The sequence below is a fragment of the Tursiops truncatus genome, chromosome 14, assembly GCF_011762595.2.
Source record: "Tursiops truncatus isolate mTurTru1 chromosome 14, mTurTru1.mat.Y, whole genome shotgun sequence".
Taxonomy (NCBI): Eukaryota; Metazoa; Chordata; class Mammalia; order Artiodactyla; family Delphinidae; genus Tursiops; species Tursiops truncatus.
In genome coordinates this window covers 58,625,084-58,769,262 of record NC_047047.1, presented here as the reverse complement: position 1 = coordinate 58,769,262, position 144,179 = coordinate 58,625,084, and the positions used below count along the sequence as shown (strand labels likewise).

The 144,179-nt window shown below is 39.9% G+C and overlaps 3 protein-coding genes across 7 annotated transcripts in view; 2 read left to right on the top strand and 1 right to left on the bottom strand.

Moving 5' to 3' along the window:
* The first annotated feature begins 43,715 nt into the window (after positions 1 to 43,715).
* On the top strand, positions 43,716 to 124,987 carry RMDN2 (regulator of microtubule dynamics 2). Of its 5 annotated transcripts, none has more exons than XM_073791440.1 (11): positions 43,716 to 44,278; positions 50,379 to 50,846; positions 73,242 to 73,416; positions 74,432 to 74,534; positions 78,517 to 78,577; positions 84,298 to 84,373; positions 85,265 to 85,342; positions 93,829 to 93,927; positions 100,059 to 100,112; positions 100,201 to 100,281; positions 124,423 to 124,983. In XM_073791440.1, exons 2-11 carry the CDS (start codon positions 50,395 to 50,397, stop codon positions 124,522 to 124,524), a joined length of 1,281 nt encoding a protein of 426 aa, XP_073647541.1. In that variant the 5' UTR covers positions 43,716 to 44,278; positions 50,379 to 50,394; the 3' UTR covers positions 124,525 to 124,983. The 5 variants fall into 5 exon arrangements, with proteins under 5 accessions (XP_073647541.1, XP_073647544.1, XP_073647543.1 ...); XM_073791443.1 differs by lacking the exon at positions 124,423 to 124,983 and adding an exon at positions 105,711 to 111,789 and having other exon boundaries at positions 43,718 to 44,278; XM_073791442.1 differs by lacking the exon at positions 124,423 to 124,983 and adding an exon at positions 104,235 to 105,652 and having other exon boundaries at positions 43,718 to 44,278.
* On the top strand, positions 64,410 to 66,263 carry LOC141276422 (uncharacterized). The gene is given in 3 exon segments (XM_073791751.1): positions 64,410 to 64,465; positions 64,551 to 65,158; positions 65,161 to 66,263. Coding segments are annotated over 3 exon segments (1,092 nt in total). The 3' UTR covers positions 65,589 to 66,263.
* A 17,402-nt stretch (positions 124,988 to 142,389) lies between the features above and the next one.
* Positions 142,390 to 144,179, bottom strand: part of CYP1B1 (cytochrome P450 family 1 subfamily B member 1) — an 8,725-nt gene continuing 6,935 nt past the window's right edge. The window contains exon 3 of the mRNA XM_019942888.3: positions 142,390 to 144,179. This exon is cut by the window's right edge and continues 2,018 nt beyond it. The gene's annotated coding sequence lies outside the window, so the exon portion shown is untranslated.

Sequence of the window (144,179 nt, the reverse complement as noted above, 5' to 3'; positions counted from 1 at the left end):
TTTCCTCCTCCCACAGATGCACCAAACGTACAGCTAATAAGGAGCAATTTCCTCTGAGAGAAATCCAAAAGCCAGCTGAATGGCACCTACACGCCAGGCGACTGAGAAAATGCCCACATCGAAATAAGCGTGAAAGGCTGTACACACACTCACCATAAACCCCAACCCCGGTACAGTGCCATACGATCAGGGGTGCGACTGGGGGCTGGGAGTTGAGGATTCCCTGCTTCTCCCTGAGGAGCGGAGGCTTTGGACTCCACCTCTAGTGCCACAACTTTTAAGGCTCCCACCTGATATGGGATCCCAGAACACCTAGCTCTGCAAGCCAGTTGGACTTGCATCCATGAGCCCCATCGGACTATAGGAAACAAAGGAGAGATTCTCTATGGATTCATGAGCACTGGCTGAGGCTATCCACCCAGGGCTCAGCACAGAGGGAACAGGCAAGAATGCCCATCTCCCAGACTTTCCCTGGAAGGGGATTGACTGCCTACTTTACAACCCGCTACCCAAGGGTCCAGCTTCTAATTTGCAGGCATCGAGGGGCTAGCTACAATCCTCCATGGAACCCAGGAGAGCCAGTGGGCACTTCCACCACCTTCTCCTTCTAGCTCATCCCAACTATGAAACCTGGCACCAACATCTCTCTGCAAGGAGCTCATATGCATGCTTGGTACCCCAGCTTTTGTGGCTGCCGTTGTATAATTAAAATTTGCTGAGTAGAACTTGTGTTTTCACCAAAAAAAAAAAAAAAAAAGGAAATATATGAGGTGATGGATGTGTTAATTAACTTATTGATGGTGGGAATCCTTTCACCATATATACATATATCAAATCATCCGACTGTAGGTTTTTTAATATATTACAATTTTATTTGTCAATCAAACCTCAGTAAAGTTGAAAAATAAAATAAAAATAAACACTATTTAAGCCTACTGAGATTTCATCCATAATTACATCCTCCCCCTCTTTCTGTCCATCCTTCCCAGAAGTAACTATCCACCTGAATTGTTGCACTGGTGATTCTCTGGCTTTTCTTTATAGTTTTTATTACAGATGATTGTTTTTAAAAAACATACGCGTATCGTTTAGATTTGCATGTCAGCCTTCATCACATTTTCCACCAAATGCGAACCGGTCTCCTGGCTGGTTTTCCTACCTCTTGATTTATCCTACTGCCATTCCATTTACTTCTTTAGACTCTCTGATCAGGTCATTTCACTGCTCAGCAACCTTCAAGGACTCCCCATTCACCACTGAAACAATTCCCTTCACAACCTTAATATTCTGAGCTTCACAAGTCTTTTTATTTCTCTGAGCCTCAGTTTCATAATCTGTAGAATAGGAATAAAAATACCTTGCAGGATTGTTTTGAGGGTCAAAAGAGACAATTATGCAAAGTGCATACCATGGGGCCTGACACATAGTAGGAATACAGGACACAGGAGCTGATCTTATTTTTATTACCCCTCCTTTTATTAACCCTCCCTGGGCTGTTTATTTTTTTAATTTATTTATTTATTTTTGGCTGCGTTGGGTCTTTGTTGCTGTGCACAGGCTTTCTCTAGATGCGGAGAGCGGGGGCTACTCTTCGTTGCGGTGCATGGGCTTCTAATTGCGGTGGCTTCTCTTGTTGCGGAGCACAGGCTCTAGGCACGCAGCCTTCAGTTGTTGTGGCATGGGGGCTCAGTAGCTGTGGCTCGCGGGCTCCAGAGCGCAGGCTCAGTAGTCGTGGTGCACAGGCGTAGTTGCGCCGTGGCATGTGGGATCTTCCTGGACCAGGGCTCAAACCCATGTCCCCTGCATTGGCAGGCGGATTCTTAACCACTGCACCACCAGGGAAGTTCTTGGGCTGTTCTTTTTTTAATGACGATCGTTCCTCCTGTATGCACTTCCCCCCCAGGCATAACACAGGGCCCCCCCGCACACAGTGAGTGCTCATGTTTGCTGAGTGTGAGATAAACCAGTCTCAGTGGTCAACTCACACAAAAGTTAATAACACCTGGGGTGGGGATTTCTATTAATTGGTCTTTGAAGAACCCCAAAGGGAAGTCGAGATTGCCTGTTCTGAGGGGGAGGAGGGCACTGACATTTTCTCTTGCTAAGGAGAGTAAATAAGATGTTATAAAATCTTAAGACATTTTCAGTAGCAATGTGTTCGTATAGGCTTGGGCTGGGCTGCTCCTCCAGCTGGCTTTTGTCAAGCATTAGTTGGCTGCCCTCAAAGCAGAGCTGCCTGCTCGAAGACCGCAGGATTAGCTGGGGCCCCAGCTGGTGGGAGGGAACCCATTCCTCTGATGTGCACGGTTGCCTCAGGGCCTGGAACCCATTCCTTGCTGAGTTGTCAAATGACTATTTTAGATCCTGTAGAGTTGGCGGGAGTCCCTAGTACACCCATGTCTTTGTGTGTGAACTGCTTGCCACTTGCCTCTTCCCTCGGGCTTTTTCAAAGAGGACTGAAGACTTTAATGGCTGTAAATGACTGAGATTCTCTAGTTATGGTTGTATTTATGCATAATTTTGACAGGTTGTCTCCTTACTGAGAAATGGCATGTTTCTTATCTTTTGAGAAAGATTCTTCTTATTAATCTGAGAAGTGGTACTATGCATTATGCTGGGGTAGGGCAACGTGTAATCAGTCTTAGCAAAAATAGAGCCCAAGAGGCCTGTGGTCCCTACAGAACCACTTCATCTTTAATTTGGTTTCTTTCCCCAGTAGGTCCTCTTCATCCCACCCTCTCCATTCCCACTGCCTGACCTTCAGACTTCTTAAGTGAAATCATCATTTGTTCTCCAAGGAGTGCCATGTTTTAAAAACTACGTACATACTGAAAACCAGAAAGACTTGCATAAACGTGCAATTATTTGAACTTAACTGCACATGTATATGAATATATTTCTATACATCGTATCAACAAAATAGAATAGTGTTCTATGATAAGAAATGTATATAAACTACTCAAAAAATGATAGAAGTTTATCTTTTTTCTTGAGTAGCACAGAGTGACTTATCAAATGCCAATGGTTATGCTAACATTTACTTTAGTGAAGAGATAATTACAAGGGTTGAAAAGCCTATTGAACCCATCAGATTGTCTACACATCAGCTGGTTTTCATCCAAACCAGTTTATAATCTAAAACAGCAAAGTCTTTACTTTAGATGCAACCAAGGTCATAACCTTTTGGTTCTTTTGTTCTTAAAAATGTTCCCTGGTCTGAGTGACCCCAACCAAGTTTCAAGTTGTCTCTGCACTTCTGAATGTGGTTCTGATGCTAATGTCAGCAGGGTGAGGGTGAGGGTGAGAGCTGACCAATGGTTCTATTTGCAATTTCCACCTATGGAAATGTGTCTATGGAGGCAGACATGGCCTCTTGTGGCTTCCAGGCTCACTGACTTCTAAATTACATTTGTATAGCCAATTCATAGGGTCCCGAAGGAGTAATAGGGTGTCCCCGCTTTTGTATATTTTGTTTGGAAGTCCAGGTAACTCACAAAATAACGCTTTTCTCAAAGATCTTAGTTACCACTTGTGATTTGACATTGAAAATACAGATGCATTAGATGATTTAAAACTTCTTGCTGACTTTTGTGAAAAAACAATCAAATGTCACTCAGATGCACTTCACTCTACACAAAAATGTCAAGAGTTGCACACGGAGCCAATGTTCTCTTTCCCACTGACACTCATCTCTGAGGGGCTTTGCCTTAATTTCGGATAGAACTCCACTTGGCAGTGACATCTGTCACTGAGGCTGTGCCCTGCCCACATTTGGAATTATTAAGCAAATAATTGCTGATAGCAACTGGACAACTTCCTATTTAAATAAAACCTTTTTTGTTTTTTTGTAAGACAATTCTTTGGTGTGCCTAAAAATCCTTTGTAAAATATTGATAATTACTCTTACTCACCCATTATGTAACCTTGAACTTTCTTAAGATAGTTTCCTTAAAGTCTACCTAGAACACCTATGTAGGTTTGCTACATAATCATGTAAAGTTTCAGGTTTGGACTTTCATGCTTTCAGCCAAACTTTATTTCCTAGAAAGGGTAGGTGTCCATTCCATCCTTCTCCTTTTCACCATTACTTCATTCATCCTTTCAGCTGACATTTACTGAGGTGCTTCTTTATGCTGGACACCACAATGGACTTTGTTAATCTCAAAGTGAGAAAGACCGTCAATGGAGGAGGTGACTTTGTAAGCAAATTATTGTAATAAGGTCAGATAATTACCACCAGAGAGGCACCAGTACTGACCACCTTGCTTGAAGGAGTGAGAGAAGTTTCCACAAGGAGGTGACATTTGAGCTTGATCTTGCAATAGTTTGTCAGGCAAAAGAGAAGGAGGGAAGGACTTTGACGTAAAAAAAAAAATCAGCATGAGAAGGCAGGGATGGTATGAGGAGTGTTTGGTGGTACAAGGTGGGGAGTTGGCAATTCACGAAACATACATGCACACACATACATAATCAGATACCTACTATATTGCAAGCACTGGGCCAAGTATACATTTTTTCATTATCTCATTTAATTTTCCTAACAATGCTATGAGGTTGGAATTTTTTAATCACCATTTTATAAATGAGGAAGGTGTTATCGTTGCTACTGTACAGATGAAACTCTATATGGTAAAGGGACTTACCCAAGGTCCTAGAGCTCATCTGGTGTCCCTAACGCCAAAGCTTTTACTCTTAATGACTGTGTAAGCAGGTTCAGGCAAGGTGATGAAGGTCTTTCCATGCCATGTAAAGGCTTTGGCATATATTCTGTTGGCAATGGGACACCATCAACGTGTTTTCAGTAGGACAATGACGTTTCAAAAAGATAAAAATATAGCAGTGTGGAGAAAGGGTGGAAGTGGGACAAGACCAGAGACAGGGAAACGAATTAAGAGGGCATGAAAATAGTCTCGGTAAGGAATAGTGAGGACCTGAACTAAGCCAGGAGTGATAGAGCAGCAAAGATGGAGTTGAAAGATAATTCAGAAATAAAATAGAAAGGATATATGTAGAGTGATGGGTGGCCAGGGTTACCAGGTTCTTTGCTGAAAGCCACAGAACCTATGTATTCCATCTGGTTTAAGAAGAAAATGAGTTTGCTAAATGATATAAGAGAGGCTACAGTCTTTTGGTAGGCAGTGGGGGTGGGGCGGGGAGGTGGGGTGTGCAGCGCTTGAATCAGATTTACAAGTGCTGTAGCTAAGAGAAGTGCCTGAATTGCATCAAACTGTTCTAGTGAAGACCTTGCTACTGCCGTCACCGGGCTTAAGAACTTAGGTACCAAGTATTAGTTTCCTATTGCTGCTGTAATAATCTACCTCACATTCATAGTCTAAGACAGCACAATTTTCTAACACTTCTGAAAATCAGAAGTCCAAAATGGGTCTTACTGGGCTAAACTCAAGGTGTCATCAGGGCTGCATTCCCTTCTGGAAGCTCTGGGTGGGTGGGGGGTCGGTTTTGGGGGGTGCTTTTCCAGCTTCTGGAGGCCACCTCACTCCTTGGTTCATGGCCCCTTCCTCCATCTCAAAGCCAGTGGAGTGACATATATCGAATCTCTGCTTTTGTCATGACATCTCTCCCTCAGCTTCCATCATCACATCACCTTCTCTGACACGGGCCCTCCTGCCTCCCTCTTATAAGGACTCTCTGGATTACATGAGAGCTACCCAGACAATCCAAGATAACCTCCCGCTTAGGATTCTGAGTGTGATCACACCTGCCACGTGAGGTCACATACTCATACCCAGGTTCTGAAGATTCGAACAAGGACGTCTTTGGAAGACCATTATTCTGCCTTCCACAGAAGCTTTCCCTCAAATTCTGGGCTCAGGTCTTTTACCCAAAGGACCTCACCACCCTGTCTGTGAAATGCTGGATGTCACCACATCCACCCTTATCAGAATGCCCTCAGCACAGGCCTTCTTCGTGCCCTAAGCTTTCAGGTCACGGTTGTACATGATCAGGGGAGTCTGGGTCACATGCCCAAACCTTAGCTGCAAGAGAGGCTTGGAGAGCAGGTTCTGACTCCTTCCTCAGGCACAAGCAGGCTCCTAAGAGGGGGTGTTCAAAAAAAGTTGCTAGGTGGTCGAAAATATGACAGATACCTACTAAACCCAGCCAAACCCCGGACCGTGGCTTGGGTTCTGTTTCAAGTGCCACCCTGAAGAGGAGCATTTGCAAACTGGAGCCAGGACAGCAAGGATGGAGATGGGGCCTGACGCCGTGACTCAGGAGTATTCCGTAGACTTGGGACATAAGGCCAGTTGCAAAAGGCACATGATTGAGGTTTCCTGATGGTAAAGGAAGGGCTTGCACATGGAAGAGGGATTGGACTTGTGTGTGCGTCTTCAAAGGCAACGCTAGGACAACAGGGTGATGTAGTCGCAAGGTGTTCGGCCTCTGGTCAGCATGCTCCAGGACAGATGGGCTGCCCCGACAGGCGATGGGCTTGCTACCACTTAGAGTTGTAAGGCAGAAGCAGGATGACAAGATATTGGGGTGCAAAGAGAGAATTCAAATAGCAGCTGAGAATTGCACTAAATGGCTTCTAAGTATTCATCGTTTTGTTTTTACCCGATAACCCAGTCATTGAGGGGATTAAGGGCCAAATCACAATTTTACGGGGAAGTAGCGTTTTTAAAGAGAAAATGCTTGATTTTTAAAATCCTGCCCTTAACTTTAATTTTCTGATTCCTGATTCCTAACTTTTTTTTTTTTTTAACAGTAAGTAAGTAACATTTTAAAACTGTGTAGCGTGTTCCCTCTCTGACTCCAAAGTCTGGTTTTTATCTCGGGCCTGCTGCCGTGCTGGAGGACTTGACGTGCCTTTTGTGTTCGGTAATGTCTTCATCTGAACAACAGGCCTGGAAAGGTTGATCCCCCGGTGGCGAAGCCAAACATTGACTGGATAGAAGTTGATGAATTTGTATAGGAAATAAGCGATTTCAATCTGTTTTCCTTTTTCTATGTATGCAATTCCCCATCTGCATTCCAGCCTTGGCGGAGAGGCCCTGGTCAGCCGCCCCAGGTTATCGCCACCGTGCAGAGATGATGGAGGCTGAGAGTGGGGGCCATGATGACCTACTTCTTCCCAAACCGCTCCAAGGGTTACACGTTTACACACACCCACAAACTGCGTTTTGGAAGGTTATTTTGCAAAACAGAATCTCATGCGGGGAACTATGTGCATTTCTAAGCTAAACGTCAAGATGTTTCTTCTTGGATTTAACCTGACCTTCTTTCGTTCTGATCCAAGCTCCATGTGGCTTGATATGATGCAGATTTCCGGAGTGACCCAGGCATCATGAGTAACAGGCACTTATGGTTTTGTATTCTTTCTTGTAAAATGGGAGAAAAAACTTCTGTTCATCTGCAAAGCACCACAATGGATAGTGTTTCTGAAACTATCATAGATCCCATGTTCAGAGTGGGGTGTGTGTGTGTGTGTGTGAGAGAGAGAGAGAGAGATGCTGGTGAGGGTAAGGAATGGTAGTATAGGAAACTGCAAAAAAAATTTCTGAGTGCTTTGTCAGCCTTCTTCTACCAATTAACTTTCACCCCAAATAACAAAAGGCAATAATGTGATATATTTATAAGCATTTTCCCCCTTTGTTCTTAGAAAACTTTCCTTCTGGGTTGTGTTGTTTTAGTCCTGAGTAGGCAGCTCTGCTGCATGAGAACAGAGGGAATCTTCATAAGCAGGTGTCGCAATAGCACAAATTTACAACGAAAGATACACTGACAGTTACTCAAGATACGGATAATACTTACAGCCTGCGCAGTGATTAGCTAGAATGCTAAGCAGTCATTCCCACAAATGACTGTAATTAGTAATCTTTTAACCCAGCTAAACCAGCTCTCAGCGTCTCTTCTTAGATGTTCTCTGGAATCTATAAATAGAACACGATAAGCATTCCTCCACATTATATTCAGTCAAATTCCTGGTGACAAGGGTCCTCTCCCTTGTTTCTCTTTCTCCACTCTCCACTCCCTTCCTCTCTCCTTCCTCCACCCAGCCCTCTCCTGCAGGCAATCCAGCCCAGACACCGCTTTTCACTCTCAATTTTTCGCTCTTTAGAAGAGAAACATCTTGCATCTGACCTTCCCCCCACCACCAAGTGGTCAGAGTTCCACGCATCCTCCTTCTTAAAGACTCCCTAAAAGCCACCCAGCTGTCCCTGCCCCCCAGCCCTGCAGGAGTCCAGATCCAGCTGGCCAAGCGCTAGTTGGGGTGGGAGGTACCACGATGCCCATACTCTAGTGGGGGGAGGGAGAGGCAGGAAGGAAGGAGGCTGAGCAAGGGGGTGGAAAACAGAGGGAACCTGATGCCCGGGAGGCCTACGACCCATTGCCCCATGGGACGTTAACCCCATGATCCCTACACCTGCTCCAGGACAGTAAGACTGCAGCCAAGGCAGGTGACCCTGTGCTCTTACAACACACCTGCTCCACCCATAGCTCCCCCAGAGCTGCCGCAGGACAAACAAGCCAGCCGTGCCCACCCCCAATTACATGCAGGTTCAAACTGTTCAAAGGCTTAGAGGGAGGATGCAGTTACTTAGCACTGAAGTACAGCCCACAAAAGGGTAAGCAGACCGCCTTGCTGCCCCTAGACAGTGCAGGAGTCTCATCTCCTCCCCTCCACCCCACCTGACATGCCTCGTACCTTCCCCTCACTCTCCTCCACCAGGTGCACACACACACACACACACACACACACACACACACACACACACACGTGCGCACACAGACTCAGACCCCTTCAGATCCCCGAGGTCACATGTCAGTGGCGGGCCTGGGCTTGGAAAACAATGGGCCATTTCTGAAACCCACGGAGGTGGAATGGGGACTTTTCCAGCAGGCTTTCTGTTCCTGGCCCTGTACTCACTGTGACCCCCTCAGGCACACCCCGCCCTCCCTCAGGCTCCCCAAGCCTGAAAGCACAGGGTAGCTAAAGGAGCCTTAATTTCTGGGACTTTGCCCTCTTCTCTTCAAGGAAGTTGCTGACAGGATAAGGGCTTTCTCATCATCCTAGAAATCTCACTTGCTTATGCTCTGGCCCTTACCCCTGATTCACCCTGTCCTCCCTCCTTGAAATTCCCTGGGATCCGCTTTTGTCGCAGCTGACTTCCCGTGCCCGGTACAGAGCACCTGGCCTTGAACCATCTGTCCACTTTCTGGCCTCATCAGGCTAGACTGGTTTGCTTTTGCTTTAGCAGCTGTGGGAGAGGGAAAGGCCTGAAGAGGAGCCAGGAACATCGACCACCAAAAGGAAGAATGATAACACCAACTAGACTATTTAATCTTTACATTTGGCAACGCTGTCAATACAGTATCTGATATTCACTGAACACATAGTTATGGGGAGGGGGACATCTCTGTGCAGTCACTATTCTGGGCTCTGGGGAAACAGACGGAAAAAGACAAAGTCCCTGACCTCATGGAGCTTCCATTCTAGAGGAGATAAGCGGTAGACAAATAAACAGAGAGTAGGAGCCAGCTAGCGCAGTGGACATTTCTCATTCTTTTTAGCTGCCTAGAATCTGAACCTCCATCCTGTGTCTGGAGACTCTCTACCTGATGGAGTCTTGTGGGGATGCAGAGGCCATGGCCTACTACATAGAAATGAAAAACGCCAGAGAGCAGTTGACCAGCCTCCTTTGTAGAACAAGCCAAGACCTGTGGTCAAAGCTTGACCAATCAGACACACTGGCTCATACTTGGCATCAGGAGTTGGTGATTCAAGGACACGGGGCTTGCAGAAAATTCTCTCTGATGGTGGCAGCATCTGCAGTGAGATGGAGATTCCAGAACACCAGAGGTGGTGGGTGAGGCAGAACTAGTGCCCAGCTCAGCAGCCCTGGTGATGTAACCTGTGGCAGCAGAGACAGCAGAGTTCTCACCTGTTGGTGGGGTTCATGCATTGTTCGTGGCTATGAGTCACTGAACTTTCCCAACTATTCCTTGAGCTCTCAAAGTCTATTAAGAGATTCCTTTCGGACTTAAACTAGCCAGGGTTTCTCATGTGTTCACCTAAAGGTAGGTAATACCTGACATAGGTATTTACAAGTACAATGATAAAAACAAATCCATGTGAGGAGTTTTCGATGATGGAGGCTATTTTATTTAAGTGATCAAACACAGCTTCTCTCAAGAGAAGAATTCTAGGTCTCTCCAGAAAGCAAAGCCACATAAGGGCCTGGGGGAAAAGTATCCCAGAGAGAGGACAGTAGGGCAAATGTGAGGCAGTAACAAGCTTGTGAGTCCAAAGAATTCCAAGAAGCCCTGCGTGGATAGAGCTGAGATAGAAGTTGAAGTCAGAAGGATAAGCAGGGGACTTCTGTGGTGGCGCAGTGGTTGAGAATCCGCCTGCCAATGCAGGGGACATGGGTTCGAGCCCTGGTCCGGGAAGATCCCACATACCGCGGAGCAACTAAGCCCGTGCACCACAACTACTGAGCCTGTACTCTGGAGCCCGTGAACCACAACTACTGAAGGCTGCGCGCCTAGAATCCATGCTCCACAACAAGAGAAGCCAACGCAATGAGAAGCCACGCACTGCAATGAAGAGTAGCCCCTGCTCACCACAACTAAAGAAAGTCCACTTGCAGCAACGAAGACCTAATGCAGCCAAAAATTAATTAATTAATTAATTAATTAATTAAAAAAAAAAAAGAAGGATAAACAGGGTCCAGAGCCAGTGAAGCTGGCTAGACCATTGTGTGGAGTTTGCATTTCACTGCATGTGTAAGGGAAGCCCCTGGGTGGTTTCAAGCAGGGGGAAGCCTGACCTGATAGTTAAAAAGATCGCTCTGACTGCTATATGGAGAAGTGCATGTAGCAGGACAAGAGTGGAAGCAGAAGGATCAGAGGCTATTGTGATGGCCCAGGAGTGAGGGGGTGTGGCTTGGTCTCCACCAAGACTTAGGATGTTTGAGGAGGGGGTGATGAAGAGGTCAGATGAGGAACGCATTTTGAAGGTGGAACTAACAGGCCTCATGGTGGATTAGATATGGGATGTGAAGGAAAGAGAAAAGTCAAGGGTGACTGCACAGTTTGGGGACTGAGCCACTTACCGAGGTGAGGAACATTAAGAGACAGGCCAACAGGTGTGTAGGGAGGACGGAATTAAGAGTTCAATTTTAGAGAATTCCCCGGCAGCCCAGTGGTTAAGACTCTGCTTTCACAGCCGAGGACCCGGGTTCAATCCCTGGTTGGGAAACTAGGGTCCTGCAAGCCACTCGGCAAAAAAAAAAAAAAAAAAGAAGAATTCAACTTTATCTTCTGTAACATCATGCATAATGCTGTATGATCTTATTTTTGATGAACCATAGTTTATTTAATCAGTCCCCTATTGCTCATCATTTGGTTGTTTTCAGAATTTCCTCTTATCTAAATTTTGCTATAGCAAAACTTTTTATATATCCATGATTATGATTATATTCTTAGAAAGTATTTCTAGAAGTGAAATTTCTGAGTCGAAGGATGGCTTAAGGATTTTGATACATACTGTCAAATTGTCCTTGGGGAAAATCACAACTAGTTACATTCTACCAGCAAAGTATGAGTGTGCCCCTTTCCTCACATCTTGTCAATGCTGACAATATTTTAGAAAAAGTTTACAATCTGACTAGCCATACATTTCACCATTTTAATTTGCACTTCCTCGATTACGAATGATGCCAAACATTTTTAACAGACTTGTAGACTATTTTTCTTTTGTGAATTATTTGTTCTTTGTCAGTTTTTAATTGGAATTCCACCTTTTCCGTATTTATTTGTAAGAACTATTTATACATCAGAGATATGAAAATTTGATTTGTTGTATACTTGCAAAGTCTTTTCCTAATTTGTCATTTACTTTTAAATATAGTTTATGTTTAATTTCTTTAATAAACATGTTATACTTTTAGAGAAGTTGGTTCTACAGTGTCTTACATATTTTTAGAATTTCTACTGGATATGGGACATTTTTATTATATTTCGAATTTGTTACTTCTTGAGCAAGGTATTAATATATATTTATTTTCTGAGTATTATTTGATATCTCTTTTATATTATTTTCTTCTTCCATAGGTTCTCTTTGGTTTGTGGTGAAGGCAATCATATCAATTGCAAATAATAATTTTCATTCTCCTTCCTTCTACAACCCCTCATTTTGTTTAATTGGCTAGAACCTCCTCCTCATTGTTAAAATAGCATCAAGATGGCCAACTGCTTACAGTCTTCCTGAACTTTAACAGGAAGAACCCTATTTTCCCACTATTACACGTGGTATAGACTACATAGGTCTACGTTACTGTTCTGTCATTCATTAAAGAAGTAGTCTTCTAAAAAAAGAGTTCAGGTTAGCTCCAGTGGAGGTGAAACACCTATTAGACATCCCAGTGGGGAATGTAGAGTAGGCAGTTGGTTATAAGAATCTGGAGTTCAAGGCAAAACCAGAGCTGGAACTAAGCATATGGAATTCCTCAGCACACAGAGGGAATTTATCGCCATGAAACTCAGTGTGCTCACTCTGGAGTGAGTGTGGCTGGAAAAGAGGGCCCTCAGGACGGAGCTCTGGGGAACCCGGGCTGAAAGGATGATGAGATTACAAAGAGGAAGAGGATCCAGGAAGGGGACCGCAAAACTGGAAGAAAACCCAGACTGGTGTGTCCAGGAAGCCAAGAAAAGAAAAAGATTCACAGTGATCCCAGGGGCTTCCAGAGGACGCTTATAGGCAGCGGGTAAGGGGACTGAGACTCAGAGAGGCAGGGCCATGCTGTTGCAGGGCTCAGGCTGGTACCTCTTCCAGAAAAGGAGGCCCCTGAGTCTAGAACATGCTTCGCTCAGCACAGGGCAGACAGCACTGTGGCCACACACGGGCCCGGCCCCCTGCTCTGTGAAAAGAGCCCTTTGTAACTTCTTAAGAAGGAAACACCTCCATCAGGGGAGGAACACTATTCGCTTCCTGTTAGAACAGACTGACTCAGGATCAAGCTCGGTGCCAGCCCATGTCCACAGGGAGCAATGAAGGAAAGAGGGGGAAGGGGCAGGCTGCCTCGTGTTTGGGGGGACTGGCTTAGCAAGAAAGGCTCCGGAGAGCTTAGCTCATGGGCGGCTGCCGGCCACAAACCCAGCCTCTCCCCATCAGAAACTCTCCTCTCCCCTCCATAGGTCTGTCCTCTTGAAGTGCTGAGAAGTGGCATAAAGGCAGCCAGTCTGTGCACTTAGTGGGTGGGTTAGTTTAACTCTTAGATGCCTACCAGCCCTTCTGGGGGAAGGTTAAAGCCAATTATTCTTTCACTCATTCAGCAGCTACTTGCCGAGTACCTACTTCGTGCTAGGCTTGTGGGACACAGTGGTCAAAAAGACAGACCTGTTTCCCATCTCCCCCTGAACTTAGAGTCTAGTGAGAGAAATTAAACAAACACAAACACCTCTATAATCACAAGTTCAATAGGCCTGTAAGGGAATGTTCCCAGGGACATATGATGGCAGCCCTGAGGGACGCCAGGCAGACTCCTGCCTCAGGATGTGCTAGAAACTGTAACAGCAGGAGGGAGGGGGCAGGGGACAGGAATCTGACCCCTGTGCTTTTAGAAGCTAGCCAGTCAGTTATGCCAGGGCCAGGATGCTTTAGGTCCCCAAAACCCTGATCAAAGAGTGGAGCATGGAAAGGGGACAGTTGCTCCTGTCAGGAATGGAGAAGCTGCCTAGAGCTGCTGCTATGGAGGGTGTTGGCCCCTTGGGGCAGCAGCCTGGGGCCCAGCAACCACTGCCACGAGGTGCCCAGGGTTCCTGAGGCAGAAACCACAATACTCACCATCATCAGCAAAAATGTGTGACTCTTTTGTTAAAAGAAGAGCAGAGGATCATATGGTAGTTCTATTTTTAAGTTTTTAAGGCACCTCCATACTGTTCTCCATAGTGGCTGCACCAATTTACATTCCCACCAGCAGTGCACAGTGGTTCCCTTTTCTCCACATCCTCACTGACAAACACTTGTTATCGTTTGTCTTTTTGGTAATAGCCACCTCGACAGGTGTAGGGTAACATCTCCTTGTGGTTTTTATTTGCATTTCCCTGATGATTAGAGATGCTGAACACCTGTTAGCCATTTGAATTTCTTCTTTTGAGAAGTGCCTATTTTCATATGTACTGAAGATATTTCAATAAGCTGTTAAAAAAAGGAGGGGAGAAAAGGGAATGTCTCTGCCTCTTGTGAAAGTCAAGGGAGACATTCCACATAGGCTTCTTCAGGGTTGTAACCATCTCTGCAGCTTAAGCATACTCAGCTAGTCAGCTTGGTCCATACCCCACAGACACGCACCCCTGACGCCTCCATACATGGCACACACACTCCTACAGAGAGGACAGTGAAAACAGGCTACCGCAATTCATTTATATGCTCTGGATTCAAGTGTTCTTTTATTTATTTTCTGGTTACTGCGTATTAAGCTAAACTTTCCTTTGATGGTTGAAAATACCTTAGTCTCTTTCTTACATAAATCTAAACACCAAAAGTTATTATATTGTTTGTGGACAAAAGAGGAAATCTAATCCTCAAGTCTTTTACTCTGAATTTCAGTTTTCACTGTGTTATGATTGTACCTACAGGATGTTGGAGTGAATGTATGGAAAAGATAAATAAAGACTTATTTGGATATAGGACATTATCGTTCCCTAGGTGTTTACACTACGTTACTTCATTTGATCCATGCAACTGTCCTGTGAATTAGGCAAAAAATATTTCACTTTTACAGATGAGGAAATTTACGTCCTGAGATGTTAAGTAACTTACTCAGAGGTCAGATCATTAATTTGTTTGTTTTTTCATCTTGACCACCATATTCCTCTGTACTAGTTTTAGGATTCTGGAATGGAAGTTATACATATTTTAAGCTAAATTCATAGTTGTCTTAATATTCATCTCGTCCTAAAATAATGGGCAGGAAATCTGTCTAACAAAGAACTCTAAATTTATTGTTTGTCTGGCTAATTAAATTTTACTGTGTTTTGTTTTAATCCTGTTAATGAAACTTTGCAAATAGCCGAGGAGATTTCCCCTAGAGTCCCAAATAAAACACAGATGGATCATATAGACATCCAACTCAATTACATGGCAGTTCCAAACTCTTAATTTCAACCTTTCATTGGAATGAAAATTTTACTTTCTTTTCACCAGTTTTTTTTTTTTTTTCTTTTTAGGGCTAAGGAAAGGAGTAGGGGGTGGGGTGTATGGGAGCGTCTTTGTCTCTTTGGACGATCAGCAGCGCCATCTACTGTCAATCAATAAAATAATGAAGCATTGCAACTAGTCAATGAAAATTAAGGCTTAATGAGGGAAAGACAATTTTATAACCCCAGTATTTAACCAGTAAAGATTTGTAAATACGTATTTTTTATTTTAGATTATGACATCCTTAAGAAACTTACACAAAGAACCAGATAAAATGAAAATATAATGATTTATGTAATGCTTAAGAGGACTAACTTTGGAAGAGGATAAAATATGGTTTCAGCTAAACCACTTAGTAGATATGTGACTTCTCTTACCCTCAGTCTTTTCATCTGTAAAATATGAATAATTATAAGGTTATTTTGCTGATTAACTGATATATAAAATTTACTCCAAAGCTAGTAGAGCAAGGTAGCTCGTGTTATATGATATTTATTGAGCATATGCTTAGTATCAGACTATGCTAGAAACTTTCTTCACAGCAATACTGTGAGATGGAGAGATTCCAAGATAGTAGGTACCATGACCAAGATTACACAGCTAAGTAAGAGCCAAGTTTAAATCCAATGTTGCTTCTGGTTCCAAAGTTATTCTCATTCCTATTAACTCACAAAACTTGGCTCTGAATCCCCTACCAATATATCTGTGGTTGTTTGCTTTGGGGCCCTCAGTGAGACTCTGCTTTTCATGTATTGATATAGGTCCCATTGTTGTGGTCTGATGCAGTTGTATAAATGTGCCGAATCTGCCTAACCATGATGTGTGTGTGTGTGTGTGTGTGTATGTGTGTGTGTGTAAATTACTTCCTGAAAGTAATTTCAGGAAGACTCTTAGAGAGTTTGATATGCAACGGATGAAAAGGATGATGAACCTACAGTTCCACGAGTCCTCAGAGCATCTTGTACAAACCTCTGTTACTATCATCTCACTGTGTTATTAATGGATTTTTAGAGGTGTCTTTCTCTCTGCAATAGAATTCCTCAAGGGCAGAACTCATGCTTGTTAATGAATGAATGGATGAATGAAAAATGATTACATATCATTTCTGCCAGGATGAAGAGGTGGATGGGGACCTTAAATTCTCTCCCACTCCAGCACATAGTAATTACTCATTTGAGATTTATTGACTTGAACTGAATCCGGTTGGCTAAAAATTGTCCTCAAGGTATTTCCTTACAGACAAGTCACTTTAGAGTTGCTGTCCTTTCCTCTTTTTAATAACTAAATCCAAAGAGAATTTCTTTTAATTCGAATTTCTTCTGTAGGGAATGTGAGAAAATTTTACTGAGATTCAAAAATATCAATAATTAGAAACTGATAAAATGCAAATACAAATCACAAAATTGCATTGTCAAAGTGGCATTTAAAACTAAAGGTGGGGCTTCCCTGGTGGCGCAGTGGTTGAGAGTCCTTCTGGCGATGCAGGGGACGCGGGTTCGTGCCCTGGTCCGGGAAGATCCCACATGCCGCGGAGCGGCTGGGCCCGTGAGCCATGGCCGCTGAGCCTGCGCGTCCGGAGCCTGTGCTCTGCAGTGCGGGAGGCCACAGCAGTGAGAGGCCCGCGTACCGCAAAAAAAAAAAAAAAAAAAAAAAAAAATATATATATATATATATATTTCCTGAGCTCCTACTGTGTGTTGGATAGTGTTCTAGGCTGTGTTGGTACAAGAATAAACAAAAAAGACAAAATCCGACACTCATGAAGCTTCCATGGAAGTTGGGAGTGGAATGGCAGGCAAGGAATTTGACAAATAATCAAATGAAGTGCTATGGAGAAAAGCAGAGCAGGAGCACGAGGTCAGGGTGCCAGGAAGTGCTGGTCTAGATACAACAGGCATTGAGCGCATCGCTGAGCAGTGATACTTGAGTAAAGAGCTGAGGAAGTCCTTTGAGGATTTCTGGGGGAAAGCATTCCAGACAAGAGGACAGGAACGATGAGGAGCCCTAAGATAGAAGTATGGTTGGCTCAGTAAACACCACAAGGTGTTCCTTCCCACACCTGAGCTCTTTGGTTTTCCCAGTGATGGCTTCCATGATCATATTGATTTAAGGTACATAAGGATTGGCCACATCTGTGTACGTAGATGTAACAACATCATTGACAAACACTAGTCCTTGCAGTATGCCCCAAAGGTTATAAAGAAAACTAGTCAAGGTGAAGTTGTCTGCGGCGAAACTATTCCTGCTTTATAACTATTCAATTTTGCCATGCTATAAAGGGTTTCCAGGTGAGACCACAGGACCCTACCTAACATCTAATGTAGATGGAACGTGAGGTATTTGTAATAGAATACAGTGGAAAGCAACTCTGTTACCAGAGTATAGCACGATGCTCTAAATTCCATTTCAGCTCTGACATTCGGTCCAGCTATGATGTACAAAAGGAGAGAAGGGAGAATTCATTACCTGTACTAGGGGTTGAATGGGGCTTTGTGGGTTGACCTGGAGACCCAACAAACACTTCTAACTTTCTCTCTGCAGAAAAATGAGTTCTGGGTTTCAAATGCTACACTTACAGACGTTCCAAACACAGACCATTCACGAATTAAGGACTTCCTGTGTTGGGTCAGAGCGTCCCTGGTGGCAGCGAATAGGAAGAGATTAAAGAGCAAAGCCCAGAACTACTGTAGATGGAGCATGAAGGGGGAAACACTAATCATGACAGAGAAGCCAGACAGATCCTCAGAGAGCTGAAAGCTGCAGCACTGCATGGCTAAAACATCAGGCAGGCAAACCACGGTTTCTAGACTACACTGCGAAGCCTTCTGTAGAAGCCAAATGATGACGCTCTGTAAAGAAAGAGACTGAAAAATGGTAGCATGTTTTCTTTTCACATGTTGCGGGTACATGCCCTTCTCCCTAGGCAGCCTGAGGCATCATCTGGCTCTAAGATTAAGATTGTTACAGCAGTAATGCAAAGTGGAAAAAAATGATATGTGAATAATAGCTTTAGTTATTTAAAATAGGATTTTGCAGCAAAACACTAAGCTTGAAAAGTAAGCCTAATTCATAGTAAGAGAAATGGTTCCAAATCCTTTTTTTTTTCCTTCTTTCACATATGAAAGTCCATGCAGGACCGTTAAAGTCCATATAGGAAACTAAAAAAGAGGAGAGGAAAGTCTTTGTCTTTAGACCCGGGGAAGGCTAGGACAGAGAACAGAGAAAGAAGCTGGTTGCGTAGGTTAGACAACAAGCACCTTCATACTCCCTTGGGCAAAGAAGCACCAAGAAGTTTGCACCGGTGAATATGAATCAACTCACTGCTCCGTTCATCAAGAAAATTTTATTTAAAGTCTTTTAAAAGTTGGCTGAACTAACACATTGTGCTTAATGGTACTGTAAAAATGGAATGACATCAAGGTCAACATGTTTGATTCAAATCATTGTCTTTATTATGCGCTAATATAGATGCTGATCCGTGACAATAACGATGAGGTGTGATGGTTATTGAGGGGAAAATTTCCATCAAGTCAAGAACGTTCGACCTATGAAATAAACTCATCACTTTTCTGCGAATTAAGAAACCAGTTTAGTTACAGCTTTTGTAGATGTAAATTGGGCAGCCGGACTTGCTATTTTTTTGATGTCCTCAATATTTTTAATGATCATAATACTTCCACGCAAAGAAGGCAGCATGTTCTTCAATGGTAGAGAAGATCAAAGGGCAAACACAAAAGTTAGAAGCTTGGGAGCACAGTTTCTACATATTGTGATGACACAGTTAACCACTGAGATAGGTGATGATCTTAATAGAGCACACTGGAGAAACATTATCACCAAACACCTTATGCATCTGCACCCTAGAATGTTTTGAATTTTTCCATTGAAAGAAGATTCACACATGGCAAATGCATGGGTAGGAAAGCCATTTCCTTCATTAAAAGATCACTTAGATATTCCACTGTAATGAGGAGGAAAATACTAGAATTTTTCCTTTCATTTTAAACTAAATTTTTTTAATGTTTAATATGTAAAATATTAGTAGAAGTTTCCGTAATGCATAAATTTACATATACTAGGAATGTGGGCTCCAACAGTTTTTGCTGACTGGGGTACACAGTCAATGAAGTTTGAAGTCCACTGGATTAGAAGATAGAAATATCAGGATATTTTAGCTTGATGGAATTAAACATTTGATTTCTTTAATTCTCCCTTGTACTGATCCCTTCTGATTATGTCCTGCCATATATGTATGTCTATATGGAAAGAGAATGTTGATGATACGGACTTTGAATATTTCCAAACCTGTGGCCATGTTTTCTTATGCTGAAGTCATAAAGTGGTTTCTGATTGTGATTTAGTTTGTCACGTAGCTTAACTACAGGGAACATGTGTAAATGGTCCAGCCCATTTTTCTTGTGGAGAACCGAGTAGCTGGCGTTTTGGTGTTTCCTTAAGTCTCTTGCAGTTAGTCTCTCACCTGAGTTCATGTCCCAGGGTCTGAGGAGTCTGAGGCCTTCCTTGTGGGGATCCTGGAATGAGGTGTAGGAGCTATTCAGCAAGATCCTCCAGCCCCCAAGGGCCTTATTCTTTCCAGTGGTTTCCAAACTGTGCTCCGAGAGCCCTGCACTTTCACCGTGTTCTCCGTCCTACCCTACCCCCATTTCACAGTTCTGCGTTAGTCCATTTTATATTCAGCTTCTCCTAAGATTTGCTTCTGAGAAAAGTTAAAAAACTACTGCCTTACCCGACTGCCACCATTTGTATCTGCTCTCAGTGCTGAATTCTCTGGTTTCATCCACTTTAACCTGTAAACCCACAGGCCCATCTTTTCTGGGATGAGCATTTCTTTCCAGGCTCCATCTGTTGGCCTCCACACCTGTCCAGGTGCTCCAGGCTGTGCAGGCTCCTCCCCACTCTCAGCTCAGTGTTTCAGAGATTCCTGGGCCCCCGCCAGTGACACCTGTGTCCACTTCTGCCTATGGCCTCCTTAAACTCCAAAGCTCTCTGGTCCTCTGTAGCTCCTGTGGAATCTAGCCCCGTCTACACAGTAACTGCTTAATAAAGTTTTCTTGATGTGAATTACTGATGAAGGAAAAGTAGAATGTGTTAGGAAGTCAAATTCAAGGTGCCAGTGAAAAGACTTTAATAAAGGGTGAAATAAAGGGTTGTCCCAGAGTAATATCTGTTTTATGGTTGCCATAGAAACCAGGCCTCAGGCTTTGAAGCCCAGATGACTGAGGGCAATTGGCCAGAGAAAATGCAAGGAAGAAGCCATTCCGAGTAAAGAGGGACCTTGACCCAGTTACTCAATTTCCTTATCTATGAACCCAGGGGAACAGACTTGAAGGCATCTTAATCCCTGGGCTGGTATTCAGCCTATGTACCCCGTAAGTGCATTCCAAGTATTCATATATCTAAAAACTTTCGTACTATTTCATAGGTTGGTAAATAGCTGCTGGTCCATGTCCCCTAAGGGCTCCCCTCCAGCCCCCTCCTCCCTACCCTCACTGTCCAGACTCTCGCTGTCCCTCTCCATTCCCCAGGGATCTAGCAACTAAACGGCAAATGCCTGACCCAGCAGGGGACTTCCAGACCCAACCCAGCCCTGTGGCCGTTGTAAAATACTTCTGCGCCCACCCTAGTCAGGCCCCTGGCAAATCTGGCAATCGAGCCCCCTGGAGTCCACAAAGGGAACATTGGTTAGACCCTCCTTGGAGGGTTTGGTTGGGTCAGAGAGAGGAAGATTTGCTTGGGCCTCCATGACCAACCCAGTCTGGCTGTCCAGACTGCATCTCATTCTATGCACTGGAAGGAAAGAAGAGACACAACCTACAGGGGTCAGCTTGGAGCCTGCAGCCCTGGAAAGGCGAACAGATCACTCCTGGACAATCCATAGCTCGGGGGGACCTCCCTCCGCGAGGACTGAGCTTAAGCTGCTTGCTCGGACTTACTCTGTTGACCCAGGCCACAGCCAATGTATCACAAACCCAAGGTTACTGCTGGAGATAAAGGAAAGATTTGTATGAAGAATAGAGCTGGAGGAAGGGATTTGAGGGCCAAGTCCACAGAAATGCACCTGAAGACTCAGAGAATTGCCTGGATCCATGTTTCCTTCCTTTCACATCCTATGTGGTGTATTGATGGCTAACCCCTGGCTTGATATCTCAACATTGTAAAATGCTTTACAGTCTGCAAAGCAGTTTAATATGCCCAATTGTATCTGATTCTCACAGCAGCCTTATGCTGGGTAGTAATTATTATTAGTCACTTTATAAACAAGGAAACCAAAGAAACTCAGAGAGGTTCGATAACCCGCCTGCAGCCCTTTTGAAGTCAGGCCCTCAGACTTTAATCCCAATGTTTCCTATTACATCATGTTGCTTCTTAAAGTCCTTTGAATCAAGACAGTGCCCTCTTTTGTCTGACTTAGTAGGAAGCAGCCCAGTGAAGCTTAGCGATTTATGTTCATTTCTAAAGCAAGTAGGGGCAGCATGCTAGATTAGGTGAAGGTTGAAAGGAAGTATAAGACAGGGTCCCGGGAACTCGCTGCCTTGTCAGTAAAACAACACACGTATACATGAAACTCTTAAAAATATAAGAATCCATCTTATTTTTTGTCATTAGAACTTACTGATTTCTCTACACAGGGAATATCAGATGAGTACAGTTCATTGCAACATTGCCTTTTCAATAGCAAGTGAAATAAATACAAAACCTGGCAGTAGAAATTTTCCTTTTTGGATGTGTTCCTATAAGCAAGGAGACAGAATAGCATGACAGATTTAGTTAATGAGAAGAAGGATTTCCCAGGATTGGAAAAGAATGCAGAAGAAGAGTAACCTATTCTGATTGTAGTATTGGGAGGGGCACCTAGTCTGATTGCAGCTCTAGGAAAGGCATAAAATTCAAGTAACGCACATTTGCTGAACCCGCTAAGGGAAAGAGTTAGTTATGAAGAAGCCTTTATACACCCTCACATCTGTCCTCACCTGTCTGTCTGAGTTTCTCTATGTGGATTTTTCTCTGTGGAAAATGAGACTAAATAACTTTTCACGTAGTTTCATGATTTGATGATCATTTTACCTGCCATGTATATAAGGAGATGAAGATATTTTTATTCTTTCAGCAGCTGGCAGGTGAACTCCTCTTCAGAAGAGTCCCATCCTTGTTGGGAAAATACTCAGTAGGGCCTCTCCGAGCAGGTTAGCCTCAGGGAGGGAGTGGGTGGCGGATGGCACCAAGGCCACGTGGGAAGGGCATACAGTGCCAGGGGGTGGGATTGTCTGCTCCCTAGGGAAGGACGGAGGTGGAGTTAGAAGGTGGAAGAGGGGAGGAGGGGAGGGAAGGTGTAGGAGATGGCAGGATATGGAGTGGTCTCATAGGACCCCTTAGGACCCTCCCGTGATGTCATTAACTTCGAGAGATGATTGAGGAGAGTGACCAGTTCCAGAAAACTCCAAGGGCCTGAGTGTCCAGGTTGAGGGAAGGCAAAACAGAGAAACATTCATGAATGCAGGAGCTTAGCCAAGTTCCATTAGAAGGCTTCCTAAATCCCCAAAGGGCGAGGAGGTCTTAGCTGACATCTGGGCTCCAGAGTTAATGACTTTAAGACATTTTTTATATCTGAATCAATACAAATTGCTTGCTTTATCAGTTTTTAGATTTCCGGGGGGAGGTTGTACCAGGTATCTTTTCGGTCCTCCTCAACTCAAGACACCATGATGCCTCTTATGTTCTAAATTACCGTTTCTGAAAATCTGGTCTTTGAAAGCCCTCTAGGTGGTCTGTGGTTGCCCAAATGCAATGAGTAGGGTTTTTTTAAAGAGTATTTTCTGCTAGAGATTTGAATTCTCCATAAAAGGGTACAGAAATAGATATCTGAAAATTATAACCACAGAGATGGTCATATGCTAGGCAAACACTTCAAATGGTGTGTGTGTGTGTGTGTGTGTGTGTGTGTGTGTGTGTGTATGTTCTGTGGTCGCAAGCAGAAGCTTTGAGATAGGTGGTCCAAGGGATTCCTTCCGTGTGGTTTACAGTCGAAAAATCTCATTTGGGATGAAATTAAGCCAAACACTTTCAAGACAGTAAGAAATCAAACCACTTTGTTTGAAAATCTTTAAAACTGATATTTCAACTGAGAAGATATCTTGACCCTAAACATTTGCAATTTCATTTCTGACCATAATGGAGGGTATCTTGGCCACATCACACTCACATTCAATTTTATTTCTAGTAGTGTAAATAACTACTCAGCTTTGAAGTACAGTGCTGAGTCATATTTTTAGGGGATGGTTTGGGAAGAGATTGACTAGGAAATCCATTCTTAGAGAGGGTCTTTTGAAAATCTTCATTAATTTTTTATCATTGTACTTACTTTCTAACTTCAATATTAAAAAAATGCTGCTCTGTCCTTTCGTTCAAAACCGTGACTAGAGTGCAGATCATTCAGATAGCAAGAATTTGGTGGCAGCATAGTTTTATTTAATTTCCCCAAATCATAAAAGCAGTCTAGGACGATAAAAGAAAAACACTGAGGACATCTTCAACAAAGCTAAGTGAAAAGGAATTCCCACAACTTCAGAGTATGGGTGGGTGTGTCAAACTATGAGACAGCAGCAGGGCCTGAGAGAGAAAGGGAAGTCCAGAAAGATCTTATGATGAGGGGATTCATAAATTACCAGCACAACGCACCCCTGAAAGGAGAGGGTCATACATTATGTGAGAACCTAGGTGAGCAAATTGAAAAACCTCCAGTGAGAAAGACTCGCTGTTTGGTGGGGGAAGGTGGCCGGACTGTGCTGTTGTGGTAGCTGAATCACAACCCCCCGAACATATCAGGTTCCAATCCCTGGAACCTGTGACTATGCTTCCTTACGTGGCAAGGAGTCTTAGCAGATGTGATTAAGGGCCAATGAGGACATTATCCTGGCTTCTCCAGGTGGGCCTAAGATAATCACCCCCCTCATAAGAGGGAGGCAGGAGGATCAGAATCAGAAAGGAGATGTGACAACAGAAGCAGAGGTTGGAGCCGTGTGCTTTAAAGAGGGAGGAAGGGGCCATAAGCCAAGAAGGCAGGCGGCCTCGAATCTCTGGAAAAGCCAAGGAACTGTATTCTCCCTGAGAGTCTCCAGAGGGAGTCAAGTACTGCCGATACCTTGCTTTTAGCCAAGTGAAATCCATTTTGGACTTCTGGCCTCCAAAATGGCAAGCTAATAAATTTGCATTGTTTTAAGCCCGGGAGTTTGTGGCAATTTGCTAGAGTGGTAATAGGAAACTAGTACAGATAGAAACTACATTTCCCAGAATCCCCTTTACTATAAGTCCTGGTTAGAGTTGACCAAGAGATGAACTTGACAAGATGAGGGATGCAGGAATGAGTGAAGCAGGAGCCATTCCTCTCTGCGGGTCTTTGTGATGAGATGAGGTGCCCTGTAGGGTCCTCGCTCTCCTCTGTTCCACGTCTGGCTCTTCTTCCACACTGCAGGCCCCGCTGGTTCATAGCGGCTCCAGGCCTCCCATCAGATGCTTGACTTGTGAGCTCACAGAGGCTATAGCTACACCAAGGCAAGAGCTTACTATAGACCCCTCCTCGAGTTCCCCTCGATAGCCTACCTCAGTGCTGGACACTTGGCTTCTCAGATTCCACTGCCTTCTTCAACCTGTCCTCTAATGCCAGAGCCTCGAGAAGATTACTTACACAATGTTGGAGTGTCTCAAAGTGATTATAACCATTTACTTTGCAATGAGTGGAAGTTTCTATTGTCCCAAAACTTCACAACACTTGTCATTAGCAGGTTCCTAAACGTTGACCGATCTGTAAGCTATGTGCGGACATAACCCTGTGGCCTTAATTTGCATTTCCCTGTTAACTAATGAGGTTGGACATTTTTTAATATTTATAGTGTCCTTCTGGATTTGCTTGCTTGTAAGGTGCATGTGACGTTCGCATAGTTTTCTAGTAGGTTATCAGCCTTTTTCTTATTGATTCATGGTTCTTTATATACTCTGGACATTTGTCATTCGTCAATTATATGTATTGCAATAACCTTGTCCCAGTTTGTGGCTTGTCTTTTCACTATCTTTTAAAAAATTCCTAATTTTGATGTGATCAAATTGTAACAGTCTTTTTTTTTTTTTTTTTTATGGTGAGTGCTTATTGTGTATACGTTAAAACCCAGCAATTCTACTCCTGGATATATGTCCTAGGAAAACCCGTGCAAAATTCTCCAGGTGTAGAAATATTCATAGCAGCATTGTTCTTAAAAGAAAAAAAACCCCAAACCTAGATGCTCCCTAAATGTCCATCAAGAAAGGAGATAAATCCATGTAGGCATATCCATACAAGGTAATGAACTATAAACACACACACTCACATGTATTTATTTCACAAACATACTGTTAATGGAAAAAAAAATCATTATTAAAATTCAAAATCAGCCCAAGTTTAAAAAGTACATAATTTGGGGAAAAAACAGAGGTGTTAAGCTTTAAAGAAAAGGAAGGGGGCCATTCTCACAAACCTCAGGATTAAGGTTACCTCTGGGGAGAAGAGGGAACATGAGATGAGAGGGGCACACAGTGCTGGGGCTTCTAAAGTTCTTTTTATTCCAAGAAATATTTGCGTAGCTTTTTGCTTTGTTATCTTCTTTGAAATGAGAATATGCTTTATATACTCATTGTTTTGTGATCCATTTTTCCAATAAAATATTTTAACAGATATTACTCTCTTAACAATAGTATCTGTCATTTGGTTTAAGGGAGCTGAATAGAAGATTCTGCATATTTTAGGGGAGCAGATCCCAAAAGCCAGCTGTGGAGCTGTTGCATCAGAATCACGTAGGCCGTGTGTTAAAACTATAGACTGCCAGCCCCCACCCAGGCTACAGAATCACGATGTCCAGGGTGTGGCTGACGATCAGTGTCATTTTGACCGGGTAATTTTGTACCTAGGTATGTTGGGCCACCACAGAGCACTTAGTCCTCGGCAATGATCTCAGGGCATTTGTGGCTCCCTACCGCCCTCTCATGGCCAGTTTTTCCACCCAAACTGAGCTGAGTAAGCCAGCCAAAAAGAGCAAGGGAGCAGATTCTGCCCTGGATCAGTGGTCTGTCCCGGGTTGCTGGTGGCTCTGAGGACTTTGCATGGTTGGGCTAGATGCCAACACATGGCATCTAGAACCCACTAGCTTGTCTGGTATTTCTGTTGAAGTCCTAAGTGCTCTCTTCCGGCTTACTTTCCTGAAACTTATCTGTGCTCCTTCTGACAGAGATGATCTCAGAGACCCCCAGACCCCCTCCTATCTGCTCTAGACCCTTCTGCCGACAGAGATGCTCTAACTCTGGATCCTGCCTCCCTATCTGGACCCACCATTCTCACACCCCTGCCCTATGTTACCTGGTCTCCTTTTCTGCCTGAACAAGCATCTGTGGTCTAACTAGACTCCTGGTTCTGTGCTCTCCTGCAGGATCCTCTCCTGCCCGTGACTTCCACAAGACCAGGGCTGTAAAGAAGCTAAGCCCCAAAGCCACAGAGGACCGCAGCCCTGCGGCAGATGAAGGCTCTGAGGCTTCATTGAACATGCTCAGTGCCTGCAGCTTCTCCCACCTCCAACTTCCTTCCTCCTCCTTTTTCTGTCTTCCTTCCTCAAATAGTCAGAGTTCCTGATTCCTCACATTGAGCTTGTAATGGGCAGGTTGGTGCAGAAAAAAATCATGGAATTGGTGTACTCAAAGGAGGATCCTGGACCAGACCCCAGGGGCATATTTTAAGTGTGTGGAATTCCCACTTATTTTGCCCCACCTGTATCTCCAGCTCAGACCCTGTAAGAATCCTGAAGTTAGACCCTGTTATTGCGCACGGCCACTGACCTCTCTTGAGTGACTAAGTCCCTGCTTCCTCTTCAGGAGGTCATAACCTGCCCAGCAGAAGGGAGTGAGGCATGATGATTAAAAATGTGCATTTAGAATAAGAGTTGGATTTGGAATCTCTGCTTGCTTATATGCTGGGTGGTCTTGGGACATTCTTTTAATGTCTCTAAACCTCAATTTCCTCATCTGTAAAATGGGGTTAACAATATGTAACTCAAGGTATGTTGTGATTGTGAAATGAGACAGAGCATGAAACAAAAATCACTTCTGTAACACATTCAACAGAAGTGCTTAATAACTAGTATGTGCTATTATTTATTATGAAGTCTAGACCTTTTAGGGCTCAAAGGGCTGTATCTTTGGGGTGGAGTTACTCAGACCCCTGGGCAGAAACTGTTGCACAAAGGCTCTTTTCTAAGCAGCCAGCTCCCCAGGAACTCTCTAGAGAATGCTCCAGCTTGACTCCATTCTGACCGTCTCCAAATTCCATCATGACTCTGGCCCAGCAGCTGCAATCCTCAAGCAGGGATCACACCTGTCAGTCAAGTCAGCCAAGACCCCTGCTTAGTCTACTCCCCTTCTGCCCTTCTCCCCCTCCTCCCTGCCCTTCCTCTCACACTTTCGTGAGATACCGTCTTATCCACATCCATCTACTGTCACTCAAAGTCTGGGAGTTGAGGCTCCCTGGTTCAGAGACCACTGTTTTCTAATAAGGTGTCACGTAGTCACAAGCTTCAAATGTAATGGTTGAATCCCTGAAAGAAGCTCTTCAGAGTGCCCCAGGAAAGCAAAAACAAACAAACAAACAAAAAACAAGAAACATGTGACGGGCTTGATATCATTCTGCTGTGAAGCCCTCTATGCAGGTGTTGTGCACCCCACCCCCTTCCAGGCCTCTGCTCCTACCCTCAGCGCTGACTTGCCTCTTACTTCTGCCCCCCCTAGTCAAGTCTCGGTGGTGGGCAGCATGGACCACTCCTTGGGTTACCTCCTGCTTGAAGGCATCAGCTCCAGGGCTGTCGCAATGGTTCATTCCTAGGGACTACAGGCGGACAAAGCAACCTTTGCCTGACTCATTGGGGACGTTCCCTTAAGTCATCCCTCTGTTCTCTAGGACATAGAGCCTGGAGAGTTATTGATAGTACTGTGAGCACACTCACCTTGCGTTTAACCATAAAACAAACTCTTTATTCACACTTGGACATTGGAGAAAATGAAAACCTCACAGTAACCATAAAACCTGAGTTATGAGCCCAACTCTGCCTTCATTGGCTATGTGACCTGGCTAAGAATTATTTTCCCCCTTCTGGATTCCTCATCTGCCGATGAGAGGGCTGGGCTGGATGGTCTAAGAGGCCTCTTCCAGCTCTGATGGGTCAAAACCAGGTTCACGGGTGTACAGGAAAGTCATGTGAGGTCTTTCTACAGCAGCGCCCTTCTGAGAAGTTCCAGTCATTCAGCGAACATGTCTGTCTGCGTTATTGCTCAGTGAACGTCAAGGATAGGTCCTTGACTCACTATGACAAAAATCCTGTAAGGTGACTTACTTGAGGTCACAAAGTAAATCAATTTCAGAGGCCAAAACAGCAGCCCAAGTCTCCCTCCCAGGTTTATTCCATCAAGGCAGACCAAGGCTAAAAACATCCCAGCCACCACCACCCGTAGAAAAATTCCTGATAGATTGATATCCATGAGAAACTTCTTTTTAACTTAAATTTTAACTTGCAAAACGGTGTGTATCGAAACATGTAGATTGTCATCATTCAAAACTCTTCCTTTAAACCGCATGAAACATTTAAAAATTGTGGCGAAACTACATCAATCATCTTTTTCTTTCCATTTTTTTTTTTTAAACGAGAAATTCAGTTTCATTCCACAGCCCCCATGCCACTCAGGGCCCGCAGCACTGATTCAGCGTGGCGGTACTTAGCATCTCACAGCTCTTCATTTCAGAAGCTGAATGCTTTATACGTGAAGCTTATTGGCACAGAAACCCACACAGGTTCAGCTCTGAGTATTGAATCCCCGAAGACTAGTCAGGCTCCCGGGAGGAGAAACACTGAAAGCAAACATTTTTTTCCCAAGGCAACATCTTATCTCTGACTTTGTTCCCTTATCTAAGAAAAGAGGACTGAATTCTTCCTGCTTTCCCAGAGCAGTTCTTGTATGTGTGAAGCAATGCTTATTTCTTACTTTCCTCTATCATAATTGCAACTTTCATGCAAATTTTCAAAAGGAAATTAGAGATTTTATAGAATCTCATGGTCAGGAAGTCTCTTTTTAGATAGTGATGCTTAATTGTGTCACCATTATTTTTTATGAATAGGCCAGTTTGTCTCAGGAAGTTCTGCTACCCCACCCAGGTAGGAAAGCAGGTAAGAGTTCCTGAAACCCCTAGGGATGGAGTAGGAGGAGGGAGCTGAGTGCTGAGAGGGCCAGAGACCGGAAAAATCTCATCATCTCTGATCGGGCCACAAAAGAAACAAAATGCCGGACCTCGAAACTAAAGGCCATGGGAATAACCAGAGACACCAGCAGCTGAAGCCAGAGCATGAACCCAGAGAGAGAAAGTGAATGGGGATGGGAAGAATCCCAGACTTAAAATCTGGAAGTAACTGAGTTACCTTGAGTAGGCAATTTTGATTTCTCCCATTGCACTGCTAGCCAGGATTAAGGGATTAAGGATTCTTGACCCTCTATATTATTTAGGTCTCTGTTAATGATGTTTCTGGCAATGTAATATGTTGCTGGAACACATCCTCCTTTTTAATACAGGCATTCATTACTCCTTGAAGTGAAAGTGTATTAGCAGGAGAGCTAGCTCAGGCTCACGATCAGCATTCTATTTTCCGAAGGCAGTTAATGAGCTAGAATTACTCTCAGAAGATAGGAAATACCTGAGACTGAACTATTCTGATTTGAAGGCAGGTTTAGAAATCAGACTCACTCTTATTGACACATCTGAGGGAAGATACCAAATCTGTTAATGAGGTAATTTTGTTTTCTTACCCACAAGGCTCCCTGAACAATAGCCATTCCCCTCCCTGTTCTTGCCATTTGAAAGAGCCTGCCTCCCACAACAGAGGTGCAAATAACAGTTACTAATTTTTCTAAAATAGCTCCCTTTCAGCTATGGCACAGGGATGATGAGTTAAGGCCATTGAGATATAAGGAACATCTAGGGAAATCTTTTTCACTCACAGAAGTAAAGTGATGCATGAGGAGAGCCTCCATCTTCTCTCCTGCCTTTGGAGGCAGTTGTGAGAGGACATGATTCCTAGAGATGTGGCAGCCGTCTTGCAACCATAAGGATACAAGCCTAGGATGAAAGTCAATGTGCTGTGGGTAGCAGCATGGAAATATGGAAAGTGTCTGGACTCCTAATGATAGTGTTAGGGTGCTGAATCAGTCTAACCTCCAGACTTTTCAAGATGTGAGATAATAAAAATCTTGAGTGTTTAAGGCACTTCATGTTGGTTTTCCGTTACTTGCAGCCAGAGATGTCCAAGCAATACATTAAAAGTCATGGCAGAACTAAGTCCTATAAGCTCTGAAGATGGAATAAAAATGTTTTAGTTTGTGTTCTGATTTTCCTGCTGTGATTCTTTGGATCTAGAAAAATTGGACAGGGAAAATCAAGCAGATGAGAATCCAGACACTATGATTAGATATTCATTACAATTATTTTAAACATTTAAAGATAAAAAATAAATTTTAGATTACATTTAATGATTCCTAATGTTTTAACTTTCTAGTTTTAAAGACTATAGTTCCCCCTTTTGCAAAAACCATACTCCCCAGGCCCAATTTCTTTCCTTACAGCTTAATTGCATCTACCTTCTATAACACCCTCAAGACAATATTCCTGAGAGCTCTCATCTTTAAAGGTGCTCACCACCTGGTTACTATGTTTTCCTGTTCTTTTTCTTCTTGCCCACTTCTTCCATCCTGCTGAAGGCATCTCAAACCATAGGCTTTTACATAAACCACAGAATACATAAGAATTCTTATTTCAGAAGGAAATCTTGCCTGAGTTTGCAACAATCGTCAGTTCATATGAAGATATTCTTAGAATCCATAGTGTATGAAAATCGAGCATTTAAATTGCACCTAAAAATTAGGATATGCGATTGAAGAGACAATGATATTGCTTAAAAACTCTTCAGTGCAAGAGATTTCTCAATAATTGCATTAATATGTTATCGTATGACATGAAACATTAAGATAGTATTGTACCAAGACAAGGGAGAGACTGAGAAAACAGCCAGTACATACAGTAGCAATTTAGATCCCCTTCTGTGTATTGCAGAGTTCCACTTCTGGATCTGGGTTACACACTCCACCTGCCACTTGGTCAGAGTGGCAGACCCCGTTGGCTGATTAACCCAAAACCATTCACAATCTCCTTCACTCTTCCATTCTTCCACTCTGGAGGTCAGAAAATCCCCTTTCCTGGCTTTTCTTTCAACTAGAAATGTCTATGTGTTCCATTTCCAGCCCCAATGAGTTACAAGCATAAGTTTCATGAGGATTTCTGAGACAGCTTTTCTTTCCTGATAACTGGCACCATGTCTCTCTCTCCTTTCTTCCCACCTTGGGCAAGTCAAGCATTAGGACCAAGAGCCAATGTTGTGGATGATCGCGCAGAAGATACAGTCTGGCCTTTGATGGCATCATTGACTGGTGAATCAATGCCAGCAACCACTTACTTTTTTTTTTTTTTTAAAGCTACTGTTAGTTGGATTACTTTATTGTTGTTACCTGTGGTTAAAAGCATTCCTGAGTGATACGTATTTTCCACTTTTCTCCTTCAGGCAAAAATTCTCAGAGCTTATTACATTTATAGCATGTGGCCAAAAAACCCCACAAAATATCAAATACATTCTCTGCTACCACCCTTATTCACCCCCTCCCTTCTAGTATCACCATCCTTTATCTAGAGATTTACAGCTGCTAATGGTGAGCATGTGACTTTCACCAGTGAAATTTCCTACATATGCAGAATTCAAAGGTGGAAGAAAAAAAAAAGGTGGAAGAACAAGTACTCTACCCACTGAACTTAGAAGCAGTAAGTCCCACAGGTTGGGAAAACACATCATTATCTGAATTTTAGGACTCTGCCAGACCTGGTATGAGTCTTCCCAGCCACGCCCAAATCCCAGCACACTTCCTCTCCATGTCACCTGTTACTTCCCCTGTCCACACCACCATCGCCTCTCCACTGGATGAACTGAAACCCCTCCCAGCTGGACTCTCTGCTTCTACATTTGTCCTCTACTCCATGCTCAGAGTATCCAGGCCAATTCTTTAAAAATGAAAACCAGATCCTCGCACTCTCCTTCTTCCCATTATACTTAGAATGAAAGCCAAACTTCTTATATGGTCTCTAGCATGTGGTCCCTGCCTATACCTCCAGTCCCATCCTGTACCACTGTCTCTCCATCACTGTGGTGCAGCTACACCAGCCTTCTACTTGTGCATCTAACATGCCAAGCTCATCCCCAGCTAAACGCCTTTGCCCAGCTCTTCCCTCTGTTTATATTGTCCTTCACTTGGGTCTCAGCTTGGAGCCTTCCTCCTCATAAGGTTTTCTCTGACCATCCAGTCTAAGCCTGCCCCTCTGTCACATTGCCCTATTTCAGCTTACCATAGCCATTAGCTCTGCCAGCATATTTTAGAGTTGCTGGTTTGTCTGTCGTGTCTCCCCATGAGAATATCATTGCCCTGAGTCACCCCGTGTGTCTTGCCAGACTCCAGAACCTTGCCAGGTACATAGTAGGTGCACGGTGGACCCTTGGATGTAGCGTAGGCTATAAACAGACAGCCTCCGTTCATAGACTTGGAGCAAAATCTTTTAAGTCACATGAACATGCCTTTTTCCTTTCAAGACCCCCAAAAGCATCTATGGAATATGTTTATATAAAGTCTTCAGAAAGAAATTAGGAAATGGTTTCCATGAACAGGATCCAGTACTAAGTGACTCTAGATGTAAAGACAAATTTAAATAGGTGCTAAATGATGTGATTTCAGGGGTTATGCCACAGCCTCCTACCCCTAAAATTCGCCTCGGGCAGAATTCCCCAACCTCAGCGCTGTGACACTCGGAAATGATAATTCTTTGTTATGGAGAGCCGTCTTGAACATTGGAAGAAGTTTGGCAGCTTTCCGTCCGGTGCCTCCTAGATGTTAATAGCTTCTCCCCAGTCATAACAACCAAAGTGTCTCCAGAAATGGCCAAATTTCACCTGGGGGTCAAAATTGTCACTGGGTTGAGAATCACTAGGGCTTATTGAGGTGAAAAGCCCATGGTCAGGACTAATTACGTTATTCCTGCACTGGTTCTGTGCTGTTGTATCCATTTTATAGTAAACGTTAATAATTGGTAGAGATGGTCTAATTTCATTATTATTGTTCGGAGTTTTTTTTTTTTGATTGTTCATACATTTTGTTCTTCCAGTTGAACATTAAAATAATTTTGTAAAATACTCCAGAATGGCCTGTTTTGAGTTGAAATTTTGTGGATTAAAGTGAGGAAACATAACATCCGTAAAATAGTAAATCTTTATATCCAGGAATGTAGAATGGCTTTTCATTTACTCCAGCCTATTTTTATGTCTCTCACTAGGGCTTTAACTTTTTCTTCATGTGGGTGCTGCTCATTTACCATTACTGCAATAAAGTACCATGACATCGTGGCTATAAGCAGGGGCTCTGGACTCACACTGCTTGGTTCAAATATCATCTCGAGCACTTCCCAGCCATGTGACCTTGTACAAACTGCATAACCTCTAATCACGGCAGTTTTCTCATCTGTAAAATGGGGATAATAGAACTTACATCACAGGTTTGGTATGAGGATTAACAAGAATTTGTTTATAACATGGAAAACACTTAGAAGAGTGTCTGGTTTATTGTAACCAGTGTTATTGTAACAAAGAAAATCTTGCACAACCATAAGAAAAGGCTAACAACTGATAGAAAAACTGGTGGTAAGCATTTAAAACTGAATATTATTTGGAGGACAATTAGGCAATACTGATCACAATTTTAAACATTTATCCCTTTGACCCAAGAATTCCAGTATGAAAAAATTTTACCTACCTATTGATATTTAAAGAATTTAATAATTTAACTGTCAATGCTCTCCAGCCAAAAGACCACCAGGAACACACCTGGGGTTGATGGTGTGGTGTCTTGAAAGAGGTTATTAGAATGAACATACAGGATTTGGGTTTGGGTTGGGTAATTTTCGGGAGGGTATAAGGAATGCTCTAGAGTGTGCATTGTCAGAAAGAGGGAGCAATTCTAGGAAGGATATCTTAATAAATCTCACATACAAGGAGGGCAAACTAGAGGTAAGATAAAACTGTAACTAGTAAAGAATTAGCAGTTACTCATTTAGCAAGAGAGACGTGTGTTTGGCATTTTGTGTTGCAGTGTCTTATTCTGAGTTGGATGTTCCGTGAGATGTTTATGTCCAACAAGAGAAGCCTCTATCCTCTCAGTACCATCCTCTTCGTGCCTTGCTTCCAATTCTAGTTCTGCTCCTGATATGGGTTTCTCTGTTGGCAGTGCTTTCACGTGGCTTTTGCATAGTACCATGACAGATCAAATAAAAGACTTACTATCATGGATATTTAGATATTGTAAACATATAATACGTGTGGACAGAGTATGGGGCCTCTGTACTATTGTTTGGTGATCCCATCTCCACCTAGATTTTCATTCTTTACGTTTTGCTTTTCCTACAACAACTCTTAATGAATTTATCCCCTGTGTGATTTTCCCCAATGATCCAATTGATGATTGAGGAAACCCAGTCTAATAAAACCGTAGTGTTCAGGATAATCAAAAAGTACTGAGAGGCACATTCCCTTTGAGTTGGAATCATGAGAATGGTTTCTCAGCGATTCATGTGGTGAATGTGAGCCTGCCTTATCTTTTCTGGTTATCACAAAAGTTCAAAAGCTGCCGAATTTTATCACTCTTTTATTCCTGAGATATACTTCAAAAGGCCCTCCTTTTTGTGAGAACCGTTGTTAGAAATTGAGGCAATGTTTTGAAAAGTAAATTTCCAATTGCTCCAGTGTTTTGAACCTGCACACTTACATCATCCTTGTCAATTATCCCAAGCTTTCATTTGAAAGTGTAAGTGCTTGCTCTATCTGGGTAAAGTGCAACAGATTTTCCCCCAAGCTGTGCTAATAATGGTCACAAGCATACCCACCCCCAACAAGGCCTCTGACTTTATATGTAGAACCCTAGAAATACTCCTTTAGATGTCACCTACGTGACCTGCCTAAATCCCTTCTAATTTTAAGTCTATGAATTTACAAACACACTACAGAACCTTATAACAAAGATCTAACAAGTTGTGATTGCCACAAAAGCACTGGACTGGAAATAATCTTAAGGAAACTGGAAATCAGTGCTAGATGAAGATAATGAACATGCTTTGTCATCTTTAAGGTCAAGACTTGGAAGACATTTCATAAAAGAAAACTATGAAACAGCATCCAGTATTTTGCTAGTCAGTAATAAAGGGTAGCATTTCTTTTTTAACATCTTTATTGGAGTATAATTACTTTACAACGGTGTGTTAGTTTCTGCTGTATAACAAAGTGAATCAGCTATACATATACATATATCCCCATATCCCCTCCCTCTTGGGTCTCCCTCCCACCCTCCCCATCCCACTCCTCTAGGTGGTCACAAAGCACCGAGCTGATCTCCCTGTGCTATGCGGCTGCTTCCCACTAGCTATCTATTTTACATTTGGTAGTGTATATATGTCCATGCCACTCTCACACTTCGTCCCAGCTTAAGGGGTAGCATTTTTATTCTTTAATATTTTAAAGTTTTCTTTCCCTATAAGTAAAATAAGTAATGCACAAGGGGGAAACTTCAGTGAACTTATTATTATTTTGTGTATTAAACATAAACTAACACTGCCTTACCCCTTCTGCACACTCATTGTCTGAGCCTACACTAGCTCTCACTGCCCAGCCAACACACAGCAGGAATGCACACTAGCAACTAGGCTTCAGCAGGACAGGCAAGAAAGAGCCCTCCATCATAAGTGAGGAGCACTGAGCTTTTTTAAAAAAAAATTTAATTAATTAATTAATTTATTTATTGGCTGTGTTGGGTGCTTGTTGCTGCGCGCAGGCTTTCTCTAGTCGTGGCGAGTGGGGGCTACTCTTCCTTACGGTGCGCGGGCTTCTCATTGCAGTGGCTTCTCTTGTGGAGCACGGGCTCTAGGCACATGGCCTGCAGTAGTTGTGGCACGTGGGCTCAGTAGTTGTGGCTCACGGGCTCTAGAGCGCAGGCTCAGTAGTTGTGGTGCACGGGCTTAGTTGCTCCGTGGCATGTGGGATCTTCCCAGACCAGGGCTCGAACCCGTGTCCCCTGCATTGGCAGGCAGCTTCCTAACCACTGCGCCACTAGGAAAGTCCAGAGCTCTGAGTTTCTATTTACTGTGTGACTTAGTCGCTGAGAGCCTGTTTCCTCATCTGCGAGGTAAAAATGAAAATCCATGCTCTGTCCATCTCAGAGGTTGGGGTGACAACACAAACACGTGGAAGCACTTTGAATGCTCCCAAGTGCCCCATGATTGCAAAGTGTTATGTGTCTGATAAAAGGAGGCAGAAAGCATTCTCATACCTCTTGCATGAAATCTTTGATTGTGTTCACTGGTTATCCATATCCTGAGAATTAGGTGGTGGGAGCAAAGGAATTTGGCGAGCAGAGAACGACTGTGATACAAATGATTAACCTGGATGACAGCACTAAACCCGTTGGCCAAGAACGAAAGAGCAGGTGCTGCTCATGTGATCATTGCCTCATCTCATCTCTTGAAGGCTTGCTAGGACACGTGAGCTGAGAGCTGCCAAACAGGCCCCAGGGCCAGGGGTGCACCTGTCAGAAGACACTGGAAAAGCGGGCCCATTTCCTCTCGTGTTGAAAGAAAGGGAACTATTTTCTTCTCTCTCTCTCTCTCTCTCTCTCTCTCTCTCTCTCTCAGGAGTAATAGCAAGGAAAACCCCCAATGAAGTACTCAGTTTCCAAACCAGAATTTCATTTGGTTCCTTTCCACATGGTCTTTGAACCCCTTTTTGCATAAAAGACCAAAAGTGAATAAAAACCAGATTCAGCAGTTGTGCCTTTAGAATAAGGCTGTTTGATGTCATTGTTACTTTAGAAATTTGGCTACATGCGATGTTTCTCAAAGGGTGGTTCATGCAACATCAACTCAGGATGATATTTTGAAATGCAAATTCCTGGACCCCGTCTCAGAACTAAGAATCTGAAGGTTTGGTGGTCAGAGAATCTACTTGAATCAGCAAGCAACACAGTTGCTTTATATGCACATAAATATCCCAATCTTTCAGTTTGTCTTTTTTTTTTTTTTTTTCATTACCCAGCTTGGTTTTTATTAAAGCACCATAGCTTTAATTAAGTGTATAGTCTGGAATCACAGAACATGGAATCAAATTTTTAATGTACCATTTCTAGATATGTGATTTTAATTTATAAGAGCCTCTGTTTATTCCTTGCTAAAATGAATATAGAATTAATACCTACTAATGTCTTTTTAATTATAAATGCTATCTAGAAGATTTAGTGGGCCTTGCAAAGCAGAAACCAGTGACACTAAAACATTTTAAAGTGTACATATATTTTGAAAGAATTCCAAAACCTGGATAGTACAATTCTGATGAGAAAAGCCATTTGATAAACAGAGCTGGCTTTAGGCAAGATTTAGGTATCTGAGGTGAAGTCAAAAGTTTCTTTTTAATTTCAGAAATTTCATTTCTCCTTTTTCAGCTTCTCTATAATTCCATGTTCCATGGCCAATGGGACTTTCTCTCTTTAAGCTACCTTACTTGGAATTAGACAATTAAAATAATTTTTTTAAGCAATCACATAGGCTGGTCACATATGTGCAAACTTGCCAAAGCTTCTGGTTGAAAAGTGAAAAATTCAGATGCCTAGATATTTTCACTTATCCATCAATCTATTTATTCATACAAGATCTATATTACTGAACATCAAGTACTGAGGGTAGAAAAATGAATAAGACATGGCCCATGCTTTTAAGAAAAGTTATCCAAAACTTATAAATTAAGAATTTATAGCACCTTCTTTCAATGCTGGGGCATTGCTCAGCTGTGTTTAATTCTCTAGGAAAATGTGCTTACTATATACTAACTTACTTGGGGGTCGAGGCCAAGGATGCTGCTAAAACATCCCACAACAGAGAATTCTCCCTACATCAAATAATTCTCCAGTCCAAAAAAATCAATAGTACTGAAGTTGAGAAACTCTTTAAAGAGATGAAAAGCCACTATCTGTGGAAATCAGGAGACCTTGTCCTTCTTGGCGAGAGCAGTGTCAGTGCAGTTTTAGTAGTTTCTGCAGCGAGCCGATAAGTTGGTAAGAAGCCAGGAAGTGAAGGCTGTGAGTGGAAAATTTTCTCTTATAGTTTTTGATAGTGATGGATGTGAGATACGATAGTAACACGAGTGGAGAGGCAGGGTTTTAGAAAAGACAACAGGTAGTACCAAAATGTTTTAAAGTACTTGAATCAACTAAAATTTTCATTTTTTACTTAGGTGTTTGATGCCTTTTAAGCCATAACTTAAGCCACAGTAGCAATAAATTATTTTGATGAAAGATCTTTACAGATTCTACTTCTTAAAAAGAGGAGAAAAATCATGATACCTAATTATGGTCATGTCTCCATAATAGCAAATATTTAGCAGAGGAAAATACTGGAAGTGCCTTTATGTCTAAAGTTGGATTCTCAAAATTAAATGCTTTATGAAAAATTTTGAAGCTATTTTCACTCTGTAAAATGTCCGTATGTAAATAACTAAATTATTCATATTAGTTTGTTAACAGTCTTTCATTTATGAAATACAGACACCTCCTGAATTGTGTTTCCTGTACAATGTCATTATGTCCAGAAGAAAAGTTCCTCTCAGTACCCTTCTGTTTGAGAAATGGGAGGTTTCTGTTACCAAGAGAGAAAGTAAATGTCATTACTGTCAGAATTGTCTTTTTTTGTTTTAAGGAGGGTTGGAAGGGTTGTTTTGCTTCATGTGAAGAAGTCAAAGAGCCCCATGGCTGAATGGGTATTTCCTTTATTGCTAGAAACCTGGCAGAGGCTGTGGCTGGTGGTAGGAGTTTTTTGCATTAGCTGGTAAGCAGACGTTGCAGCTGGAGGATGGGTCTCTCTTCTCATTGGACAGTTATCAGCTGCTGCAGCTGGCAAGGTCAAGGTTACTTTTTTTTTTTTTTAAGTGGAAGCAGCCAAGGCCATAGCACAGATAGATGATTTCCTGACATCAGCAGTTCTGAGTTAGAATTCAAGTGAAAACCATAGAGCATAGTATACTATGGATTATGAAGGATTTTATGGGGTTACGTAGGAAACAAACCACGATTTATATAGCATGACTTTATGATAAGATATGTTCTCAGTTCTGAACAAACCACAATTATTTTCTATTACAATACAAATGGCTTGGTCACTTGCTTTATGAGACAAGCTTTCTTCTAAAATCATCATAGTGGTGAATTTCATCTCTTTCTAGATTCACTTCTCTCAATGAGAGTCCAAATATATGTCTTAATTATAAAGATAGGAATACAACTTTTATGAAATAGAAAAAGTTTTAACCATGGTTGATTAATTAATGTGTCTTTATTGCATCAGAAGAGTGACCATCTTTACAGACTGATTTGCATACCAAGAGGCTGCCTCTATCTACTGAACAATTTCTAGAAAGATATTGTTCCTAGGGGAAAATAACTTTTCTTTGGATAGTCTGAGAACAGTGGGTCTGGAAAACTGCTAACCCCATTTTTTTTCCCAGGAGAACCTTACACAAAATTGACTTGCCATCCAAGTCCTAAATGAAATCTTTTTTTCTAATTTATATATATAATTAAAACTATTCAGTTATTTTAACTAATTTATACATGCATATATTGTAACAATATTTTGTCTAACTGACCAACACTTGACTTTTTTTTCAATTTGCCACAAACAATGAAACTGACCTTGACTTACAAAGCTGACATACATACTGTCAAAGATATCCCTGAACATTTTCTCTCAAGATGAAGAAAGAATGCAGAAGGGAGGGGTAAAGTGACTTTTTGCTATGACTTTGTTGAGTTCCATTTTAGAGAATATCCAAAGCTGTTAACAGGTTGACTTCAGAAACTCAGTGTAATAATGTGACTTACAAAATCTCCTGGAATATCTGAAGAATCTTCATTCCTATCTTTATGTGTCATGGAAAAACTGCTGATAATCATTGACCAAAGTTAGTATCAGTCAGGTAATATATATGCCTTTCTGAACATGACATTGAATAAAAACTTAATTTTTCTAACAAAACAAAATTTTCTTATAAGAATTCTATACTTTAATGAGGTAGTTATATTTTTAACAAATTGATTCAACATTGAATTGCTAAATTATATTACATAAATATTGTTTCTAACCTCTTTTATACATGTCTTTTTAAAATACCATTTAAGATTCGTTCAGTACAGGAATATTGGGTCAATTATTTTATTGTATTTATGTGATTAATAATTTATTACACTAATTGCTTAGTCTTGTGGAAAGAGTTAGTAAACTTATCCTCATACCTTTCTCAAAGAAGGCATTTTTCCCTTGGAAGGTCCAATTTAGTCATAGGTATCTTTTCAGAAATTTTGGGAATAATCTTCTTGTGTTCTAAGGATCCCCTAAAATTAAAATAAGCCCAAAACTGTTAATATTAGACACAGGACTATTTTTCCCCAAACTCTATTCCTAGCCTACAGCGAACGTGATAGACCCACCATCATAATTTTATACCCTGTGGTTTAGAGATAATGGCAGACCCCTACAAGGAAGCCCTCCAAGGGGTAAGTGCTCTGTCTGGAGGTTCAGTTCCCATAGAGGGAGCAGAGAAGGCTGAACCCCAAGTAACTGAAGTAGGAGATGCAGACAGAACACTATCCCTTGAGAAGTGCTATGATGTACTTACAAAAGGTGCTATGAAGAGTCCCCTTCCAATGTTCCATCATAGGCAGCAAACTCTCACCTGTAATGTAATTTACCTCAGTAGACTGTTAGGAAGATGGAATAAGATAATTCATATAAAGAATGAAGCAGGAACTGAGTATAAGAGTTAATCAGTCTTTTTGCTGTGGCTGTTGGTTCTCCCTCCAATTTACAGACCTAACTTGGGCAATTTGGAGCCTCAATTATGCTTGGATGGCTCCTTCCTCCACCAGCTTTGTCATTCAATTTCTTCCTGGATATAAACCACTTAGATAAAAGCCAAGAAATAAAAATAAAACAAACCCCCCTCTCCAACATACACTTGACATACACTTCTCATGTTCCTACCATATAAAGGATGGCAGATTTCTTAATGCTTTCCTCTTGAGTGTACATATACTTTCAAAGAATTTTTTTCAACTATTTATTATATACAGTATGTGCACTGTGCCAGGCACTGGGGGTGCAAAGATAAATACATCCTTGCCTTCAAGATGTTCAGCTCAAGGGCACGACAGTCACTGACCAAGCAGTAATAATAGTGTACATGAGAGCGGGGTGCAGAAAACCAGCAGGGAGGGGGTTTCTACTCATGGAAACTCCTTATCCTTCTGCAGAGTTTTGGCGGGGCCTGGAGGACTTCTTCTTTGGGAGAGAAGGAGAATGTGAGGAGTAGCTGCTCAAGGGATGCAGATTAAACTCGATGAATTGTTTTTTGACACGTGGCAAAGAGTAGGGTATTCCAGACACAGAGAGCAGTCTAAACACAGAGACCGGGGAAACGTGTGATTTATGGAAAGAAAATAAGGTAGTTTGCCTATAGGTGAAGTGAAGGATTGATATCTGGTGAAAATGGTAGAGAAAAGCTGGAAAAGTAGGTGGGGACAAATTGTGAAGTGCCTGTACACCAGAGGTGTCAGCTGACTGTAATGCTGTGCTAGTTGTGATGAATACAAGTGTCTTCGTTAGGGCTGCTATAAAAAATTACCATAGAATGGCTGGCTTGAATAGCAAACATTTATTTCTCATGGTTCTGGAGGCAGGAAATCAGAGATCATAGTGCCAGAAGGGTTGGATTCTGATGAGGGTCCTCTTCTGGGTTGCAGACAGATGGCTTCTCATTGTATCCTCACATGGTAGAAAAAGAAAGAGCTCTGGTCTCTTCTTATAAGGGCATTCGTCCCATTCTAGAGGGCTCCAGCCTCATAACCTAATTATTTCCCAAAGGTCTCACCTCTAAATACCATTACGTTGGGGATTAGGGCTTAAATATAATGAATTTTGGAGGAACACAAACATTCAGTCCATGAAAAACAGCATCTCTGAGATTCCTAGTGATTTTTTTTCCCCCTTCAGACATTCCTTTGAGACCACATTCCTAGTAGAGATAGGTAGAATAATTCCTTCTTTTTTATGTCATCCCTACAACAGCGCCTGGCGAATATAGCTTGTCTCTTTACTTTTTAGTTTTAACTTTACCAAAGATCAGTGGCCACCGCTCTGTGAGTTTCTACCTCACAGATAATTTTTACTGATCAAGAAACAGAATCAAGGGGAACAGGTGTTAGTTACATAGGCATACTGAAAGAGTCCAGCTATTCTACCCCACTCCCTGAACTTGAAGAACACGTCTGTACCAGCTGACATCTTTCTTTTGGAGCAGAGGGTTGGTAAAGCCCTGTTCTCAGCCCACACTCCACATTTTTATTGCAGACCTCTTCTGTGCTGTGTGCTGAGGATGCAGCCGTGAACAACTCAGTGGACTCCTTCTGGACAAGCTTAAATCTCAAGGTGCTTCAAGCTTCTTTTAAGTGTTATTGAAGAGACAGTAAAGTTTCTTTTGGAAAGAAATCTCATTAAAAGAGATCACCCTGCTAGACAGGTTTATATTATGTTGTATTTTTTAAATAAAGCAAACATTAGCATTATATTGTAATATCTTTGTAAACCATAACAAAGTGTGAATGAAAGTGGTTCTTAGGAGTGCTTTATAGTTTCAAATCTTAGAGGCTAAGTATTAGTCTGCTGCCTTCCAAAATATAACTTAGTTTTAATAAAATGATGTGGCTAGACTTACTTACTCTTCAATGCAGCTTGCTTAAAGCTCAGAAAACGTTTTATGGTCTTCAAGATCCTGTAGAATCTCCATTAGTAAATAGTTTTGTATGGATTGTGAAATTAGCTTCTGATTCTTTAGAGGAGTTCTTTTGCTTGTTTTGTTTTTTGATAAATAGGAATGCATCCGTTTTTAATTCCATTCAGCACATTGGTAGGGAATTTAGTACTCAAGACTGTTTACTGCAAGCCTAAATTTAAAGCTCAAAGTGAGGACAATACAGAAGGGAGTGAATGTGCAGTTTTTAAGAGTTCATTTGGCAGAATTTTATTTTCATTATACAAACCACAGAAAGCGAAGCTGGGTAAAATCTCGAATGTTGGGCACCTGAGAAGATAGTGGTTTTCGCCTAAAGGCAACTCTGAATGGTGGTGGGGTTGAGGGGAGGACGGAGAGGCTGGGGATTTAGCTCACTAAAAGAGAAACTGAGTTAAAGTGAACTTAGGATAACTTGATTAGTAATTGATGCAAGACGTCCACGTTTGACCCTGTCGTACGGAGGGTTCAAGGTTGTGTATAGAAAGGGGCACAGAAGAAGGGTGAAACTAGGGCAGGGGGGTGGGTTTGGGGCGGGAAAGAACCGAAGGGAGGTGGGTTTCGGGAGCGGCAGTGATGGGAGAAAGCGCGCTGGAGGCAGGAAGCGCGCGCCGAGCCTCCCGCCGGGCCGGGCGCGCTGGCCCTGAGCCAGGGCGCGGTGGTCGAGGCGGGGAGACGAGCTTTGAGAGAGTCCGCACCCGGGCAGCAAAGTCCGGTACTGGCCGAGGCGCCCGGCGGAGCGCACTTGTCTCCGTTTGTAAAAGGTGCTCGGGGAGCCCGCCCCGGTGAGTTGACCGCCCGGCGAGAAGAGGCGGGAACCGCGGGGCGAGCGGCGCGGGCTCCTCCCCCGGCGCCTCGGCTATTTGGGTCAGGACGAGGCGGCCGCGGCGCCGGACCTCTGGACCCGCGGGCTCCGGGACTACTGTCCGCCCGCCGCTTCGCTCCCAGCCACCCCGTCGGCAGGTCCCCGGTGTCCGACAGCAGAGAGGCCGGCGCGGCGAGAACTCGCGCTGCGCAGGTGGGCAGTGGGCATCTCGGCTGTCCGGGGTGGGATGCGGCCGAGGATCGAGGCGGCACTTCCGGCGGCGGCCACCGCACTTCCGGGTCGTGCGGGCGTCCTCTAGGCGTCCGCAAGCCTGGGGGGCATCCTCCTCAGGGCGGTAGAGAGGGCTTGCAGCAGTTTACCCTGGCGCAGCCCTCGCCCAGCCGGTGCCTGGGAAGTTTCAACCCCGGAGGTCGCCAGTATTTACGCGCGGGCGCCCGGCGTGGGGTGCGTGAGGAGCGGGCAGCGTACTGCCTCGGCCTGTCGGGTCCCTGCAAACGCCGATGAGTTTCTGCCGGAGACACTTGCTCGCTTCTCACCTGGGCTCCCTGGGTCTTTCTTACCTTTGAAACTTCAGCAAACGTTTTTGTTTTGATCAGATTCTCCACCTATTTTACACAAAATGAAGGCTAGATTTTCAGTGGGACAAACATTTGCAAATAAGCCAAACATCAGGGAGCCCTAAATGAAAAAGAAATTATAAAATAGGAAAAAAAATGAAAACCGAAAGAAATGTGAGTATTAGAATTCACTTAGAAAGTATCAAGTTATCCAGGTCGCTGTGGAGAATCTAATCGCTAATTCAAGGTCTCAGAGCAATTCCCTTGGGAAACTTAAAACTCAGGGTCGTTTATAGTCCATATTGTGCCTTTACCCTTGCAAAAATTTTCATCCATCTTCCGAGTTTATCAGAGTTCTATATTTTATGTATTTCCTCCTACGAATCTGCTGATGAATTAAGTGAATATATATGCTAAATATTGCTGAAAGCATTGTAAGTAACTTGGTAAAGCATAATTTCCATTTCTAAACATTAATTTTAATTAAAACTAGAACATGAAAATTAAATGTTTTCTGAAGTTAATGTTTTATGACGGGTTCTACAAAGGAATTTTAATGCAGAAATTTCAGTAGAGTCAACATTTTGATGATTTACTATTTCAGCAAAATTCTTAATTCTCATCTCTGCAAACAACCTTTAATTATGTATTACCCATTAATTTTAGATGCCAATAATTTATAATAAAATGTCTATTATTTTACATTATTATTAGCACCTTACAAATTGAAATGTGACAGGAATAATACTTAGTATCTGATTATCTAGTCTCTCTCTCTATATATATTTTAAACCAAGAATCAATCTTTCTTTCTTCCTTCCTTCCTTCTCTCTCTCCCTCCCTCTCTCTCTCCTTCTTTCTTTCTTTCTTTATGCCATGGGATCTTACTTCCCTGACCAGGGATTGACTAGGGCTCCAACAGTGAAAGCACTGAGTCGTAACTACTGGACCACTAGGGAATTCCCTAGTCAATATATTTTTAAATTACTGTGTTTTTATACTAAAGTGCACGTGTCTACTACTAATGTGATAATTAAATGTATTAAAGTTATGTAAATGATGTAATATAACCTTTGAAATTACACTGCAGGCAAGCAGGTGTTCTGATTTTTAATGAGTGGCATTTTGCAAATTATTGGCTTAGAAGCACATTCATTTTATACTGATCTAAAACTCAAACATAGCTTGAGCTATTATTCTCTAATTGTGATTATTTAAAACAAATACCTGCTCCATTGATTTTAGTTTTTTTCCCAGTTGATTTTCTCAGTTCTGAAGTCATATTTCAATATGGTAGTTCTATTTTTAGCTATTTAAGGAACCTCCATACTGTACTCCATAGTGGCTGTATCAATTTACATTCCCACCAACAGTGTAGGAGGGTTCCCTTTTCTCCATACCCTCTCCAGCATTTATTGTTTGTAGATTTTTTGATGATGACCATTCTGACCGGTGTGAGGTGATACCTCATTGTGGTTTCGATTTGCATTTCTCTAATGATTAATGATGTTGAGCAGCTTTTCATGTGCCTGTTGGCCATCTGTATGTCTTCTTTGGAGAAATGTCTGCTTAGGTCTTCTGCCCATTTTTGGATTGGGTTGTTTGTTTTTTTAATATTGAGCTGTATGAGCTGTTTGTATATTTTGGAGCTTAATCCTTTGTCAGTGGCTTCGTTTGCAAATATTTTCTCCCATTCTGGAGGTTGTCTTTTCGTCTTTTTTATGGTTTCCTTTGCTGTGACAACTGTGGCTCTTTATTATAACACTGCTTTATAAACTTAGGACCCTTACAACAGTATGTTCTCTATCCCTTCCCAGCCTTTGAGCTATTGTTGTCCTACTTTCTTACTTCTACATATGATAAAAATCTCATGATATGTTATTGTCATTTTTGCTGTAATAAGCAAATATTTTATGAATAAATCTTAAAATGAGAAAAATGACTTATATTTTGCCACATGTTTGCCACTACTGGTGCTCTTCATCCTTTGTATAGATCCAAGTTTCTATGTGTTATTATTTTCCTTCTACCTGAAGAACCTCTGTTAGCATTTCTTGTAGTGAAGGGCTGCTGGTAATGGATTCTCTCAACTTCTCTTTGTTTAAAAAATTCATTATTTTACCCTCATTTTTGAAAAGTATTTTACTGGGTGTAGAAATGCAAGTTGACAGTTTCTTTCGGCACTTTAAAGAGGTCACTCTGTTGTTTTCTTGCTTGAATAGTTTCTGAGGTGATGCCTTGGAGACAGTGTCTGCTGTAATCTTATCTTTTTTTCTCTGTACATAATATGTCTTTTTTTCCCATCACTGGCTGCTTTTCACATTTCTTTATCACTGGTTTTCGGCATTTTAATAATGTTTTGCCATGGTTTGGTTTTCTTAATTTATTCTTCTTGGATTATGTTGACCTTCTTGGATCTCTGGGTTTATAGATTTTGTCCACCTTGGAATTTTTTTGGCCATTTTTCCTTCAAATTTTTTTGTTACTCCTCTTTTTCTTCCCTTTAATTATATATGTTTTAGACTGCTTGATATTACCCTATAGGCTCTACTTGGTTTTCTGTTTGTTTGTTTTTTAGTCTTTTTTTTAAATCTGTGTGCTTCGTTTTGGATGCTGTCTTAGTCCATTTGGACTGCTATAACAAATTCTGTAGACTGGGTGGCTTATATAAAACAGAAATTTATTTCTCATCATTCTGGAGACTAAGAAATCCAAGATCAAGGCACTGGCAGATTCACTGTTTTGTGGGGGCCTGCTTCCTGGTTCACAGCTGGTACCTTCTTGCTGTAACTTTATGTCGTGGAAGAAACAAGGGATCTCTCTGGGGTCTCTTTATAAGGGCCCTAATCCTATTTATGAGGGCTCTGCCTCCTAAAGGGACTCCATCCAATACTATCACCTTGGGGATTAGGATTTCAACATATGAATTTGGGGGGACACAAATATTTAGTCTACAGCAGATGGTTTCTATTGTTATGTCTTTGGGTTTGCTGATATATTTTTTTTCCTGTAGTGTTTCTCTGCTGTTAATCTCATTTAGTAAAATTTTATTTCAGTTATTTTATTTTTTATCTTTAGAGGTTCTATATGGTTCTGCTTAATGCCTTCTATAACTTTCCTCATCATGTTTATGTTTTCCTTTAGCATATTTTAATATTTATATTAAATAATGAACGTAATATCTGTAATAGTTGTTTTAAAACCCTTATCTGCTAATTATATCACCTCTGTCATTTTCCTGCATTTTTACATGTCTAGTAATTTTTGATTAGATGGTCAACATTGTGATTTTATGTTGTTGAGTTCTGGATTTTTTCTATTCCTGTAAAGAGTGTTGGACTTTCTACTGAAGGCAGTTAAATTACTTGTGAATCAGTTTGATCCTTTGAAGGCTCTTTTTTTTTGCGGTACGCAGGCCTCTCACTGTTGTGGCCTCTCCTGTTGCGGAGCACAGGCTCCAGACACACAGGCTCTGCGGCCATGGCTCACGGGCCCAGCCGCTCCGTGGCATGTGGGATCTTCCCGGACTGGGGCACGAACCTGTGTCCCCTGCATCGGCAGGCGGACTCTCAACCACTGCGCCACCAGGGAAGCCCTGAAGGCTCATTTTTAATCTATTTTAGAGCAGGTCTAAATAGCCTTAACTCTAGTGTTAATTTAGCTGCATTAGCAAGCCATTAGCCTTCTGAAGCCTCTACTGAAAGTCTCAAGTAACTCATACACACTGTACACTCTGGATGGTAAACACTTGAACACTTACCAGTCCTGTGTAATCTTTAGGAATAGTTCAGCGTACAGCTTCCTGGTAATTGTTCTTTCCCTTGAAATTGTTTTTTGCCTGGCTCAGTGGGGTTTCACTCTATGCATGTGCAGATTGGTATTCAATTAAAGGTGCAAGGAGAGGGACTTCCCTGGTGGTCCAGTGGCTAAGACTCCGCATTCCCAATGCAGGGGGCCCAGGTTCAATCCCTGGTCAGGGAACTAGATCCCACATGCATGCCACAACTAAGAGTTTGCATGTCACAACTAAAGATTCCATAGGCTGCAACTAAAAGGACACCACATGCCGCAACTAATGATCCTACATGCCACAACTAAAGATCCTGCATGCCACAACCAAGATCCCACGTGCTGCAACTAAGACCTGGCACAGCTGAAATAAATAAATAAAAATTTTTAAAAATTAAAAAAAAAAAAGACTCAAGAATAGCCCTATGCGTATTTCTGGAACTCTTTCTCTGCATAACTCCCTCATCTTCAGTACTAAGTGGGCACAAATTCTGGGTGCTTCAGTTTCTCTGAACTCTGATCTCTTTTCAACTCAGTGAGATTACCAGGCTCTGTTTGGTTTTCCCTTCCCTGTGCCATAGTCCAGAAATTGCCTCCAACTGGAAACCTGGGGAGATCATAGTACTTTCCTCTTTGTTTCCCTTTTATCAGGGATTAAGGGTGGCAATGCTATAATAATTTGCTCCTCGAGAAAGTGTCAGGAAAAACAAACCGAAATATTTGCAAATTTAATTTCGTAACAGACAGTTTACCATTATTTGTATCATTTCTCCCAAGTTGCAAACAAAATTTAATACAGGTGTTTACCTATTTATAAAATAGGGGAAATTGATGGGAAAACAATTTTGGAAACTTCAAAGTCTGTATAAAAGCCTTATTATATTTTACTCTCATTACGGAAGTTTATCCTTGTATTTATATACTCATTGCCATTTTAAAGTCTCAGAAGGAAAGGGGGATTTATATTATTGTTTTCCTTTAGTGGCCTTCTTTAAGAACAGTGATAAGCAATAAAACTAGTGAAGAGTGGATGAAGTAAAGAAAGATTATGGTGCATTTTGTCAAAGTAGCTAAGTTTATATGCAACAAGTTTATGTTTATATGGAAGTTTATAAGTTTATATGGAAGCTTAGGCCCGTGTAGCCCAAAGCTTGGGTCTTTGATGCAAAATTGTGAAAGTTCAGAAGGAGAAAGGAGTCAAAGAAATTACTTTTTTGTTACTTTAAAAATAAGTGAACATTTGAAAGAAAATAAAAACATTAAGACCTCAGACAGAAATAGAAATGTAAGAAGCAGAAGAATTCCAGGTCAGAAGAAAGGAGGTAAAGCCTGCACATACATTAGCATCTCTGCTTTCCATGTTGAATAAAAGAGATGAGGTGGTTACACACTTGCCACAACTCTTTATATATTTTATATCTCAAAGCCCATTTTAAAATGTTTATCACTCTAAATTGGAGTACAAAATGTTAACTAGATGCCAAGGAAGAGCTTTTTCTTGGACTTTCCTTAAAGATTAGATAAAACCCAGATATTAGCACACTAGTTAATTTTATACAAATAAAAGATTCAGACACAGTTAAGCATAATTTGAATTCTTAAATAGTTTTTTCAGAAATTTATAATGATGCTTTTACCTCTATCATACCCTTTAAAAATATATAGTAAAGAGTAAATTTCAGATCAGAAGTAGAATACAAATTCTGAATTACAGTTGATACTTTACACTGGTTGTCAGTAATATCCATACAGGTAGTATTTCTATTCAGCCACATACATTATAGAGGCAATTACTCATAGTTTATTTTAGTTTGTGATTTATCAAGTGTTATTAAATTTTTTTGTGATGAGGTAGACTTGGTTTTTGTTGATTGAAAAAGCCCTAATATTTTTGTCTTGGGAAAGACAGAAACAATGTTCATTTACATTTATACTTTTAATTTTAGAAACAAAAACCAGGAAATGCCTCGTTCCACAAACAAAGAAATGATACTTGGCATCATGGTGGGAACTACTGGAATCAGCTTGCTGCTTCTGTGGTACCACAAGGTTCGTAAGCCAAGGACAGCAATGGATTTACCTAAATTTCTTTCTCTGGGTAATTCACTTGATTTGATGCCTTTGCAAGATGAAATGCCTAATGGCCAAGGAACAACAGCGATCTTTCAAGGAAGGCAACTTCAGATATTGGAGAAGTTAAATGAATTACTGACAAATATGGAAGAACTCAAAGAGGAAATCAGAGTTCTTAAAGAAGCCATTCCAAAGCTGGAGGAATACATCCAAGGCGAACTTGGAGGGAAGATAACTGTTCACAAGATAAGTCCTCAGCACAGAGCTAGAAAAAGAAGGCTTGTCACAGTTCAAAGTTCAGCAACAAGTAATAGTTCAGAGGAAGCGGAAAGTGAAGGAGGGTAAGATTCTTTAAGATGTTTCCCATGTTGAATTGATTATTTATTGCATTATTGCTATTACTTAGGTACTTTCATTATACATTCCCAGTCATATATTCTGTTACTGAGAAGGCATAAAAAGGAGTGATTCTTTTGTCTTATGTTACAATTAAAACCTTATTCCATAGAGGTCAGTATTTTAGTTTAGACCTCAATGACAAAAAGAATGTAACTTACTCTAGTGCTAGGTGGCATCACATGAGTATTGAGGAAGACAGTGATTGTTTGCCAAAATGTGTAACCTGTTTTTGTATGTGGCCACTGTGTGACCCCTTGCATAAGGACTGTCCAAAAAGTACTGTCTAATAAAACTTTCTGTGATGATGGAAATGGTCTAAATCTGTACTGCCCAATATGGTAGCCAGTAGCCACATGTGGCTATTAAGCACTTGAAATGTAGCTAGTGAAACTGAGGAACTGAATTTTTAATCTCATTTCATTGTAACTAATTTAAAATTAGCCGCATGGGACTAATGGCTGCTGAATTGGGCAGTGCAGACCTAAATGTACAAGTGACTCAGTTTCATCCTTGCATGGGTAATTCATTGAATTCTACAATCAAGAACATAAATAATGTTCTTTTAGGGGAAAAACAAATGATTTATGAAAAAAGGAATTGTGCCTGACTAGTGTTTCTAAGGAGTAAAATAGGCAAGTAAATAAAGGTGCACCAGTGAATGTAGCATAGCCTGAAATTCTTTAAGACAGAGACCCTGTGTTTTCGTCATCGTATTCCTAACACCTATTATTGTGCCTCCCACTGAGTAGATGCCAGTAACTATTTCTTGAATTAATGAGTGATCTGCTAAATAACTATAGAATCAGAAGAAGGAGAGGGGATCTGGAAAGAGGAAACAAAGTGTAGGGATTTAAGGGTGATTTCATAGATAAAGAAGTGTAAATGGTTGATGAGGTCTTTGAGATCAATGCTAGGACTGGAATTACTTAGCATCTTTATATAGAACTGGAGAAATAACTTATGAAAAATCTTTCAGAGAGAGAAGAGCCACAAATGCTAGATCTAGATAACAAGAAGGTCTTAAAAATTTGTGTTCCTGAACAACAGGAAAAGTTGTAGACTGGTTTTGAAATAGGCAATGAAATGGTTTTTGTTTGTTTGTTTTAATTTTTATTTATTTATTTTTGGCTGCGTTTGGTCTTCGTTGCCTGACACAGGCTTTCTCTAGTTGTGGTGAGCGGGGGCTGCTCTTCGTTGCGGTGCGTGGGCTTCTTATTGCGGTGGCTTCTCTTGTTGTGGAGCACGGGCTCTAGGTGCATGGGCTTCAGTAGTTGTGGCATGCGGGCTCAATAGTTGTGGCTCACAGGCTCTAGAGCATAGGCTCAGTAGTCGTGGCGCATGGGCTTAGTTGCTCCATGGCATGTGGAATCTTCCTGGACCAGGGCTCGAACCCATGTCCCCTGCATTGGCAGGCAGATTCTTAACCACTGCACCACCAGGGAAGTCCAGGCAATGAAATGTTTAAAAGGAATCTAAAATAGTTCTAAATAATTTAGAACTGTAACTCAGAAAAGACACTTGTTAATTATTATGGGTATAGAGAAGAGCAGCTTAGGACTCTGATAATGATAAAAATCCAACCATAACATTGCGCATCATTGAGAGTTACTGAAGACAAACCGATGGTTATCTTACCTTATGTAGATCTGTGGTGTTTCCTCACCAGGAGTCCTATGTGTAGTTTTGGCAATCACACCTTAGAAGGGACATAGTGGAACTAAAGACTAGCCAGAGAAGATCTGCTAGACTGAGGGAAGAGATGGCAGCCCTGATGCAGGAGTTTAGGCCAAAAGGATCAATGGCCCTTAATCTTAAAAGACCCTGGTTAAGCTGAGCACAGGCTTGCTCAAGAAATTCTAGTATTCTAGAAAGACAGGCAACCTTTGATAAGATTAGGATAAGTTTAGGACAAATGAAAAGAAGATAATTATGGGACTTAATTAATTTCAAGTAATGGTGTAGACATAAATTTTTTTATGTGGGTTCAAGAGGGATTTGTGAAATCTATGAATAGTAGTCACATACCGCTAAAAACAACTAGACATATCAAAACTTTAAGGTTGATATCAAGTAAGACATCCCCTTCTCTTGCTTGATCGTGGGTGCCTTTGTTAGCAAGAGTACGAGAGTAGATGTACTAGAGCCCTAATAATGGACTAGACAATAATGGACAATGAATGGCATTGAAAGCAGAGGGAGAGTTGAATGGAAAAAGAAGATGTGGTACATATATACAATGGAATATTGCTCAGCCATTAAAAAGAATGATACCATTTGCAGTAACATGGATGGACCTGGAGATTATCATGCTAAGCAAAGTAAGTCAGAAAGAGAAAGACAAATATATATGATATCGGTTACATGTGGAATCTAAAAAATAATGATATGAATGAACTTATTTACAAAACAGAAACAGACTCACAGACTTAGAGAACAAATTTATGGTTACCGGGGGGAAGGGATGGATTGGGAGTTTGGGACTGACATGTATACACTGCTATATTTAAAATAGGTAACCAACAAGGGCCTACTGTATAGCACAGGGAACTTTGCTCAATACTCTGTAATAACCTAAATGGGAAAAGAATTTGAAAAAGAACAGATACATGTATATGTATAACTGAATCACTCTGCTGTACACCTGAAACTAACATAACATTGTTAATCAACTATAATCCAGAATAAGATAAAAATTTAAAAATAAATAGAGGGAGAGAAACTGTTTCCCCCTTAGCTCTACTTTAGAAAAATAAACAAAAGCAAAGAAATGAAAACAATTTGTTTCTTTTTCTGTTTTGAAAGGAATAAGATACAGAAAGATCTAACACATCTTTCTAAATAAACACCTAGAAACAAACTTATTAAATAAGTAAACATTTTTTTTTGAAAGTAAGGTTTTATAAAATATATTTGTTTCAGTTTTAGATTGCATGTCCTCTTATAACCTTCTTGGGACAGAAACAACTGGTCATGGTGAGATACAGTCATAATCCCATTACCACATTTAAGATGGGTTGTAGCCTTGATACATAGTGTCCTTGATAGCAAAATTAAAACAGCAAATGACAATTACATGTTCCATATGTAAATTTTATGCTTTGCAAGAGGCACCTAGAGATTTTGACTTCTTTTAGTAAAATAGATGTCAATCACAATTGGCTGATATTATTAGTTTTACACACGAAAAGAAAAACATCTAATTATATTCTTCGTTGTTGATTAAAACTTGAGTGGGTAGATCAGTAGAATGCATTTTCTGTAAACATTATTAGAATCTTCTGCATGCCTCTCTTTGTATCATCGTGGACTTACGGATTTATGCCTTATTTCGTCTCAGCTAATTTCATTTAATTAGTTGTGGAGGTGATGATGACTAAAGGCTCAAAATCTCATGACCCTGGCAGGCTCATCAGTGGGCCTGCCAGGGTTCTTTTCCCTTCTTAGAACTAGCGTGAACATCTTGGAAGGCATCTTTGCTTCTTGGTAATACTGTTTCAACTGATTTTGGTTTGGACCCCTGCTCCAAGACTTGGAATCAGCTACCGTCCTGGCAGCATTGGTTCATTTCTGTGAGAAATAGTACTAGATACCAAAATCGGGAGTGTAGGGTAGTACTGTTTTTAGGCAGGATGATACCAGAGGCTGTTTTGGCCCCTTTAGGGACAGGATAAAGAAAAATCATTTAAAAAAAAAAAAAAATATATATATATATATATATATATATATATATTTTTTTTTGCGGTAAACGGGCCTCTCACTGTTGTGGCCTCTCCCGTTGCGTAGCACAGGCTCCGGACGCGCAGGCTCAGCGGCCATGGCTCACGGGCCCAGCCGCTCCGCGGCATGTGGGATCTTCCCGGACCAGGGCACGAACCCGTGTGCCCTGCATCGGCAGGCGGACTCTCAACCACTGCGCCACCAGGGAAGCCCTAAAATATTTTTTAAGTCATTAGTTCACATTGATGTTTTCAGTTTACATTTAAGTCTTTCCCTATTTCTGAAAACTTTTTAGTTCATTTTCTTTTTTAAGCTGCCCAATTTTCTTTCTTCTGTCAACCTTTTAGCTATATTGCTCTATCAAACCATGGGTTTAAAAGTGTTATTTATATCACAATGGTATATAAAGCTTCAGAAGCCTCCCTTTCAGAAGTTAAATCTTATTCCAGTTTTGGTTAAAATATTACCCCATAATAAAATTCATTGTTCTTCCATTTCATGTGGGCTTTAAGAGAATACATGAGTTTGAAAATTAGATAATTCTGTTAGGTGAGCAAGGTTGTATAGCACCTTATGGGCCTTCTTGATTTTTTTCTTGACTTGGTATTTTCATTTTAGTATTAAGTTCACATGATAACCTTCAGGTAGTATCAACAGACACATTGCTGATTATTTGAAAAGAAAATAAAAAGAAACCCCAGAAATCTACCCACAAAGAGCACCAGCACAATAAAAGCCATAATACCTAGTACCTTAGATGCTATTACTTTATAAATAATAGAAGATGGTCATGAAAGCAAAACCACAGACAGATACACGTTTTTGAGGTTTTATTTAAAACTTCTTAGACTTTAATTTTCATGAGCCAAAATATAGACTTTGCTTTTTGTTCATTTACATTTTTATTTTTACCACTATCTACTTCCTCCAAGTCAGGTTTAGCGTTGAACTTCAATTTTTCAAGGCCTTGAGAGAAAGACAAATTCAGATATTCAGGATATGGTGATTCTGTATCCCTTCATGTTGTAAAAGTAAAAATTTGCAAAAAAATTTTTTTTGTTTCAGATTTTTTTTTTTAATGAAATGCTACACATACAATTGAGATCCTCTTGTACTCATTTCAGAGGTAGCCATTATCTTGAAGTTGGTGTGCAATCTTCCTTTGAAAGTTTTAATGCACTCCTACATACACTTGTTTACACAAACAATGAATAAATGGTCTTTGGTTTTAAAATTTTACATAAATGGCATTGTAGGGTACATAACACTTTGTAATTTGCTTATGCATCAACTTTTTAAGGAAATTTTTCCATATTGATATACGTAAACTTATTTCACTCTTTTCAGTTGCTATGTTGCATTCCATTGTATGAATAATATGCCTTAATTTAGTTCCCTCTTGGGGGGGTGGGTGGTGGTGATGGGATGAATTGGGAGATTAGGATTGACGTATATACACTAATATGTATAAAATAGATAACTAATAAGAACCTGCTGTATAAAAAAATAAAATAAAATTCAAAAAAAATTTAGTTCCCTATTGATGGATGTTTAGGTCACCATTTTTTTGCTTTTATAAACAATGCTTTATTGAACACCTTTCTTCATAATTCCTTATGTACATGTGGAATAATTTGAAAGTATATACTTAGAAGTGGAATTGCTGAGTTATAGACCTAAATACACTGTTATTTTCTATTACTTAATTATCCTTCAGAGTATACCAATTTACAATCCTATAAACAGTGTATGAGAATTCTTATTTTTCCATACAAATTCTTATATTATCAGACTTTTTAGTTTTAGCCAAACTGATGGCGATGATGTGGTAAGTAATCATTATTTCAGTTTACATTTCCCTGAGCATTAGTAAGATTGGGCAGCTTTTCATAGTTTATTTGCCATTTAGCTCTTTTCTTCTATGAATTTCTTTAAAAAAAATAATAGTAAAGGAAGGGAAGCACTAACAGTTGCAGTCCCTTTTATTCATTTGATGAGAGTGTCTTCTCTGTGGTAGGTACTGTATAGACTCTCGAAATACAGCAGGGCATAAGATAAAGGCTCACAAGTAAAACAGAGTTTTAACAAAATGTGACACAATGTTAAAGAGGGATACTCTCAGTCTATTTCAACCAGAGCCCCAAAGGCCAAGAACAAACAATAAGTGCGGGGTACTCTTGCATCCTAGAGCCAGATGCTAAACGCTCCTGTTTCAAGCTGGGGTGAGGGCTGGGGGGTGGGGGGGCCCTTGAGCATAGTTTTAGGCTACAGAGAGGAAGCCAATATAGAGAGTGAGTAAAAATACCAGAGAGGAATTAAGTCAGAAATGAAGACAAAGGGGAAATGAAGGAAATAACCCATGAAACAAGGTGTGGCCTGACCCTGTTAGCAGCAGTACAGCTTAGGTATTGAGCTAACATGTTGAGGAAAGAGAACAGTATCACTTGTAGACTCCAGGGAAATTTTATTAACCTCAAGATAGTATTTTGGTAAAAATGGGAACTGACAATATAAAATCTCTAAAACTCCCACTCCAAGTAAGATAGTTCTAGATTAGGAAAAAATGTTACATAGCTTAAGCCATATTCTACATTACATTATTATATAACATTACACTATTCCTGGTTAGTGCTTCTATTACTATAACATTTATATATATATATAATAGCCAGTGGGTTATTAAGAAAGACAGGTAGAACAAGCTTGCAAAATCATTCATTTCTAAAATAAATATTTATTGATCACTGACTACGAGCTACACTCTTGTAGGTGGTGCAGTGGCAACAAACAAGTCCTTGCACCTGTCAAACTTACATTCTCTTGGCTTTTGCCTCCAATTTGGAGACATTTGTCTATAGAAGCCTCACCTAGTGATCTTGCTTCTTGCGCTTTGTTCACAACTTGAAGCGCACTATGTTCATTCCTCCTACTAGTGAGTCCACAGGTGAATCTGGGTGCCCCTGATTCTTGGGACCAACGATAAAACTTAGATCTTTAAGTGTCCTCTCCAATGCCCCGGACCAATAGATACAATGCATTAAATATTACAGTAATTCTATGTGTCATATAATGGAAAGAAAAAGATCCTAGTTCTGTGCACAGATATTACAGAAGAAAATGAAAGTCAACTCCATCAAAAATTTGTTCCAGATCCTGTTCTAAATGTTTTATATTCATTATCTCCTTTAATCCATACAATAACTCTCTAAGGAAGATGATACTGTTATCCTCATTCTAGAGATAAGTCTGGGAAAGATTAGATAATTCCTTGGTAAAGGGCAGAGTCTATACACCGTGCTACACTGCCTCTTTTCTTCCTCATCCCCAGTTAAGAAAGTGCAAGGTGTCAGAGTGCTCTAAAAACATTATCCTAGGAGATAAAGGGAGGGGGGATAAGGCCAATATGTGTGTGAAGTGCCGGCAGAACTCAGACTTTACCTCCCAAGGTGCCTGGCTACCGAAGTACCATAACAGTCACCTCAGTTCCATTTGAGTGCCCTTGAAGACCTAACCTAACCTAAGGAGGAGTGTGTGGGGTCAGACATACTGTATGTCACTGATTATAAGATGAACCTTCTTTCACATTTTAACATTTCCTAAGTCAAGATGTATCTTACCACCAATTAATAGATCATATCACTGTGTCGTAGTTTAATTGGCAACATTTTTTCCTTTCTTGCAGTCGATGGTGGTTTTGATTCTGTGAAATACAGGGTAGATACCTTTGTGGGTGTAAGGACCAGAAGCTGAAAGAGTTCCTGCCGTATCACCCTAGTTTTCTCAGGGAAGGACCATAGGTCATCTTCTAGAATGGAAGGGAAAGTACACTGAGGCATGTGACGAAGGAGATTGAGTTTTTTTTTTTTTGTTTTTTTTTTTTGCGATACGCGGGCATCTCACTGCTGTGGCCTCTCCCGCCACGGAGCGCAGGCTCAGCGGCCACGGCCCACGGGACCAGCCGCTCCGCGGCATGTGCGATCTTCCCGGACCAGGGCACGAACCCGCATCCCCTGCATCGGCAGGCGGACCCCCAACCACTGCGCCACCAGGGAAGCCCGGAGTTTGAGATTCTTGACTCCCCTCTTCCCCATACCACCATCCTCTCCCATCCTCTGTCAATTTCCAAGTCTTAGGGCTTTGGCCTTCTTAAGAGCCTGCACTGATGTGTTCACTGTGATGTCTGCAGTGCTTAGCACAGTGCCTGACACATCATAGATGATCGTTACATATTTATATTAATAAATGAATGAACACATGACCAAAGAAAGTACTGAAGAGACATTGTGGGGAGTGGAAGAGGACATTAACTAGGAACATGGGTAAGGATTACCCTGCAGACTGTTGCTCCAACTGAGGTTCAAGACTGTGTACCAGTTTGCACTGTAGTGTGCATCTTTTCACTAGTTCTTGGCCTTTCATATATAGAAGTGGAGGAGTCAGAGGGCTTAATCGATTCAAATTAGGAGATTTGCAGGGTGAGTGTGATAGAGAGGCAAAAGGCTAAGGATGTCTAGAGTATAGATAAGGAAATAAGTCTTCTAATGTTGCTGGAACACATCTGTGTTTATTTCTTGACCTAAAATGTGTATTTTGTTTTGCTTCTATTGTTTTAAAAACTACTTCCTGTTTGTTATTAGGTCAGTTCAAACCCTTGACTAGGTACTGTTTCTTTACTAGACTGTATTTAGTAACTACTGTCTAGTGAGTTAATTTTATTAACCTTTCTTTCAAAAGAAACTAATAGTGGATAAGGAAATTATAGAAATAACCTATGAAATTATTTGGTGATCTTCAAGCCATATTTTTTTCTACCTTTCAAATCACATAGATAATCATGCTATCTGAGTAACTACAAACAGTGAACCTATGTGGTTAGAGTTTAATATTGTAATGAAAGAAAATAATTAACCTGGTGGTAATTTAGTGATGAACATTATTGTTATTTTGCATAATTAGGTATATTTGGTAAATATACAAATAACTATCATTCATATCATGTAATAGATTGAATAATCTACATTCACTACACTCAGATCAGCTAAACATGTAACTGTACTTTATAACTGAATTCAGAGCAGCTCACTGTCGCTGATGTGGGAAAATCTGGCTGATGTGGGAAAATCTGAATGTGCCAATTCAAGTTAACTCTGTCAATTCTAGTTTAGAGCTAGTTATTTTGTGTTAAAGATTAAGTCACATTCAGGGTTTCCCCTTCTTCCTCCCTCTTACTTCTCCTCAAGTGTAAGCTAGGTCCCTAAAGGGTCTTAGCATCTAGGCACCAAGAAAGGAGGGACATTCAGTCCTGATAGCATTCACTGTCCTTGTCCTTATTGGACTCCAGCTCAGGTAGGAAGCTGCTGGGAGGTTCCTTTTAACTGTCACTTTAGGGTTTGTTTATTACCAAGATGATCTAGATCAGAGCTGCTCAAAGTGTGGTCTGTGGGCCAGCAGCATCCATATCCCACCTAGTCTGGGAGCTTGATGGAAATTTGCATTCTCAAGACCAGCCCCGGACCTAGTGAATCCGAATCTCTGGGATTCCGCATTGTGCCCAGGAATCTGTATTTTTAAATGCTCTCCTGGTGACTCTGATGTACCCTGAAGTTTGAGAAGCTTTGTTCTAGAAGATTTTCTAACTTTCAGCTGAGATATCATGACAGGATTATAATTTTAATACTAGCAATTATAGTTATAGATAAATAAGAGGTCCCTGAGGCATAGTGAGGAATACAATGATGAGGTATTAGTCTTGATGGGAATAGAGCAGCTGAGGTTAAAAAAGGAAGAGGTTTAGGTAACCATAGGACATGGTGAATGCAGAAGGTACCTGGGAACATGGAATTGATAGAAAAAAGAGAATTGGGAAGGGATTGAAGGAGAAGCGTGTTTTAAATGCTTACTGTTATGACAGTTTACTAACTTCTTTTGGGCTGTATCTAATTAAGGTTCTCTTAAAAATAAGCAATGAGGGGGTGATTTTAGGATTAGAGATTTAGATAAGTACTCTATCCAGAAAAATATTACAAAACCTTTAAATATTACTCATGCTAGTATGCAATTTCTTTTCCTTTCCAACGTCTGTGCAGATCTGGACCTTCTTCCCCACCCCTCAGACATGCACACCTAAACACTTTTTTTTAATTGATAATTGTAGATTTATTCAGTGGGGTGAGGAGGGGAGTGATCTGACCTCGTTCATTACCTCCTTTGGGCAGAAGTGTTTGTCAGCATTGAGATATTGTCATAACTTCATCATTTCCTTTGGGATAGCTCAGTGGGCAAGTGCTTCTTTTAGAGGCCTTTAGTGGGAATGTTAAACAACAAACTGGTCTACTTTTGGAAAGAGAAGTTTTTAATAGAAACTTTATAAGCATTATATAATCCATTGTTTCAGTTGCAAAAGATGTCCTTTTGGAAAAGGTACTCACAGATCTTAATGTGACTTAGGAACAATAGACAATAATCTCACAAGAAAGGGAAGCAAATAATAGATTGCTATAATGAGAGACAGTCCTCCTTGGGCTTCCTATTCACTTACACATCTTGCTAGGTATGCCAAGAATCAAGAATGTAAGGCCCTGACCACCCTTTTTTTCCCCTAATTTTAAAAAAACCCGAGACTTTACTTTTTTAGAGCAGTTTTAAGTTCACAGCAAAATTTAGGGGTTGATACAGAGATTTCCCATACAATCCCTACCCTCACACATGTATAGCCTCCCCCATTATCAACAGCTCCAGCCAGAGTGGTACATGTGTTACAGCTGATGAACATACATTGATACATACATCATAATCACCCAAAGTCCATTATTTACATTATGGTTCACTCTCGGTGTTGTACATTCTGTGGGTTTGGACAAATGTATAATGACATGTATCCACTATTACAGTATAATACAGAGTATTTTCACTGCCCTAAAAATCCTCTGTGCTCTGCCTATTCACCCCTCTCTCCCCCCAAGCCCCTGGCAACCTCTGATCTTTATACTGTCTCCACTGTTTTGCCTTTTCTAGAATGTCATACAGTTGGAATCATACAGTATGTAGCCTGTATTGGCTTCTTTTACTTAGTAATGTGCATTTAAGTTTCCTCTGTATCTCTTCATGGCTTAATAGCGCATTTCATTTTAGTGCTGAATAATATTCCATTGTCTGGATATACCACAATTTATTTATCCATTCACCTACTAAAGGACACCTTGGTTGCTTCCAAGTTATGGCAATGATGAAGACAGCTGCTCTAACCATCCATGTACAGGTTTTTGAGTGGACATGAGTTTTCATCTCATTTAGGGAAATACCAGAGCACTTGATTGCTGGATTGTATGGTTAAGAGTATGTTTAGTTATGTAAAAAGCCTCCAAACTGTCTTCCAAAGTGACTGAACCATTTTGCATCCCCACAAGCAATGAACGAGAGTTCCTGTTGCTCCACATCCTCCCCAGTGTTTGGTGTTGTCGGTATTCTGGATTTTGACCATTCTAATAGGTGTGTAGTGGTATCTCTCGTTGTTTTAGTTTACATTTCTCTAATGACATATGATGTGAAGGATCTTTTCATATGCTTATTTTCCATCTGCGTATCTTCTTTGGTGAGGTATCTGTTAAGGTCTTTGGCTCATTTTTAAATGAGATTGTTCATTTTCTTATGGTTGAGTTTTAAGAGTTCTTTGTATATTTTGGATAACCGTCCTTTTTCAGATGTGTATTTTGCAAATACTTTCAGTCTGTAGCTTCTCATTTTCTTGACATTATCTTTCACAGAGCAGAAGCTTATCAATTATTTCTTTCATGGATCATGCCTTTGGTATTGTATTTAAAAAGTCATTGCCATACCCAAATTTATCTAGATTTTCTCCTATGTTATCTTCTAGGAGCTTCATAGTTTTACATTTTATATTTAGGTCTGTGACCCAATTTGAGTTAATTTTTGTGAAGGGGGTAAGGTCTGTGTAGCCACTCTTTATCCAGGCCATTTCTCTGGTTTGTGGTGAGAAGCCTTGAGGAATGAGGTAATGTTCCCCTTCTGGACCAACAGCAGATTTGGTTACTGCTTGCTATAAAAGCGGGGGATTCCCTAAGCTCAGTGTTGCTTTCTTTGAAATGCAGCTCACTGCGAATGTAAGAGTGTCTGGGCCCTATGCATTGCCCTTGTGGGTCCTGAGGTCAAGGAGAACCAACATAAAAAAGCTGGTGATCACATTGCTTAATTTGCTGTGAGTAATAAAGTCCTCGGTCTCTTACACAAAAATCGTGTGTCTTCTGCCAGCAACCATGAAACAGGAACAGATTAATTCATTAGCTTGTATGTTGGGTAAAATCAAATTACAAACTGACAATTGTATGGTGAGAATTAGAGAGCTTTTAGCCTCTGAAGGGGGATTTGTTCAAGGGTTTCCCAAAGAAGGTTGTTAGAAAGGGAACAAAAACAGGGAGTTGTAGTAGGGTGTATAGGATATTGAGAAGTTAAAATGTATATATTTGAGGGTATGTTTTATGTCATAGGTGGCTATACACATATACCTCTTATATAGACAGTTCTCCAAGTTGTTTTGGAAAAGGAGAAGGCAATATTCCTTTTCTAATAGCTCTGTTAATCTTGTCTTAAAATGGGTTTAAGTTGTTTCAAGGGGTTATAAACAGTGGCACAGCAGATCTCCATAATCTGTGCAAGTGACCCATGTAATCAGATGGCACGCTTTACTGCCAAGGTAAATTTAGCTTGTTTCATTTGGGGGGCAGTGACATTTGCTATTTAGGCTTTCTTTCTTTCTTTTTTTTTTTTTTTTCTTTTTAATATATCTTCAGACCAAAGTCTGTAACCGTAACTTTTCCATATCACGGGAGGATGTAAAACCCTGGGGTAAAAAGTGTTCAGGTGAAAGAAGAATGAGTTAGTAGGCTAGGGGTGTGGAGGGCAGCTAGTTAGAGAGTTCCAAGTAAAGGACTGTAGAGAGATCATATATGTTACTGCTTCCATCCTGCTGTTCCCTTGTCCCTTGATTTGTTGGCTGTCTCCTTGAACATAATGAAGTTAGAATACACATTCCACAGTCACATGAATTGCAGCTTTTCAGAGAGATGAGCCACAGAACAATTTTATTCTAAACTGATGTCCTTAGATTCTAGAATCTGCTCTCATCATATTCTGTGTTATTGCCATGTTAGTTCTACATGCAGCTTAAGCATTCAGCTTCTAACCTGTTCCACCTACACAGGGCATTTTACGGCTTAAAGATGATGGCTTAGAAAGGAAGGGAGAGATTTACTTTGGATTAAATTCCGTATGGGACAATGCTTAAGGTAAGCCTTTAAAAATAAAAAAACACTTCTCCATATGTTTCATGTGCTAAAGAACATTGAAATACTCATAAACCCAGCTTTAATGTTTCCTTTAGTTTCCCACAATAACTGAATATCTGGAATATCTGGATATTTATCTGGAATATTCTCTCCAGAGAGGTTCTGCTTTATCCATGGTTAATATTTTAATACATGTTAGTCAGCAGGATATAAATTTATTGTACTTATTAACCCCTTTAAATATAGTAGTTTAATAGTCTCAAACAGATATTATAACTTAATTATTTTCAAAACAGGGAAGTTCTACCTTTCCCTTCAGGGAATCCTTTTGTTTTGGTGCCCTCTCAGATGTTTTCCCTTACTTTTCTTTGTGCCTGCTTCCCTGAGTCTTTCAATTTATCTTCCCAAGGTTTACTATAGTGGGCAGGTACTGTGTAGGTAGTTAGAAATAATCTTTTAGACTTAGGCATTCTTTTGGATACATCTATGTGGCTACCAACTTCAGCTGTCTTAATTTCTTACATTGTTTCCATATTGAGAAGGTGGCCATTATTCTTCAGGAGGCTTGGCAGGTTTCCACCTGTACTCCCTATTTTTTTTCCTCATTTGACACTTTTCTCACTCTAGCTGCTGCAAAGAGGACCAGAGCTTCCAACCAAAATGTCCTGCAGATCAAGTTTCTTCAGACCCCCTGCACCCTGGAGCCTCTTCTATTATTCAACCACCAGAATCTCTTGATTTTAAAACAGCTCATCCTCCTTTCATGCATAGAGGCAGTTCACCTAGAGGAAGTAAAATTGCCTCTTCTTCATCAAATACATCTTCTTACTCATCTTTCTTTGGAAGAAGACATTCTTTATTTGCTAAATTTCAGAAAAGCAGTGCTTCCCTTCATTCTGGACAAAGTAGAGCTAACTTTGATTCTGAAGAAAAAAAAAGAAGCAGCTTCGGTGATTTAAAATCGCCCTCAGAACATTTTCGCTTTAGATCCAGAAGTCTTTTCTCTGCCCCAAAACTAAATATAATTTCCTGTTATGAGAGTGCTAGTAATTTTTTTGATCCTCAATCAAGAAGTCAATGCATATTTAATCCAAATGAAATTGAAATCATTTCTAAAAACTTGAGTATTACTGATGCTGGAAAATATATAAGCTCTTATTCTCCTGAATATAACACTAAATATTTTATGAATTCTGAAACAAATGCTAATTCCTCAGCCTGTCGGAACACTGTCGCTAACATCAAAGCACAGCGACCATGCTTACTCTTCCAACTATTACTTCCTATTCCTCTCAACAACATGGAGTTGCCAGTGATATTCAGGAAAGAGAGCCGTTAAGGAACAATTCCTTTCATCCTGTTTTTCAAAGTCGCAGTAGAAATAATTCTCCAGCTATGTTGCAACATCATGCCTCTCAAAGTGTAACTTTCCCTGTTCTCCATAATGTTGGATTTACTTCGTTTTATAAAAATGCTAGAAGCTTTACCCCACCTCAAAATGGCGTTACCTCAGATCCCTTTGAAGATGAAAACAATGCTATCTCGTCTAAAGATGAAGACAAATCTTCACCTAATGAAATTCCTAAAATAAGGTCACCTCAGACTTTACCCTCTCTTAGAAGGGCAGCTCAGATCAGAAGCTTTCCCACCAGGCATACTATATAGTCTGTAGAAATCACTGCTCAGTTTTCATAGAGGTCTCCTCCCTTACTAAACTTCACTGCATATTCTGAAAAAGAGCTCTACATTGCAGTCTAAATTTAACTTTAATTTCCGTAGTTTTTGAAAGATAGTTTATTAACATAATTGGAGTATGGAAATCAAAGATTATTCATCTGTTTCAGACTTTTAACAGATTTACTGCTTATAGATTGACTAGTCCCAAATTTCTGAGTGACTATTGTAATACTTTTGTGGTCTGAAAATAACATCAAACTTTAGATCTTCTAAATGTATTACAGTCTTTGAGAGTTTAACATCTTCTTTTATTCTACTCTAATCATTAAAATAGTATTCCTCTATAATCTATAGAGCTATATTCATCAGTTCACAAATTCCCATTTGTATCAGCCTTGCTAGCTATAGCTCATGCCAGACATCCCACTGATAGCCAATGTTTTTACTAGTACAAGGATCAAATCATAAGTAAAAACATATTGTAGTGGAAATAGGCAGAATATGTTGAAACCAGATATTTTAATTAGTTTTAATACACGTTAGTTTATATATATGTCTGAGAATTCAGAAAACTCTGAAATCAGAGTTTGTCTTTTTATTTTTAAAAGTGAAAATTTTCAGATTTTTTCCCGAAATTTTTATAAAATTTTTATTTTAAAAAGTGTCTCCAAAATTTTATTTTTGATGTGAAAATTTAAATTTTTTCCATTATATTAAGCAAAGTTTATAAATATATTTATCACAATAACAAATAGAAAATGCATATAAGCAATTAGAAATACTTAGAATATAATTGGTTTTTGTAGAGGAAAGAAATTTGTATTATTTTCAATTATTTGTCATAATAAAATGCCCGCTAAATTTATATCATTGTACTAAGATATTTTTACTTTTGTGTTTTCCTCCTCCTTTTCGCATGTATAATTTTTTTTCTATTTTAATTTTTTAGTTGTGGTGAAATACGCATAACAAGATTTATCATCTTAACCATTTTTAAGTTCACTGGCATTAAGTATATTCATATTGTTGTACAACCATCATGATCATCTATCTTTAGAACTCTTTTCATGTTGTAAAGGTGAAATTCTACACCCATTAAGCAATAACTCCCCAATCTTCTCTTCCCCTAGCCTCTGACAACTGCTATTCTACTTTCTGTCTCTGTAAATTTGATTCCTCTAGGTACCCTATATAAGTGGAATTATATAGTATTTGTCTTTTTGTGACTGGCTTATTTATTTCACTTAGCATAGTGTTCTCAAGGTTCATCCATATTGTAGCATATGTTAGAATTTCCTTCTTTTTTAAGGACGAATAGTATTCTATTGTATGTATATACCACATTTTTCTTAGTCATTCATCTGTTGATGGACACTTTGGTTGCTTCTACCTTTTGGCTATTGTGAATAATGCTGCTATGAACGTGAGTGTATAAATATCTCTTCCAGACCCTGCTTTCAATTCTTTTGGTTATATACCCAGAATTATATGTTACTTCTATATTTAATTTTTTGAGGAACTGCCATGCTTTTTTCCATAGTAACTGCACCATTTTATATTCCTCTAAGAATGCATAAGGATTCCAATTTCTTCACATCCTTGCCAACACTTGTTTTTTGGTTTTTTGATAATAACCATCTTAATGAGTGTGAGGTGGTATCTCATTGTGGTTTTGATATGCATTTTCTCCCATTGTGTGGGTTGCCTTTCATTGTTGATTGTGTCCTTCGATGTACAGAAGTTTTTAATTTTGATGTTCAGTTTATTTTTTATTTTGTTGCCTGTGCTTTTGGTGTCATATCCAAGAAATCATTGCCAAATACAATGCCATGAAGCTTTTCCTCTATGTCTTCTCCTAAGAGTTTTATAGTTTTAGATTTTACACTTAGGTCTTTGATCCATTTTGAGTTAATTTTTGTATATAGTATAAGGTAGGGATCCAACATCATTCTTTTACATGTGAATATCCAGTTTTCCCAGCACCATTTCTTTAAGAGACTGTTCTTTCCCATTGATTGCTCTTGGCACCCATGTCAAAAGTCATTTGACCGGGTATGTGAGGGTTTACTTCTGCACTCTCTGTTCTGTTTCTTTCATGTATATGTCTGACTTTATGCCATTACACACCATTTTGATTACTGTAACTTTGTAATAAGTTTTAAGATCAGGAAGTGTAAGACCTCTAACTTTGTTTTTTCAAGATGTTTGGTGGAATTCACCAGTGAAGCCAGGTGACCCTAGGCTTTTCCTTGCTGGGAGGTTTTTGATAACTGACTCAGTCTCTTTGCTGGGTATAGATCTGTTCAGATTTTCTATTTCTCCCTGATGCAGTATTGGTATGTTGTATGTTTCTAGGAATTTGTCCATTTCAACTAGATTATCCAGTTGTTGGCATACTATCCTTCACTGTAGTCTCTTATAATCCTTTTTATTTTTGTAAAATTGGTAGTGATATACCCTGTTTCATTTCTGATTTTAATTATTTGATTCTCCTCTCCTCTTTTCTTAGTCAAGCTAGCTTAAGGTTTGTCAATTTTGTTAATCTTTGAAGAACCAGCTCTTGGTTTCATTGATTTTATGTTTTTTTACCCTCTATTATGTTTATTTCTGATCTAATCTTTATTATTTCTTTCCTGCTAGCTTTGGGTTTAGTGTGCTCTTTTTCTAGTTCCTTAAGGTGTAAATTTAGGTTGTTGATCTGAGACCTTTCTTTTTAATGTAAGCATTTTACAGCTACAAGTTTCCCCCTTAGCACTGCTTTCACTACACCTTATACACTTTGATATGTTGTGTTTTCATTTTCTTTTGACACAAGATATTGCTAATTTCCCTTGTGATTTCTTCTTTGACCCATTGGTTGTTTAATAGTGTGTTGTTTAATTTCCACACATTTGTGGATTTTCCAGTTTTCCTTCTACTGTTGATTTTTAGTTTCATCTCATTACAGTCAGAAAAGATACTTAGTATGATTTTCATCTTTTAAAATTTATTAAGACTTGTTTTTCTTTTAATATTGTGCTAACAGGACCTGCAGTACCGTGCTAAGTAGAAGCAGCAATATTGGACATCCTTTTCTATTTCTGATTTTAAGGAGAATGCTTATAATGTTTCATCATTACATATGAACTGTATCGTAGTTTTTGGTTTATATTCTATTATAAGAAGTTCTATTCCTTGTTTATGCATTTGGTATTTCTTTTGTGCTGAAATGGTGTTGAATTTACTGAAAAAAATTTTTTTGGTAACCACTAAAATGATCGTACAGTTTTTCTCTTTTTATCTGTTATGCTAGAGAAATTTTCTAATGTTAACTGTGCTTGTAATGAGTGAGATAAACTCAATTTGGTTACAATGTATTCTCTCATGTGTGTTGAAGTTTTTTGGTTGATATTTTGGAGGATTTTTGCATCTATGTTTATATGTGAAATTGGCCTATAATTTTCATTTCCTATTATACTATACTTGTTTGGTTTTGGTATTAGTTTTACTAGCTTCATAAAATGAGGTGAGAAATGTTTCCTCTTTTTCAATTCCTTAGAAGAATTTGAGTAATTCTTTGCATATATTGATAGAACTCTCTATATAGCTATCTGTGTCCCCCGCCCTTCTGTCTATCTGTCTCTCTCTCTGTCTCTTTCTGATTTAATTTATTTTAATGGCTATAGGAATATTCCATCTTTTTCTTATAAAAATAACATCTTTTTTGAGATATTAATCATATACCATAAAATCACCCTTCTAAATTGTACAATGTAGTGGGTCTTAGTTTAAATAATATTGTCTGATATTAAACCAGTTACTTTCTTTTAGTTATTATTTTCTTACTATATCTCAGGTGCATAGAATTGGACTAAAAATTGTCTTTAGCTCATGCAAACACTGATTACTGGTGCATGCATGTGCCACTTTTACTCATTTATTTAGTTTGTTATTATAAATAATGTAATAAGCATCTATGAAACCATTTGGCTCCCTGCCTCCCCTCACCTGAGGGTAACTATCATCCTGAGTCTATACTCTATATTGTTCATTCCTTGCTGTCCTTTTTATATAATTTTATGGCATATGTGTATATTCCTTAAAAATAACGTTGAATTTTGATTGTTTTATGAAAAGGGGATCATGTTGGATATAATTTTAAGAGCTTATTTTTCCACTTAATATAAGTTTGTTAAGAGTCTTCCCTATTTTGCACATCACTGTATTTCTTTCATTTTGACTGTTGGGTAATATTCATCCACTCTCTTGACTGGGCATTTCAGTTGTTTCCTGGGGTTTGCTATTGTGAAAGTACTGTTGTCTATATTCTTACAGCTACCTCCTTTTGTACATGTGCCAGAGACTTGGTTACTGAGTCCTCAGATATGTGAAAGTTCATTATTAATAGATGATGCCAAAGCGCTTTCCCAGCTGGTTTCACCAGTTTACATTCACATCAGATCCGTGGATTGACTTCCTCTCCAACATATAGTATTGTCAGATTTTTAAATTTTGTAAATGAAACAGGTCTCAATAATATCTCTCTGTGGTCCTGATTTGTATTTCTCTGATCGCTAGTGAATGTTGAACATCTTTTCTTACGTTTATTGGCTATATGTATTTTTTCATTTGGGAAAACCTCTTTTGAGCTTAGTTCTGTTGCATTTATTGTGTTTTTTTTCATTGAATTTTAGAAAATATTTATGTATTCTTGATATTAATGTTCTCCAGTTGTACGTGTTACAAAATATCTATTCCTGGTTTTTAATTTGTGTTTTTGCATTTTTGAAAATATCTTTTGATTAGCAACAGTTTTTCATTTTAATATAGTCAAATTGGTTAATCATTCATAATTAATAATCATTAATAATCATTTATAGCTAATGCTTTTGTATTTTGGTTAAGAAAATTTCTTGCCCCAAAGACTAAAAGTTATTCACCTATATTTTCCATTTAGATTTTAAAAAATTATTTTTAACACTTAATTCCTTATACCATCCTTATACCTTAGAGTTACTTTTAATATTATAAGACAGAGATTCAATTTCAACTTTTTCCATAGAGCTAACCATTTTTTTCCAGCTCAGTCTGTTAACTTCTCACTAATCTGACATGTCACATCTGTCATATACCACACTTTCATTTGCGTATGAGGCTGTTTCTCGGCTCTCTTCTGTTCTGTCAGTCACTCATCTATCCTTGTACCAATAGCCCACTGTCTTTAATTATTATAGCTGCGTGATAGGTCCTAATATTTGGTGAGGTAAGTCTTCTCTCCCTGCTCTCTTTCTTAACAGTGCTTTGACTATTCTCGGCTCTTTACCTTTTCATGTAACTTTTAGAATCATCTTATTAAATTCTATGAAATTTCTGGTGAGGTTTATAAAATTGGAATTACATTGAATTAATCTGGAGAGAATTTACTTATTTATAATATCAGTTGTTTCTAGCCATGAACATGATATATTTTTCCATGAATTTAGGTTCTTTTATAAACAGCTTTTAATATATCTTTTATGATATTCTCCATAGAATTGTTACATATGTTTTATTAGATTTATTCCTGGGTGTCTGATATTCTCTGAGATCATTGTAAGTAAAGTATTTTATATAATTTTGTTTTTTAGGCTTTTTGCTGCTAATATATTAAAAATGAAACTCACTTTCATATTTTAATCTTATATGCAGCCGACCTGCTAAACTCTATTAGTCTCATAATTTGTAGGGTTTTTTTAATATGTTCTATGTAAATAATCGTATCATCTGCAATAATATGAAGGTTATGTTTGAACAAGGGTGTGAAACAGGTGAGGAAGTAAATTATGTGGATATCCAGTGGAGAACATAGCAGGCAGAAGGACAGCAAATACAGATGTTAAAGCAGGAACATGGCTGATGTGTTCAAGGAAGTCAAGGAAGCCAGAGTTCCTGGAGTGCTGAGCAAGCAGGAGAGTGGTAGGAGATGAGGCCAGAGGTATTGGACTAGATTATGTAGGGTCTTGTAGACAACTCTAAGGACTTAGGTTTTTACTCTGATTTGGTCATCCACTGGAAGGTTTTGAGCAAAGGATGACATGATCTGAGTCAGCTTTTTAAAGGACCATTCTGGCTCCTATGTTGAGAATAAACTACAGTGGTCAAGGACTAAAGCAGGGAGACATGATAGGAGGCCATTGCAATAATCCAGGTAACGTGATGGTGGTCTAGACCAGGGGAGTAGTGGGTAAAGGTGGTGAGAGGTGGCTGGGTTCTGGATATATTTTGAAGATAGAACTAACAGGAATTTCTGAAGGTTGCTTAGGAGAGACAAAGAAGTCAAGGATGATTCTAAGTTTTTTGGTTTGAGCAATTAGAAGAATGAAGTTGCCACTGATAATGTTGTTGAAGAAGTTGAGCATCATTTCACATAGTGCCTTCTTTGTAAGGACTTTGAAGGAAATTTGAGTCTTATTATTGGAAAAAAGTGCATTTCTCTCAAGAACTTGCTTCATTTCTATCTTTGTTAGTATCTGTTGGGAACTGTGACTGCTTTAGCTGCTGGAAGATGTAGAACCACATTTGTGTTGTGCCTTTGTAGCAAGCGTATAGATATCTAAAGTATATGTACTTTTTTATTGACCTCATTCACATTTGGCCTTGTTTTTATCTTTTCCTGCCACTTCTGATTTGTTCTCTTATATGTTATATATCCTTATATACCTCCTTAAAATCTTTTTAGAACAGAACAGTGTGTAAATAAATGAAAACAAATTGTTTGCATTGTATGCTACCAAAAAGGAAATGTGGGATGTAGCATGAAGTTTTAAAGACTAATCTAAGAGTTAGAACATCGTCTTGAACTACAAATTAACATATGTGTGTGTGCATACGTATATATAAAAATACATACATATGTGTGTATAGATGTATATTATATATATATTTAATATATATACCTGAGTGCCTGCTGAGTTCCTACAACTCTGTATCATTCATTCAGCAATATTCAGTGCGTGTCCACTATGTGTCAGGTGCTGTTCTAGGCACTTGATGACATCAATTAATAAAACAAAGAATCCTATTGTCAGGGAGCATACATTCTAGTGGGGGAGATACTGACAAAAATAGCACGTGTAGTAGGTTAGTAAAGTATATTAGAAGATGGTATGTACTACAGAAAAATACATCAAGCATGATAAGGGAGACTGGAGGTGAAGGAAATATACAGGGAGGTTGGAGTGTGGTGGTCGCAGCATTAAATTGAGTGGTCTGGATGGGTCACATTGAGAAGATGACATTGACAGAGACTTGAAGGAGGTGAGGGTGTGAGTTATGTCCCCTTCTGAAGGAAGAGCCATTCCATCAGCAGGAACAGCAAGAAAAGGTCTTGAGGTAAGAGTGTCCCTGGCTTGTTTAAGGAACAGCTGGGCAGCCAGCATACAATTGACTGAGTGAGAAACGTGGTGGGAAACAAGGTCAGAGAGGTGACTGAGCTGGGAGAGACAAATCTCATCTAGCCTCATAGACTGTTATTAGGACTTGAGCTTTTTCTGAGTGCAAAGGGGCACCATTACAGGGTTTCAAGCCTAAGAGTGAAATGATTTGACTTACATTTTAAAAGGATCACTCTGTCCATTATAGTATAACTTTACAGAGAGTTGATGATTATTTCTGCAATTTTAGGTATATTACAGCTAATACTGATACCGAAGAACAGAGTTTTCCACTCCCTAAGGCGTTTAACACTCATGTAGAGGAATTAAATTTAGATGCCCTCATTCAGAGGGCTGATAATTTACGTATGAATGAGTCCAGGAAAATGGAGAGTTTTGAACTACTTTGTGACCACAAAGAAAAGGTAAGAAATATGTGATAATAACATGCTTGTATAGTTTTAATTTTTTATTTAATCTACTGTCCCATTCATGTTATGACCATAACAATTGTGTCACAGTTTACACAAGCTAAATGATTGATGTAAATTTTTTATAATATCACTACAATTTTTTAAAAGTAAATATAAGAGTTTATTAGGCTCTAAGTTCATAAAAATGAAAACCAGAGATATGATTATACAGACTGACATTGATTTTATCAATCTGATTTATTTCGTAAATATTTGGTAACAGATAAAGAATAAGACATACTGCTTCTCTGGAGGGAGGAAAAGCTACATTTTAAGCTCGCTATCTTACAATTACTAATATAACAGCCATTAGTATTTCACTGTGTCCTACCAGTAATCGTTTTCCAGTGTTTAATGCTGGGCTGAATTGGGAAAGCTCATCCTTCCCACCACCACCAAAGGAAAAAAAAAAACGGTGGGTTTTGCAATATCACAAAGATCAATAAATCTTTTTCTTTCCCATGAGAGATTTAAGTCTAACCTTTGAGGATTTAGCAACTCTAAATGCATTACCTAAAAGTTTTTAAATCTCCAGGATTGTATTTAGGTAATTTAGGTAAAAAATGTGACTCCTCTTTTGAATGTATGTAATCTCTGATAACTTACAGATATTATCTGAAACGCCCATTGAAGCATCATATTAATAATAGATAACTCAGAAAGGAAAACAAGGAGAGGATACTGCAACCCAGAGAGAATTTATAAATTCTGACACCTATCAAGTTTCTCGTCTTTGTAGGTGTGGAGCTGGTGTCTGCATAATATTCATTGGTTTTAATATCCAAATGTAACACTACATTACATCACATTTTGTAGCCATGAATATTTGAACTTAAAGTGTGATATGCACATGAATAGATACAGTCATTTCTAAGTACCAGTTTACCTAATTTTTTAAAAGTTGCAGTGGAAAACACAGTCTGGTCACGTTTCTGAGTTTATCTAATGTGCAGTTCTGTCTGTTCAGTTTAGGGATGAAATAGAGTTTATTTGGCGGTTTGCTCGTGCTTATGGAGACATGTATGAGCTATCTACAAATGCACAAGAAAAGAAGCATTATGCTAATATTGGTAAGTATTTTGTAAATATTAATTATCCTCAAGTAGTAATCATTATCTATAGTAAACCACTAATGAATTTTAATTAAAGCTAAATTATCTTAGCTAAAACAAGTATGTTTAATCTATTTCAACATATCCTAGTACTTATATAGTCTAAGAACAGAAAGGTTTGTTTTTTGGGTTTTTTTTTTTGTGGTACACGGGCCTCTCACTGTTGTGGCCTCTCCCGTTGCGGAGCACAGGCTCCGGATGCGCAGGCTCAGCGGCCATGGCTCATGGGCCTGGCCGCTCCGCGGCATGTGGGATCTTCCCGGACCGGGGCACGAACCTGTGTCGCCTGCATAGGCAGGCGGACTCTCAACCAGTGTGTCACCAGGGAAGCCCCCAGAAAGGTTTTTTTAGAATAAAAGTACATGTTCTTAAAAAATATTTGAGCATACTAGAACAGGCAACTGAAAAACTCAAATTCCAGCTTTTAAAGTTTATAAAATCACAGAAAGATGAGACATTAAGTGGTAATAATATGAGAAGCGATAATAGCAGTACTCTTTCACCACAATTAAAATAACCCACCTTACTCCCTGTAACGTAGAACTCCAGGTACCACAAAGAAATAACTACTCATACTTTAATGTTTTTTTCAAAATTTATCTTGATAAAACAAGATTAGCCTTATTTTAAGGCTAATCTTGTTTAAGCCTTGTTTTAGCTAATTGTTTAAGCTGAGCAATGAGTCCATAGTTGTTCATTATACTGTCCTCTATTTTCCAAAGTAACAACAACAAAAGAAAAACAGCTAGAATGTGAAATTTTATATATATATAAACCTTGACTCTCACTGAGTATCAAACTCTTTCTTGCAAAAAGCCCCCTAAGTTTCAGGATAGTAATTTGACATAAAAACTTCTTTAGTTTTTTGTTTTTGTTTTTTATTCCAAAGTCTTCTCTATTCCAAGCTTTCCTTCTCTGAGATAGCATGAGGAAGAAACAGCAAGAAGATAATGATATTGCCAATCTCCTTCTGCTCTAGTTCCCTGTCATTTTTATTTCTAAGAAGGAAATATTTCCAAGTTCCTTGAAATTACATTTCTTCCGCTTATAGGTTTCTTTGCCAAGTGGCCTCTATTCTTTAATTCTTAGTGGGAAGAGGATGGAAGGAATTCCCCTTCTTGTTCTTTACATATTCATCATCAGCCTTGTGGGGCAGTTTTTCTGTAGCAATCCTTCTTGCAGACCATAAACAAAATGGAATTCTAGGGAAGAGATTTATTAACTTGAAGGTAAATAAAAATTTAGCCGAAGAGAACAAAATAACTTATTTTTATATCTACTGAGAAAGAGTATATCTATGTAAATTGTTCCAACATCCGTCAATATTAAATATATATTAAATAATGTAAAAATATATATTAAATGTATTTTTTTTCTTGAGCACCTCCCTGCCCTGGGCATTAAAGCTCCTCCTATGTTAGAAGGTAGAAATATGATAGCAAAATAGACATGTTCTCAGACTGCAAGGAGCTTATGGCTTTGTGGGGAAGATAGTATTACTAAAATAATCCTACATATAAAGAAACACACTGAAGTAAGTTGTTAGTAAAGAAGAATGTGGCATATTAAGAGAGGGTATAACAGAAAGGAGGATATGATGGCGGGGGTGAACGTTGATGCAGGGAACTCTTTCTTCTGGAAGTAAGTCTCACATAGTAAAATTACTTGGGATCTGTATTTTTAAATGGAGTGAGAGTTTAACTGAGTTAATGTATGAGATGGTGAAAATGGAGAAAGAAGTAGGCTGGAGGAAATCCAAATTCTCATACCCAAGTACAAGAAAGGAGCATGGATTGAGACAGGATATATTCAAAAAAGAGAAAAGTTTATAGTGTCAAAGAAAAAACAGTGACCCCTCAGATGTGTTCATGCAGTTATAGAAATAAATTTAACAGAATTCCTATTTTTTTATCCAAGAAATATTTATGAGAAATTTTTATTTATTTATTCAAAATATTTATTCGAAATCACCGTGTCTAGGAACAAAGTTAAAATGAGGGGTGAGGGAAGGAGAAAAGGAGGGACATGAATATGATCAAGACAGTGTTACACTAAGGAACTTACTGACAAGATCAATATGGAGACAGGCAACTGTAATTCAATGCACAGGTAGTAAGTGCCTGGCAAAGGTGATGGCAAAGAACACTGGAGCTGAGACATTGGAGACTGGAGTTGACGGGCATCGGCACCCAGTACAAGGGAGGAAGAGTGCTGTTATTTCTCGTAACAGTAGATTTGAACTCGTATGCCGAGGGAAGACTGGATCACTGAAGAGTACAGAATTCTTTCCTAAACCTCCACCTGGGGTATACTATTATGCAGTACATCTGTGGACGTACTGTGATTGGTCATACTTGTCTTCCAAATAAAATATGAATCTTATATCTAAAAGAACATCATTGTAATTTTCAGAATTAAATGACTGATACAAATGCCACAAATAGCTCACAGAATACAATTTTGTAAGGGAGATAGCTTTCCTTTCAGGCTGAAGCTGCATAAATGAGGCTGCAAAACCAATCTGTGTAGTACCCAGCTCCATTATATTCTCAGAGCGATGGAATCACCTCTATGTTAAGCTTGTCGCAGTGCCCTAAAAGCTATTTTTGTTCATTTGGCAATGTAGGGAAAATGTTGATTTAGTTTTTAAAGTCTGTACATTTAAAAGTATTTATGTTTTTCGATCATTCATTACCAAATTACTAACTCTTTTAATATATGTCCACAATGTACTATCAGTTATTATTTTAAAATACTTCCTTTTAGTTTTTTCCAGTTTATATAGATTTCTATACAGGGTAGTTCTCTTAATGGACAGAGCTATAAAGTACCACCTTAGCAAATTAACAAATAGGAGAATGATTTTAGAATAAAATATCTTTATTTATAAAAATTACCTAAACTAGTTATTTAGAAGAGCATTTTGTATTGGATAGTCTCTTCAAGCAAAAAAAAAAAAAAAAAAAAAAAAAAAAATAAAGCAGGGAAAAGGAGATGGTATAAAATAAAACAGCCACTTTTTGAGAAAGATTTTCAGAATGTGGTTTAGACCAGCGGTCCCCACCCTTTTTGGCACCAGGGACCGGTTTCGTGGAAGACAATTTTTCCCCCGGGGAGTGGGGGTGGTGGGGAGCGACGGGGAGCAGCAGATGAAGCATTGCCCACTCGCCCGCGGCTCAACTCCTGCTGTGTGGTCTGGTTCCTAACAGGCTGTGGACCAGTACCGGTCCACTGCCTGGGGGTTGGGGACCCCTGGGTTAGACAAACCTCTATCCAAAAATTAATGGGTTATTAAAAGTTATTCTAAAACTAAGTAAAATTATTTAGGGGAATTATTTATTTACTGAGCCTGCTCATTATTGTGAAAGATTAGACAAGAGCTCTGGGACAACTTCCCTTACCCCTTTAGATAGATTAGATGGAGTTGCTCTCTCCATTCTCTGTTATACTCTCTTTTTTACCTTGTATTTATTTTTTGCACATAATTCATTTGTTTATATACCTACTGCCTACTGAAATGTGAATCCTTGGAAGTCAAGAACTGTGTCTTATTTGACTTTTTATTCCCAGAGGCTCACATAATATGATACTTAGAAAGCACTCAGTAAATGTTGGTTGAGTTAATTACAAAACAATTTCTATTAACACTTCTAAATAATGATTGAATGACTTCTCTTGCACTTGGTTAAATCACTTAACCCAGTGAGTCTCAAACTTGAGCATACATCAGAATCACTAGAGGCTAGTTAACACAGATTGCTGACTCTCAGAGTTTATGATCAAGTCCCTCATGTGGTCCAAAATTTGCTTTTCTAACAAGATTCCAGGTGATGGCTTCTGGTCTTGGGACCATACTTTGAGAACTACTGGCTTAAATTCAATAATTTACCTCCCACCAACTCAGATGAAGGTAATAAGTGTAAGTGCATTTATCTTTCAGGAAAGACATTAGGTGAAAAAGCTATTACTAGAGCACCCATGAATGGACATTGTCATCTATGGTAAGTACATAGAATTTATGCAGCCTTTAAAAAATTCTAATATGCCTCTTTATAAATTGCAATGGATTTTTAACATATTATTGACCCACTTAACATGTCACATTCACTAAAAAGAATATTTACTATATAGCACAGTAACTGTTCTTGTTCTGTTTATTCTCATGTATTTTTCAGTATATATATTTTAAATATATTTAAGATAAACTTTCATTGAAGAATTCATAACTGAATCCACCAAGTCCAATAACTGTGCACATGATAAATTTAATTAAATCTAATTTCATATAACATTTTGTTTGAAAACAAATACTAAAGTGATGCCACATTTCTAAATGAAACGCAGAGAGAAGAATAAAAGCACATCAGCCATTATACCCTGATGAGTAAAGGTATACAAATTCCACAAGTCAAAAGAAAGCCATTTCTAATATAAGAAAGCTCAAACAAAGGAAATCTAATTAGTTGGATGGGTATAGGTGGATATCCTTGGGACAAAAAAATTTATTCTTGAGTATGTTTTGTTTTGGATCCTTTGTATATTTACAATTATAAAACAGAAATAAGAAGAAAAATATTGTTTTTAATTAACACTTCATTTTACTCATAGTTGTATTTCTATAGCATTTCTTAGTTTCTTAGTTATTTTTTCTCCCCAGTAATATTGGTACTTTAGGTGCTAGGAAAACATAGTCATAAATTTATTTTTGACCCTTCTCTCAGACCTAGGTTGTCAGAAATCCACCCCTCTTTGGGATTATTTTATTCTTCTGGGATAGTCTTAGGCAAATCTCTCTCAAAATGACTTCTTTTCTGCAGGTACACATTTATCCTCCAGGAAATTCATTTTTGCCCCACCAACTCAAAAGTGCAAACGATTTTTCCAAAGCAGACCTGTTCCTTTACACTGCCACCAGCAGGGGGAGCATCACTCACACACTCTCATCCTAAAACTTCCCTGGGCAGGAATCAGATAACATTTTTTATGTCCCCCAAACTCTAAAGGACATGCCAAAATAAGAATAGGTCTTTTGAAGCTGCCATCACTTAAAATGAGAAACAAGGCTACCCCCTTCCGTCTCGCATGAGAAGGTGAGAGGTGGAACCGAAGTACCCTAGTAGTTCTATTTGCAGAAATCCCCCTTCCAGGTCTCTCTCTGCTTCAGCGAACTCTTTGCCTTCTCTTATATAGCCTGGAGATGGGTGAAGGGCTAAGCCTAGCAGAACCTGTGAATCATTTCACTAATGTGTCATGCATGGGTAGTAGAGTGTCTTGCTTTAGGAGCCGGAGTATACCTAATAAAGTATTGTTCTGTGCCCTAGTGCCTCTGCCACAACTCTAGGAGAAAGTTAATTTTGCAAGTAACATCCTGGTAGGTATCTTTAAGGTCAGTTCTCCAGTATGTAAGGGTCTTGGCTATTATTTCTATAGCCAGCTTTACCTTCCTCACCTAATTTGCATAATACTGATAATAATAAATTAATGTGTTAAAGTACTTCTGTTCTTCCATTTTTAGTATAACTGTAATGAATTTATACTGATCAAGCTACACTTGCTTCATCTCTTTCGATAATGGAGATGTTTGGGTGTTGGTTAGCCAGATTTAGACGCAGAAAGAACACTGAAGCCCTACTCTTAACTCTGAGCCTCACCCTCCTCTTCCTCTGCTGTCCTCTTCCTTCTCCCATACAAACTTCTGCATCCATGGAGAATCACATTAAAAATGTACATTTGATATTAACCCTCAATTTGAGGACACTTATCAGTGTGAACTTCCAAATTTCCATAAAGGAACAATGTTGAATCTTCTCTGAAGACTTCATAAGCACCTTAAACTTACCTTGTGAGGACAGATTATGCTTAACTCTTACTCAGTGGGCTTCCCAGCCTGTCTTCCACTAATCTGACCACTTCTCTTTTGTTCATCTTTTTTCACTTTTTGTTGTGTACTAATTGCCTTGTTTATAACTGTGGGATTTAACCCCGAGGGTGAATCTTATTCACAGACACACACAGAGTACTGATCCAATTGTGTTTCACATGATTTTTTATTCAGTATCAGTTTTTAATTAAAAAACAATTAAAGTCTGATCAGTTGCTAAAATTTAATAAATTCAAATGTCAATTTTTAAAATTTATTTCATTGAAGTATAGTTGATTTACAACATTGTATTAATTTCTGTTGTACAGCAATGTGATTTTATCTTAATTCATAAAATATATTATGATGTACCTACTGAATACAAGAATTCTCATTCAATTAAATACAGTAGTAGAGGTTTAGGGTGATGAAAAAAGAGAAATTAAGACTTTGACTTGAGAAGCAATGTGTGAAATTTAGGTTAACTGATTCTATAATTAATTGTAATAAAATGTCATGAAAATGTCTTATCCTGCTGGAATTTTTTTCAGTATGTTACGACTTTTTCTCATTCATTCAGCATAAATGACAAGACATGGCCTCTAGGCCAAATGCAGCTGCCTGCTTTTGTAAAGTTTTATTGGTGCACAGCCACACCTGTGCATTTGTACATAGCAATGAAGTTGAGCTGTTGTAACAGAGACTCTCTGATCCCACAACCTTAAATGTTTCCTACCTGGCCCTGCAGCGAAAGTTTGCTGACCCATAGTTTACAGGGTTCTGTGATGGTTTATAAGCCTTCAGTTTGAAATAAAAGATGCAATCATTAGAAATAATTATCATAAAGCGTTGATATGGAGGGAATAATTGAAAAACAAATATTATTTTAAAGACTTGTTTTTCATCATCATCTTTTCCAAAATGAAATTGCTCTGTAACTTTCAGGCTACATAAGCTTTCTATATAATTCTGTCGTTTTCGTTGTACCAGCCTAAAATACTTCTAGAATCAAGAGAGCAGAATCACCAATGGATTTGCAGTTTGTTAGCCAAATAGGCCTGACCTTAATTATAAATAATGTCTTACATATTTGTTGTGCTCTACTGTTCACAAATTATATCCCCATGCCTTCTAGCATGTGATTCACAGAACAACCTGTTTCCATTTTATAGAAAGCAAGGCCATCTGTGTGTGTGGTGCAGTATATGTGTGTCTGGTGTGGTGTTGTGATTAGTAACCAAGGGTCATACAATAAGTGGAAAAACAAAAACCAGATCTTATATTTGTATGTACTCAGTATTTCATCTATTATTTACTCTTCCTCTGCTTTTTCACAGTATAAATAACATTGGTGCTAAATCAAAAATGCTACTGGGAAACTAATGGAGTTGTTTTAGTAGTTGTTTACTAGTTGTTGAGACAGGGATGTTTGTCAGTTATTAAAATATTCACTATAGATGCAAAGAAAATACAGAATTTTTGTCAACACATAGTTAGAACAACCTCTAGATGGAGATAATAGACCATATTGTGTGTTAATTTTCTTCATAGTTCCCATCAACCTGAGAGTTTACAAAATAAAATTTTAAATTACATTTTCCAAGATAAACAGTGTGAGAAACAACATGTACATGCAGATATAGGTGGGATTGATTGCCAGAAAAGAAATGATGATCCTTTGAGGAAAAGTGGTTCAGGTAAACTTTGAATTTATGACATGTAGGAAGATAAATAATACTTTAGACTTGAAAGAAGCAGACTTCAAAATGATTATGAAAAACATAAGACTCTGGTGACAGATTATTTATAAGGGAAAATGTACATATTTCATATAATGGTTTTCTTAAGTCACGTTTTTTTCTTTTTTCTTTTTCTTCACTCAGAGTAACTGGGAAAGAACATGCTGAGAGAGCTCTGTAAAAGCTAGAGATGTGCATAAGTTGTTCTGATTTTCAAAAAATAGAAGATTGATTCCACCACTATAGATCAGTGAACATAGAATCTTTTCCTTTGATTACAGCACAAATAGTTAGTTGGGTTTTCTGTGAGTGATGAAGTTCAAGCAGACTCAACAGATTTTTCTAAAAATGTGAGATGATCTGTTTTTTCTTTGCTAGTAGATAGAGTAGGGAAATTGAGCTAATATATCTGGATTTAAGGAAGGCTTTAAGGCAAGTTCACTCATAATATTCTTGGGGACAAGATGTTAAAATATGGGCAAGGTTCTTTGTTACCCGTGCTGGCAGAAGGGTTTGAGCCTCAATCATTCAAAAGAATAACTGTTGACAATACCATGATTCTAGAGTTCCAGGTCTAGATCTTAGACACTAGTGTGTTCAGTGATTTTTTTCAGTGGGTGAAGATGTGGAAGGTATGATTATAAATGTTGCAAGTGATGCAAAATTAGGAAGAACAGGGTGTATGATGGATGACTATAGTAATTAAAAGATTTTCACATGTTGAAAGAGATACTGAACAAGGTGAATTAAGAGGGATAAATATGGAAGGAGGGATGGAGAGGAAAATGTCAAAATTTGAGGACGTGAGGGAAAAACAGATGGAAATTAGAATGAAGCATGGAGTTTAGTTAACAATAATATATTAATATTGGTTCATTTTGAAAATTTTCAATATTGTATATTAATATTAGTACAGTTGTGATAAATGTATTATAATAATTTAAGATAGTAATTTAAGTAGTATCTCCTAATCTAGGTAAGTTCTCAGATCATAATAGGTTGCTTTTGTCATAACTCTTGCTTCTACTGTTAAGAGATTATTGATTTTCTAATGAAAATTAAGAGGTCAAAAAAACTTATAACTGAAAAGTGGCCATTTTGTTGGTTGTGCATAAGTTGTGTGAATTATGTGATCTTTTGTGTTCAGGAATGGTCTAACTGTTCCAAATTAAGAAAACTGTTCACTTCAGTTTTTTATTTGAAAGTTATGTGTATCCACAGAAACAATCAAGATAAATAACACCCAAAATTACATTTTTCATTTCAGTTATGACAATGCAAGTGAAAATTAAGACCTACTTTTGAATTATTTAGGTAAATGAATATTTTACCTCAGACAGAAACACTCTGAATACTTTTGCACAGACAGAAACAGTCTGAATGTAAAAAGTAATATGTGCCCAATTTTTAGAGGAAGCAAGTTGCTGAACAAATATTGTGCCCAATTTTTAGAGGAAACAAGTTGCTGAACAAATATTATACATAATTTATAGTCAAATATTTATTTATGTAAATTTTGTATTCCCAAGGGAAAAAAAGTAAAGAATCCATGGGATGCACTCTTCTAGTAATGACTGCGGTGTCTCCAAGGAAGGATTGAAGGACATGGGGAATTTTTGAAAAAACATATTCTAAAATTACCTTTGATTTTAGTATTTGTTTTTAGTCATGATATTTATTTTAATTTTCAAATGACATTAAGGGAGCCTTGAACTTTTTATTTTTACGAAAGAGAAGCAGGAATCTGTTGACACAATGTATTTTTCAGTTTAATACTTATGGAATAGACTTTTCTGAGGATCTCTTTGTGACTCTGATGTTGATGAAGGTGATGGCAGCAGCTAATCTTTCTTGGAACTCACTCCAGGCCAGACACTATTGTAAGCGATTACGTTTTAGATATTTTACCCTCATAGCACACATATGAGATAGATGGTGTTAGTATCCCCAGGTATAGCTGAGGAAACTGGCCTCATGTTAATGTCAAACATTGGTTATTTATTCATCTATATGAATACTTTTGTTAAATATTAATGAATGGTTTAGAGATTTTTTTTAATGTTAAATTTCATGGTATTTGATTAAAAGTTTACACAATGTCCACTGTTTTTATCCTTTTCAGGTATGCGGTTTTGTGTGGCTATGTATCTGAGTTTGAGGGCTTACAAAACAAAATTAACTATGGATATCGCTTCAAGGTATTTCTTGATATTAAAAATGTTTTACTCTAGCTGTATGTTCCATTCACAAGTATAAATCAAATTATTCAATAGACTTATCTCTAGGAATTTATCTTTTTTACTTAAATAAAATGACAGTCTTTAAATAGTACTGTGCCAAAAAAGAAACAAACTCTTTGGGTGATTAAGGATTATTATTATTATTATAGATCCTGAAGGAGGTCACATAGTAGATGAGTATTATTTTTTTAAAGGTAGAGGCTTAGCCTTTTAGTCATGAGCACACTAACATCATAAACATGGCTGGCACTAATTAGTTAACATTTAATACATATTGATTTGCTGGTAGGAGTAGAATTCAATCTAGGGCTTAAATTTGCCATGATAGAGGAATAAAATAAGTAATGCACATACTCATTATTTATCATGTGCCTGTAGTTGTAATCATTCAGTAAATAACCCCTCAGGGTCAATAATTTTAGGAATGGGCAGAGAGTTCTTTGTTTTCCAGCTCCCTATAACCATTTGACAATGTCAGGGGAGTAGATTCTTCTATCACCTAGTTCTGCTATTCTTTTCTCCATTATACCCACATCAGATGACATTTGTAAGTTTGCCTCTCAATCAGTAAGTATTAGGTAGGCAAGTCATGGGCAGACAAAAATGTGACTTGGATGTTTTCTATTTTTAAGGTGACGTTTTCTGTAGCCTTATTTAATCATAATCACAGTTCTGGTTCTAGTTGTGAGCATTTTGATGATTGAGTTATTGAGAAGCTTAATTGTATTAATAATAAAGATTGAGGAGGGAGACAAAACAACATTATAAAGTCCCTTTGAATTTACTAGGCAGAGTTCTACTCAACACCACCTGAAACTTGGGAGATAATTCTTTTGGATTTTCTTTCAGGAGCATCTAGATAAAGCAATCGAATTTTTACCTGAAGAACCCTTTTTGTATTACCTCAAGGGAAGATACTGTTACACTGTAAGTTGAAAACTTTTATCTGTAAAGTTTATTTGAATATATTCTGATTATATGATCTATTTTCAGTGACTTATTCTTATATTGTTTTACCTAGTGCCTACTATAGAGAAAATGATGAAATCAGTACATATTTTGAGTTTATAAATTTATATATTTTATAATTATATACTGAATTACACACAATATATGATTTTATAAATGCATGTATTTTTTTCTTTACTGCCTTTCCATTTCCCCTTGCGGCAGTCACACTGTCTCCCTTTAAATGTGCTTTCTCTCAGATGGTGACCAGCCACCAGTATCCATGCCCCCTGTATTGGTGCACTGCTCTGTTTTGTGGGAGAACTTTTTTCCTTTATCAGAGTTTATTACGCATAAATTATGTGCTTGCTGTCCTTTTCTTCAAGAAACTTTATTTAGAAGGGGACATAAGACATATAGAAATAAATAAAGGCAGCTGGTGAGTCTAAGACCCAATGTGTTAAATGACACCTGTTTATGGAAAGTTAACAGAATGTGAAAATATATCATAACAGCTACATTAAAAAATTATCCTGAAGAGAACTGCTCTTTCTGAATGAGAAAATTGGGATAGGCAAAATAGGAAGCTTTTTAATTGTGGCTTGTAGAGCATTAGGGATGAAGCAGGAGGTTTGCTTTTACTGAACACCTGCTATATATGTCAGATGTGCATTTTATATTTTATATTTCTTATCACATTTCATCCTTTTAACAACGCTGTAAGCAGTTTTTATTATGCCAGTTTTAAATCTGAGTCTTCATGAAGGTAGGGGACTTCCCTAAGATTTAAAAACCATTGACCCAACCTCATGAGTCTGGAACTTGAATGTACACTATACAGTTAGGCTTAAAAAGCCCAAGAAGGAAATTTAAATTCCAAATGGAACCTGATCTTCATGCCATAGACAAATGGTAGAAGGTAATACTAATCTTTCCTGGAGGATTGTACTATCACACACAAGCCGTAGAACATTCTTGCAGAGTTGAGCTCACAGTGAAAAATAATAGAATATATACAAAGAAACAAGCCATCATAGATGACAGTCAAAAGAAACAAAAAAAGAGAACAGAAGTAGATCTGAAAGGACTTCAGATTTTGGAAACATGGAATACAGAATATTAAACAGCTACCTACATAATGTGTTTTTAAAACTAAAATGAATTAGGGGAAAAATGGGTGAGGAGCATGAGACTACAAAAATGACCAGGTAGATTTCAAACAATGGAACAATTTTTGATATAAAAAGTATATTATTTGTCATTAAAAGAAAACTCAATGGAAAGATTTGGTAGTAGATAGGCCCCACTAAAGAGAAAATTAACAAACTTTAAGACAAATCAGAAAATGTTGCCTGGAAGCAGCACAGAGGAACAAAGAGATAGAAAATATGAAGGAGAGATAAAAAGGCATGGAAGGGAAGTAAGGATACCACGTAGTGGTGAATTTTTATCTCCTTCTTTTGGTAATTAATAGAACAAAAGACAAAAAAAGCATGTAAAAAATATGTAAAACATTGATTGGAGCCTTACATTTAATAACCTTGATCTAATAAAATAGATGAAAATATGTATCTAGCCATTAGAGGATACACATTTTCAAGCATATGTTGAATGTTTACAAAACTGACCATATATGAGGTCATGAAGCAAGTCTTAATAAATTTCAAAGAATTGATATCCTGTAGGTTTTCTGATCATAATGCAATTGTAATAGAAATTCAGAAACAAAACAGCTTAAAAACCATAAATCTTGAATTAGAAATAATAGGACATGACAATAAAATAAGATGCCATTTTATACCTACTCATTTGATAAAATTTTAAATTATCAGCATGAGATGTAAAAATATGGAGCAACAGGAATTCTTACATTGTTGTGGGAACACAAATCAGCACAACCATCTCGGAAACAATTGGGTATTATCTCTGAAATTTGATTGTCTACCATATGACAATGGTGCCTACCCTAGAGAAACTCTTGCAAATGTGCTTTAGAAGGCATGTACAAGAATGCCTTTAGCAGTCTTGTTTCTAAGAGCAAAAAATGGAAAAGTCCCAAATATCCACTGAAAAAAGAGTGGATGGCTGAACCAAGATGGCGGAGTAGAAGGACGTGCTCTCACTCCCTCTTGTGAGAACACCAGAATCACAACTAGCTGCTGGACAATGATCGACAGGAAGACACTGGAACTCACCAGAAAAGATACCCCACATCCAAAGACAAAGGAGAAGCCACAATGAGAATGTATGAGGGGCGCAATCACAGTAAAATCAAATCCCATAACTGCTGGGTGGGTGACTCAGAGACTGGAGAACACTTATACCACAGAAGTCCACCCACTGGAGTTAAGGTTCTGAGCCCCACGTCAGGCTTCCCAACCTGGGGGTCCAGCAATGAGAGGAGGAATTCCTAGAGAATCAGACTTTGAAGGCTAGTGGGATTTGATTGCAGGACTTCAACAGGACTGGGGGAAACAGAGACTCCACTCTTGAAGGACACACACAAAGTAGTGTGCGCATCAGGACCCAGGGGAAGGAGCAGTGACCCCAGGGGAGACTGAACCAGACCTACCTGCTAGTGTTGGAGGGTCTCCTGCAGAGGCGGGGGCGTGATGGTGGCTGTGGCTCACCGTAGGGACAAGGACACTGGCAGCAGAAGTTCTGAGAAGTACTCCTTGGCATGAGCCCTCCCAGAGTCTGCCATTAGCCCCACCAAACAGCCCAGGTAGGCTCCAATGTTGGGTTGCCTCAGGCCAAACAACCAAGTGGGAGGGAACCCAGCCCCACCCAGCAGCAGTCAAGCTTATTAAAGTTTTACTGAGCTCTGCCCACCAGAGAAACAGTCAGCTCTACCCACCAGCAGTCCCTCCCATCAGGAAACTTGCACAAGCCTCTTAGATAGCCTCATCCACCAGAGGACAGACAGCAGAAGCAAGAAGAACTACAATCCTGCAGCCTGTGAGAAAAAACTACACTCACAGAAAGATAGACAAGATAAAAAGGCAGAGGGCTAGGTACCAGATGAAGGAACAAGATAAAACCCCAGAAAACAAACTAAATGAAGTGGAGATAGGCAACCTTCCAGAAAAATAATTCAGAATAATGATAGTGAAGGTGATCCAGGACCCCGGAAAAAGAATGGAGGCAAAGGTTGAGAAGATGCAAGAAATGTTTAACACAGACCTAGAAGAATTAAAGAACAAACAAACAGAGATGAACAATGCAATAACTGAAATGAAAACTACACTAGAAGGAATCAATAACAGAATAACTGAGGCAGAAGAACGGATAAGTGACCTGGAAGACAGGATGGTGGAATTCACTGCTGCGGAACAGAATAAAGAAAAAAGAATGAAAAGAAATGAAGGCAGCCTAAGAAATCTCTGGAACAACATTAAATGCAACAACATTCGCACTATAGGGGTCCCAGAAGGAGAGGAGAGAGAGAAAGGACCAGAGAAAATATTTGAAGAGATTATAGTCGAAAACTTCCCTAATATGGGAAAGGAAATAGCCACCCAAGGCCAGGAAGCACAGAGTCCCATACAGGATAAACCCAAGGAGAAACATGACGAGACACATAGTAATCAAATTGGCAAAAATTAAAGACAAAAATTATTGAAAGCAGCAAGGGAAAAACAACAAATAACATACAAGGGAACTCCCATAATGTTAACAGCTGATTTCTCAGCAGAAACTCTACAAGCCAGAAGGGAGTGGCATGATATACTTAAAGTGATGAAAGGGAAGAACCTACAATCAAAATTACTCTACCTGGCAAGGATCTCATTCAGATTCAAGGGAGAAATCAAAAGCTTTACAGACAAGCAAAAGCTAAGAGAATTCAGCACCACCAAACCAGCTCTACAACAAATGCTACAGGAACTTCTCTAAGTGGGAAACACAGTCTAAAATAGACTTTAAGATAAAGAATGTTACAAGAGACAAGGAAGGACACTACATAATGATCAAGGGATCAATCCAAGAAGAAGATATAATAATTATAAATATATATGCACCCAACATAGGAGCACCTCAATACATAAGGCAACTGCTAACAGCTATAAAGAGGAAATCGACAGTAACACAATAATAGTGGGGGACTTTAACACCTCACTTACACCAATGGACAGATCATCCAAAATGAAAATAAATAAGGAAACAGAAGCTTTAAATGACACAATAGACCAGATAGGTTTAATTGATATTTATAGGACATTCCATACAAAAACAGCAGATTACACTCTTCTCAAGTGTACACGGAACATTCTCCAGGATAGATCACATCTTGGGTCACAAATCAAGCCTCAGTAAATTTAAGAAAATTGAAATCATGTCAACCATCTTTTCTGACCACAATGCTATGAGATTAGAAATCAATTACAGGGAAAAACACGTAAAAAACACAAACACATGGAGGCTAAACAATACGTTACTAAATAACCAAGAGATCACTGAAGAAATCAAAGAGGAAATCAAAAAATACCTACAGACAAATGACTGAAAACACGATGATCCAAAACCTATGGGATGCTGCAAAAGCAGTTCTAAGAGGGAAGTTTAGAGCTATACAAGCCTACCTCAAGAAACAAGAAAAATCTCAAATAAACAATCTAACCTTACACCTAAAGGAACTAGAGAAAGAAGAACAAACAAAATCCAAAGTTTGCAGAACGAAAGAAATCATAAAGATCAGAGCAGAAATAAATGAAATAGAAACAAAGAAAACAATAGCAAAAATCAATAAAACTAAAAGGTGGTTCTTTGAGAAGATAAACAAAATTGATAAACCATTAGCCAGACTCATCAAGGAAAAGAGGGAGAGGACCCAAATCAATAAAATTAGAAATGAAAAAGAAGTTACAACAGACACCGCAGAAATACAAAGCATCCTGAGAGACTACTACAAGCAACTCTATACCAATAAAATGGACAACCTGGAAGAAATGGACAAATTCTCAGAAAGGTATAACCTTCCAAGACTGAACAAGGAAGAAACAGAAAATATGAACAGACCAATCACAAGTAATGAAATTGAAACTGTGATTAAAAATCTTCCAACAAACAAAAGTCCAGGACCAGATGGCCTCACAGGTGAATTCTGTCAAACATTTAGAGAAGAGCTAACACCCATCCTTCTCAAACTCTTCCAAAAACTTGCGGAGGAAGGAACACTCCCAAACTCATTCTATGAGGCCACCATCACCCTGATACCAAAACCAGACAAAGATACTACAAAAAAAGAAAATTACAGACCAATATCACTGATGAATATAGATGCAAAAATCCTCAACGAAATACTAGCAAACAGAATCCAACAACACATTAAAAGGATCATACACCATGATCAAGTGGGATTTATCCCAGAGATGCAAGGATTCTTCAATATATGCAAATCAATCAATGTGATACACCATATTAGCAAATTGAAGAATAAAAAACATATGATCATCTCAATAGATGCAGAAAAAGCTTTTGACAAATTCAACACCCATTTCTGATAAAAACTCTCCAGAAAGTGGGCATAGAGGGAACCTACCTCAACATAATAAAGGCCATATACGACAAACCCACAGCAAACATCATTCTCAATGGTGAAAAACTGAAAGCATTTACTCTAAGATCAGGAAGAAGACAAGGATGTCCACTCTCACCACTCTTATTCAACATAGTTTTGGAAGTCCTAGCCACGACAATCAGAGAAGAAAAAGAAATAAAAGGAATACAAATTGGAAAAGAAGTAAAACTGTCACTTTTGCAGATGACATGATACTATACATAGAGAATCGTAAAGATGCCACCAGAAAACTACTAGAGTTAATCAATGAATTTGGTAAAGTTGCAGGATGCAAAATTAATGCACAGAAATCTCTTGCTTCCTATACACTAATGATGAAAAATCTGAAAGAGAAATTAAGGAAACAATCCCATTTACCACTGCAAGAAAAAGAATAAAATACCTAGGAATAAACCTACCTAGGGAGACAAAAGACCTGTATGCAGAAGCTAAGACACTGATGAAAGAAATTAAAGATGATACCAACAGATGAAGAGATATACCATGTTCTTGGATTGGAAGAATCAATATTGTGAAAATGACTACACTACCCAAAGCAATCTACAGATTCAATGCAATCCCTATCAAATTACCAATGGCATTTTTTATGGAACTAGAACAAAAAATCTTAAAATTTGTATGGAGACACAAAAGACCCTGAAGAGCCAAAGCAGTCTTGAGGGAAAAAAACAGAGCTGGAGGAATCAGACTCCCTGACTTCAGACTATACTACAAAGCTACAGTAATCAAGACAATATGGTACTGGCACAAAAACCGAAACATAGATCAATGGAACAAGATAGAAAGCCCAGAGATAAACCCACGCACCTACAGTCAACTAATATATGACAAAGGAGGCAAGGATATACAATGGAGAAAATACAGTCTCTTCAATAAGTGGTGCTGAGAAAACCGGACAGCTACATGTAAAAGAATGGAATTAGAACACTCCCTAACACCATACACAAAAATAAACTCAAAATAGATTAGAGACCTAAATGTAAGACCAGACACTATAAAACTCTTAGAGGAAAACATAGGAAGAACACTCTTTGACATAAATCACAGCAAGATCTTTTTTGATCCACCTCCTAGAGTAATGGAAATAAAAACAAAAGTAAACAAATGGGACCTAAAGGAACTTCAAAGCTTTTGCACAGCAAAGGAAACCATAAACAAGACGAAAATACAACCCTCAGAACGGGAGAAAATATTTGCAAACGAATCAACAGACAAAGGATTAATCTCCAAAATATATAAACAGCTCATGCAGCTCAATATTAAAAAAACAAACAACCCAATCCAAAAAATGGGCAGAAGACCTAAATAGACAACTCTGGAATATCTCAGAGTTGTTTAAGTGACTGAACTTCAGTTACTCTCATCAGTCTGGATGATATCTTAAAACTATAATGCTAAGTGAAAACAATAAGTCAAAGAAGGAAATAAACAACGTATCTTTTTTTTCAAGTTCAAAAAAAGAAAAATAAGCGTAGCAATAAATTAACATTATACAGAAAAGCGAGGGAATAATTTGGGGGGATCGTATTTTCTTTGAAGTATAGTTGACTTACAATATTATCTTAGTTTCAGGTGTAGAACGTAGTGAACATAGTTTTTATAGATTATACCCCATTGAAAGTTATAAAATATTGGCTATGTTCCCTGTGCTGTACAGTGTATCCGTGTAGCTTATTTATGTTATATATAGTAGTTTGTACCTCTTTTCTTTTTTTATTGAGCTAAAGTTGATGTACAATATTATGTCAGTTTCAGGTGTACAAGATAGTAATTCACAATTTTTAAAGGTTACACTCCATGTATAGTTATTATAAAATATTGATGGAATAATTTTTTTTAAATAGAGGTTAATGGCTACCTAGAACCCTAGAAGATGGGATTAGGAAGGAAGACACTTGATGGCATTGGGAGAGCATAGTACCCTTTTAAGAATTCATTTCTGAATCTTTTTAAAAAATATTTAATTAATTAATTAATTTGGTTGCACTGGGTCTTAGTTGTGGCCAGCAGGCTCCTTAGTTGCAACTCTCAGGCTCCTCAGTTGTGGCTCACCAGCTTCTTAGTTGTAGCACGTGTGCTCCTTAGTTGCGGCTCGCTGGCTCCTTAGGTGCAGCACCTGGACTCCTTAGTTGTGGCAGGTGGGCTCCTCAGTTGTGGTTCACCAGGTCCTTAGTTGTGGCATGAGAACTCTTAGTTGCGGCATGCATGTGGGATCTAGTTCCCTGACCAGGAATCAAAGCTGGGCCCCCTGCATTGGAAGTGTGGAGTCTTAACCACTGTACCACCAGGGAAGTCCCCGAATCCTTTTAATCTTTTATGTTATAAATCTATTATTCATATTTGGGAAAAGTGAAAAAATTTAAAAAGAAAGCAAAAAACAAATGGTAATATGAGGTTTAATTTTGGTGTTCATCGGGTTTAAAAAAAATTATCCTGAGTTATAAATATTTATGCCGGGCCCTCACTGTACACTCCTCGTGGGTTAAGGATCCCCGTTTTGTTTACATTTCTGAGATGCTGCATTCTGGGTCAGGTTGGCAGCATGGAAAAGGTGGCAAGAGAGCAAAGGTAGGGTCTTGTAGCTACTACACCCTGTGCAAAGAAATACTATGCGTCATCTCAGGATCAAGAAGCACATGAACAAAGAGGATCAGCGTTAATCCCCACCCCCACCCCGTTTTTCCCTCATTGGACACAAACCTTATGAGTATTTCAAATTGGTTTGGTAACCAATGCTTTTAGAGCTCACAGTTTGTTAGAATTATGAAAAAAGGAAGGCAAAATATTAATACCATAAAGGTGATATCTCACACTCATCTAACTGGGGAGAGATTATTCATTCAAAAGGTGAACAACTTTCTAAGAGTGATTTGCTCTATATTTGCAGGTCTCAAAACTGAGCTGGATTGAGAAAAAAATGGCTGCTACTCTGTTTGGGAAAATACCATCTGCAACTGTACAAGAAGCTTTGCAAAATTTCCTTAAGGTACATTTTGTCTATCCATTATTTCAGTGTCAAACTGGCTCCTATCTGCACCAGGCTCTCCTACTCTTGCTGTCAAGGAAATCTTTCTCTTCTCCATTTGTTGATTTCTAACTGTAAGCCCAGATTGAGTCCTCATTTTGGCATGTCCAAACTACTTCTTAGATCATAGTTATTCCCTAGGTCCTGGGTGTGGCAGCCCTTACTGCCAAATCCAGTGTAGCTTTCCAGGTCGTGTGAATATGTGCAAAAGCGTTCATGCCCTGATTATTAGACTTGGTCCTAAATACTCCTCATTATCCTAATATAGAACCAGTTTCATCTTAAAGAACTAAGAGTTTCCAAGAAGGGGAGTTATTTAAAAAGTCACTCTATGAATCGCAGACAGTTCTATGGAACATTTGTGGGGCATCAGACCAAACCAGTATTTTCATTCCTGTCTTAAAATGTACAATTGCTATGCTGATAAAACTCTAAATAGTAATGTGTGTGTATGCGCACATGAAAATGTGTGATACATCCACCCATTTAACCAACTTCCTGTTGGGCTAATCTCTTCATCTTTCTCTGGAACCAATTATGGAATCTTATAGATACTAAGATTTTTTTTCTTTCACCACCTGCCTACTTCAGGTTTGTAACAATGTAGACAAAACCAGGCTCTGATTTTGGTAACTGTCCAACATATTGTACAGGCTAATATTTTTTGTTATATTTTAGGGATTGATTTTGTAGAACTGAGAGAGAGTTTAGAGATCATATAATCTAAGATGGCAAATATGTTGCATTGCACTTCTCTGAACAGTGAAAAAATAAGTATTCTAAAATCAAGCATGAGCCCAATGGAAAAAAGTATGGGAATACAAGTACAAGGGCTGTAGGTTTCTTATTTTTTATTTAGTGTGATCTTTTTTGTTTTATAACAAAACAAGACCTCAGGAATGTAATTTCTTCCAGTGTCACACAATGGCAGGTCAAAAATAGGAGTGCATTATCATCACTTCACCTTTTTTCTACCATTGAGAATTAGTTCTCCCATGTTAAATTTTACAAGAATAGAGATCATGGTGCATTTAAGATAAATGATTTATAAAAGGTGCTATGTTCATTAGCAAAAAATTTATTTGAATTTGAAACCCATTTTTTCATAGTATCAAAGTTATAACTGGAGGGTCAGGTTTTCAGGACACTGCACGAAAGTTCTTAAGGTGCTTATGCACCTGAAGTATTACACAGATAAAAGTAGTAAGAGGCACAATAATGTAGGGTAAGATTGCAAACTCTAGAACCAGAGCACCTGGTTAAATCCCAGTTCTACTTCTTACTGGCTGATTAACACTGAGCAAGTACTTAATCTCTCTCTCTCTCAATTTAATCAATAACATGGAGGTTATAGTTGTTGTGAAGTTGTTGTGAACAACCCTTCATAGTGTTGTTGTGAAGATTAAATGAGTTAATACAAGCAAATTGCTTAGAGAATGCCCAGCAACTCATAAGTGCTCAATAAAAGCTCACAGAGTTTTAACTTCATTAAAATGTAAATACCTTGGCAGACCATCTTTGCGACCTCCCCATTTAGTTATGACTTAGATTGTCTGAAATGCATTCCATGGTGTTTGTCAAGAGGGCGAGAAGGCATCAGGAATGCTTCTCCCCGTATTTACTGCAACACCTGAGGGTATGAGGAGACTAAGGCGTGGAGGAACTAAGAAATCTAGGACGGAGAGGAGTGGAAAAGGAAGCAGCGCATACCTTGGATCCCACACCCCAAGAGAGTCTGCAACCCCCTGGTCCCAATAGGGAGTCACGTCATTGGAACCCAGACTGTAGAACTTCTGCACCCACTCCATGCCTCCAAAGAGGGTTCACAGGAATGAGTCCCCAGAGCCATCCAGTTCAGTCCTGTAGAGATCAAGAGCACTGGCTTTGGAATCAGACAGTTTGAGACCCGAACCTTTTCCTATATGTATGACATGGGCATGTTTATTTCTCCCAGTCATAAATTTTTCATCTGTAAAGTAGGCATGCATAATAATACCTCCTTTATCTGGTTTTTGTGAAAATTACATAAAATAATGCATGTAATTTTCTTGGCCCAGGGTCTAGCACATTAAATGCACTAACTGAAAATAAATGTTGTTATTAGTTTGCTCATATAACAGGTGAAATCTGGTCCTCCACAGTCTCAAAGCATCTAGGGAGGTGGTTTTAGACCAGGAGTCATCTGTGAATCCCCTGCTGGAATTTTTTCAAGCTATAGCATGCTTCCCACCTCATCCAAAATTATGGCATGATTCTCTCGGTCAGTGGTTTTTAACCTTGTCTATACCTTAGAATCATCTGGAGAGCTTTAAAAAATGCCAGCCCGGGCCACAACCCAGACTAATTATTTCAGAATCTCTGAATATATTAAGGTATAGTTTATATACAATCAAATTTACCCATTTTCTGTGTAGTTCAGTGAAATTTGACAAATTGGTATACTCGCATATCCATCTCCATTTCAAGATATAGAACATTTCCGTCGCCCTCAAGAGCTGTCCTTGCCCCTTTGCTGTCAGTTACCCCTGCCTCGTGCCCCAGGCAACCACTGCTCTGTTTTCTGTCACTATAGCTTAGTTTTGCCTATTCGAAAATTTCCTATTAATGGAATCTTAGAGTTTGTACTTTGTGTGTGTCTGGCTTCTTTTGCTCAGCGTAATGTTTTGAGCTGCAGTCATTCTATTGAGGGTATCTGTAGTTCTTTTTGTTTGCCTAGTAATGTTCTATCATATGGATATACCACAATTTGCTCATGCATTTACCTACTGGTGGATGTTTTCATTGTTCCCGGCTTGGGGCTGTTATGAATAAAGCTTCTGTGAACATTCATTTGCAAGCTTTTGTGTAGACATGTTTTAAATTTTCTTGGATAAATACCTAGGAGTGGAATTGTGGGGTCATATGGTGAGGGTTTTTAAAGCTTGATCAGCGTTTTTAAAGTTCTCAAGGTCCTTCATGTGCAGCCCATGGCATGGTTAAGAACCACTGGATCAGTGTGTGTAGTAAATGACAGGTGGGGCAATGTTGGCTACCCTGATGTCACTCACTGTTTGCAGTCACATGATCCCTGAGTCTTCCTTAGTGGTTCCACCAGCTGCAGAGCTGTCTTCTGTGCCTTGATATGACAGAGGGCTGCTGCACGAGGTTATGAGGTGTTTTAAAAACAAAGCTAATTTATTCAGCAATGTTTATTAAGCACATACCTAGTCCAAATGAAGGGAACACAGAAATGACCAACACAGCTCCTGCCTCCAGGGAACTTGGACAACCAACACGAAGTAAACAGGTACAGTATTCTCTGCCAGGTGTTGTGATAGAGTTATAAGAGCATAGCTAGAAACTGCCCCTTAATCAGAACATTCTGTTGAGTAACACTACCTTCCTTGTTACTCAGCTAAGGCCTTTGGCAAAGGTCAGGATCTGCTCCGTTTTAGGACTTAGGTGTTGTTAGTAGCCTGCCTATGTTCCTTTGGACTTTTTTTTTTTTTTAACCATGAGTACAAAAAGAGATGTTCTGATTTATGATCATTCTGGTTAATTTGACATAAGTGTTAAGGTGTATATGCAGAATTAAAACTCCAACATTAAAGAAATAAGAAGCTGCTGTGTGCATATGTTGGGGCAAGTTATCTAGATAGGATTTGTTCAGAACTGGGGCAACTACTGGACATAGAAGGTACAATCGAATAAAGTTTACTCTAGGTCCTTTTTTTTTCTTCCACTTATATTTCAGTATAATTGGCATGCAGCACTGTATAAGTTTAAGGTGTACAGCGTAATGATGTGACTTACATACATCACGAAATGATTATCACAGTAAGTTTAGTGAACATCAATCATCTCATGTAGACACAAAATTAAAGAAATAGAAAAAAAATATTTTCCTTGTGATGAGAACACAAGATTTACTGTCTTAGCTTTCATATATAACATAAGCAGTGTTCATTATATTGATCCTGTTGCACATTACATCCCTAGTACTATCTCTCTTATAACTGGAAGTTATAACTTTTGGCTGCCTTCATCCAATTCCTCTCCCCTCCCAACACCCTCACCCCCACCTCTGGTAACCACAGATCTGATCTCTTTTTCTATGAGTTTGTTTGTTTGTTTTTGAAGCATAATTGACTTGCTACACTATGTTAGTTCCTGGTGCACAACATAGTGATTCGATATTTCTATACGTTTCAAAATGATCACCACGTTAAGTCTAGTTACCATCTGTCACCATACAAAGATATTACATAATTATTAACTATATTCCCCACACCATACATTTCATACCTGTGACTTATTTATTTTGTAAATATACAAAAATTGTATTAGTGTGGCTCGAGAAATGCACTTAGTAAACTCAGAGAGTTACAATGGAAATAACCGGACAAGTAGAGAGGAAGTGGGAGGACCAGAGCCCATCAGCACCATGGATGGCTCTATAGGACTTTCAAGACTCTGGCCAGGACTGGACTTCCTTCAGTCTGTCCACAGCCTTGCTGTTTCACTAGCAGGTTCTAGGCCAGATCCACACACTGTTCCTCTGAAAGAGGTACACCCAGTCGGGCTTCCCAACCCAAGAGATTTTGTCCTCCTCTTCCTCCCAGGACCCTTCTCTTTGGGGTTCTGTAGAGAGTAAATGGCCTTTACAAGGGATGTGCTCCTGTAAGGTGTTGGAACCCTCCTCAGCACCCTGGGTCTTGCTTTCCCCTCCATTCGTATCCATCCTTAAAATGTACGTATCCTTTGACTCAGCAGCAATTCAACTTCTGGGAATCTCTCCTACACATGTAATCACATGCACACAAGCATATAGGAACAAGTATGTTCGCTGATCATTATTAGTAATAGTGAAAAATAAGTCTAAATGTCTAAGGGAGAATGCTTAATTTAATTATGGTATATGTGTAGTATGAAATGCAGCTCTTAGAAACCATGAGGGAGATCTTGTATGTGAACACAAAAATGTATCTGTGGTATGTTGTGGGGAAAAAGTTTTGGACCAATATGTAGGAAATGGTCCCATTAAAAAGTTTTTTTTCAAAAATCAGTTCCCTTTGGAGGGGGCAGGTTACTCTGCTTGGTAAAATGTCTGTAGGATGCATTTGTCAAACTGTTGGTAGTGGTTACCCCTGGGGGCTGAGATCGTAATTGAGAATAAGATTCTAATCGAGAAACTTTCACTTTTTAATTTTGGAAATGTCTGGATTGTTAGTGTGTTGTAAAACAAGCATATTTTTATAAATTTTTTAAAGTATCCTTCTTTTGGGTTCTGTGTCCCTCTGTGTTGGGGGCCGGGTCGGGTTGGGAGCTTCCTTGCATAGACCTTTACAACAGCAAAACCTGGCTCCGATGCAAAGATTGACTTAGGTTCTAAGAAGAGCTCTCTAGTAGCAACACCATATACCTGGCGGAATTCTTATTTACGAGAGATAGAGAAAAGGAACTGGTACGTAAGACATTAGTAGATGAGGGGTAAAGTACCTTTATAATACCCACTTATTAAAATCTGCAAGGAGGTCTGCTACTTGGACTAGTTATTTTAAGCATCTGCATTTTCTTTGAAAGAACTTGATGTGATGGACCTCAGTTATTATTCAGCTCATATGGAGTGTGTTGAGATCATAAGAAATCAAATATTAATGTAGTGGAAGATGCTTGCCATGTGATGTCAGTCACGTTCTACTCATGCTTCCCAAAGAGATTGTAGGGACTTGTCCTGGGGAGAGTGTATCACCAGTTGTTTTGTCCCTGAAAGAAAAAAACACAAAAGATAGAGAAGGGGAAGTGAGGAAGATGGTTATACAAAGGATGGTTATACCTTTGTTTTGTATAACAAAGGTTATACAAAATCTTAAAGTATCTCATTGCTTTGTAAACTTTATGACCACAATAATAATTCTATTTTAATGGATAAGCTCAAAAGCTATATTTCTACCCAAAGGATACTTGAGCTAATAAAATGATTCACATGTGACACAACCACCCTAAATTCTTAGGGCAATTTGGTTAATGTCTGATTTATTGAAATATATCTACTTTACTTATTGTTTTAGTATTTCCCTGTTATTCTCTTTTCTGTTTTCTCTGAAAATCAGGTCGAAGAACTACACCCTGGGTTTTCTAAGTCCAATTACATGTTCTTGGCCAAGGTAATGAAGACCACAGTTTTAAGATCACTTTGACTTCATTACACAAAAATGTGATTAAGCTTCATATTGATTATTTTTTCATTTCTAGTGTTATATTGATCTTGAACAAACAGATGCTGCTGTGAAGTTCTGTAATATGGCAGTGTTGCTTCCTTGTGTTACCAAAGAGGTAAGTCCATACGGTGACAAGGAGCACTGTTTATTTTATTAGTACGATTCCAGCCTCAAATATGAACAACTGGCTTAGATACATCTGGAGGTTTTTGCTATCCTAAAACATATTGACTTGGATTTAACATGTACTATGACGTTTTAAAAATTGCTATAGGGGGCTTCCCTGGTGGCGCAGTGGTTGAGAGTCCACCTGCCGATGCAGGGGACGCAGGTTCGTGCCCTGGTCTGGGAAGATCCCACATGCCGCGGAGCGGCTGGGCCCGTGAGCCATGGCCGCTGAGCCTGTGCGTCCGGAGCCTGTGCTCCGCAATGGGAGAGGCCACAACAGTGAGGGGCCCGCGTACTGCAACAAACAAACTAACAAACAAACAAAAAAATTGATATAGGTAACCCTTCCCCAGGAGACCCCTTGTATCTTTAAGGAGCACACAAATCGTGGGCTAGCAGGTAAAACATTGTGATGCATGTTAGGTGTTACACAGCAGGGAGTGGGAAGGGCCCCACGAGGAAGGATGGAGGACAGCATGATTCTGGGGAGCTGGTGATTAAACTGGGGTAGGCAGCAAACAAACTAGACAGGCTGCCGCCTTACAGCAGGAGAAGGCTCTGTGCAGTTGCCACTGTCAGTCCCCAGCGCACAGCACGTTGTGTCTGTCGAAGGCCGTGAAGAGGACTAAAAATATGTACTAACATTTTCTTGATCTTTGAACACCATTAACGTAAAAGAAGGTGTCGCATTGCTTCTTGCCTTTTTCCCGCTAATTCAGAATTCTGGACGTGCTGTAAGTTTTAGGAGTTTCACAGCATTAACAATTCAGTCTGTGTTCCTGTGTACTGGAATTGCGGGAACAAAAGGAAATGAATAAATGTTTTCCTGCTCCCTTCTCATAGCACATAAACATTATCAGCCTGTGAATCGCAACTGAATAGAAATACCTCAGAAATAAGTACTCCTCCTCTGCTGTTGGAGCAATACAGGCTTCAGCGTTTGTTGTGATCTGGAACATAAACACGTAAGACATGCCCGCTGCCCTCTAGGAGCCTGTAGCCTAGAAGGGAACATAAGGTATATATCCAAATAAAGGGAGCTCAGGGTAGAAAGCATGAAGTGCTCAGAGAGGTACAAATCATTGGTTATGGACATATTGAAAAGGGGGAAATTATTTTCACCTGGAAGAGATCAGCTAGCATCAGAGGTGGACCTGGAAAGACCTGTATAACGTGGAGGTGTGGGCGAAGCACGTCACGGGCGGTGAACAGAAACACAGAGGTGGAGAAGCAAAGGTTTGTTTGCCTGGAGTGGAAGGACTATTCAGGGCAGTCATGGGAAATAAGTCTGGAAAGGAGAAGTGAAACAAGACCTGCGCAGGACCTTCCAGGTTCAGGGATGCCTGTGTCTGTATACAGGGCTCAGCAGCAGCCACCTGCGCAAGGGCTTGGCCTGCTTCTGTGTTTGGGATTTCCTACGGGGTTCATTATCCTTCTAACTCTAATCCCTGGTTGGCTCCATTGGTGAATAGGAAATACGAAACAGCACTCTTTATCTAAAAGACAGTTTGTGTAACTTTTTCAGCAGGAAACAGATTTTGTCCCTCTCGTTGCTTGCTCCGTGTTAGTGGTTGGGACCCTACTGTCTTTTACATCTCTCCCGAACGATGCCAGTTTGGGTTACATGCAGTCCTTTTAAACTGAGTGTCTATGCATTCTTACTAGAATAGGAGATTAAAATACAATACGATAGTGAGGTACCTGGTTTGATATGCAGATGTTTATGCATGACATTCAGTGCTCTCACAGGCGGTCTAATATTTACCAGCTTCAGGGTTTGATCCTTGGTCCCTAAGTCTTCTCTCCCCTTTCCTTCTCCCTACCTGCCAAACCTATCCTCCATGGCTTCAAATACTACGTACCTGCCAGGGGTCCTCAAATTTGCGTCTCTAGACCTCTCCTCTGAGTCTGGACCTGATTATCCAACAGCCTGCTTGACATCTCTGCTTGGATGACTCATAGACATCTCACACTCAACTAGTCATCAGGCCTTTGCGTCTGCTCTTCCTTCATCTGCCCCTCTTAGTAAATAGCACCTCCACCCACCCAATTAGAAAAGCTGGGAATGATCCTTGACACATCCTTATCCCTCAGCCCCCAAACCCAGATGTCTACCCAGACACCAAGTTCTCGTAGTTCTTCTTTCTTTTTTTTTTTTAAATTTATTTATTTAAATTTACTTATTTTTGGCTGTGTTGGGTCTTCGTTGCTGCGTGCGGGTTTTGTCTAGTTGCAGCGAGCGGGGGGCTACTCTTCGTTGTGGTGCACGGGCTTCTCATCGCAGTGGCTTCTCTTTTTGCGGAGCACCGGCTCTAGGCGTGCAGGCTTCAGTAGTTGCAGCATGCGGGCTCAGTAATTGTGGCTCAGGGGCTCTAGAGCACAGGCTCAGTAGTTGTGGCGCACGGGCTTAGTTGCTCCGTGGCATGAGGGATCTTTGCGGACCAGGGCTCGAACCTGTGTCCCCTACATTGGCAGGAAGATTCTTAACCACTGCACCACCAGGGAAGCTCTCTCGTAGTTCTTCTAATACATGCCTTGAGACATCCAACTGCTCGCTCTCTCTCTCTCTCTCTCTCTCTCTCCCTCTCTCTCTCTCTCTCCACCTACCACTCCAAGCAGGGCACCACCCTCTTTCACCTGAGCTACGATCATGAGAGCCTCCCAACTGGTCTCACAGCTCCTTGCCCCCTGCCCAGTCATTCTTGGCTCCCAATATCAGCCAAAGCCACAGATTAAACATAACCTTCGCATGTCACTTCCCTGCTTGAAAACCTTTTGCTTTTAGGATGAAGTTCAAAATTTTTAGCATGCCCGTCAGGGCTCTGATCTAGCTCCTCCCAATCTCTTAAGCTTCATATGTTCCCCTCTCTCCCCCCCTCTACACTGTGTTCTTTCCCGCCTTGAGCCCTTGGGGCACAGTGTTCCCCCTTTTGGAAACATTCCCCTACAAACCCTCCATTCCCTTCACCAGCTTTATTCCTACTCATCCTTCAAGCCTCACCATCAATGTCATTTCTTCAGGAAAGATTTCCTTGACACTCCCAGGCAAGAAAGTACCTCATACTTTTCCTTCATGCCATTTAGCACAGTTGTGATTATATAGTTATTTGTGTGGTTGGTTCATGAAAGTAGCAACCAGGTGTGTTTCATTCATCACTCTCTTCCTAGTGCCAAATGTACTGCCTGGCGTATAGCAAGGACTCAGTAAGTACTGGTAGGAAAACTCAATAAAAGTGCTAATAGTAATAATAAATAGAACCGGTAATAAATGTAACTAAGAAAGCTGAGCAGTGTGGAACTATTTATGTAATAAGCACAACAGCCTTAGCAAATATTTCCCGCATTACTTATTTTTTCCAGTGATTTGTATTCCTAGCAGTTTTTTTTCAAGTGGTTAATGTACTGTCAGGAATATCTCAATTTCTTTTTCAGTTAGAAAATCGAATGAGGCAAGTTATCTATAGTACCCACTCTCTCTGTAAAGGTTTTCGAGGTTGAAGTGTATCCCGTTAGTGATTTTGCTGACCCACTTGTTTATTTCCAAAATATCTAGCATTGGCACTCATTACAGCGAAGGCAGCCCAGCCATCGCTTTTCTCTCCCTCCTGTGAACTTGCATAACATTTGTGCTTCTTTCTGTGGCACTCGTACCCTCTTCCTGGCATTGCAGTCATTTGTGAACGTGACTTCTGTCCTTATCAAGGAGCTTGGAGCTCATCATACTGCACTTAATATCGGGAATGTCAGCCCTTGGGCCTCTAGAGCCCAGATTCATGCACATAAGCCACTTTACAGTTTCAGAATCTGAAATTACAGTATTTTATTATTCATGTGGACTTTTCTTGACCCTAGATAGGTAATGTCAGCTCCTGAGAAACATTTCTTCTTTTAAAATTAAAGGGAGTCCTGTGTCTAAGGCAGTGTGAGAATGATCACTGAGTGAAATAACAACAACGCTGGCAGCCTGAAAATTGTTTGCCTGGAGGAAGAGTCCAAGTTATTGACTCAGAGCACACTGAGAAGGCACAAATATAAAAAGCATTGTGTGGTATGTTGTGCTACAATGAGGGATGTGCTAATCCGGTAAAGAAAAATACTTTTAAAATTGTTATAATATTTTGAAGTGACATTAATCACTCTTCTAAGGCAAACAGACTCTTATTGGACAGTAAATACAATGTATCAGAAACAACCACAGGGAGAAGATGCCTCTGGGAGGGCAGGAAGTAAAGAACTTCTTTATATTTAGCAAGGTGTGTAGCTGTCTTTGAAATTACCTGTAGTTTAAGTCCTGGGCTGCATTTCCAACCTGTTCTATAGACTGAGAATCATCACTCTCCTTAGTAACCACTCTTAATAATAAAATCCTAATTTTTTTTTTTTTTTTTTTTGGCTGCACCACACAGCTTGTGGATTCTTAGTTCCCCAACCAGGGATCGAACCCAGGGCCCTGGCAGTGAGAATGCCAAGTCCTGACCACTAGACCACCAAGGAATCTCCTAAAATCCTAATTCTACTTTAAATGTGCTATCTTAATTAAGACCTCATATTTGATTATCTTAATTAAGACATCGTGTTTTCAGGTAAGTTTAGAAAGTATAGTTAGTCCACAACTCTTCACCTGTCTTCCTGTTCTAGGGATGCTACAACTCAGAGGGGTGGCTGGATCACTTACCAAAATCCAGCAGTGTTGTCCAGGGTCTCATTTGTTAGAAATTCATATTTGCCTATTTCTTTCTGGTTTAAATGTATATCTTATGCATTAACTCATCTGTGTTCTCCATGCCTGGAGAATTAATTCTTCCTATACATTAAAAAACAATCAATAAAGCCATTTCAGAGTGGACAGAGTGGACTTTCCCACTGTCTGAACAGACATTTCGTGAATTATAGGCAGGCAATGTTATTCTGTTTACACCCTCCTGTTTCTACTCTTTTGTCTCCTACCTTCTATTCATCTGCATTCGAAATATATTATTTCTTAAGCTTTCTCAGTATGTAATGGCCTTAGCTGTATACTTTAAGTTGATCTTAAAAATACCTTAAAGAAATTTCTTAGCCTTCCTTGTAATTAATTTTCTTAAAATAACTGATGATGTAGAATCAGTTTGGGATCAGTTATTTTTAATCAGTATGCAGTCTAGTAAAGTTGATGTTTGATAAATCATTACCCAAATGCTTAGAGCATAATGATTTAATATAAATGAGTCTCTCTCTTATTTATCTCTGTAGCATAGAGCATTGATGTATTTAATCAAAACATAATATTTTCTGACTCTTTCAGATCAAATAAATCTATGTTTTTGAATGTGTTTGAGTGAGTGAAAAAAATTACCTTTATTCATTTATCTTGCAAATATGGTGATGCTCTGCCAGAGGCTTGGGATACAGTGAGAAGAAAAACAGATCCTGTCCTTGCCACCAGGAATTCTGTAGTCTAGTGGAGAAGGCAGGCACTGAACAAGTAAAGCGATAATGTGGGATGAGTGTAATGGAAATAAAATCACAGAGATTTATGAGAAAATAAAACTGGGACTGCAACCTGGACCGGGGGCTAAGAAAGGCCTTCCTGAGGTTTTGATAGGTAACCTGAGATTCTAAGGAAATTAGAATTTAAACCCAATGGTTTAAATCTTTAAGACTTTCTTGGGTGTGGGGGGCTTGTTAAAAATATGGATTCCTGTCCTTTTTCTAGAGAGAGAGAAGCTCTGCGCTGCAGAGCGTGATGACAGCAACCTCACTATCAATGTGACTCACTCAGGTTTCTGTCCGTTGAGTTCTGCTCTGCCGGCTTAGTGCTCAGGCTGTCCCTGAGTAAGAAAACAGAGGAAGGCAGGTGGCAGCTGGGTTCTTGGCATTGCAGCCACAGGAAATGATGACCTTTGAGGACATGGCTGTGGACTTGACTCAGAAAGAATGGGCCTGCTGGACCCATCTCAGGGGAAGCCGTGCAGAGACATGATGCTAGAAAACACCAGTCATTGGCTCTCCCTTGGGTGTGAGCTCTGAAATCAGATGTGACTTCCCAGTTGGTTCAAGGGGAAGAGCTGAGGTGGGGGAGGGAGAAGATTTCCCCAAGGCCAGCGTCTAGGCTGGAAAGTCTTAAAAACTAGGACATAACTTCCCTGCAGAATATCTGCAGGAAGGAGCCATCTAATGTCACGGTAAGTTCGTGAGGGTGAGGTCTGTTTCTCTACATTAGAACTGATCCGCAAGTGGGGTAACTGAGGAATGCAGAACGATCTCATGACTTCGGTTTGAGGTGAAAGTGTGCTGTCTCAGCAGAAAGGTTTGGGTAGTTTGAATCTGGGGAAGAAAGGAGTAACCTGAGCTCACAACCATAGTCTGGGTTCTTACAAGAGGACATTTGCATAAATATGTTCAAACATCAAGTGCTTGAAACATAATGAAGGCCTCAAAATTACTCAGATAACTGTACAGTGGACATGCTGCAAAGGAGAAAACTTCTGTACCTGCAGGAGAGTCACACACCCTGTAAAAGTAACCAGGGGGGCAAAGACTTTAACTAGAGGTTATCAATGAAGGAATGAGCATAAAATTCATATGTAGCAGAATGAATAGATGAATGGATGTGGACAGACCTTTAACAGCCTCTCATCTCCTCAGTAGCAGAGATTTCACACTGGAGAGGAGTTCTCTGAATATAGTGAGAATGGGGAAATATTCACTCACAGCTCCACATTGACTGAACAAGTGTTAACGCACACTGGAGAGAAGCCCCGTAAATGTAACGAATGTGGGAAACACTTTAGCCAGAGAGCTACCTTTTGTTCACACCAGAGACAAACCCTTTGCAATCATTATGGAAATGCCTCCAGTAATAATTCATCCTTCAAATGACACAAGTGAATCACACTGCAGAGAAGCCGTAAGAATATCATCTATGTGGTAAAGCCTTTAGTTGATGCTCTAACCTTAGCCATACAACGGCATACACTGGAGAGGAACCCTAGAGACGTAATGAATTTGAAGGAACCTTCAGTCCCAGCTCTAACCCTTATAGACACCAGAGAGTTCACGCAGGGGAGAAATGCTGCAGCCTTCAGCCATCTCTCAGGCCTTGGTCTGCACAGAAAACTCAAACAGGAAGGGACACAGCAAGTCTTTACCAGGAGGAGGAAGCCATTTGGGAAATACCAGACAATTCATGCTGGAGACGCAATTCAATGAAATAAACATGGGAAACCCATTACTCATAGAGCAGCACTCCAGGGCACGTGAGGACTTCTACTGTATCAGACACTCTCAGTGTCATGAATGAAATGATCTCACCTTAGTCAGCCTTAAAGTTCTCACACTTGGGAGTTCCTTAAGCCTCAAGTCAATGTAGAAATGCCTTCATCTGGATTTTATATAAGAAAATTCATACTCAGGGAAAAAAAATACTCTATCAAGAAGAACCCTTTAGTACACAATTCAACATATAATTAGACTTCTGCCAAATGACATATTACTGAAAATAATACCATGTAAAGATGTAGAACTGTGATGCATTCTTAGAAAAGTTGAATGCAGATTTTGGTGAGATGTAATAAACAATGTGATAACCCCTCTTCAGTAGATTTATTAATCTACTGAGTTGTTGCTGAAAAATCTAATACATGGGTATTTGTCTTTAAAAAAATCATGAGGGCTTCCCTGGTTGCGCAGTGGTTGAGAGTCCGCCTGCTGATGCAGGGGACACGGGTTCGTGCCCCGGTCCGGGAGGATCCCACATGCTGCGGAGCGGCTGGGCCCGTGAGCCATGGCCGCTGAGCCTGCGCGTCTGGAGCCTGTGCTCCGCAACGGGAGAGGCCACAACAGTAAGAGGCCCACGTATCGCAAAAAAAAAAAAAAAAAAAAAATCATGAAACATTATGGTGAGTAATTGAGGCATTTTCCTTTACTGCATCGCTGTTGATCAGCTGATCAGTTTCAGTTTTGTACGCAACTGTAAACGTATTTACAAGGACTTTGTTTAATCAGAAAATACCTTTTAATGTAACGGAAAAAGCGTAGAATACAAAACATGTGTTCTAATTATTCTATTTGTGTTTAAATATGTACCCACATGGCAAGGGTGAATGGAAACATGGACAAACAAGCACAGTTTATAAGTGATTCAGATATCCCAGGTGATACTGATGGGGGTGGTATACACACCATATTTTATTAAATAGAAATAGAAAGATAAATAGAAAGGTTTGGAGTTGAGAAATATGTGAAAAAGCACTGTATCAAGTGTACAATATTGCTGAAATGTTGAGTTTTTGAGAGAGAGAAGAGATGAGAGCCTTGTATACCTTTTTCTTAAAAGCAAGAGAAAACCATTAGAGGGTCTTAAGCAGCAAGTAAAACAATGAGATTTTTAGAAGGACGCAATAGCTACCATGTGGAGATTGACTTGGATGGGAGGAGAGCAAAATCGGAAGTTGGAATACAATTTAGATAACTTCTGCAATGACACAAACATGAGCTGATGACCTGGACCAAGATGATGGCAGCAAGGAGTGAAGAGATGAGGACTGATTCAACAGATTTGTAGGTAGTATTGTCTACAGGACTTGGATATCGAAGATGGAGGACTGAAGAATGACATCTTGGTTTCTGGCATGGGAACCTGACCCGGGCAGGTGGCAGTACCCTTTATGGACACAGGGAATATTGGAGAACCAGATTTGGTACACAAGGAGAGTTCAGTTTCGGACATTTGGAGTTTGTGTTTGTGAGATTTTCAGATCCATTAAGTGATTGAATATTTGGCATATAAATGTCTGAAACCACAAGTATGGCAGAGATCATCCAGAGAGGTTATATAGTGTGTGAAAAGCAGAGGGCAAAGGATCAACCCTGAGAAACTCCAGTGTAATGGGAGGGAAAGAAACCTACAAATGAGATTGAAGGAAGTGGCCAAAGATGACAGGACTCCAGAATCCAAGGGACGGCGGAAGTGGTCAACTCTGTCAGACACTCTAGGGGAGTCAAGACTGTAATTAGCAGATGAAGTTAATGATGCCTATGTCATTGGTGATCTTAACCCAGACTGTTTCAGTGGAACAGTATAGGAGGCAACAGAGCGCAGAGCACTAGAGGTGAGAAAATCCAGTCAGTACGTGCAGACACTGCTCCAATAATTTGATGGGAAAGAGAGGAGAGATGTAAGGTAGAAGTTAAAGCAGTGCTTGAATTGAGAAATAGTTTTGTTTTGGATGGAAAATCTAGGAGCATATTTAAATAGTAATGAGAAAGAGCCAGCAAAGAAGGAAGGGTTCAAGAAAGACTAGAGAGGGGGAGATAACTGATAAAATTAGGTCACCAGGAAGTCGGAGACGGTGGGATCCAAAGCACATTAAGGTCCTGTCCTTTTGTCACAGGCTAGATAGAGGAATCGATGGGTTTGTAGTGAACCAGGGTAAGTGCCCCAGGGGGGAAAGGGTTTTAGTCTTTGAGTGAGAGTAGGAGGGTGTGGAATCTAAGGTGGGTAGAAAATAAGTCAAGGCAGGAAAAAGCTGATAGAGAACAAGAAGGATAAAATCGCTCCATGAACCTATTGAAGGTTGAAAATTTGATGTATTAAGCGTAATTGGATAAATGACCCCAAAGGATAGGCAGTGTTCAGAGAACAGGATGCCTATTTCAGAGGTGGAGCAGTTTTAGGTCTGACACAGCCCAGGGTGCACTCACAGGGGTGGTGGGGAAGATGAGGAGACACCCTTCTAAAAGGCTGGGATACACGGGCCGTGGGAACAGTGAAGTCTCCAACAGTGGTGGCGGAACTCGGTGTGGAGACCAAGACACCAAAGTCATAAAAAATAAAAGTTAAAGGAGAGTGACCAGGAGTTTGTTAACAGCTATAAGAAATGGTCGAGAGCAATTATCCTGTACCACTGGCTCTAACCACTCCCTCATCCTCTTCCCGAGCCCCTCAGAAATATTCTTTTAGCAAATACATTGCTGGTTATGCAGAAATGACTTCAAAACAAGCCTTCTAACAGGGGTTCCAGGGAGCGCTGTCTGGGAAAAAGGGGAGGAGTGTGAGGTTGAGTCAGGGAAGAGAGACTAGAGAAGAGCAGTTTTGGGGTGAGCACCGAAGAGGATTCATGATCTGACGGGGGTACATTTGGGGCAGTGACAGAGGAAAGCATGACTGGAGGTGCTGCTTTTAGTTGGTGGGGGGTTTCTTAAGCTAAAAGGCACTGCCAGTGTCCTCTATCCATTAAAAATAAATTAATTAAAGACTTAAGTGGAAACCCTGGGAAGGAGGTAAAGTGGGAGGGGTGTGTGTGTGTGTGTGTGTGTGTGTGTGTGTGTGTGTGTGTGTGTGTGTGTGTGTGTGTGTTGGCAGTTGGATTGGGTGGGAGTATTCTTTGTGGTGCCTGAGGGCAAATATTGCTAAGCCATGATCTTAATTTTAAATCTTTTATTGTAGTTTAAGCATATTCATTTCTTTAGGCATCTAGTTGAAACAAGTCTCTCATCTACATAAGAAATTGGTTCCTAGATTTGGGAAATTGTTACTGAGCTCCGGTGTCTAACCACTTGTTTAACAGGCATTTATTTAGGGTCTTCTAGGTACCAGGCACTGAGCTGGCCCTAGGATTACAAAGATAAACATGAATTATGGCTTTTTATAAGTTCTTTTAAATAATGCATCACTATCATAGATTCATTAACCATATTTTCTTACAACCTTCAAAAATATTGATTTGATAGAAGGTATACTCCTAGTTGATCAGACACTACAGTAGAATCAGTGGGTTAATGTTTATGATTAAAACTATTAAAGAACTTCCAATTTTTAAAAAAATCTGGCTAACAGCTACTTCCAAAATCTACCTTGTCCAGTTTTCCTCATCTGTTTATTTTAAATGTGTTAACATTCCTTAAATCCTTTCTGATCGATGCTCAGTGTCTGTTAAACACAAAAGCGCATAGGAGTACCTTGCCATCTGAATTTGTTTCTACTCTTCCTAACTTCCACACTTGTTTTAAGGAAATAACACATTGGAGTCCTATAAAACATATTACATGATTTTTAATCTTAAATATAAACTACCTGATAAAGTAGGTAGTTTGGATCTTGTAGTGGAATCTTGTCTGGATCTTACAGAGGAATCTCAGATTTCTTCAAATTCTGCTGCTAGGGCCTCTTCCACATGTTACAGCTGAAGAAGAAAACAATGTTATCATTAACACGCTGGTGGATCCAGTGTGTCAGCTTCTATAGAAGGGGCTCACCTTCCTGTATCCACCACTCCAGACCAGCTGGAGGAAGAGCCTGGAAATCACTCTCCACATCACTTATATTTTCAGAGATCTGACTCATGCCTGGTCCTAAGAAATGCACAGTTTCTTTGTAATGGTCTTTAAAAGAGTATTCCCTCATTCAACAAAAGTCTACTTCAAAGTACCTAGAGTATGAGGTTGAATGTGTGAAATCTTTTTGTGTATTTGTATTTTCTTTATAGGATAAAGATGCACAGAAAGAGGTGAAAAAAATAAACACTTCCTTGAAGAGGTAAATAAAAGAACTTGCTCTTCAACAAATCAGATGTGGTCTACTAAAATTTAAACTAATCAAAGTTGTGCTTTTTATTATCCTTTTTTCTTTTTTGATGTAAGGGTAATGTGCTCAGATATCAAGGCAAAACCACGTTTCTGCAGAAGGCATTCCACTAGTAGCACTACAAAACTAATCATGTTATTTGGAGGAATCTATTTCCTATAATGTCACTACAAAATGATCTTTAAACATGTATGCTTTAAATTTTTCCTATTAAACTATAGTCTTCAGAATAAAATATTTAAGTCAATTCAATAAAATGAACTCAAGTGAGTGTTTTATTGCTGCTTCAGTGGTAACTTTACAAAACAAAACAATTTCATTAACGTGAATGAAAAATGGAAAAAAAGGCAAAGGACATGAACGAGTTGTTGATAGGAGAGGAAAAACAAAAGGGGAAATATAACTAGTAATTTTAAAAATGTGAAGAAAATTACAATAAGATACTGTTTTACCATCAAATTAGCAAGGATTTCTTTTTTTCTTTAAAGAAACGTTCAGTGCTGGCAATGATGCCATGAGATGGACCATTCTCATACACTGCTGCTGGGAGGGCATTTTGACACAAACATTTGGTAAAGTGTATCTAGAACCTTAAAAATATAAAAACTCTTTAATCTGTAATTTCATTTTATGGAAATAATCTTAAAGAGAGAAAGTACACTTACGCACAAATGTTCATAACAACATTATTTTTTACAGCAAAACACTATGTCCAGCAGTAAGAAAGCAGTTAATCATATTTGAATAAAACTGTAATAGAATATTATTTTGACATTAAAAATAATTTCAAAAATGACATAGGGAAATGCACAGACAATCTTAAGTTCAAGTAGAAGACAAATTAGTATACACACATGATCTCAACTATATGAAAATGTGCGTAGAAAATCATCTATTAGAAATACACTAACCTGGTAGTTGTTCATATTTCTGTGGAGTTGTGTTTGATTTCTAATATTTCCCAATTTTTAATAATTAAACTAAAAGGACTTTTTTAACATTTTTATTGGAGTATAATTGCTTTACAATGGTGTGTTAGTTTCTTCTTTACAACAAAATGAATCAGTTATATATATACATATGTTCCCATATCTCTTCCCTCTTCTGTCTCCCTCCCTCCCACCCTCCCTGTCCCACCCCTCCAGGCAGTCACAAAGCTGATCTCCCTGTGCTATGCGGCTGCTTCCCACTAGCTATCTACCTTACGTTTGGTAGTGTATATATGTCCATGCCTCTCTCTCACTTTGTCACAGCTTACCCTTCCCCCTCCCCATATCCTCAAGTCCATTCTCTAGTAGGTCTGTGTCTTTATTCCTGTCTTACCCCTAGGTTCTTCATGACATTTTTTTTCCTTAAATTCCATATATATGTGTTAGCATACGGTATTTGTCTCTCTCTTTCTGACTTACTTCATTCTGTATGACAGACTCTAGGTCTATCCACCTCATTACAAATAGCTCAATTTCGTTTCTTTTTATGGCTGAGTAATATTCCATTGTATATATGTGCCACATCTTCTTTATCCATTCATCCGATGATGGACACTTAGGTTGTTTCCATCTCCGGGCTATTGTAAATAGAGCTGCAATGAACATTTTGGTACATGACTCTAAAAGGATTTTTAAATTGAACTTACCTAGCAGTGATTTCTAGATTCCCCACTACCCTTTAACCAGCCTTATCCTGGAAATCAGGTCAAAGCTTAAATTTACTGTTTGCTATCCCAAATGCACACTTACACACTTACGCACTTACACACTCAATTTCAAGCCTTGACTTAGTGATACCAGTTAATCAATCTGAGCTAGTTTCTCCCTCTTGTCTTTTATAATGGCCCATCGAGATACCGAAATCAATCCAACTGATTCTTGCCCAAACTCTGACAATTGGTCTAACACTGAAACTACTAGCTGGAAGGGACAAGAGTTTTACAGGTACCCTCATGGATACACAGTATCCGCAAGGCCATGGCTACCTCTAGCTTTCTCTAAACAGCTAGGCGAATGTGCAAGTCGAGACAGGTGATTCTAGCAGCAGAAAATAATGTAGAATCAACCACATTGTAGGCTTTGTAGGAGCAGCCCATTCCAGCAGAGAGTGGTTCAAAGACTTCCGCTAAGAATTCTGAGAAACAGCGGGAACACTCTTTGGTGATGGTGGGACTTGGGATCATAACTGAAACATAACAAGACCTAATCAATCTTGTTTTAACAGAATTCCCATTTGGTCCCTGTAGTCAATACGTTTTCAGTGGACAAGTTGATGTCCCTTGATTGAGTGATCAGTTTCTGAATAAGGACTTAACCCAATAGGAGTGTAACATTTCTAAAAGTTACTTGAATCTTTAAACTCTTGTTAATTTCTGAAACATTGGACAGATTTTTCAGTAGGAGGTTAATGGAGGAAATCTCCCTCCTCACCATGGTAATACCATATCCCCTTCAAATTAACATCAAAGCCGTGTTCTGTGCTCCGTTCCAGGGTCACGCCTGGTCATAGCTGGTCTTCATCAAGTCATAAAATCAAAGCATCTCTGTGTGATGAAGCCAGCTAAAGACGGTTTCCACATTAAATCCACCTCCCCGCCTTTTAAAAGCTGAGTAGTGTTTTCGGATGGCAGCATTATATGTAAATTATTTCACTTACTCCAGTGAATTTCACACAGAGTGAACCACTGTGAACTCCTTCTGTAGTTGCTTCACTCACCACTCATTCTGCTGACCTGGGAGAAGACAGAATGGCTGCCGAGTGTTTTTGAAACGATTTCTCCTGGTGGGTCACCAAGGCCAAGCCAGTGGTACAGCCTGCACCACAGACAAAGTACACAAACTCCTAAACTTTCAAGAGAGTTCATGCACGGCTTTGGGAAGGGAGAGTTCCGATCCAGAACTTCTTGAATGTGTTTGATTTCAGAAGATAATAAGGTGCATGTTAAAATTTCTCATAAAACCTTCAAGAAGTAATGCAGTGTTCCACTAAAATTTTAACAATTGTCATGTCCATGTAATTTGCAATGTTAGTTATCTTTCAAAGTACTGAATATCCTTCATTGTAACATGAAAATCTCCGTTGTGCCTAAAAGTTGTCAAAAAGCTTTTCATCTGATAATTTTTTCATACTTCTGAATTATAAGTGGCCGTATAAACAGGTGGGTGAGACCGTAGAGACAATCGTCTAGACCAGCCTTCTCGTTTTACTGGTAAACAGTTTAGTCTCTGATATCTAAGAGAACTGGTGAGTGGCTGAGCCAGGACGAGGTACCAGGTCTTGGAATCTCATGCCTTCGGAACACGTCTTTGAACCCAGGGCCTTTTCCATTTAACCGAGTGGAGTCCAATGTGTTTGGCATAGATGGAGGGGGATGGGAGGGAAGGAAAGAGGTCTGAGAATGGTAACACTTGCATGGTTCTACCTGGTCTAAGTGTTTTGCCTATGTTAGCCCATTTATTTTATTTTTTTTTAACATCTTTATTGGGGTATAATTGCTTTACAATGGTGTGTTAGTTTCTGCTTTATTAACAAAGTGAATCAGTTATACATATACATATGTTCCCATATCTCTTCCCTCTTGCGTCTCCCTCCCTCCCACCCTCCCTATCCCACCCCTCCAGGTGTTCACAAAGCACCGAGCCGATATCCCTGTGCCATGTGGCTGCTTCCCACTAGCTATCTACCTTACGTTTGTTAGTGTATATATGTCCATGACTCTCTCTCGCCCTGTCACAGCTCACCCTTCCCCCTCCCCATATCCTCAAGTCCGTTCTCCAGTAGGTCTGTGTCTTTATTCCTGTCTTAATCCTCACAGCAACCCTATGAGGAGGGAACTTCTGTTATTATCCCATTTACAGATAGGGAGCTGAAGCACGGGATATTAAATACCATGCCTAACACAGCATGAGATCTGAACTTGGGCAGTCAGCTCCAGAGTCCGAGCTGTGGTCTGAACCACCATGCAATCCTGCCAACAAATGGGGGGATGTAGGGAGTAAAAGACAGAAGGTGGAAGGAGAGCAGGGAAAAAAAAGAAGGAAGGGAAAGGCAGAAATGGTATAAAAATGGGGGGGGGGTAGAGAGGGATAGTAAGGAAAGAAGGAAAAGAAAAGTAGAGAGCAAAGAAAAATCTTTCCTTTTCTTTTTGGATATTGATACCCATTTTCTGGTTTCACATCATAAATTCCCAACAACCTGTTGTGTATCTTGCCTTGTATTAAATCTGTTTTTATATTTCCACCTTCTCCGCCCAAGATAAGGAAAGAGAAAAAAAGGAGGATGGTGAAACCTGTTGTAAATGACTAGTTCCACTTGATCTGTGTGTGTAGGGAGAGCCTCATTATGGACTATAAGACCTACTGTTGGGCAATTAAGAAGAATATTTCACTGCACAAGTAAAGACAAGGTCACATTTAGAACCAAATATAGTTAATATCTTGATGTTCTATGATTTTTGCAGCTCCCAAACCTATATTTTGCTCTAGATGCCTAAAGTCAAATCATACGTTTTAAAAATAGCTTTATTGAGGTATAATTGACATACAAAAAAATGTACAGTTAAAGTGTACAATTTGATATGTTTTGAGATATATGTATATATCTCCATGAAACTATCACCACAAATAAACAGCAAAGTTTACTCCTTTGCAACCCCTTTTTCCTGACTCTCCCTGCACCTCCCATCTCCAACCTCAGGTCTGTTTTCTGTTACTAGCAATTGCATTTTCTAGACTTTTATATAATTGGATTGTACATTATGTACTCTCTTTTTTGTCTGATTTCTTTCACTCAACATAATTATTTTGAGATTCATTCATGTCATAGTGTGTAATAATAGTTCATTCCTTTTTATTGCTGAGGGGTGTTTTATTGCATACACCACAGTTTTTTTTCCCTCCATTCACCTGTTAATGAACATTTGGGCAGTTTCCAGTGTTTGATAATTACAAATAAATATATGAGTATTCATATAAATTATTCAAATTGACATACGCTTTCATTTCTCTTGGATAGATACTTAAGAGTAGAATGGCTGAATTATATAGTTGATTTATGTCTAGTATTTTTAAAAACTGTCAAAACTGTTTTCCAAAGTATGATTTTACATTCTGACCGGCAGTGTATGAGAGTTCCACTTTTCCACCTTCTTAACAACACTTGTTATGGTCAGTCTTTTTTTTTTTTTTTTAATTGAAGTATAGTTGATTTACAACATTGTATTAGTTTCAGATGTACAGCAAAGTGATTCAGTTACATATTTTTCATTATAGGTTATTACAAGATATTGAATGTAGTTCTCTGTTATACAATAAAGTCAGTCTTTTTCATTTTTGCTGCTAGTCTATGTGTGTAGTGATACCTACTTGGGATTTTAATTTGCATTTCCCTAATGACACATTACGTTGAACATTTTTTCATGTGCTTATTTGCCATTCATATATCTTCTTTGGTGAAGTCTCTGTTCAATTTTTTTGCCTAATATTTTAATTGAGATACTTGTTTTCTTTTTTGTTGAATTTTGAGAGTTCTTTATATATTCTGGATAGAAGTCTTTTATCAGATGTGTAATTTGCCAGTGTTTTCTTTCCATGTGGCTTGTCTTCCCTAACAGCGTCTTTCACAGGACAAATGTTTTTCATTTTGATAAAACAATTCATACGTTCACGTATCTTGTTCTTGGTGCTGTATCTAAATATTTTGCCTAATCCAAGGTCATAAAGATTTTCTCCTATATTTTCTTCTAAAAGTGTTATAATTTTTGGTTTTACATTTAAATCTGTGACCCATTCTAGGTTAATTTTTGTATATGGTCTGAGTTATGGATTGAAGTCCATTTGTTGTGTATATGGATATACAGTTGTCCCAGCACCATCTGCTGAAAAGGGTATCATTTCTCCACTGACTTGCCTTTGCACCTTTGTCAAAAATCAATTTTCCATATATATGTGGGTCTATTTATGTACTTTCTATTTTGTTCCATTGATCTATTAGTAATAATGCCAATACCACACTCTGTTGGTTACTGTAGTTTCCTACTGTCTTGAAATCAGACATTCCTCCAGGCATGTTTGCTAACTTTGCTAACTCCTCTTGGCTATTCTAAGTTCTTTGCATTTGCATATGAATTTTAGAATCAGTTTTTAAATTTCTAACATAAAAAATCTAGATGGGACTTTGATTGGCATTGTGTTGATTAATTTGTCTCCTCAACTGAAGGAGATGGTGGGACTCCTTTATGGTTTCCCTGCTGTGCACCGTTGCCTGGAAACTCTCTCCAGACAGTGATCTGGGGCAATTGTAGGGCTTAACTTTGTTCATTACCTGTCTCTCAGGGATCACTGTCCTTTCTTTCCTGCTGACCAATATCTTGAAAACAATTGATTCATATACATTGTCCATGGTTTGGATTTTGAAAGACAGAAATTATAATTTGGAGAGTTGTAACTGCGGCACTTTCCAGTCCCATAAACAATGATTCTGCATGTAGCAAACTCTAACATATTGAGTTTAGTTTTTTTAAAAAGTTTCTATAATATTCAAATATATCCATTCTATAAAATAAAGCAAGTTGAGCAATTGCACTATGAAATTAACTACTTAATTGGACTTTGGTTAGAACTCAGATAATTTTTTTGTTTGCTTTTATATAGCATTCTTAAATTTTGGCCAATAAAGTTTGCATATAGAGAATTAAAGTATATCTTTCCTCCTTCTTAATTACTTTGTATTGCCATATCCTATCTAATTTAAATTGGGAAACCTGATTGGGAAAGTAGTCTGCTGAAACTTACAGGTAGAAATGGCATTACATACTTTGCCTCTGGCAGAGCCCTCATTGGACAGCCCCTTCCAATCGGGCAGACTGTGGTGCAGTGTGGAAATCGTCTGGCGCGTAACACTGTCTGTCCTAATTTTTAAAAGGTTCCAGTCATGAAGATAGTGATTTTCCAGCCAAGCTACCAAATCAGTTATTTATTTTGTCTCTTTGCTTGAAATGCATTTTATGTCCTTAATGTTCTTCAGTCCTAGGAGCTCAGGGTACCCAGCAGTCGTAAATAATCGCATGTATATTGAGCTAATATGGAGTCACCCAAGGACGGATCCGAGTTTGTGAGCCTCAAGCTTATACAATTTGGAGTATTGGTTAAGAAAAAGAATACAGAATTAGGTATGAAAGTAACTTTATTTCGAATGAGAGACATCACAACCGATTATAAAGTTTTAAAAGCTGACAGATGCCACAAACATTACAAAATCGAGAAAAATAACATATCATTATTACTTATTAACTCTGAGGCACACCTCTAGGATACTTTTTTCCTATGTTTTCTCACATACTCTTTGTTCACTTCATCTTAAGACGTTAATTTTGTTAACATCATGTTCTGTAGAGAGGATATCGGATAGATACGTTGGTCTTTCCCCTAGCATGATGGATTGACGTTTAGTTTTCATTTCGAATGGTTTAGAAAAGCTCCTCTCAGCCTTGCTTGCTGTTCCTAACGGTGTGCAGTGACTTCCCCGGCTGCGCTGCTTCCCCAGGGTGAGTGCACCTTGGGAGGACCCCAGTCCCTGGAGCCCAGCTCTGCCCAGCCTCGTCACCTCCAGTTCCCAGCCACATCACACCCCAGGCGTGAGGAGGTCCCAGAAAGCCTGGAAGCCCAGATCGTGGTGGGCCCTGAGCAGGGGACCAAGCAGCACCTTGTTCATGTCCTTCTCTTTGGTGTCCAAGTCAGGGTGTAAAGCTCAGTGCAGGCCCCAGGAGCGAGCTGTCCCTGGGGCCACTGATGTGGAGGTGGAAGCGGCTCACTGGTCACCCTGCCCACCACATCCACTGCAGGCCGAGGGGCTCTTCAAGCCTTCCTGGTGCAGGGGCTGGGGTGCTCTTAGGGGGCGGGGAAGGACAAGGAGCGGGGGGTGGGGGGCAAGTGAGTGCCCTGAATAAGAGCAGACTAATACCAGTATCTCGCCGTATTCTTCCAACTGCCTGGAGCATAAAGGCTAGAGTCTGCAGCAAGGCCTTCAAGAATGCCCTGTGCCCCCCTGCTCCCACCTAGTCTGTCTTTCCAGCAGGCCTCCCTCACCCCTCACAGCATACATGCACTGTGTTCCAGCCAGACTGGACTGATTGTTGCTCAGACCTGCCTGGTGCTCTTCTGCCCTCTGGCTTGGGATTTTTCACCCTCTAGGGCCACCTCCCCTCCCCCGTGCCCACTTGCGGAAATCTCTCCCCGCCACTCCAGGCCTGGCTCAAGTGATGGAAGTTCTGCCACCAAACCTTCCTGAGCCACATGACTAGATGTGCTCTCTCCCTCCTCAAAACAGCAGGGCACTTTGGGGCTTCTTTCTTAGCCCAACCATCAGATCTTCAGCCAGGCGAGGCAAGGACCATCCATCCCTCCCCTTCGCGTTGCCTGTCTAGCTGTAGGGACTCGCGTAACAAGTGTTAAGCTAAATCAAACACCTCAAGAAAGAGAAAAACACTTCTCATATTCCCAAGGTTCCCAAATGAGAAAACGGAGAGTCATTTCTATCCTCAGATGTGATGTGACAGGGAGAGAGCAGAGAAAGAGAGAGAGGAGAAGTGAGCAAAGGGAAGGAAGAGGCAGAGCAGGAGATGGAGAAGCCCGGCAGGTCAGGGGCCAGACAAGAGACAGCAAGCCTGAGGCAATGCGAAGACCAGCCCTTCCACTGCAAATTCAAGATGCTCTCTTACTCGCCTAAAAGCAATACAGACGTCTTTTTTTAATTTTAATTATCTTGTTGGCAAAGCCTTCCTTCAATGAAATACAGACCACATACTAGGGTTAGTCATTGTGACATTTCTATGACTCAATTACTTTTTTTATTTTGAAATTTTATTCCATTTCTAGACTTTAGTTTTCAGTCTGTTGTTTTCGCAATAAAGTAACTCCTGCAATACTCTAGTGTGAAGCTTAAAATGATTTAAAGGACCATCCCTGACAACCTGGTAGGGGTGAGTATTGCTTTCGGGGGATACTTAGCCCTTGCGCTCATTGTTAACAGATTGGAAAATAAAAAGATAACCGAAGATTTTTATTGCTTGAGAGACCTGGTCCTACAATGTATACGTATAGTGACAGCACATATATCATGTTTCTAACATTTTCAAAGTTTTCTTTTAAATGCCAAACAAAGCCTGCTTTATATTCGTATTAAACTTTTAATTTTTCTAAGTGTTACCATGCCTAATATTTCAATGAACGCTTTTTACTTGCTGAGACGGGTTGAGAAAGTGCTGCCATCCTTCTCTGACCATCGAGGGGACTGGAACAAAGGTTAGATTTGCTGGAGGTCACATACCTAGTTCACGAGAGAGCAGGGACCAGACCCCGGTGTCCTGACTCCCAGCCCGGGACCTGTGCAATGAAGAAAGAAATCATATTCGGAGCCATACAATCAATCTTAAACCATGTAAGATTTTATGTCCTTCAGGAACTAACTCTTTGTTTCCTTTTCTTTTGTTTTCATTTACCTAAAAAGTGCTTAAGGCAGCTAAACAGCTTGACTTCTACAAACAAAGATAGACTTCTTGAAATTTGTTTAATTGTTAACTTAGCCAACATCATACATGTGTCTCCCACAGTGGGGGAAATGGTTCATTGGACGGGAAAACAGTATTTAAGATGGGCTTTGGAGGGCTTCCCTGGTGGCGCAGTGGTTAAGAATCTGCCTGCCAATGCAGGAGACACAGGTTTGAGCCCTGGTCCAGGAAGATCCCACATGCCACGGAGCAACTAAGCCCGTGTGCCACAACTACTGAGCCTGCGCTCTAGAGCCCACGAGGCACAACTACTGAAGCCTGTGTGCCACAACTACTGAAGCCCACACGCCTAGAGACTGTGCTCTGCAACCAGAGAATCCACCGCAATGAGAAGCCCGCACGCTGCAACTAGAGAAAGCCCGCGCGCAGCAACGAAGACCCAATAAATAAGTAAATAAATAAATAAGATGGGCTTTGGATAGGGAGTTTAGGATCTGTACAAGACAAATTCATGGGAATGGCCTGGAAAGGTGCCTTTAGGGTACAATTTACTCACATCTGGTTGTGGTAATTTCTCCAAAAGACGTTGCTCATAGTCATACTTTGTTTCCCTTTTAATTTTGATGTAAATATGTGAATTTCCACTGTTCCGTAATTGTAATTTGTTTCATAACATACTTAATGGAGATTATGATCTTATGATCTATCTCACAGTTGAAAATACCCCCTAAACGTGGACTGCTTTAATTGGCTCACAGAGTTGGCCAAAAAATTGCAGTGTGAGGGGAAAGTTTATATGGATTTTCCCTGACTCAGCTAGGTACGGTCAGCACTGGGCTCCTTCACAAAGGAGACAGCTCGCTGGGGCTGTGGAAGCGAGAGCTGCACATCCCCTCCTGACCTCTCTCCCCCATCTCGGGCTGGACATGCTGTCAGAGCAGGGACCCTCCTTGGGACACATGGGCCCCGGGAGGAATGCTCTCCTGAACACAGTTAGCTAGACCCCAACTGAAGTTCTTTTTTTTTTATTATTTTATTTTATTTTATTTTTTTTGCAGTACGCGGGCCTCTCACTGTTGTGGCCTCTCCCGTTGCGGAGCACAGGCTCCGGACGCGCAGCCTCAGCGGCCATAGCTCACGGGCCCAGCCGCTCCGCGGCATGTGGGATCCTCCCAGACCGGGGCACGTACCCCCGTGTCCCCTGCATCGGCAGACGGACTCTCAACCACCGCGCCACCAGGGAAGCTTCCAACTGAAGTTCTTGATCAAGAGAGGAGACAGTGAATGGAGTCAGGTCTCAAAAGAATCATCCAAACAAGCAGACTGTGCACCACATCTGCCAGCCTATGCGTCAGCCTCAGTCCCCTATTGGGGTATAAATTACACACAACCAAATGCAACCATTTCAAGTGTACAGTTCGATGAGTTTAGACTGAGGTTTATGCCAGTGTCACCCCTACCACAATCAAGGTATAAAATATGTGCATGACTCCAGAAAGTTCCCTCGTGTCCCTTCCCACTCAATCTCCCACCTGCACCCCAGGGTCAGGCAACCACAGATCTGCTTTCTGTCACTATAGGTTACTTGTTTTTAACAATTAATGAATAAGTGAGCTCATTCTTTAACTGAGCACATTTTGGAGATCCATCTGTTTTTATTAGGTGTATCAATGGTTTATTCCACTTCGTTGCTGTAATATTGCATAGCTGGAATATGCAACAAATTGTTTCTCAATTCACCTGTTTGGGGTTGTTTGCAGTTGGGGTTATTATGAATGAAGCTGATATGACTATTCAGGTACAAGTTCTTCTAAGGACATGTTTTTATTTGGAGGGTGGGGTAAAAACCTAGAAGTGGAATTGTTGTGTCACTTGGTAAGTGTATGTTAGCTTTACAGGGAAGTGCTGTGCTGTTTTCCGGACAGTTGCACCATTTTGCATTCCCACCAGAAATGTCTGAGAGATCCACTTCACATCCTCACCAACACTTGTCATGGTCCGTCTCAGTCTTTAATTTTAGCCATTCTAATGGATGTGTAGTGGCATCTCATTGTGGTTTTAATTATGACTAATGATTTGAGCATCATTTCATGTGCTCATTGGGTGTCTTCCTTCCGTGATTCAATTGCTCTGACTAGTTCCATGCCACTAAATTCAATAATCCCACAGCCAAAAGCATCCTTGTCAGCTGCTGGCAAGTTTTTACTTTTTCTTTCTTGCCTTAACATGGGCAGTACATTAAAAAAATTCTGACAGAAGCTCTGATTTCCCCCCATCCCATGGTGAGATCATCCAAACAGACCTTCAGACATCTCCTGCATCGAAAGTTGAGCAGGTAGATTTGAGCCTATGGCATGGGAACATTGCTGGGAAAAGGGAGCTGTAAACCACGTGTCCTTCCCCCTTCCTCCCTTATTCTTCTCCACTTAGAGGAGCCCCTCTTGATACAATCCCAATGACCAGTCCTGAGTTCTCTGACCTCTCACAACACAGTGTATGCTACTTATATTGTTATTTGTTTCTATATTTCTTTGAATTTTTAACTACTCCATATGCACATGTATTCATTCCCTAAATACATTAAAAGACACCTCATCTTATCTTGCTTCTGTGTTTCCATGGTGCTCAATAAATCCTTTTAAAGGTAAATTAAATTTGCAAGAGAGGGAGAGACGGAGACAGAGATTGAATTTAGTCGATTTCAGAGTAGTCATTTCATGTGAACCCAAACTTTTCATCTCTACGACTTTACAAGATTCCTCCCCACCCACTCCCTACTCTTGTTGACAATGTAAAACAAACCACAGTTAGCCTGGGAATTATCTTTACGAAATAAATCAGCATATTGTTTTGAGTTTTTGCCCTGCATGTATTAATTTTAGAAGAACACATGTCTTGGTTCAGTAAAAGTTTGCAGAAAGCCAGACATCCCATAAAAAGAGTTTGTTGGTTGGGATGTTTATCCCTCCAGCTATCTTTTCCCTCTTTATGACTACAGAGAACACTGGTGTTTCTTTACTTTTCAGAGTTATCTACTCAGGAAGACTTCTGGCAGTGGCCCTGACAGGAAGTCCCACTGTGCTGAAGCAGTGGGTCTTTATGAGGACTGGTTCCTTCCCGCCCTTTGACTGGTCTGCCCATAGGTGTGTCAACTCCCACCCTGCCTCTGCCAGAAAGGGGATCTTTCAGTCAGGACACTCTACCTGTGCCAGGTGTGATCCAGAGAGGCTGGACGCAGGCCACACTGACTCATGCTCCATTCCTGCCTCTGTCATCCTGCGGTGCCTACATGATGGGGAGCTGGGGGCCTGGGGGAACCCAGCATATTGCTGCTTCACTACAACTGTCTTACACAGTGGAGGACATTCAGAGGGCTACAAAGATCAAAGGTTTTCAGAGGAGAACTAAAGCCTTCTAATGACTGAGCCTCAGTTAACCTGTAAGACAATCAGTATTCATAATGATGATCCTTAAAGCCTTCAAGATCCAGAAGTGCCTTCTGCATTAAAAAGGAAAGAAGAGTTCATCATGTGTGGTAAATGTTAATATTTTAATATAATTTTTTTAATTAATTCATTTATTTTTGGCTGTTTTGGGTCTTCGTTTCTGTGCGAGGGCTTTCTCTAGTTGCAGCGAGCGGGGGCCCCTCTTCATTGCGGTGCGCGGGCCTCTCACTATCGCGGCCTCTCTTGTCGCGGAGCACAGGCTCCAGACGCGCAGGCTCAGTAGTTGTGGCTCACAGGCCTCGTTGCTCCAAGGCACGTGGGATCTTCCCAGACCAGGGCTCGAACCTGTGTCCCCTGCATTGGCAGGCAGATTCTCAACCACTGCGCCACCAGGGAAGCCCTATAAATTATTTTATTATAATCTTCTAAGCCCATTGGTCTCCAAACTCTTTAATTGCATGCTTGAATTAGCTTTTAAAAATTGGCATCTCCCAATGTATTTACATTTATTTATGTATAAATTATATATATATACACACACATATATATTCTACTAAAATGTTCATGATAAAGCACACAACATGTAGAACATTTTAAAGGGTGAGATTACCTCCTTTCTTGATTAAAAAAATTCTTAGCAAAGTGTAAATAAAGGGGTACTTTCTTAAAAGGATAAAATGTATTTATCTGAGCACATTATGCTATTAACACAGAATTTAGAATGATTTGCACTGAAGTCACGACCAAATAAGGATGACTTCACTACTATTACTTAATATTGTTTTGGAAGTACTAGCTGTAATTAGAAAAGACACTTCAATTACAATAGAACATTTGAAACTAATATATTAACAGGGCTAATAAATATCATTATTTATGTAGGTATATAAACTTGCGTGCATGAAAAAACCTGAGAGAATTAACTTCAAAACTATTTTCAAAAATAAGAATTTACTGAGATAGTGCAGTAAAAGATTAATGTGTAGAAATCACTAACCACTACAAATATAAATAACAGCCAGTTAGAAGGTGTAATAGAAAGTAGTACCTCCTTTACCATAATCACAAAACAAAATCAAAACTCTAGCAGTAAACCTAAGTTTCATGCCTGATAAGCAGAAATCTAAGAATTCCAAGGGTTTGAACAAATAGAAAGACATAGTGTATTTTGACTAAGAAGACAGCATACTAAAAGTTAGCAAAAGTTCCTCAATCTATAAGGTTAGTGTAATTCCAATTAAAGTACTAAAAAGATTCTTTATTGTGTTCTAAGATTCAAATGGAAAAACAAACAGCAAGCATCCTTGTGGAAATTCTGAAAAAGTCAAGTAAGGAAGGGCAACTGTACCACCCAGATGTGAAAAAATGTACTATAAATCTATAATAATTAAAGTGGTATTGTGAATAAATAGATGTACAGATCAGTGAAACAGAATATAAATATCATAAATACATCCAAATACACATGCAAATTTAATATGTGATAAAGGTGGTGTGTAAAATGGATCATTCAGAAATGAACCCCTGGCCATCAACAGATGAATGGATAAAGAAGACATGAGATATATGTAATGCAATACTACTCAGCCATAAAAAAAAAAAAAAAAGATGAAATCTTGCCATCTGTGGCAGCATGGATGGACCTTGAGGGTTTTATGCTAAGTGAAATAAGAGAAAGACAAATACCATATTATTTCACTCATATGTTGAATATTAAAAAACTTATAGGGCTTCCCTGGTGGCGCAGTGGTTGAGAGTCCACCTGCCGATGCAGGGGACGTGGGTTCGTGCCCTGGTCTGGGAAGATCCCACATGCCGCGGAGCGGCTGGGCCCGTGAGCCATGGCTGCTGAGCCTGCACGTCCGGAGCCTGTGCTCCACAACGGGAGAGGCCACAACAGTGAGAGGCGGCATACTGCAAAAATAATAATAATAATAATAATAAAAGGATAAGTAGAAAAAGAGAGGAAAAGGGAGGGAGAGAATAGCCTAGCTGGGCACACACCCAGGGGACCCTTGTCGATGGAACCAACTTGAAGATGAAGAGGTGCCTATGCTAGACAACCATGGAGATCTCATCACGGAGAGATCTGATGTGTCATCCTGGACCATCCATCACCTGCAAGACATCCACACCAGGAGCCCAGTGTGGCTCCTGTGTGATCTTGATCTGCTGTGCCCAGCTCATAGGGTTCACATAAGAAGGACGTAAAATGACACATGTGGGTATACTTTGCAAACTTTGATCAGAGGTGATTGTTCACTTTGAGTTGAGTCTTGTAACACGCACTCACCTCGCTGTTGTCACCTCTTATTTCCAAAGGAGCCACAGACTATGTATACCCAGCAAGAATCCAGATACCCTCCCCCAAAGGAAGTTAAGGTTAAGAGCCATGGAGTAATCAGCATCTTGCTGCTGTCCAAATGCAGGTCCTGGGAAGGAGCGTTTACCCTGAGAGCCCCCTGCTTCATTTGCCTTGATCTTGGCAGGCAGCAAGGCGTACCATGGAACTTGATGAAAGACACGGAGCTCAAGCCAGAACAGGGCAGGAGCGAGGGCTTTCCTGGATGCGGAGCGCACATCAAAGCGCTGTTCTGTGCTGACATATGTAACTCTTTAGCGGTCTGATAACACACACACACACACACACAGACTGTCAGGTTCCTGTGGGGAGAAAACAGAGCCAGAAAGATGTGCTCTACTGAGCTGACACATGCGGTGTTCTTTCTGCAAAAGTCTGAAGGGAAAGCAACTAGGCAAAAAATCCACTGTGCTGACCGCAGTGCAAGGACAACCAGGGCTGCCTCAGGGATTCTGGTGGCTTTATTATCTATTTCTAGAGAAACAGTAGGAAAGGGTCAAGCACACAGCACATGGAAAAGGCACTGCTTTATCACTAGAGTTCATTTATTTCCCAGAAATGTAGGCTTTTGGGAAAGGTGGCAGGAGAGAGAAAAAAATCCTGGATTCAGACTCATTCAAATCCAGACCTTACTATGTGCCTGAACTTGGGCAAGTGACTTAAGCTCTCTGAGCCCTAGTTTCTTTGTTGTAAAATGGTGATAAAAATTCCTACTCTGCAGGATTTTGTTATGAAGATGAAATAAATGTGCTTAAAATAACGAGCATGTAGAAATGGAGAATATCTCTCAGCTTCCCTCCTGGAGGGACAGAGAATCTTCTGGCTCTATATCTTGCCTAGACGTTTCCACATTGCTTTCTCTCCCCACATCCCTGCAGCGCCACTGATACTGCTCACATATAAGAATCTGATAAGTGCTGGCTGACGATTCTGGTTGTTTAATGACTGTCTCCAGAGCAGGCCCCACCATGAGCTCCCTGCCCAGAATCCCAGAAGTGCATGGCAGCATCCAAGGAACGTCTCGTAAGTCCTGGGAGAGGAGCTGTCTTTCATTCCTACACATGTTTTATTGCCCCAATGCTGTGCTGCACACACACTGAATGGTGAACACGTGCCAGTTTTCTTGGCTTCACTGGGTCTTACAACATAGTTCCCAACCCGGGTGAGACTTTCCTGAATTCACATTTTTTATCTGGTGGTATTTTCTGTTTCCCATTGGGTCTGGAGAGCTTGGCAGAAACTCAAGGATGAAATCCCACAAACTGCTCGCAGAAGATACGGTGTGAAATTCTTTGCACCCCCTGGCTCTTTTAATCCTCCCACAGGGTCATTATGCCCATTTTACAGGTGATGAGACACAAGTGCCCTGTGGTTAAATATCTCACACAACGTGACAGGGCTAGTGACCACCCCAGCTGAGGATCATGTCCAGCACTTTCAGGAGATGGTGAGAGAATGAGAGTTTTAAGAAAATATAAAAATGCAATACTTTCAGGTGTTTGTAAGCTTCAGAAGCCTCTGGAACCTGGCAGTTGTTGACTTTCTTGCAAGCCTGATGGTCCAGGACTCTCCCTGCCTCCCTTCCCTCTTCCCATCTCTACTCTCACTCGACCCCTTCTTCTCCTTCTTCCATTTCTTCCCCCAGTTGGACCCTCCCAAGCCCAGGGGAGGACCTTGGGGACTTCCAACTGGAGGGTCTCGTGTTAGTGGCGGGCACCCGTCAGCAGCGCCAGGAGCATCGGGTGAGGCAAGGTGGCTGCTAATTCTAGTCTTTCTTTGCACAAGGCTCTCTGCCCTTCTCTCCCTTGGGGTGTTTTCTGTTTCTCCCAACAATCAAATAAGCTGAGTTCCATGTTACCACTTCAGTGGTCTTGGTACCTGGGGGAAAGAGCCAAGGAGAAAACTGAAACCCGTGTTGTATACACTGTTTTCTAGGAAATTCAGGACCGTCTCCTGCATGGTGCAGGGCTGGTTACCACTGTCTGCGCCGCGGGGCCGTCTGAGCCTTTAGTGTAAGAGCCTCAGCGTTTGGGGACAGGATATGTGTCCTTTCATCTTCCTGAGCTGTGGTACAGCCAAGTAGAAGCCACACATCTTTGTATCCACAGCATCTATCGATAGAATAAAACCTGCCACATAGCAGGCACCCAGTAAAAGTCTTCTGGAATCAGTATGGAAGGTGAGTTGATTACACTGGGTGCTTCTCAGAAGCCCATAGGGTTGGGACCAACGGGTACATCATGGACAGGTAGGAGAAGAGGCACCTTGGTGTCCCCTGATCTGGAGTCCACACCTAAGGACATTTCTTGGCATCTCTCATACCAGCCCTGCCCTGAGAGGTTCTGCCCCTTCTCAGCACTAGGAGGGCCAGGCCCATGTTTCCCGTTAAGGTAAGCCCCCTAGATGCCAAATAGGGCGTGGAGTTCCTTTGTGCTCAGCTTTGACTTGAGTTTCCTGATGATGAAAATAATTATACTTTGTAAGCAACCATTAAAAGCCAGATGCTATTCAATACTTCATATATATGATTTTAATCTTGCAAAGGACAATCTTCACTTTAGAGCTGCCTTTTTAGGATTTTAGTCATTGGGATTTTTCTTATTTTACAAATGAGAAAACTATTGCCCAGAGAGGCTAATTAACTGGCCTAAGCTCACACAGCTAGAGAATCACAGAACTTTGATTTTAACTCAGGGCTGTCTGGTTTCAAAGTCCATTGATTGGCCATGGATGGAGGCTGACATGCAGTCTTTCAAGTTTTTCTTGAGCACCCCTGGGGGCACTGCATTTCCTTACTTCTTTGTTGGAAGCCCCGACTTCCTTTACTAAGAGGCATAGTCCCTCCTATCTACACACCCTGCTCCTCTGATATATTATTTCCATTTTGATGGAAACATTCACCCTCCCTTTCACTCCTATTTGTAACTAGAAGGTCCGGCCTCCACTCAGGGAGGAATTAGGTTTGAGGCCAGATGAGGGAAGATTCCTCTTCCTTCCTTACCAGAAAATCATCCTGTGTCTGCATCTCAACCATGGGTTCCCTGAGGGCTCAGGAAGAACAGCAAGAAGGGATGCTGGGCTGGTCCTGCCTCCCCATGGCCTTAACGTCTCCAGTGTCACCATCTGCCCCAGGATGCTAAAGATCAGGCCTTGCTGTGAGGATTAAATGGAACAAGGGACATGAGGGTGCGCAGCACAGTGTCTGATCATACACACTGCAATCCCTGCTTGCCCCCTCCTCCCACTCATTAGCATCTCTGTCTCTCTGCTGGACCATCCTACCGTCCTCCCGGGCAGGCTCCCCTCTTTTCACTGCAGAATAATGTTCCAAGCAGGAGGAAGACCCCTGGGCTCTGGTACCCAGTGGACAAACAGAAAGAAGCAGGCTTTTTTTCTCTCTTTTTCCTGTTCCTCTCTCTCTTTTTTTTTTTTTATTGCCACGCCGTGCAGCTTGCAGGATTTTAGTTCCCCAGCCAGGGATTGAACCCAGGCCACCGCAGTGAAAGTGCCAAGTCCTAACCACTGCACCACCAGGGAATTCCCAAGAAGCAGTTTCAATTTGGGAGAAAGGCTATGTGGGCTGGGAAGACAGAGAATGCCAGGCCTAAAGCCCAGGGATGGGAAGGCAAGCTGGTAGTAAGATTCGGGATCTAGTTTTTTCACTGCATATGAATGACTGTGTGTGTGTGTTTGTGTGTGTGTGTGTGTGTGTGTGTGTGTGTGTGTGTGTGTGTGTGAGATTCAGGTGGGGGTGGGTGGGAAGAGAGAGGGAGAGAAATAATAGCTATAATTAACAGGCATCATTTTTGTACACCTATAATCTAGGTCTAGGCTTGAGCTCTGGCCCATTAATAACCAGCCATGTGACCTTGAACCACTCATTAAACTCACTAGGCCTGTATGATCTTATGCTTTACTGTTGTGAGAGAGGTATTAATATTCTGTGCTAATGAACAGACTGGTTGAAGTCACACAGCTAGTGTGACCACTATGATTACATACTATGTCCCAAGCTTCATAATGAGCATTTTTATGTACATTACTTAATTTCTTATTACATTACTTAATTTTCACAAAAATGCAAGAAAATGTTAATAGTCCCATTTTACTTGTTAAAAAATAGAGAGGTTTAGAGATATTAAGTAATTTGTCCAAGATCTCATATCAAATGAGCAGAAGACTTAAGGTGGAAAATGGAACAAATTATAATACCAGAGAATAATAACAATAGAATAATAATAGCGTCCACTATTTATATGCCTTTTGTAGTTGGGCTTGCAGTAAGCCATTTACATGCATTTTCTCACTTTGGCAATTGTGAGTAAAGCTGCTATCAATACTCGTGTGCAGGTTTTTATGTAGACATAAGTTTTTGGACTTTCCTGGTAGCTCACTGGTTAAGAATCTGCCTGCCAATGCAGGAGACACGGGTTCGAGCCCTGGTCCAGGAAGATGCCACATGCCACGGAGCAACTAAGCCCGTGTGCCACAACTACTGAAGCCCAAGCACCTAGAGCCCGCGAGCCACAACAAGAGAAAGTCCACGGGCAGCAACGAAGACCCAATGCAGCCAAAAATAAACTATAAATAAATTTATTTTTAAAAAATGTTTTCAACTCATTTGGATAAACAGCTAGGCATGTTGTTGCTGATCACGTGGTTAAGAAGGCAGTTTGATAAGAAACTGATGAACTGTCTTCCGAAGTGGCTGCACCATTTTGCATTCCTACCAGCAAAGGATATAAGATTGTCTGACCCAAAGTATTTGAGCACAGCATCTAACGCATCATTGTCTGACCACTACATTATGTTGTCACAGGGAAAACCCCAAGGAAACCAAGCTTAAGCATAAAAATAAGAATAATATATTTTTTAATTAAGCAGAAATATCAGCAACAGAAAAAGGGGGATATTATTTGAAGAAATAATGGCCAGAAATGTTCACAATTTGATGAAAAACATTAATCTACACATCTAAAAAGCTCAAGGTAGAGACTTTCCCGGTGGTGCAGTGGTTAAGAATCCACAAGCCAATGCAGGGGACACAGGTTCAAGCCCTGGTCCGGGAAGATCCCACATGCTGTGGAGCAACAAAGCCTGGGCACCACAACTACTGAGCCTGTGCTCTAGAGCCCACGAGCCACAACTACTGAAGCCCACGTGCCTAGAGCCCATGCTCTGCAACAAGAGAAGCCACGGCAATGAGAAGCCTGCACACTGCAACAGAGTAGCCCCTGCTCGCCACAACTAGAGAAAGCCTGCGTGCAGCAACAAAGACCCAATGCAGCCAAAAATAAATAAATAAATAGATTAATTTTTTTAAAAAAAGCTCAAGGTAAACACAAAGAAATCCACACCTAAGCACATCCTGGTCAAACCATTAAAAACCGAAAACAAAGAGAAAAATCTTGAAAGCAGCATGAAGAAAAAGACTCATTACATACAGAGGAACAACGATGAATATCAGATTCCTCATATGAAAGAATACAGGTCAGAAGGAAGTGGGATGACATAGCCAAAGTCCTAGATGGAAAAACTGTTAACCAACAATTCTATATCCAGAAAACTATTCTTCAAAAATGAAGGTGAAATACATTCCCAGTTAAACAAAGACAGAGAGAATTTATTGCTATCTGATCTTTCTTGCAAGAAATATTAAAAGAAGTCCTTCAGACTGAAAGGAAATGACATCAGATGGTAACTTAAGTCCACATGAATAAATAAAGTGCTCTAGAAAAGCAAATACCTATTTAAAAATAGGTTTATATAAAGGTGTCCACACATCAACTTCTATGGGAATGTCCATAGCAGCAGTATCTATAAGAGGTTAACAGTGGAAACAATCCAGTTGTCCATCAACTGGTGAATGAATAAACAAAATGTGGTATATCCATACAATGGAATGCTATTCAGCACTAAGAAGGAATGAAGTACCGAGAAGGCTCAGAACTGATTTATAAAAGCCTGAAACTGAGCTCCAGCTGTGAAGACAAAACTGATGACTCAAGTTTGGAGTCTACACAGATGGGAAAAATAACAAACGATAGAACCACTGGGTAGCTATAAATCCTTCCAAGTGAAAGTTGCTACCTCTGGGGCTGATCTGCCTACGAAGCAAGTAGTAGAAACATCTAGACTACACCCTGGCCAACCCACAGAGGCGATGGGGAAAGGGGGCTTTATTGGCACCAAATCCATTGCAACTTAAGATTCTGGGGCAAGTACAAAGCTATGAGTTGGCAGCCTGAGGTCGCTCAATGGTTGGCAAAAATCAGAAGACAACAATTAGTTTTAATACATGGCCGTGCATCCCACCCCCGGTGCCTTGTCAGGGAGTGACCCCTACGGTCAGTTCCTTTCTGCCCCGCCTCACCCTTTCCTCGCTCCCTGTTGGACCATCATGTCCAGCAAACACACATGCCTAAGTATCGCCTACTTTGAAAAAATACCTCCCTCTACCATATACCTCCTAACATGTAACCCCTCACATAGCCTCAACCTTTCTGATTCTCCTTGAATATTCCTGAAAAAGCCAGCAATATAACCAGCCCAGCACATTATTTTCAGATTGCAGATGTTTTTGTGGAGCCTTAAAAAGTCCATCGTGCTTCTGCCCTGCCTGCCTGGGATGCAATCTAGTCTTTAGTTGGGCAGAAGAGCTGGCCTGGATATCCTATCATGGCTCAGTTTCTAACAGAGCTCCTGGTCATGTCACTAAGAACTTGGAATTGAGAGAAACCATGATTCTGCATGAACTCCACATATATTTCTTAATGTAAGAACAAAGGACCATTTCAGAGTATGGCTCTGAGTGATTACTTTAACCTCCTCATCTACTGAATTGGTGTAATAACATTCAATTTTATTGAATTATGATGATTTATGTTATTAGCTGTAGGATCTATATAAATCGAAAATCAGGCAATAAAAATAAAAAGACCTTAAAAAGTTGGGAGCACTCTGTGAAGGCAAGGTATTGCTTAAAAGACATGAGCTTAAGAAATTGAAATGAGTTCTTATATAATGTGGGGTGATTTTTCCTACGGGTTTTATTTATGGTTTCCTCCTGATGTGCTCTAACAGAAACATCACAATTCAAAATTGAATAGTAATTCTTAACCTGCGTCTAGCTTCCTGGCTACAAGAGACATTCACTGAACTTTGGAACTCAAGTTGTGCCACCCCCTGTGGTTGAGAAGGAAATGAGAGAGCGAAGCAGCATACAAAGAAGGTTCTTGGGTAATCCTTTGCTTTTGAGAACCTTCCACCTGGAAAAATTACCTGGAAAGTGTTGTGAATGGCACATGATTTCTAAATGCCAGAATCGGAGTTGTGGAGAGGGGAGAACACATTGTAACGTGACCTCGTGAGGCTGGCTTGGCCCCAGGAACCAGCCTCTTCAGGAAAGACATCACCAACACCGGTGACAAGGATTAAGACTTACTTGAGGGCATGAAACCTCATTAGCTCAGGCTTCATTAACCCAGAATTTATGCCATTAGACTGAGTCTGGTTTGATGTTTATCTTTGATTTGCCAGTCCTTTCATGCAAAATCAAAATTGCAGGGGGAGTGCTCAAGGTACAGTCAACTCTTCATATACAATAGGGATATGTCTGGGGGCGTTTGTGAATGGTGGTAGGACTTTGAATTCCCTCCTTACGAGGCAGTCAAGTGGATATGAAAATTTTCAGTGAGCTTCATATTCTTAATGATTCTCCATAGGTATTTACAAACCTACCTAAAGATCCGTCTTTGTCGAACGACTTCTTTCTCTTTTTACTGCCATAGCCAAAAGTTGCTGGGTTTTCTGGGTTCATTTTCTACAGACTTAAAAAAAAAAATCAGTCCTTAAGAATTACAGGGTCTCTGAAGTCAAGTAGAAAACATTAACGCTACTTTGGATTCACGCCCACACTCTGGCTTTGTTATCCACGGGCTTCGAATTTGTGCCTCAGTAAAATCGGATGGATCCCAAGTCACTAACTCCATGCTCGCCAAATCTGCAAACGTCAAGGCACTGTTGTAGCTCAAAGCAGTGCTTCTTAATCCCAGTTCTTGTATCTTAATTCATTGTGAGACTGAAAGTCATTTGTTACCAAAAATAAAGAGCCGACAATTACAAATAATGTCCCTTAAAAATAAATGAGAGTGATTGATTTAACGTTATCCCATGAACTGAGATATGCTTTTTTTAGTGAGAGAAAAAATCTTGCCTTCCAAATACAGTTGCCAAAGACCCACAGCCTGTCTTACCTAAGACCAAACATTCAACAACAAGTGGCCACTATGACGTATCATTAACCGTTGGGTATTTCAATACAGTTAGCTTAAATGTCCTGGGAAGTTTTGGAGGTTTCACAGGAATGTCAAACACGTGCACGTTGTCTATCAGAGCAGGAGAGAGCTTCAGCAATGCTGCTAAAGAAAGAGTACAAGCTATTTCCAAGGACTCCAAGAAATGCCGTTTATATACCCACAGACATCGGAAATATTAAACTAAAAGTCAATCTCGTCTAGTCCCTAGAATGGTACCCCAGTAGCATGTTATTGAGTGTCCATACACATACTCCCCTGCTCTTCCTGGATTATCGCCACCCCCAAGCACATCATATTCATTCATTCAACTGATAGCTACTGAGCAGCTATGAGATGCCAGCGCTGGACTGTGCACGGGGTTCCAGCAGGACCAAGGCAGACGGCCACGCCCTTCCGCACCTCAGTGCCTCGTCCAGGATCTTCTCATCTCTCCTCCCCAGTTCTGTGTCTCTCTGGTCAACCCCTAAGCACCTGCCTAGGCCCAGCTCACATGGCACCTCTTCTGTGGAACCTTTCGTGATCCTCATCTCCCCACGTTCTCTAGAAGAATCAGGTATGTCCTAATCTTTATTCCCATGGTGCTTGACACGTATGTCTGTTACAGCATCCGTCATGCTGTGTTAGGGGAGTTGAGTGTTTCTCCTCAAAGAGAAGATGAATGCCTCTGAATCAGGAAATGTGTTTGTTTTTATAACAGTTTTATTTTTTAACAGTCTAACGGTGCTTAACAATGTTTAAGAAACATAAATCGGTTGCTGAATAAATGGTGATTTGGCTGACCTGAATGTACGTGAAATTATACTTGAATTACTGTGCTCTGCATTTAAGAACTCTTCAAAAACACGTCTCAGAGTATCTCCTGTGACTGTATGAGGATGAATTTGTTTATTTGATTGTTGCATTTTCTTAGGCTATGTATAAGAATTGTGAAACTATGGTACACCCTCAAACAATATAAAATTACAGAGACCCAATGGTTCAGGAAGGAGAAAATAATTCAGCAAAGACTTCAGCTTCTGTGAAAAACACAATCTGTTTTTCAGTTTTGTTTTAGTGATGTTAGTACACTGTGTGGGTCTGAATTTTGACTGAATTTAACTGCTGTGTTCTCTAGTCTATGAGAAAACGCTCCCATTTTTCAAACAATCGGGAATAATGCCTTTGTGAAAAATGCCTCTGACCTGCTTCTGCTTCCTAATGACCTCACTTAGGGTTTTGGTTTTGTGGGTTTGCGTCCCTCTGTGAGGCAGCGTCAGCCTGCCAGGGCCCTGGCACAGCCCAGGAGGACTCAAGGGAAGGGACATGGGGAAGGGCTTTGTCAACCACGAGTGCTAGAGAAGCATGGGGAGATTATTGTCATTATTAGTCAGTGCCTTGAGAAGCTGAGGGTATAGACCAGGGTTAGCAAACTTTTCTTGTAAAGGGCCAGATAGTAAATATTTTCCATTTTGCAGGCCGTGTGGTCTCTGTCACAACTGCCCAGCTCTGCCGTTGTAACAGGAAAGCCCCATAGACATTAAGTAAATAAATAAATATGGTTGTGCTCCTACATAACTTTATTTCTGGATACTGAAATTTGAATATCATAAAATGTTCATGTATCACAAAATATCAGTCTTCTGATTTTTGCCAACCATTAAAAAAAAATGTAGAACCCATTCATAGCTCGCATAGCTGCACAAAAACAGGCAGTGGGCCCGATTTGGCCCATGGGCCATAGTTTGCTGATCTCTGCTGTGAACCATGGAAGAGTCGTCTACCAAGATGACCAGTGGCCAATAGAGCCCACTGAGACTATCTGAACAGCATCAGAACAAGCGCTCAAAAGATACTGAACCTGTATTGGTGGCACTGGAAAGCCACCAAGCACTAGCTCTCAGCAACTTAATGTCTTTCTGTGACAATAACTGTGCTCCTCATGTGCGTTGTTTCTTCGACCTGAGTTTATTTTCCACTGAGAGTACTGGGTTCTCCAACTATGGGTGAAGGTCAGGTTAATATGAGTCAGCCCCTATGGGCTCAGGGGAAGGGATACATGAGCCCAGGTGGAGAATCTCAGGGGTCTGAAATTCACATTCAATCATTCATCATCCCTTAATATAACTCTTTAGGTGAAGATGTCAAGCTTTGTCCTACAAGGATAAGCAGCGTTAGGAGAAGATTCTCTTGGATTGGAATTTCCAGACAGAAGGGAAGGATTAGAGAAGCAACCATCGAAATTTTGGTAGCCCCACCAGCTTTTCTCAGCTCTGCACAAGCAGAGGATGTCAGGACCAGAAGTCTGTATTTCTGCAGATGTGGGGACTAGTTGTCCCAAAGTGAAGGTGAGTGAGAAGTAAAAGCAGAACTCCAAAGCCATGGAAGCATAGCCGTTAATCTCCTTGTTTGGAGTTAACTTTTCCACCAGAATATTACTTGGTACAGGTTCTCTCCTTTATCTGTCTTGAGGTGTTGAGTGTGTTGTGCTTCAGAACTGAGGTTATAGGCACTTTTCTGTTTCAGACTCACCTCCTCCGAGAAGCTTTCCTTGATTTTCTCCCTTGAACTGGAAAATACAAATCTCTCCCTCCTTTGAATTTCTGCAGCACTTTATCTGTCTCTTCTCAAGGCTCTTGATATGTATCTTCATATTATATTTATCTTCAGACCCACTTGCTGAAGGAAGCAAGGTTTCTGAATCTTCCCTGCACAGCTATCACGGTGCCTTGCTCCGTGTAGATACTAAATATTGAGTAAAAGTAAAAATCCATTAAGTTGACAAACTGATTCATCTATAGCAGTGCTGTCCAATAGAACTTTCTGCTCTGATGAAAGTGTTTTTCATCTGCACTGTCCACAACAGTAGCCACTAGCCACATGTGGCTACTGAGCTCCAGAAATACGGCTGGTGTAAGTGAGGAACTGAACTTTTAATTTTATTTAATCTTATTTAATTTAAATTTAAATTGCCACACGTGACTAATGGCTACCTTATTGGGTAGCTCAGGTCTATAGGACAATAAGTAATTTCTTTTTGTGAGTGGATTATTTAGGCAGTGATCACACCATCTGACTTTAAAATATAGTGCAAATCATTTGTTGGGGCTGTTGGGTAGGAAATGCAGCAGGATGATTGGATATTCCACTTGCCAAGCAACATAAAGATGCCCACCCCTGCCGCATTGACACCCCGGGAAGTGGGATCTCGTGAAGAGAGACAATAAACCATGAACCATGAATGAAATTAAAAGATTAATTTTATGTTATATTAACAGGAGATAAGTCCTATGAAAAAAAAACAGAAGAAGAAGAAGAGCAACGTAAGGGAGTTGAGAGTGCCTGGGGAAGGGGCCAGGCTGAGTATTAAACAGAGAGCTCCAGGCAGGCTTTATTAAGATGAAACCTGAGCTCTGACTACAGGGAGGTGATGGGAAGTTTGGGCAAAGAAAGTGAAAAAGGTGCTAAACTCTGCAGAGCCAAACGGCAAGTCTGTATCATGAGCTGAACTGCCTGGCACACTGTCACAAAAAAAATGAGCCTGGTGGGGCAATGAGGAAGGAGAACAGTTTTTTGTTGGTGGTGGTTTATATTAACCAAGCTTCCATAGCAGTTTCCAGAACCATCTCTTGAAGTTAGGAATTAAAACTAAGTGGCAGACAGGCTCACCCTGCTTTTTACTGCAATAAGTTTCTGGAAACCACATTGGAAAACACGACAGTGAAAATTCAGCCTTATTCTCTCACTGCTTTATCCAGCCTGTTTCCCCACTTTCTCCCTCAATGTCAATGCCAAGTGCTAGGAAAGCAGAGTGCCAACTGGATCTGCCTGGGGGCTGTGGGAACTGCAGAGGCTTAAATTGAAAGGGTGATTGCTGGGAAGGGCAGTGGAAGACCCAAGGTGCCTACTTAAGGCGAGCAGCAGTGAAATGTGAACGGGGGGGCGGGGGGACCACAGCAAAGAGTAGCCCCCGCTCGCCACAGCTAAGGAAAGCACGCATGCAGCAGCAAAGACCCAAAGCAGCCAAAAATAAATAAAATTAAAAAAAAAAACATGTATACAAAACAATCATACACATTACGTTGGAACGCGTACCAAAAAAGTACACATTAGGCAGTATTGAGATGGAGAGGGAAAGAAACAAAAGTAGGCAAATAGTAATAAAAGCAGAATTAAAAATCTTTTAAAGAAGCTGGAAGATTTTGCAGGCTGGTGGAGCGACTCCTAACCCCTGACCTGCCGGGCTCTCAGGGGCTGTTAGGTGCGTGCTGGAATATTGCATAATTTGTGTAATAGTGTGCTGTTTATTTAACATAATATATTTAGTTGGTTAGCTTATGTAGCCTTTCTATCACCGAAAGGGATCTCAAGTGGTCCGAAACCAGTTCCAGTAGCTCCAGTCACACTGTTTTCGAAGGTAGGCTTCCCGTCAACACACCTGACTCATTCATGCCTTGGTTTTGCGCACTCTCTCTCTCTGGCCTGAGAGTATCCTATTTAATCCTATTCAAGGTCTCTGAGAGCAGGAAAGGTTCTGATTAGTCACATGAGCCAATATCCAGTGTGGTGCACTCCTCCACTCCTATCAGAGAGGGTTCTCAAATCAGGCATCCGGTCCAACTTATGGATGGCCTTCAGGCAAAAATTCCTGGCTCACAGATTATGGGAGAGAAGTTTTAATATTATAAAAACAAAGCATGACACACACACCCTTCTTTTTGTCTTGCTTGAGGATGCTTCTCTCAGACGGAAGGAGTATTGTGAGTCTTCCTAGCACTTCACACTGTCATTGTGGCATGTGGCCGAGACAAAGCAGGGGCACTGCTGCTGAAACTCCAGGGATCACAGGAATTGAAAAACAGACGGACTAGCCTGTATACCCAAACATGGGCAGCTTGGTAAGTGACAAGCTCTCTAGTCCAAAGACAGCAGGCTTTGGAGTCAGTTCATCTCCAGGGAACATCCAGACACTGACACTTTTCAACGTAGAACTTTGGCCCGTGACATTACTGCCTCCCTCACAGGACTGTTGTGTGATGATGCATTCACGTGCTTAGCAGGGTGATGAAACACAGTATTAGTTTAAAACATATCTGAGTTTCATTTCTTCCCCTCATACTTGGCCCCTGTTGAAAAGTGTTACTGAAGACCACGTAGCCTCTGTGTGAGTGAATAAAGGAGCTACAAACAAAGCTGTTGGTTACCCATAGCTTGCCCCTACCTGTTTAAACTAGAGTATTTTCCTCCAATCTTTCCCATTAAAAATAATTGCTTCCAAATATATTTGAATATATTAATTTCTTTTCTTTCTCCTCCCTTCTCCGAGAATTATAACTAATAGATCAAAACTTGAGAGCAGAGAGTATGTGAGTCACTAAACCAAAATAAGGGCAAGTTAACAGCCAAAACTTCTGTAGCACTTGTGCAGGAAAACTGACCGATTTTGAGGTTATAGAAACAATCTCTATGAGTTTGCAACACTCACACCTGTTTTATGTCCAAAGCTGCATTCATTCCCCACCCTGCATTCTAGTCTTATATTCTACCAGATTGATTGGGTGGAATTCAACTCTGCTTGACATTTTTGCAAACACCTGACCCCAATTACAATTTTGTTAAAAAATATTTTTCCTACGAAAATATCTATTTCATTCACCCTGAACCTTTATGACCATTTCCAAGATCCTAAGTTAGGACATCTGGAAAACAAGTGAGTATTCTCTTAAACCAATTCCTAACTATACCTTTCGGCTTCCAAAATGATGTTCTCAAGTCAAAGGATCAATGACACTGTGTGCAATTATACTTTACAATTACTTTTCCTGATTTCACAATAATGGGAGCTAAACTCTGGAAGAAATAAGGGGCAGCCCCAGATTACTGCACGGCCCTGCCATCTGTGAGGGTGGGGCAGTGAAAGCTTGGGAGTGCCAGCAGGGGCTCTGGGAAGTCAAGTCTGTTACCAGGTTAAAAATGTCAGCAGAAAAATAATTCCACATAGTGTATTAAAGAATACTCTCACCCATTCTATTTTATTGGACATTAACGGCACTTATTAATTAAGGCACACGTCCCTTACAAAATGAATGAATAAATGTTTACCAACCAAATTAAAAACAAAAGCTTTCCTGTCAAAAGAAAAAAAACGAATGAATGAAATACTCAAGGAAAAGGACTGGTGTGCTGCTGAGGGGGAAGAATATGTCCTGCATTTTTTAGATGAAGCAGAAATATAAGGTCAGAATCTTAAAATCTCAACCTATTCAATCTCTCAAAATTAGAAATTAATTGCCACTTTGCCAGGTGTTTGCCACTGAAATTTAACTTCTGAGTTGGTTCTTATAAATTCAAAAATGTTACCACTTATATGTGGAATCTAAAAAATAAAACAACTGAATGTATATAACAAAACAGAAACAGACTCACAGATACAGAGAACAAACTAGTGGTTACCAGTGGGGAGAAGGAAGGGGGGGAAGGGCAAAATAGGGGTTGGGGATTAAGAGGTACAAACTACTATGTATAAAATAAATAAGCTACAAGGATATATTGTACAACACAGGCAATATAGCTATTATTTTGTAATAACTTTAAATGGAGCATAATCTATAAAGATATTGAATCTATGTACTACGCTGTACACCTAAAACTAATATAATATAGTAAGCCAACTGTATTTCAATCTTAAAAAATAAGGAGAAATCAAGAATTTGGTAGGAGACTGGATGTCGAAAGCCTATTTAAAAGAAAAAGGCAAGCTGCCTAAAATGTAGAATGGCCAAAGAAAATATTTACAATGCAACATTTTAAGTCAAGCACTTATAAATAGTAGTTGAAATAAATAAATACATTAGACTGTATTTGCTATAACATAAAGTAAAACTTCCTAACAAGATTATGAAAGTGATTTTTATTATTTTGGTAATGGTGTCCTATTACAGGTAATTACAGGTGTAGAATTTTTTAAATTTGGCATATCAAACAGTAAAAGCCACATATTAATGCTGTGTCCCCTAAATCTATTTCGGTTACAACTATGCATTACAGTTGCTATGTACAGATGGAAAGCATACATGATAAAATACAAAAACAAGAAAAGGTTAAATAAGAAGTTATCCTTGAATTATAAACATCTACTAAAGTATACCTTTGTATTACAAAGTTGTGTCATAGCTAAAAAACATACAAATTAATACATAATGCTGTGCAACTATTTGATCTAATATAGATGTGATATGAAAATATTAAGGCCATAATAGCATTTCACAGGTAAAGGCTAAGTTCTGAGACATGAAAGCTTTTAGATAATCCACAAAACAAACCTGAGACATCTTCCTCTTGTTTTGGAAAAAAAGCAGTTTCCTTACAAAGTCAAAGCTTTAATATATAAATGAAGCATTTAATAAACAATATACTTTAACTATTGTAATAACCTGGATTAGATGTTCTGAGTAAAATGGTGACCAGCAAGTACATTCTTTCTCTGGCAGAAATAATATTAGATTTTCTGATCAAGCTAGTAACCTGATTACGGTAGCCCCCGAATTTGGTTATTTTTATTTGTTTGTTTTTGGTTTTGCTTTCCTTCCTTTAACTGGGTTACAAACATATTAAACAAACCAGGAAATCTCCCACCTTAGTTTCTTCTACCTCAGCCCACTGCCGAAAGTGCCAGATGAACCGAGCCTACGGACATAAAAACCGGCTACAGCACATCTGGACCCGGTTGACTTAAGCAGGCATCCAGATTGGTACATGATTCCTTTTGCTGCCACACCATCTCTCAGAGTAAGCAGGCTAGGGCAACGCCAGATTACTGTCTCAGCCCTGCAGGGGGTGGGGTGCAGGGAAGGGTGGGTAACAATGTTTTGAAATAGCCAGTACCCCCCAAATTGAAATGTATTGGGTAAGCCTGATTTCCACAGTTGACTTTAGTGCCTTTAAAAATACTGGCACAGTGTTTTCATATTCAAGAGGTACAGCTGTGAGATTTTATTAATTAAAATTATATAAAATTTTTATTAATAAAAATTCCAAATTATAAAATAGAGTTGCTATGTTGTAGATTTTTAAAAATCTACTTGGGATTCAACACTGGCACGTGGAACATCTTTCTTCTAAATATTCATACTTCAAACTAATTAATTTTGAAGGAGTAGGAGAATGTCTAACCATCTTTCTTCCTTTTCTTTTTATTTTCCACTCCTTTCTCTTACCAGACCCCGCAACCATCATACACTCCTCCCTTTATAATTTTGATAAAAAGTTTCCTAAAAGTTTAATGAAATGTAACAAGCAGTAAGCTTTTAGGACACTGCACAACTTCTTTTGGACGTTTGCGAGCAAAAAACTTAAAACTCCAAACTTCACTTTGTACATTGTTAATCTTCCATCACTTTTTTAAAAAGGTTTTCAGGTTATTTACATAAACTGAACATATAGATTTTGTTCAAGCTTTATGTTTTCACAGTTACCAAAGTGACTGCTCGCTGGGTTGGCCATCTTCAATAGCACAGCTGATCTGACTGGCTCCACTGAAATGCAATGCAGTCCTCCAAACAATCTCCCAAGACTGATTCTGACTTTCCAAAATACAAACACCAATGCTATTTTTTGAAAATCATTTAAAAGAGAAACTAGGTCCATTATAATGGGAATTCCCCCCTTGTTATTTAATAAAG

What these genes read in the sequence shown, in the direction of transcription:
- RMDN2 (XM_073791441.1), top strand. Translation starts at nt 50,395, where the DNA reads ATGCCTCGTTCCACAAACAAAGAAATGATACTTGGCATCATGGTGGGA. An exon ending in GAAGCATTATGCTAATATTG is followed by an intron (nt 74,535 to 78,516) that starts GTAAGTATTTTG and finishes TTTATCTTTCAG; the next exon opens with GAAAGACATTAGGTGAAAAA. An exon ending in AGGGAAGATACTGTTACACT is followed by an intron (nt 85,343 to 93,828) that starts GTAAGTTGAAAA and finishes CTATATTTGCAG; the next exon opens with GTCTCAAAACTGAGCTGGAT.